Source organism: Schistocerca gregaria, chromosome 8 (assembly GCF_023897955.1).
Source record: "Schistocerca gregaria isolate iqSchGreg1 chromosome 8, iqSchGreg1.2, whole genome shotgun sequence".
Taxonomy (NCBI): domain Eukaryota; kingdom Metazoa; phylum Arthropoda; class Insecta; order Orthoptera; family Acrididae; genus Schistocerca; species Schistocerca gregaria.
Genome location: NC_064927.1, coordinates 322,428,404 through 322,572,582, shown reverse-complemented (window position 1 = coordinate 322,572,582; position 144,179 = coordinate 322,428,404). Strand labels below are relative to the sequence as shown.

Here is a 144,179-nt window from a genome sequence, read left to right as displayed (position 1 = left end):
CGAGTCATCGTGCTTTTGTTCACCGCCAAGTCTCTGTAGACATTTTTTAAGTACCTATGAGTACCTCCAATGTTCTTGTTTTCCTCCAAAGCATATCAGCTTTCTGCTGTGAAACTTGAAATATAACTTATTTCACAATACATTTTTAAGGGTATTTGAAAATTGTTTTCCCAAGAAAATAGTTAAACATAATTCCAAGAAAACATATAAAAAACCTTGGCTAACTAAAGGAATAAGAATATCTTGCAACCGCAAAAGAGAACTGTATCTAACAGCAAGATGGAGTACTGACCCCGAAATTGTTCAATATTATAAAAACTATTGTGCGGTACTAAGAAAAGTTATTAAAAAGTCCAGAAGCATGTGTATCATGTCTGAGATCAGTAACTCTGATAATAAAATTAAAGCAATTTGGAATATTATTGAAAGGGAAACAGGGCAACCAAGAGCACAGGAAGACTTTAGTGCAATAAAATTGAATGACAAGTGCACTAACAAACAATCAGAAATTGAAAATATTTTGAATAATCATTTTTTAAATGTTGTGGAGAAAATAGGATCTAGATCTTCACTAGAAGAGGCAAGGCTATTAATAGAAGAGGCCATACCTGCACAGTTTGAAACAGCTGTAATTCCACCAACCTCTCCCTCTGAAATCAGTAAAATAATAAACTCACTGAAAAGTAAAAGCTCTTACGGAATTGATGGCATTTCCAGCAAAGTACTTAAAGCTTGTTCCCCATAGATAAGTAGAATTCTCAGCCACGTATGTAATAGCTCTTTGGAGCAGGGTGTTTTCCCTGATAGACTGAAATATGCCATTGTAAAACCATTGCATAAAAAGGGGGATATGTCGGATGTCAACAACTACCGCCCAATCTCTCTTCTGACAGCTCTATCAAAAATTTTTGAGAAAGTAATGTATTCAAGAGTAGCCTCCCATATTTGTAAAAATAAAGTACTAACAAAATGTCAGTTTGGTTTTCAGAAAGGCTTTTCAACAGAAAATGCTATATATGCTTTCACTGATCAAATATTAAATGCTCTGAATAACCGGACATCACCCATTGGTATTTTTTGTGATCTCTCAAAGGCCTTTGATTGTGTAAATCATGGAATTCTTTTAGATAAGCTAAATCATTATGGTTTGAGTGGGGCAGTGCACAAATGGTTTAATTCATACTTAACTGGAAGAATGCAGAAAGTTGAAATAAGTGGTTCGTGTAATGTTAAAACAGCTGATTCCTCAAACTGGGGTGCTATCAAGCACGGGGTCCCACAGGGTTCGGTCTTAGGTCCTTTACTGTTCTTGATATACATTAATGACTTACCATTCCACATTGATGAAGATGCAAAGTTAGTTCTTTTTGCTGATGATACAAGTATAGTAATAACATCCAAAAACCAAGAACTAAGTGATGTAATTGTAAATGATGTTTTTCACAAAATTATTAAGTGGTTCTCAGCAAACGGACTCTCTTTAAATTTTGATAAAACACAGTATATACAGTTCCGTACAGTAAATGGCACAACTCCAGTAATAAATATAGAATTTGAACAGAAGTCTGTAGCTAAGGTAGAATTTTCAAAATTTTTAGGTGTGTCCATTGATGAGAGGTTAAACTGGAAGCAACACATTGATGGTCTGCTGAAACGTCTGAGTTCAGCTACGTATGCTATTAGGGTTATTGCAAATTTTGGTGATAAGAATCTCAGTAAATTAGCTTACTATGCCTACTTTCATTCACTGCTTTCGTATGGCATCATATTCTGGGGTAATTCATCGTTGAGTAGAAAAGTATTCATTGCACAAAAACGTGTAATCAGAATAATTGCTGGAGCCCACCCACGGTCATCCTGCAGACATCTATTTAAGGATCTAGGGATCCTCACAGTAACCTCACAGTATATATATTCCCTTATGAAATTTGTTGATAATAATCCAACCCAATTCAAAAGTAATAGCAGTGTGCATACCTATAACACCAGGAGAAAGGATGATCTTCACTATGCAGGGTTAAATCTGACTTTGGCACAGAAAGGGGTAAATTATGCTGCCACAAAAGTCTTTGGGCACCTACCAAACAGCATCAAAAGCCTGACAGATAGCCAACTAACATTTAAAAATAAATTAAAAGAATTTCTAGATGACAACTCCTTCTACTCATTGGCTGAATTTTTAGATAAAAAAAAAAAACTTAATCATTAGTGTCATGCAATATTTTGTGTAATGTAATTTCTTGTACAGACATCTTTTATTAACCTGACACGTTCCACATCATTACGAAGTGTCGTATTCATGATCTATGGAACAAGTATTAATCTAATCTAATCTAACCTCCGTTACGGAGGCCATTTGGAAAGCTACATATATCGCCGCCACCTATCGAAACTTCATGGAACTACAGGTCCTTAAGCGACAATATTCCACAACGTCCCACAGCAAATTCTGAATTTTTTCAACAGAAATTGGCCGAGAAAAAGATTTGTTGCACTACTTATTGAATGGCCCTCGTACATCCCGTTACTTGCGGATAACCTGTATATATCTCCTTAAAACCCAATTAACCCAATGATAAATCGCGTAAGTCATTTGCTAGGTCGTGACTGAACTACTGTTCAGCGACATGGATAAAGAACTTCTCTTGACAGAAGAATAATTGCAACTCAAATATTTATAAGAGTTTGTAGGTTACAGGACTGTGCTGCTCGCTGCACAGAGTTCCAGAGATAGACGGACCATTCATCTTGTCGCGTGCCGTAATACGCTTATCGCTTATGGTTACTCTGACACATCGCCGATACCGACACAATGCTTCCGAGACAACCGGGCACGTAACCTTGACATGTGACGTAATACCACCATCGTTACATCGGCAAATCGCCGGTACTGTCAGAAGTGTTTGCAGTCTCCGTGGACTTGTCTAACTAGTCCCACAACGGAGCCAATAAGCGGAGTTCGCAAAGTGATAGACATCGAGAAATACTAGGTACGCGTGACCCTAGTTGCTGGCGCCAGTGCCGGCATCGGTGCTGCCGTAGTGCTGGTGCTGCTGAAGTATGGGCGAATCGTCGTGGAATGGCCAGGAGGGTTATGGTATTCCTGGCTGTGGTCGCCAGTATTTTATTTTGCTACATGCTCGCCTTGATGCAGCGCGATGCAGGTGAAGTGGTGTGAGTGTGGTACAAACAGCAGATGGTGCAGTATGTACCATTCCAGTGGGAGAGTCCTCCAATTGTACTGAACTTGCTTCTGATTGGTCGGCACATTCGGGTGTTAGGCGCCGAAACGTCCAACTTCTCTTGTTAATTATTTATCTACTTTTTATTGTACTTAACCCAGTTTTCAGTATGACAGTGTCTCATGGTTACCCTACGGGTCTAACGTGTTTCTTTATTAAATTTCACTAGTTTTGAGAAACATGAAAGTAATGATATTACAACCGAAGTGCTTTGGACACCTTCGGGACTCTTCGTCGTGCCTGGGAGACGAAGTACTTCGGCTGCGCTTGTCACTCTGGGGTGTTCTTTAGAGACGGACGTAAATCTCTGTTTCGGGCGGACAAATCGTACTCTATATCGGAAGTTGTCAGAAAAGTTACTGTACTATTAATAAAGCTATGTCGAATGTTGTGGAAGACAGTGTTAAATCTGATATTTTAAAATGTAAACAAGCGGGATACATTAATGAGAGGTGTCCCCTACCATCATTGTCAGGTCTACAGATCTTGCCCACTGTAGATACAGAGAATAACCTGGGCAATTGGCATCCCACAAAGAAAAAAGCGCAAACACAAGTTCAAGTTCGAAATGACAGCATAGCAGCCTCCGACGAACAAGATCCCACGACTGACGAGCTGTCTTCTGCGCTGGGGGACTCAACTTTAGAAGACGACAGGTTCGTGGAAAGAATGGTTAGAGAATTTTATTCAATCTCTACAGATATCTCCAGCTTCCAGATCTGACTTCCAACATGACAACGTATAAATTTATGGAGTCGAAAAAATTAAGGTAAGGACTTCTATTCGGGATAACACATTGTTATTAAGACAGCATTTAAATGTTCAAGGTGCTGTGCTGAGGCCAGTGCTAATTCTAATATCAGGAGCAGAATCTAGTAATCTCATGAGCGGATTGGGACGAACAATACTGTGGTTGTCAGTTGAAGTATGATAGGTGCACACAGTGAATAGATGAAATGCAAACGTTCGACATACCACGGTTCATAATCTTCGGTGCAAAGAGCAAGTATCGATAATTTTGAAGAAGCCGTAGCTGTAAGACGCCTATTTTACATGTTCACGGATTCACGTGCGCGAGCAAAGCAGAGCACTGCCTGACTTTCGTATAATGTTGCTTTTTTGTAGTTTGGAAGTTTCAGATTACATGTATTTGCCCACATTCCACACGTTTTTGTTGTTGATAACAGCAATGACGAGTAACTGTTGCTGTTAGGGATGCAAATAGAAGCACACCGAATGACATAAAGTGAATTTTCAAAGGTAAGTCCACGCAGATCAATCTTGGTTATCTTCTTGTAAGTGGAGCGTTTTCGAGCAGTACTCCCATGCAGATAAGACTTGTATGTGACAGTCTTATTCATTTCCTCTGGCTCATACAGATCTTCAAGCTATTCGTATTTTAAATCAGTCACAGTAGGGAAGTGTACTATTATCAGCTATGTGTGATTAATATCTAAGTTTGCCAACGGGTGAACAAATGTTAAGAAGATTGTCCTGCAAAGTGATAACGGAAGGTTTTCGTCCTTAAATGTGTAAGTCTGATAAATCGCAAATTTTCTGCATGCCATAGCTCCAAATCGAGTTTTTCGGGCGCTGCAACTTTGACATCCTACGAAGCAGTTTCGCAACGCCGCCACAGTACAATTTATTAAAACAAACATTCAGTAACACAATGATGTGAAATACAAAACTGAAAAAGTACTGGTATCCGTACCTTATTTTCTAAAACAAAACAAAAAATTACCGTTACCTCAGCTGTAACATTTGTCATTACGAAGCGAGATGCCCTTGCTTTTATCTCTCTAAAGCTTTGAACCACGTCCAATTCAGATATCGAATACACTTCAATGGCATATAAAAATCCATAATACGTCTCGACTATATCTGTCTGTCTTAAGTATGGAGTGATATACGCAGGGCGCTTACGGATATACCTTATGCCGTTACGTTGGTTGAGTGATTTGGGGGAGGGGACCAAACAGCGAGTTCATCAGTCCCAGCGGATTCGGGAAGGATGCGGAAGGAAGTCGGCAGTGCTTTTTGAAAGAGTAGCCATCCTGACATTTGCCTGAAGCGACTTCTTTTTTAGACCAGTTGTCACTTCATTTCATGGCTTCATGGGAGGTCTCATCCCAAGGTCCTACATAAACGCACTTAACCGTCAGCCACACTCTTGCATTTAACTAAACATTCGATACATTTTGAAATTCATTCATTACGGCACGCGTGTGGTAAGTTGCATGGACACTGTCTAGTCATATTAATGTGACCACTCGCCAAAAGCCTGAATGACCATCTTTTGCAGCGTGGACCAACGGGAGACGTGCAAGGAGAGAGTCAATGACTTTCTGTAAGGTGCCGACAGGAATACGGATCCAGGCCGACTCCAGTCCATGACAAGCTGCTCTGAGTTTCTCGGTTGAAGGTCCATAGCGCAAACAGCCGAAACAAAGTGGTTCCACAGATTGTCGACTGGGTTTTAACCCGGGAGCTGGTGGTTAGGGGAGTACGGTAAATTCATCCTGGTGCTCTCCGGACCACGCACGTACGTTGCGAGCTGTGTGGCACGTTGCATTGTGCTGCTGGTAGATTCCATCGTGCCGAGGGAAAACAAAATGTACGTAGGGATGGAAGTGGTCCCCAAGGATGGATTCTTGTTGATCCAATATGCCTTCTCGGATAACTATGTCACCCAGGGAATGCCTCGAAAACATTCCGCTTCCGGCGATTCTTGCAGGGTGCTTGCTTTCAGATGGTTCATGCCGTACACGCCAACGACCGTTTGTCCAATGGAGCATAAAACGTGATTCACACGTCGCCAGTCAGTGGAAGTCAAGTTGGGGGACTGGCGTGCAAACTCCAGACATTCGTCGCTGATGAACAGCAGTCAGCATGGGTGCATGAACCAGAGGCCTAATGTGGAGGCTCATACGCAGAGATGTTCGCTGAACTCTGGTTGAGGAAACACTGTTGGTAGCCCCTTGGTTTATCTGAGTGATCAGATGCTCAACCGTCTTTCGCCCCAATCTACGGCCCATGGTGCACCAAGATTGCCTAGGTGCAGGTTTTGCATAGCACCAGTTTGCCAAGCACGGTATATTTTATATACCGTAACCAGGACGGCACGTGAACAGTTTACAGACTTCGCCGTTTCGGAAATGGTTCCACACTTCACCAGAAAGCCGATGGTCTTGCTCGTTTGGAAGTCAGATGAATTACTCTGTTTTCGCATTTTGACGGCTGCACTCTTTTCCGTGTCTCCCAGACACAATTTATATACTTTCCGTTCTAGTGCTGCCATCTGCCGTCTGTGAGCGGTTATTGCACGTTGTCGTCCAACGTAGGTGGTGGTCACTGTAATCTGACTGGACCGTGTAATATATAACATTGTAAAAGAATTCACAATTACTGTAGTACAGAAAAAGGAATAAGAATAAACAAAGTTTATATTCGTTCACGAATACAACAGAGACAGCTTAGAGGTACTTTCAAACTGTAAGCGGTAGCAACTATGGACCTTAGGGGAAAGGGTGGAAGAAGCGGAGAAAGAAGTGGAGAAAGAAGTTGATAAAAGACATTGAATGAACATAGGGGAAACTTGTTGTGTTGGCAGAAGAGCCAACAGTGTTACGAGGGGAGGCCCAAATGCACGCGTTTTAGCTCACACAGGCTGGCGTGAGGAGGGGAAGAACTATACTGACGTGATGTCTGGAACATGACAAGGAATGAGAATTCAGAAAGCAGACGTAATTAGTTTCATACTTAACTTTAATCCATTAATGATGAACGTCGCTCTTGACGGTACATGATTCACAATATTATCGGTTCAACTTATAGTAACTGAATATGGCGCTTTGCTAGGCCGTAGCAAATGAGGTAGCTGAAGGCTATGCTAAACTGTCGTCTCTGCAAATGAGAGCGTATGTAGTCAGTGAACCATCGCTAGCAAAGTCGGCTGTACAACTGGGGCGAGTGCTAGGGAGTCTTTCTAGACTAGACCTGCCGTGTGGCGGCGCTCGGTCTGCAATCACTGGTAGCGGCGACACACGGGTCCGACGTATTCTTAGGACCGCTGCCGATTTAAAGGCTACCACCTAGCAAGTGTGGTGTCTGGCGGTGACACCACAAAACCCCCCTCCCCCACTTCTTTATTCCTCTCCTTCCCCCTTTTCTATCCCATCATCTGTCCAGGTTCCCCCATCTGCCCTCGGCTGTGGTGTGTCATATTTGTGCCAACTTTTTAGTGTAGTGTTCAGGTGAGTGTTCAGTGTTGTGTGTCTTTTCCAAAGTGTTGCGAAAGAAATCATGCTGTCGCTGGGTGTGATTTTTATATCTCTTGCCAACAGAAACCAGACTGTCGCCGTGTTTTTTAATTGTCTGTGTTTAATTTTACCTGTCTGCTTCCTGTGTATTTGATTATCATCGCCAACCCTTTGTTTTATGTTTTAAGTTCCACAACTTTCCATCATTTTACCACTTAAGTCGCCGATTTATCGCCTGCTTTTATTATTTATTATCACCATTTTTTTTTTAATTTGTAGGCTGAAGAGCGGCGTACTAAGCTGCTGCCAACCCACCCCCTTCGGGGTAATCGAATCTCAATAAAGGAAAAAAAAACATAGGGGAAAAGAAAGCGACGTGACTGACTGAGAAATGAAACAGGAAGAAACATAAATAGATGAGATCGTTTGCGTTACTGTTTGACAGAAGGGAAACCTGGCGATACGTGTGAATTTTGGGGAAACGTTATGAGGCCGACTGGAGGAAGTGCTTTACCTTGTCCTTAAAAGTACCACGGTATTTAACTGTGGGCAGAGTGTAGGTTAGATTGTTCCACACCCAGATACCAGCAACAGAGGAATTTGCGAATGTTTTTGTTTTATGGTTTGGCATCGCTATAGTTATAGTTACGTGAGATCTTGTGTTCCGATTATGATGAGATGACAGGTACTTAATTCTGCTGCGAGATGCTACGGTGCATGGGCACTGAGGTGTAGACTAAATAGACATAATGTGGGGGGTCACTTAACTTGTATCGCAACAACCAACCGAACTGTGCGTAAGAAACACTATCGTGGTGAAACAGAGGGTCACTGCAGATGTAGCGCATGAAGGCTTTCAAGGTTAGTTATAACAGTTGTAAGTATGCTGTTAAGGTTCTTATATTAGAAACGCCACCGCCACCTAGCGCTCTGTATGAAAATCACTGGCGGTGCTGTGTGCAGTCTGTGGCTGGGTGGCATTGTTGGAATTTTCTTTTGTAGTGTTGGGCTGTTGGCTGTTAACAGCGCGTAGCGTTGCGCAGTTGGAGGTGAGCCACCAGCAGTGGTGGATGTGGGGAGAGAAATGGCAGAGTTTCGAAATTTGTAAGACTGGATGTCATGAACTGCTATAGATAATATGAATTTTGAACACTATTAAGGTAAATACATTGTTTTCTCTCTATTAAAATCTTTCATTTGCTAACTATGCCTATCAGTAGTTAGTGCCTTCAGTAGCTAGAATCTTTTATTTAGCTGACAGTAGTGGTGCTCGATGTATTGCAGTAGTTTGAGTAACGAAGATTTTTGTGAGGTAAGTGATTTGTGAAAGGTATAGGTTAATGTTAGTAAGGGCCATTCTCTTGTAGGGATTATTGAAAGTCAGATTCCGTTGCGCTAAAAAAATTGTGTGTCAGTTTAAGCACAGTCATGTATAAATGTTCAAAGGGGCGTTTCACAGTCCAATGTTTTGTGCCGCTGTCGACTAATCGCAAGTTTCGGTATGCAACGTAGCAAATTATTACAACTTTTCATCTTCCATTGAAAGCGAACCTGCTGTGGAGTCTAGTGGAAAACAGTTGACGGTGGCCACTGGGCCGAGCTAGCCGTGTACTTCTCTAACACTGCATGCAGTACGTTACACACGCTCTCTATGAGTCTGAAGAAGTACTACGAAATATTAATCAATCTTTTTCATACTTAGTATACCAAATTATGTTTATAATACAGCCGTACTGTTAATATTTCGAATCAGTAACTTCAATACTTTCGAAGATACAAATTTTTACCCAAACATAATAACCGTGGTAGCGTTGTGAAACTGAGTTAGGGACTGTAATGTATTTATCTATAGTATCAACTGAAACTACAACCAAGAGGTTAGTTTCATATAATCTAATTTTCTGGAATTTTCTTTAGTTTCATTACCACAGATTTTTGACGTAGTTAAAAGTACTTTGGAAAATTATTATTTCATTGTGTTTTGATTGTGTTAGTGGGTCTGGAGAGACTGAGAGTGAATGGAGAACATACGTAAAGTGAGAATGTGATATTTTATTAAAACTATCTAAATGTCTGCATTAGAAAGTTGTGCAATAGGGGAATTTATGACGTGTGTTCGAGTGAGATTGATTTTGTAAAAGGCAGCCAGAAGGTGAGTTGAGTATTAAATTTATTAGTAAGTTATTTTCGGAAAGGAATCGTATTTTTGCAATAAATTATATTTATTTTCGTAATTACGGAATTTCTAATCTAAATTACTTGTGGAAATCTGATTGCCTGGCAATAGAAATACCGCGAGTATAGAAGTGCTCGACACGATCTGATTGGCTGCTGAACATACTAGTCAGTAGGAATTCAGCATTTCCTGCGCGTTTGAGTAGGGCTTTGTCGAGATAGTCGCTCGGGAGCAGTCTTCTGCTAAATACGTCTGTTAAATAGTGCTGATCAAATTTTACCAAAATGAAGAAATTCGCGCGTTTGATCGGTTCTCGTGTCGCTGACGAAAAGATATTGCAGTGTTGAGTATTTTGTGAACGTTTGAGCTTTGTGAGTGACTTATTTTAGCAGATATTCCCGTGTGAATATTCCACGTAGTCCACAAAATCCGCGTGGATTGTTCGTGCAGATTACGAGATATTATGGCGAGCACTTCTTTACAAGAAACCCACTGAACAACTATGTTAACTCGTAAGTGCTACGGTCGCAGGTTCGAATCCTGCCTCGAGCATAGATGTGTGTGATGTCCTTGGGTTAGTTCAGTTTAATAGTTCTAAGTTCTAGGGGACTGATGACCTCAGAAGTTCAGAAGTTAAGTCCCATAGTGCTCGGAGCCATTTGAACCCTTTTTTAACTCGCAAGTAGTCATGGGTCAGTGACTGTTTATGACGTTTGAAATATGGGGGTCGAACGAAATATCGTTGGCTCTTTTCGGGCGTGAACTTGGAACAGACACATTAACATTGCACGATAGATGTTGGGGTATTAAATACGGACTAGATAGCCATTTGCCGTGTTTTAAAGACAATAAACCAACTTAAACGAAATTTTAGACATTTTTTCAAACGAGTCATGCAAGAATCACGAACGCTCGATAGTTTTCTACTGCCCACAGACTGGAGTTCTGTGGCTTTTGCATGGTAGATATTTAGCTGAATTTTCGTCAACGCTGCTTTTGTCGGCTAAACTAGTATCTACCATCGTAGAGTGAAGGAGCAGACAACTTGAAACCTACCCAGGTAGGTGGACTGATGACTTAAAGGATAGTGAGAGATCAACCTGCCCCGCCACAGGTAGAGCGAGTGTTTCGAGAAGTTTAAGTTTCCCCACTGGGGCGCCTCAGCGTCCATCATCGCATCCTTGATACACAGCAACGTTACCTCCATACTGCGGCACTACATTGCAATAGTTCTAGTCAGTTCTACAACTATGCGTCCGTCTTCATATAGTACAATAATAATGCGCAACATATAGTGCAACTTCTCTTAGGTTGTTCAACAAACACGTGCAACAGTATTGTGCGAAAGTCAGTCTCGTTCGAAATGTTGGACGCTCAAAGCACTGCTGGCGTGGTTATTGCTCTACTTTGGTGCAAACACTATAGTCAAAGATTCAGTTGCTTAGAAATGAATGACTGGATGAGATCGCGACACTTGGCAATCACTAAACTAACTAATAATATAATTTTAAAAAATAAAGAAGGAGGAAGAACAACGGTGCGTCAAAAATTTGCTCAAAAATTCCTGTTGCGAGAAATGCTGATTCTGTGGTGTCGTCCAAAGAGTGAGGTCACAGGCTATAGTTGGTACCTTACAATGGCACCACAAGCTAAAGACAGTCGCTGCCAGACCCAGCCACGCATGAAAGTAGATGGGAAGGACACACCCCTCAATAGATTCCATACGTCGCCGCTGCCAGGAGACTACTTACATTAGAGAGCATAACCATTGGCCCCCACTCTGTGGTCGTCAAAAAGACTAGAGGTTCAGTTTAGCTCAGATGTGTCAGTACTTCTATTATAAGTCAGATGTGTGTCCAAAGTTAAAAGTTAAACTGATAAGTGACTCTCCTTCACAATTATATCAAGTATAAACAGTATTCCTGTACTCGTCATCAGGAATAAAATGTAGCGACCTGGCCTATTTCGGGCCAGTACACCTCAGGAATTATGAGAGAAATGGTGCTGGTGAGACAGTTGTAGCATTAAGTGTTTATTTCCAGACCACGACGGTCGTCCTCTAGACCGCCCAGCCCGCGTTCCAGCACAGCCGCCTGTGCAATGCACTCACGACTAAAGTGCCGGTACGTCTGCTGCCCGAGTCATGGGTGGATGCTGTAGTGGCGCCGTGTCGCCCACGAGCAGGCGAAGAAGCGGACGTGGACCGTTCAGGGCCTCCGGAGTTTGGTCGGCTGTGCTCCCTGGCGCTTTCTCGTGGTCGTCATGTACTATCGGCATAAATGTTCATTGTCTTCATTCCACTATACAGAGGATGGTTGTCGATATTCGTAACTGCGAATACGTTTCATGTATTTCATACCGGCTGTAGTCACCGCAGTGCTGGTTCCTCCAGAGATTCATGTATGTCTGAAGGAACACTACATCATACTTCTCAGCAACAAAGGCACTGCAATATCGTATAACTGAAACGTGTTTTCAAAACTATATTTCTTGGGTTGTTTAGGTGAATTGTAGTCTAGGGCCAATAGATGAATGTGGAAACCTGCCGAAATCATCCTGGTCGATTCCCGGCGGGGTCAGGGATTTCCCCTGCCTCGTGATGACTGGGTGTTGTGTGATGTCCTTAGGTTAGTTAGGTTTAAGTATTTCTAAGTTATAGGGGACTGATGACCATAGCTGTTAAGTCCCATAGTGCTCAGAGCCATTTGAACCATTTTTTTGAAATCATCCTGGAATTGGCCGGTACAAACATCTTTTAGCAGCCCAGGACTGAACCGAGGCAGTCGTCGTCTCTCCAGTTTCTGCTGTGCGACGTGTCAACTGAAATGCAGAATTCGTAGATGTGTGACTGCACGTGGTGCTATGTTGCATTCCTAGTCATTGAGAAAGTCCCAATCAAAAAATGGTTCAAATGGCTCTGAGAACTATGGGACTTAACATCTGAGGTCATCAGTCCCCTAGAACTTAGAACTACTTAAACCTAACTAACCTAAGGACATCACACACATCCATACCCGAGGCAGGATTCGAACCTGCAACCGTAACGGTCGCGCGGTTCCAGACTGAAGAGCCTAGAACCGCTCGGCCACTGCGGCCGGCGGTCCCAATCCTGGTGAGCACACTTTTAAGATCTTGAAATTTCACACTTTTTTCACTTTCCGCTAGTGCACAAAATGGAATTTTCTTTCTTCGAGTGATGTGTTTGTGATTGAAGATATGCAGATGTACAGACCTACGGTATAGCATGGCTATATTCTTTAGTGTACCACGTGACAGAGCTGTCACGTAAAACTGAATGCAGAATAAGCAAGCCGTCATGTGTTTTCTTTTTCCACTGGCAACTGGTAAACTGCGGTTGTGATTTCGTTGCGCATTAAGGGGAGAGAGCGTCCGTACGAGAAATGACGACAGGGGGTTGGTACATACACTGCTGCCATGTTTATTGTGTTGGGGATCGGCGACGGAATCCGTGCGCAAGGGTGTTAGACCGGCTCCTTTCTGATCTTCGGCAAGGACTGAACGAGAATGGGACAGAATAAAACTGACGTCATTACTTAGGCCCCATTCTGTAAAGGTTTCTGTCCGTCCTGACTACAGATAAGCCCCGAAATCGCAGTCGCACCAAGGAATCGCCATAATTTACTGTGAACAGAGTAAGAACTAAGAAAACCCAAGATATATATGGGGGTGGTTTGATATATCTGGCAAAAAGGCAAGAAAAATATTTATTTCGTAAACAACTCACCTGACTTTTCGGCGTAGTCCCTTCTGAGGACTATACACGTGTTCCAGAGATCTCTGCCTTGCCAATGCTGTGGGAAAAATTATTTCTGTCTAACTCTGCAATATACGAGTACTCGTTGACCGTAACTATCACTTCCTCATTTGATAAAAATTTCTTCCCAGCAAGCTAAAGTTTCAAATTAAGGAACAGGAAAAAGTCACTTGCAGTTAAGTCTGGTGAAAGTTTCAAATGATCCAACAAGTAAGCATAATAGGTTCCCGATATGGTTCTGCCTTATTCCAAGCAATCTGTGACGTTTATTCCTTGGGAACTCCAAAAAACAGAGGCCATCACCTTACCACCAGACAAAATGACCTTTGCCTTCTTCAGTATACTTTCACCACACTTTGTTCATTGTTTTGATTACCGTTTTGACTGTGATGTGTCATAATAGATCCAGGTTACATTAAAAAAACCACTCCGTCTACAGGCCACAAGTGGCCCATTGGGACCACCCGACCGCCGTGTCATCCTCTGAGGAGGATGCGGATAGGAGGGGCGTGGGGTCAGCACACCACTCTCCCAGTCGTTATGGTGGTAGTCTTGACCGCAGCCGCTACTATTCGGTCGAGTAGCTCCTCAATTGGCATCACGAGGCTGAGTGCACCCCGAAAATGGCAACAGCGCATGGCGGCCTGGATGGTCACCCATCCAAGTGCCGACCACGCCCGAAAGCGCTTGACTTCGATGATCTCACGGGAACAGGTGTACCCACTGCGGCAAGGCCGTTGCCCCCCAGGTTACATCAGCAGTCACAAATCGGCGCAAAAAGTCTTGCAGATTGCGATTAAACATCGTCACGCATTGTGTTGAAATGCTGTGCTAGATGCGACTTTGTCGACTAAGAGAGAAGCTTCTTCATAGCCGATTCTCTGTACAATATACATGATGTTAAAAAATAAGTGTCTACTACTTTCAGAGGTGGTAGTAGCGATCGAAACAAGAAAAACAAGTCCACCAAACATGGGTCCATAAATACATATATTTTGCGAGAAACAAAATGCATCCCTCTTCCCTCTGGCATAAGGAATGACGTACCCTTTGAAGTGTACTTGCTTGTTGTACCTGCTGGCGCGCGTCTAGGACGTGACCCTGTAGTGTCCGCACATCGTTGATTGGCATGGTGTAGAGACCCAAAAGTCTAGGGGATTGAGGTATGGGGAACGAGCAGTTCAAGATGTACCCCCTCCCACCAGACCAATCCAACAAACCTTAAATGCCTGCATCCGATGTTGCCGCACATTGTGACGAAAGTGTACTAGTGCGCCAACATGCATGAACCACATTTCTATTCGTTGCTGTAATTGCACATCCTCCAGAAGGGTAGATAGTACATTAATGAGAAAGTCTAAAATATGCCCCCCAGTTAACTTCCGTGGTAATACGTATGGCCCTATTAATCTATCGCCAAGTACACCAGTCCAAAGGTTGATTGGGAATCGGTGTTGATGCCCTCTTCCCCGAATTACTTGAGGATTTGCATCTGCCCATACATGCTGGTTATGGAAATTCACAAAGCCATCTCTTGTGAACCCTGCCTCATCGGTAAATAAAATCGTGAATATGAACGACTGATCTGCACCTCACTTCTGCAACAGCCACTGACAGAAATGCCATCTGCCATGATGATCCTGTTGCCTTAGCGCTTGAACGTGCTGTACATGATATGGATAGAGCAATTGTTTAGGAGGCAGTCCCCCAGATAAGAAAGTGAGACACACCTTCTGCTGTTGTTAATGGTCGTACACTAGCCCCGGGAGTTTCTTTCGCGAAACGTAGCACACGCTCTTCCAAGTCAGGAGTGTGGCCTGTCCGGGGCCCTCTACTGTCAGTCTTCCGAATACCAAAGGTCCCTGTGTCCCTCAAACGCTGAAAAAGTCTGCCGAACAGCTTATCAGAGGTCACTCTGCTCTGTGGATGTTTTTCAGTGTAGAGGGCACGGGCTCGCATGCTACATCCATTTGTTAAGCCATAGCAGAATATCATATCTACTTGTCGAGCAGTAGGCTTCCATTGCCAGAAAGTGGTGTAAAAGAGAAAATGTAAATGTGCTACACCATTTGTATGTACAAACATCGTAAAAAAAGTAAACACGTTAGTGAATCCCCATTTGGAAGAAGACGAAACATCATGATACATTCTCAGGTTTGACAGTACTGTACAATAAGGCACATAAACATGACGAAAACTAACGTGGCCTACAATACGACTCGAACCACACAACTGACTGCAGACCACCTAACGGTAGATAGAGTACTGTGAGTAAGACATCATAATACCCTGCCAACACATTTCACGGAGCGCCAATGTAGCAATTGTGCTAATAGCCGCAACGAAGCGTCGCACAGTCCTTCCTATAAATACCTGTTTATCTCAGAAAGTATGCGTTTCGGAACCCATGTTTATTGGGCCTGTTTTTCTTGTTTGGATGAGAAATATATTTTTTTGAACACCCGGTGTTATGAACTCGTTCATTTGGGATGCAGGAGCCCCAAGAATTTCTGTTCAGCGGTCTTGCTTTACCACATCATGGGTTTTGACAATGGTTTCTTTTGTGGTGACCTCAGTTGGACGGCTGGAGCGCGCTTTCACTTCAGTGTTTTCCCGACCACCTTTAAATTCATTAATCCAAAAGTAAATGGTCTTGAATGATGGGGCAGAGTGCGCGGTAACTCCTTCCACTTCTGTTTTGATTTGTGTGTAAGTCCAATTCTTCAAATGATGTTTAAAAAAAAAGCACTAAACTTTGTTTTCTCCATTATTGATCACAGTCGACACTCTGATCAATTCACATGGCTGTCAAGAAGGAACTGTATACTGTGCAGTACTTCCTGAAAGTCTCTTCGGGTTTGCTGCCGGATCCTAAAATCAACTTGGCTCGATATTTCGGCTATGGAGTTTGGGCCATCTCCGGAAGTGTATGAAGAGGAACATAGATCGGTGGCCTTTCTTCCTTATGCTGGAGGCTTATCGTTTAAGATTGGACGAATTTTAAGGAATTTTAACATTAAGAGTGTGTTCCGTCCACCTTCTAGGATTAGGGTACTGCTCGGCTCTGTGAAAGATGATTTGGGGCATAGGTAACCCGGTGTGTACAAAATTCCCTGTCAATGTTGTAAGATGTGTATATTTTTATTGTCTATTGTCAAATCGCAATTTATGAAAGATGTTTATATTTTATTAATAGGATTAAGTAGGAATAATTAATATTTGTCATGTTGGAAATAATTGTGGTAGCAGGGAATTTCTGCACCAAAGTATTGTTGACAAGAGAGATCGCAAATTGATATAATTTTAAAAAGGGCGGGAGAGACCGCGTATGGATACACTTTAAGAAAAGAGCGAGAAAGAGCAGGCATTGATACATTTTGTAATGGTAGCAGGGGTGGTCTGCACCAGAAAGCACTGTTGGCAGGAGAAACGGCACGTTAGCGTTCGTAGGAAGTCAGTAGTAGGCGAGAAGTGAAGCGAGTCGGTAGCAGGTCTGAAGCGAGAGGTTGAGAGGAGCGGTGTGCTGGCGAGCCACTAGCTATGATTTACGAGAGATTATAAACTGATGTACAGAGACACCAGCTAACTATTATAATAAGAGGAACTAATATTACTGAATTAATTTTTTTGAGAAACTCAACACTACTGAAGGTATGTTTGCGCATTGCTAGTTGTAAGATTATTGTAAAAAGTAAGTCCCATTTGAACGTTTGTAAAATAATTTCATTCAGAATATAATTGACTTTTGCCAGCAATATTGCATTCCTAATTATAATCCGTCCCAAAACCATCAACGTAAAACTTTGCAAAATTTTATTGTTGTCAAGAAAATGTTTAACTATGAATTACGTAATTTCAGTCAAATTAATTAAAGAATGTCAGCTTTGGTAATAAATACAGCCACTTATTATGAAAGCCCACCAGCAGCTAATAGAGTATAGTAAAACAGAGTAAGTATATTCACGTCGCAGTTCGATGTAGCAGTCAGATGGCGATCTAGTAACAGTAAAAAAGGTAAGGAACAGTTTTGGGTTATTGCAGATAACGACTGAGGGCCACGACGACGACAAATTCTATGTTTCGTCGAAATGATCAGAAAATCACTTTTAATAAGTAGCAATTAAATTTGTATGCGAAGATAGAGAAAGAGAATAAATTTCAAAGGGAAGATTTCATTTGTTATTATTAAGCAAGAGATAGAAAACCTAAGGAAAGGTCTCATAGTTTATTTGACAGGGAACATTAATAAAAGAGGGATAGAGGAGACGTGAAGGTTTCAATGTGGGAAAGCTTGCATTGGCCGTTCGATTCGCACAGTGCATGACAGGTGTGTGGAACATCGCCGTCATACGAGGCTACAACAGCCGGAAAAATCGGCAGTATCAGAACACTGCTTAAATGAGGGAAACAGTACGAAATTTGATGAAACTGTGGTAGTTGCCAACATTTCCGGTTTTTGGAACAGTGTCTATAAAGAGGCAATTGAAATTAGGTTGGCTGATAATTTAATCAACAGAGACTATGGGTTTCCTCTTTGCAAGACGTAGAATCCTGTATTATTTCCCATTAAAATTGAACGTTCTTCGGTGCGGCCCTGAGTGCGACATAGCGTTGCCAGCAGTGTTCCACTAAGGGCGGCGCCACCTCTCTATCCTGGGGGCGTCGCATGCGCCGTGTACTCAACGTGGCCTATATAGGACGTCGATTTGCAGCCAGTTGGATCGCCGAAATATCGAGTCAAGTTGATTTTAGGATCCGGCAGCAAACCCGAAGAGACTTTCAAGACTTATTACGCCGGGAAAGCCTACGTAATCACATGCAGTACTTCCTGTCGATGTTGGATAGATAGTTCCGATGCCACAGCGTAGGTGCACGCTCATAGGTTGTCACTACGAGAGCGGACGAACTACGCTGACCACAGCGCCCTCTAGCTGACGCTGTGGAGCTCAACGAGTGTGGCTCTGCTTTCTCTCCATTTTATCAAGAGCAGACGGCCTGGATATATCGCTTCATCTTGTGTGTTTTAGCTGGCTATAGAGACTTTGTATTACTTACGACGGGAATTCGGCTGCACACCTACATGCTCACCTCAGCCAAAGTTATGTATTCAGTTATGTACTTCTATTTTTGCCTGTAGTAAACTTATAAAATCTACAGGCAGTACCGAAGTGCTTTACTAGTCCAGTGAAACTGTCAGAAAAAAACCTGTACCTTGCAAAAGGTGGGGGAGAAGATTTTATATTTTTAACTCATTCATATTGTTGGAAAGGTTGGAAAACGAAGTTTTGCCAACAAAATTTCTCTTGGGAAAACTTTCTGCAGTCAAAAAACTTCGAAAATTTCGGACTTTTTTCAGTGTTTTCAAAATATCTCAGTTTCATTTTCTCCTATCACTTTCACGTCTATTTTCTTTTTTAAAGAGCACAAAATTCTCTACAAATTTTATTCTTACCATTTTTTTCTACTCCCAGTATCTCAGTATCTAAGGCGCTACAGCACGTCAAAGAATACCATTTTTTTCAAATTTCGAGCAAAGTGGCAAATTACCTAATTTTTGAACACTGTTATTTCAGTTTCTATTTGTGTAGTATAAAAATTTCACTCATCATGTTATTCATTGGAATTTACAATCTCACTCTGCTGCAGGGCCAGGACAAACAGCATCATATTCAGTAACTACGTACACATTCACGTCGGACTGCGTGAAGTTTATTTGTGTTACAATATTGCATGCAGGTGCCGTACATTTTCTACAGTTGATTGACGTTAATGGTCAGTTATAAGAAAAAGTATGTAGGGATTGTTCTTTAGTAGACAAAAGCGTATTTATTCTTTGGCCTTCGTTCCAGTGGAAGATGTGAAGTCAGGTGGACCGAGTAAATTTTTTGTCATTGATGGAGGGTACCTTATCCACAAAGTGCCTTGGGCTCGAAATGTCAATAGCCCAAAGCTATGTTTCTTACCTGCAACGTCATTTTGGATCTCAATTTTCTATTGTATTTGATGGGTATCCACGTGAGGGAGACAAATGTAGCACAAAGAGTGCTGAGAGGATTCGTAGGTCCAAAAAACATTCTTAGGTTGACGTTGTGGTTGAATCAGAGATGGTGAACCAAGTCCCTCACGACAAGTTCTTGTACAACGAACGAACCAAGATGCGTTTGATCACACTTCTTAAAAAGGAATTTCTGGAGTGTAGCATTGAATTGCTCCAGGCACAAGAAGATGCTGACGTTATGAGTGTAACATCTGCCACTTGAAGAACCAAAGATTTTGGAAGTGTTGTCATTGTAGGAGAAGATGTTGACCTGCTTGTGCTCATGACCGGTTTGGGGCAAGGCATTGAAAACTTATTTTTCTTAAAGCCAGGAAGAAGAAATGCAGAAGACAAGTGGTTTTCCACTGCAGCTTACAAGTTTGACAGTGAATATATTCTGTTCACTTACGCCTTTAGCGGATGTGGTACAACATCCGCTTTTTTTGGTCAAGGAAAAATTAAGTGCTGCAATATTGTTGCGAAAAATGAACACCTAACCTCAGCCCTTTGCACGTTCAATAAACCACATGCTACCCATGTAGAAATAATAACAGCAGGAAAACAGTTTACTATCGCATTGTATAGTGGAGGTGTCAGCAGTTCCCACACACTAGACCATTTGCGGTACCAGCTATTCGCCAAGTCTGCCACAAAAAACAAACTGAATCTTGCACGATTGCCACCTACACAAGATGCTACACATTATTCGTTGCGGATTTACCAACAAGTCCAAAGTTGGATGGGAAACTGGAAACGTCCTGAGAAATGGGGCTGGAATCACAGTGACCTCGGTCCAATACCCGTTATAATGAGCCAATTCCGGCACCTGAAGCACTTCTTCACATTGTTTCATGCTCATGCAAGCTGAACTGTGGCAGAGAGTGCTCCTGCAGAAAAGCGGGTTTGAAATGTTCTTCAATTTGTAAGAAATGTATTGGGGTCAACTGTGAAAACGTGCCAAAATTTTTATATGAAGACAGTGCAGAAGATGCTATGGAGGATGTTGAGGAAACCGCTGACGAAATCGACGAACTTGCTGAGGGTGACTCGCTGTTTAAAAAAAGAGGTCAATCTGGGATCAACTCTATGTACAGACCCTGAATCCGTAACTCAAGGTATTTCTGGTGACACTGAGGAACCTGGCCCATCAAAACGTTGTAAGTGATGCTCATATCTGTCTCAAGTGCGCTAAAGTGCGATACTACAAGTATTGCACACCCAGAACTGTCAGCATTTTTTAGTAACTGACAATGCATTTTAATTGTAATAAAGCTACTTATTTTCAATGTCAACTGCGTGGCTTTTATACACAAGAATAATTACCTACCTAATTAGGTTGCCTATTGCAGCTAATAAAAGTTCAGTTTCCTGAGACAAATTATTTTGTGTGTGTGTGTGTGTGTGTGTGTGTGTGTGTGTGTGTGTGTGTGTGTGTGTCTTAATGATGTATTTTTATATTTATAGCTTTACAAATACCAGGGAAGAGGTGCCCCATAGTGAACTTGAGGTAGTGATGTAAGAATCACAATAGTTGGGTGCGCAGCAATCCTCGTGTTGCATACATAGAAATTGAATACCTGAAAGTGAGGTGGTAAATTCCAACATATAACATGATGTATAATGTATTTATACTACACAAACATAAACAGAAAAAATAGTGATCAAAAATAAGGTATCTTGCCACTAAGCTCAAAATATGAAAGTTGATATTTTTTAGGCGCTGTAGCGCCTTAGATATTGGGAGTAGAAAAAAGGAGATATTTTGAAAAAACTGAAAAAAGGCCAAAATTTTCCAAGTCTTTTGACTGTAGAAAGTTTTCCCAAGCGAAATTTTGTTGGCAAAACTCGGTTCAAAATGGTTCAAATGGCTCTGAGCACTATGGGACTCAACTGCTGTGGTCATTAGTCCCCTAGAACTTAGAACTACTTAAACCTAACTAACCTAAGGACATCACACACATCCATGCCCGAGGCAGGATTCGAACCTGCGACCGTAGCAGTCCCACGGCTCCGGACTGCGCGCCTAGAACCGCGAGACCACCGCGGCCGGCGGCAAAACTCGGTTTTCTAATCTTTCCAACCATATGAACGAGTTGAAAAAATAAACTATTCTACCCCATCTTTTGCAAGGTATATCTGCAACTTGACTGGACTATACCTCTCCTGCTCCTGCTCGATTCCTTCATTCGGCTTATTTTGCAGACCACAGGAGCAGACCCCGCGCCGCCTTCCAGGCGGGATGAAAAAGTTGCGGTTGGCGACGTTCAGTCTGCAGTTTAGTAGAGTCACAGACAATCATTTGTAGAAGTTACAGAAAATTCTGTAATGAATAAAAAGACCTGTGCTCAGATTCCAGGAGTGTACAAGTGTCATCTTGCGTGGGTTCAGGCTCAAGCGTCACAAGGCACCGCTTGGCGCTTCGAGCTGAAACGGAGTCAGAGGAGCCACATTTATATACAGGGTGTTACAAAAAGGTACGGCCAAACTTTCAGGAAACACTCCTCACACACAAAGAAAGAAAAGATGTTATGTGGACATGTGTCCGGAAACGCTTACTTTCCATATTATAGCTCATTTTATTACTTCTCTTCAAATCTCATTAATCATGGAATGGAAGCACACAGCAACAGAACGTACCAGCGTGACTTCAAACACTTTGTTTTGGGAAATGTTCACTATGTCTTCCGTTAGCGAGGATACATGCATCCACCCTCCGTCGCATGGAATCCCTGATGCGCTGATGCAGCCCTGGAGAATGGCGTATTGTATGACAACCGTCCACAATACGAGCACGAAGAGTCTCTACATTTGGTACCGGAGTTGCGTAGACAAGAGCTTTCAAATGCCCCCATAAATGAAAGTCAAGAGGGTTGAGGCCAGGAGAGCGTGGAGGCCATGGAATTGGTCCGCCTCTACCAATCCATCGGTCACCGAATCTGTTGCTGAGAAGCGTACGAACACTTCGACTGAAATGTGCAGGAGCTCCATCGTGCATGAACCACATGTTGTGTCGTACTTGTAAAGGCACATGTTCTAGCAGCACAGGTAGAGTATCCAGTATGAAATCATGATAACGTGCTCTATTGAGCGTAGGTGGATGAAACTGAAATGAGCTCTAATACGGAAATTAAGCTTTTCCGCACACATGTCCACATAACATCTTTTCTTTATTTGTGTGTGAGGAATGTTTTCTGAAAGTTTGGCCGTACCTTTTTGTAACACCCTGTATAAGACGTATCACAATTAGTAATGGCCCCTTGATGCGCCACGCAGAGGTGGGTGCCCAAGTGCAAGATTTGTACACAGTGCGTATCGCATTTAGTGGCGAAATTGGGTGAAAGTTTAAGAGGCCAAAGGGAGAAGAGGGCACACCAAATCATAAGTCGATTGTGTGGAGAAATTTCCTCGAGCCGGCCCTTGGCACAAGCACATTTTGCTCCTAGTATCAGACGTTACTCGACGCTCCAAAATGGTCCTTGATGCATATGTCGAGCACAGCCTGTAAATTGATCCCTCTAAGTCCTCTGTCTTGGGTCATCTCAACATCGAAGTGCACAGCACTCCCGCTGATACCGTTGAACATCTGGAGCAACGAACTGTACCGTGCTTTTAGTATCTGCACAGGCGTGACAACGCCGCTACACTACACGGTCGGTGCGGATACTTCAAAGTAGAGAGTCTGAACCCAAGTAGAGAAGGACATGAAAGGAACTCAGCACGCAACTGACGCAGACAGCTAAGGGCTAAGCACTCAGCAACAACACACGCACGGAGGAAGATCGCGGTGGTTGAACTCCGCATAAGCTCTTGCTTGCCAGGCCTCCTGCCCCTCTGTCAGCGATTCTGCCCATGTCACGGTTCGCGTGCGCCCTCCATGGCAAGTTTCCGCACTACCTGGCTGTGCTACCTTAACCTGCCGGCACTCGGAACGTGCATTCAAATGTTAGCGTGCAAAGTCTCTGACGTAATGGCGTGGAAAAAGCAAGATGGGGAGTATTTCCCAACGTGCAGAGCAATATCTAGCATGACATATATTCTGAACGTGTGCTTTAACGTTGACCAGTGAAACGGAAAACGTCATGTAAGTGACATCCACGCCATCTCTCTCCAGTTCTGAGCTGCAAGACGCTATATTGGATTTCAGTTGTAAGCCATTTCTAAATATCAGCAAATTGAGCAAATCGCGAAAATCCACCGTTAATTGGATGATTTGTTGTAATGAAATGATGTGAAACGTCATTTTGGTGGTTAAAGTATTATTGTAACTTGCGTATTATAAAAGTATGAATCTTCAAGACAACGGCACACTAAGGATCCATAATACAAGCGTTGTTGTTCGTATGGTTGCTTAGAACTAAATGCCAGTAACATATCTACGATTAAAGCTTTCAATAGACGGTAAGATGCAAAATATGGAAACTGAACGTCATTTTTTTGAACGAACACACCGCTATTTGACTGTTTCATTGTTTGTTTAAGTACAACCCAGTTTACAGCTTTTTATGCCATTCTCAAGTATTTGATTTTATGTCTTTAAGATATATTGCAGGACACTTAACATGTTACCAAACTTAAACATTTCAAGTGTCCTGCAATATATGTTAAAGACGTAAAATCATATACTTTAAAATGGCATAAAAGGCCAAAACCTGGGTTGTACTTAAATAAGCAAGAAAAAATTCAAATGGCGATGTGTTCTTTTAAAAATATTGTGTGACTTGCTCAGCAACATCAACAACTGTTTATTGAACAGCAAGGTCGGTGTAGCGCAATTTTTAGTGTCACCGTATGATGTATTGCTGGTTCGTGCCTCACTAGATCCAAAAATTTTTATTATTCGGCACCACTTTTTCTAATAGGTTCCGATACTGTCTTATTAGTTTATATAAGTGTATCCTTTGATGTTCGATATTATGTAAATATCGGTACACTACTTCTGATGAATGAATTTGTTCAATTGACTAAACTTGCAAGACAGCTTGCACTACTTGCAGTAATATGTTTTGCACTTTCTTGTTTTAAATTTCTTACTTCACATCTTGTGAAGATTTTGCTGCTGAATAGGAACAGTGAGCAGGTAAGTATTTGTATCGCACTATTTGTAATGGAACTTTTATAAGCCAATGTTCTTATTGACTGGACATGGTAGTATCCTTTTTGCCTTATAACATGCCCACAGATATTGAAGTTTTTATTTAGATATACCATAAACAGAATACCGTAACTAGCATATGGACAACAGAGCAAATGTGCATTTTAATAGAGCTAATGTATAAATTTTACGCCCGTCAATTTTTTTAACATATTTACGTGCGAGCCAGATACTTCCGACAACTGCCGATGGAGCGCACTGCGATCGTGTGTATCCCGTTGAGAACACGTACCGTAAACCCAAGTCGCGTCATTTCTGAGCATTTAGGAGCACGTTGGACTCGGAACGCTCAATGTTCGACAGCATGGTCTGTATGTCGATGGCTTTAGACCGTGGCGCTACGGACACCAGCTCGTCTGTCTCCTTTGCATGTCCGCTAGGGGAGGGGAATACTAAAGTGTTGTTAAAGGGCCCTTCACACGTGCCAACCGACCGAGAAATTGGACGTGAGTAGTCGTCCACCTCTAGGTGGTGTTGGTACAACCACTCAAAAAAACAGCCAACCGCTCCGCCCCTCCACCCAACAAATTGTGCCGCGTGTAGAACTGTTGTGCCAATCTCCCGACAGTATTGTCGTGCCAAACTCCAGACAAAGTTCCTGGAGAAATTTAAAGACTGCAAATGTTTATGGGACACGTCGTACGAGAACAGCGATACAGATGCAAGAAATGAAGCAGTTACGTCATTTTTTTAACGAATCCAAAACGGTTTCATGTGGCACATATAGATAATGTATGTTTTTAGGTTTTATTTCCGATACTTATAGGAAATGACATCCAGAAACCGAAATATCGACATTCGATGGACATTAATTCATAAAATATAGTTGCTTCGTTGTTTTCAGTGTTAAAAAAATCCATCCTATATCCGAGCCCTCTGTTACGAAGAGTAAAGTGTGGCAGTTATTTTGCTAAATGTTTCATTTCTTTTGTATCTGTTGTTGTACTTATTACATGATGTGCGCCATCACTATGTGTAATCTTTCATCTTCGAATCTGAAATGAGTCCTTAAACTTACACATAGTTGTTTATGCTAGACACACAAATAAATGAATAATGTTTACATGAACGTCTTTCGTTTTATTTATTTTTCTTACCAGGAAGTATTTCCCCAGTTAAGTATAAATCACACTTAAGGTTTATGGAATCATTTTAGCTAATAGCAGTGGGGGATACAATAGCACTGAATTTGAAGCGTTTGACTTCTGGTCACTAGAAATCATAATGTAGCTAAGAACCTCTCCTCACAGCTTACAGCCTCTCTCATGGATGTATTCTTTTTCGTTAAGTACGGTTTGATGATGTCCAGCAGCTCCGAAAAGCGTGATTCATCTGTTTGTTGGTAACTACGAAAATTACCGGCTTCCCGCTTCTTAAGTAAGAGAACGTGGATAGATTTATTTCCTTACATTAACCACTTCTTTGTCCACAACTTTCTCTCTGCGTTTTTTGGCGTTGTTGCCTCTAAAACACCCAAGGAAAAACCCCATTTTTTTCTTTGTAAAATCAAGCCGCATCTCGTAGAAAATAAACTCAATGAACTTAAGATTAGCATCACGTAACCACAGGATGGTGCTGCAATCGTCGAGTGCAGTCGGTCAGAATATGTGTAGCTCGCCACGAAATTAGTCGGTCGGTCGGTGGGCAGATAAATTACATTTACGAGATTATCCGGGGATGTTTGAATGAGGATTGCAGGACATGTGCAGTACTGCTTCCAAATGTGAGGCCGACACTTGGGATTCCTCCTTTATCAGGTAAGAGTGTTAAGTAAACAAGCAATATGCAACGTGCTGTTATGGTATCCTGTTTCTTTTAAGGAAGGAATTGGGTGAAATTTTAGTCCAGTTACACGGGAACTTAATCGAATAATGTATATTTCAAATGCATTCCTACTAACATACGAACAGATCTCAAAGCGAAAGTCTTATGTACGTCAAATCCTGCTGAAGAAAAAGAGGCTGAATTCATGTTCATTGAAATAAATATACAAAGTCGGAATTTCTTGACTGGCGTCGTGTACAAGCCGCCAAAAATAAGCTCAATGAGTTCCTTCCAGTCGGAATTACATTCACTTCAGTGTCAATACGAACATGTCATCGTAATGGGTGACTTGAACATAGACCTGCTAAGAGACACTCCCTCCGCAATAAACCTAAGAAGATTGTTTAGTTGCAATAGCATGAACATTCTTCCATTACAACCTACACACCATACGGCGCACAGTCATACTCTTATAGACGTGATCGCAACAAAACAGACTGACAAAGTAAGAGATGTTGGTCAATCATCGGCCCCTGGCCTCTCAGCACATGATGTAATATTCCTGGCCTACTCTGTGCAGCCCCCAAGGATCAAATCGCGTTACATAACTTGTAGGAACATGAAACGTATTGACCTTGACGCTCTAACAGCCGATTGCTCAGAAATCTCATGGCATCAAATAATCAGAGAACCTACAATCGACGGCAAAATTAATGAACTTGGTGATAAACTCACTGCCCTCTATGACAAACATGCACCTGTGCGCACAGTCCGTGTAAGAAAATCTCCTGCTCCATGGCTGACAGCTGAATTACGTCAAATGATGACTAATAGGGATGCTGCCCACAGGCGTTTCAAGGCAGATCCGAAACCCGAACGTTTTGAAGAATATAGAAAGCTACGGAACAGAGTGAAACAATGCATTCGCAATGCCAAAATCAGGCACGCTCGCTCCCTCGTATGCAGCGATCTGACACCCACGACTCTATGGAAGAATCTCCGTAGCTTGGGGGTCGGAAAGGCAAAATCGGAAACTACTTTTCATGTGTCAGCTAACGAATTAAATGAATTCTTCTCTGCACCTCTGAATACCAGCACGGCTGATAATTTCCGTCCACAAGAATCCCCAAACAGGATAACTAACAACGATACCTTTCATCTAAAACATGTAACAACAAATACGGCAAGAAAAGCAATAATGAGAATCTCTTCTGATGCAATAGGCAACGACAGTATCGGTATAACCATGATTAAGAATGTTGCCGATATCTTAGTACCTGTCTTAACTGACATATTTAATTTTTCCCTCGTGAACGGAATATACCCCACTGCATGGAAAAGAAGCATAATTCGACCCATCCCTAAGGTCGAAAACCCGCAACTGCCTAGTGATTACCGACCAATTAGCATACTGCCTGCTGTTTCCAAAGCACTGGAATATATTGTTCATGACCAAATCACTGAACACTTGCATGAATTCAGTCTATATGACAAATTTCAATCCGGTTTCCGTAAACATCACAGCACAAACACTGCTCTAATTAAAGTAACTGATGACCTGAAATATGCCATCGACAATCGAAAGGCAACAATATTGACGCTACTGGACTTCAGCAAAGCTTTTGACACTGTTAACTTTGACATATTACTCAGAAAAATGCAACAGCTTAATTTCTCTGATAGTGCAATGAGATGGTTTGAAAGCTACTTAAAAGACAGACAGCAATGTGTTGTCTGCGCAAATGAAAAATCTTCCTGGAAACATGTTTCTTCGGGAGTGCCACAAGGATCAGTCTTAGGACCACTTTTGTTTTCTTTATATGTCAACGATATTTCGTCGGTTTTGTCCTCCTGTAAACATCATTTCTATGCCGACGACCTCCAGCTCTACCTCAGCGTCAGACCTGAAGACGTAAACACTTCAATCGCTCTGATGAATGATGATCTGTCTTCAGTAGTGACATGGGCGAAAAACCTGGGGCTTAAATTAAATGCAAAAAAGACGCAAGTAATCTTAATAGCCCATCAGAAATTAATAAGTTCAGATTTCCGCGAACGGCTACCTCCTATTCTGCTCGAAGGTACTCCAATACCATATCAGAAAACAGTGAAGAACTTGGGTGTAACTTTGGACGAGCATCTCAACTGGGCGTAGAATACAGTCGCAGTGTGCCGAAAGACGTCTGCTTGTCTCTATGCTCTCAAAAAGTTTCGGAACATATTCCCACAGGACTTGAAACGCCAGCTCGTGCAAGCACTCGTTCTACCGAACCTCCACTATTGTGATGTGATTCAACAAGGCATGAGTAGTGAAAACAAAAGACGGCTAGAGCTAACCATGAATGCCTGTGTGCGTTACACCTGCAACATTCGCCGATATGATCATGTTAGTGCTTCATACTCCGAGCTAGGGTGGCTGCGGCCGGACAAACTGCGTGACTACCACACTCTATGTCTACTTCACCGACTCCTCATCGCGCAAGCACCCCAGTACCTAGCTTCAGAGATTAAAATCCTGTCATGCCATCATAATCGAAACACGAGGTCACTCTTATCTGGTATCCTAACTGTACCCACTCACAAAACAAAAACTTTTGCAAACTCCTTCTCAGTTGCCGCTGTCCGCCTCTGGAACAAACTGCCCCTTACCTTGAGGAAAATTCAGTCTCCTGTTGCTTTTAAGAAGAAGTTGAAGCATTTCCTACTATCATCCGCATAAAATTCTCCACAAAATTAATGTGCAAGGCCAATCCTCTCATCTGTCAAATAGCAAAGCTAGTGTCTCCTATCTTGCTCCTGAGATGCCTTCCTCTTCATCTATCTCTATTAGACACGCAGTCTCCTTTTCCTTTTATATTTTCCTTAATTATGTTTCATCATGTCTCTCTATTCTTCTCCTCGCTTCACCATGAGTTTCCCTCATACTCCCTGCTGCCAGCACTCCTATCTTAAATCTTTCTCTTCAATAATGTGTTTTTCGAGGTGTACCTTTCTAATTGTTTATCTCACTTTTTGTATTAGATGTAGTTTAACATGCCTACTGAAACATATGACTGTAAAATAAGTAGAATGCCTGGTTAGATGTAAGAGAGGGCCTGATGGCCCTAATCTTGCCAGGTTAAATAAATAAATAAATAAATAAATAAAAACTAGAATAATATTTGTTGACAAAGCCAGTGGCGGCTCGTAACAACTGATTTGCAATTACCTAGCAAACATCTTGTTTGCAGACACATGTTTACTGGAACGTGCCTGCTTATGTGTCGGTTTTCAGTATTAATTATGGCACACCGTCTGTTGTGACTGACAATCCGCAATGTTTCACAACACAACTTTTATTGATGAAAGTTCATAAGGTTGATGACTGAACATACAAACGAAGGTAACAATGACGAAAAAAGTCTCCTAATTGCGGCAAACAAAAGTTCACTTCTTATTTTCCCTAAAGGTTCGGGGTAACACACTCACAAACTAGTAACAGTCCAATTCTGAGACGAAGACGTAATCTTCGACGGTTGCAGTATACGAGGTCAACATCCGGTGTGAACTGTACTTCGGGCCTGGTTCTAGCCCCTAAATAGCTGCCTCTAGCCAATCAGATTTCGGCGTAGTGATACTTCTGATACTTCCTGCAGGCCGTGGCTCGAGCGCCCCTGCAGGAAGTAGTGCCCGAAATGTCTGTTTCCATTATCTTGCGTGTAAATAGCCGGTGTTTACCATGGTGCTTTTGGGTACGCCTTTGGGCATAGACAATCTGGTCCTCTGTGGTGTTATATGGGTTGCCGACCCTCAGGGGCTGCCTTGGCTCCGGTATAACACCGCCTAAACAAATTTTGCGCCTGGGTGCCTCTTGCATCCTCCTCAGGTTGGCGCACCAAACGTCCGGTTGTGTTGCTCGAGCCTTAAACTGGCAGTTGGTACATGTCTGCAGTTCTGGTACACATTCAAATCCCCACGCCACAGTACTGTAGCTTGCTGCCACGAGGCGATGCCATATTCCATCGATAAAGCAAAGATCATTGTGGTCACTTTTTATGTTTTAATCTAGACCGGCTACGCAGTCGAATGGTTTAGTATAGGGGTCCAATCAGCATTTCTGAGGTCAGATGAGGAACTGCTTGAGTAAGGATGTAGCGGCAACAAGAGGATTGATCTACCGGCGATAATGGCTGGAGGGATATGCTAATCACATGCCTCACAATCATAGATCGCTTTTCGTACTGCCTTATAGGCAGAAGTCGGGCAGTCGGAACTATCCTAAGGCCTAATCTGTGAGTGGTGTTTACTTTTCTTATTTTTCAAATTTATAATTAAAACTTTATGGCTAACCGCCACAGAAATGATGTCAATAAAAAAGATGATGTGGATATGGGTATCATTATTTCGTAGGTATTCGCTTTGGAGGGTTTATGATGCTGACATGTTTGCATTGCAGATGATGTTTGGAGGCTTGCGGACTACCTCCAGGTTGACATGTTTATGGAATAAAATTAAAAGAAGGAAAGTGGAGGTGGAACATTGATGGCGAAGATCACGTTGAAAGTTAGGTATGAGAATTTGTTAGCTTTCGTTTCGAAAGTCTGTTTCAACGGTCACGGGGATTAGTTGTGTTGCATGTAGGAGGGTATGAGCAGGAACAGACAATGGTATCAATAGTTGAGTCAGCTTAACTCGATCCCTGAAAGATGCAGTGGGCAGGGCGCTGCTGCTTCACGCGCCTTTCTCAACCAGTAGGATAGTGTTTTTATTTTTATTTTTTCGTTTTTGTCTTTGTGGCAAGGCTCCTCAGCTAAAAGATGGAAACAGTGCTGCGAGCTGTCAGTGACCTTCTTAATGCGTCTTCACTGCGATCTAGAGAAAAGTGATGGCAGTTATCGTTGAAACAACCGGTTTTCGGTTTCACCGTTTCTTTTCGTCCCCAGTTTAACTTGGCTCTGAGATCCGCTCAAAATAACCGGTTTTTGAAATAACTGATTTTCGGTTTTTTATTGTTATTATTACCAGTAACAAATGCGGACTTCGGACAAATACTGAAAAATTGTAACGAAAGTGAAGGAGTACTACGAGGGTCGTTCCGAAAGTAATGCCTCCTATTTTTTGTGGTGACGTTGGACGTCCGCGCCAAATGTTGTGCTAATGCTTGAACGTTCCTCCTTCATTTGCAGGTGGTTTCCTTTTTTCTGTGATATTTGGCGCCAGCAGAGGAGTGTTCCAAAATTGTGTCTGATATGGACGTGAGTATAAAACAGAGATTTGTAAATGAATTCTTCAATGCTGATGAAATTGGGCCGATTAAAATCCATCGACGTTTACTGAAGGTGTCTGGAGACGATACAGTAGACGTGAGCAACATGATGCTATGGGTACTGCATTTTCAAGGTGGTGAAAAGGGTCTGCGTGATAAGCCATGGACCAGTCGACCCTGTACGCAATGAAGAGCGACTTCATTAACTCATCCGTGCTGATCGGCGGATAACGACCAGAGAATTGTGTGCAAAGCCTAATGTTGGCTGTAATACCTTGGAAACAATGATGGACCGTGTTGGTTATTGCAAAGTCTGTGTGTGATGGGTCCCGAGGATGCTTACGGAAGAATGAAAATTTGTCGGGACCTGTTGGACCACTACGAAGCTGAAGGTGAAAATTTTCTGAATAGCATTGTCACCGGAGATGAGACGCGGTCTCATCACTATGAGCTGGAATCCAAATGACAGTCCACGGAATGGCGACATGCGAATTATCCGTCAAAGTGACGTGAAAAGTCTTCTAGAGTAGGCAGGGGATGGTTGTTTTGGAAGTCTTGAAGCCTGAATTAGGTTGGATTAGATTCAGTTTTCGTACCATAGACACAAAAAATAAGATGATTCTCGTGGGTGTGGAACATGTAAGAAAGTATAACATGAAAACATAAAACATTTGAATATAATATTTACTACCCTGATCATTTACCAGGAGATTGTCGAAGATGGTGAATACAATGCGGTAAACAGGAACTGCTAATGTATACAGAATTAACACACTGTCAGGATGAAACATTTTTATGCACTATTAAGAAATTTATCATGCACAAAATAATCTTGACTGTTGTGACCAAGTGCTCTCAAAACTGAAATGTAACAGATATTTCTAGTTAAGCTGGCTTAACAGTCTCTGTTAAGATATTCATCTATGGAGTAGACGTAGTTTCCTGTCAAAAAGTCTTTCAAACTCTGTTTAAACCATGATTTATCTAAAACCAAGTTTTTAATGGTTACTGGCAATTTATTGAAAATGTGTCTTCCTGAATATTGGACCCGTTTTTGGACCAAGGTAAGTGATTTTCGGTCTTTATGAAGATTGTTCTTATTCCTAGTATTGATACTATGTGATGAGCTATTGGTTGGAAATGGAGATGTATTACAAGTAAAAAATTTCATTAAGGAATAAATATACTGAGAAGCGGTGGTTAGAACATAAAGTTCCTTGAACAGGTTTCTACATGATGTTCTTGAATTAACGCCACAAATAACTCTTATCACACGTTTTTGCACCCGAAAAACTTTTGCTCAGTTTGATGAGTTGCCCCAGAATATGATCCCATATGACATAATGGAATGCAAGTAAGCAAAGTTTGCAATTTTTTTATATTTATACCTCCTGCATCTGACATCAATCTCACAGCAAAGACAGACTTGTTTAGGCACTTAAGAACTTCTGTGGTATGCCCTTCCCAACTGAATTTATAATCAAGTTGTAATCCCAGAAATTCAACACTGTCAACCTCTTCAACCTGCATGTTTTCTTGTGCTATACACATGCTGGAAGAAAATCTCTTATAGATTCTGAACTCCATATAGTGGGTATTCTCAAAGTCTAATGACAGTGAACTAGCTTTAAACCACTTATTAATGTCAGTGAAAATTTGATTAGCAACTATTTCTAAATCTGTACTTGACTTGCAACTAATTGCAATGTTTGTTTCATCTGCAAACAAAAGAAACTTAGCATCTGGCAATGTAACAGATGAGAGGTCATTGACATACACAAGAAAAAGCAATGGCCCCAGGATGGATCCTTGAGGAACACCACATGCGATTAATTCCGAGTCAGATGAACACTGACTGCTTGTTGCACAGGTATTTTGCAACGACACCCTTTGCTTCCTGTTAGATGAGACTCAAACCATTTTGCAATATTACCAGTGACGTCATAATATTCTAATCTACTTGAATGCTGTGGTTCACACAGTCAAAGGCTTTTGACAGGTCACAAAAAATGCCAGTAGCCTCTAATTTATTATCTAATGGATTATGTACATTCTCAGCGTCAGTGTAAATAGCTTTCTCTATATCACATAACCCTTAAGAAATCCAAACTGTGATTTGGACAATATATTATTTGCAGTCAGATACTTAAGGAGACACTGGAACACAACCTTTTCAAATATTTTTGGGGAAGCTGGCAAAAGTGATATTGGTCACCCCGTCTTGTAAAGAGGCTTAACCTCAGCATATTTTACCCAGTCTAGAAATGTTCCACTGATAAGAGATTGATTACAAAAATAAATTAAGACAGAATTCAACTCGCATGAGCATTCTATGATTACCTTTGTTGATATGTTATCATACCCACTGGAATAGTTAGAATTTAAAGATTTTATGATGTATGCTGTTTCTTTGGGAGACATGAGTGTCATTACCATTTTACTGAAGTTATATTTAAAAACTGGTCTCAGATACTCCATTGCACTGTTCACTGAACCTAATAACCCCAAGCTGTCAGTAACAGAAATTCAGTACTTGTTCAAGAGGTTTTCAACACTACATGTACTTATTACCGAAACCTCATTTATTTTTAGAGCTATCTGTTCCTCTTCCTTTTTGGCCCCACCTGTGTGGCTTCACTATATCTCGTACAGTTTTTATTTTGTTGCCTCATGTATTTATCTTTTTCTCATAATAAAGCTGCTTTGATTTCTGGATTACTTACTTCAATATTTCGCTGTATTGGATTACTTTCTTCAATATTTTGCTGTATTCTTTCTAATACTTAACAATTATAACATCAGAGCTATTCCTAGATAGTAGATACAGTCTCCTTTTCGTCTCAAATGATATCTTTATTCCTTGTGTAATTCACAGTTTATTTTTTGACTTTTGTGTGATTTGAGTTACCTTCACGGGAAAAATTTTTTCAAAAGTGGAGGTAACTTTATTAATTAATGCTCTGGATTTTCCATTCGAGTGAGAAGTATTGTAAACAGCTATCCAGTTCATGTCCTTAAGCAGTTTAATGAATTTCTCAATTTTTTACTTATTTGTTACCCTCCTTTACTCAGATTTAATACATTCTTTTTTATCCTGACAAGATTCTACATTTAACACAAGATCTGGCATGGCATGATCAGATAGCCCATTTACTATTGATTTACTATGTCCTATTTCCCTAGATTTGTTACAAAGATATTATCAATATCAGTCTCAGAGCATTTACATATCCTAGTAGCAAAGGTCACAGTAGGAACTAAATTGAATGATAGTGTTACTGACTGCAATAATTGTTCACTGACAGAGATTTTCAATAAATCCGCATTAAATCACCAGCAACCACTGTTTCCTTGATTTTTACCATGAGATGGGACAGCAGAGTTTTCAGATTTCTTATGAAGAGATTAAAATTTCCTGTAGGTGATCTGTATATACATACTATCATAAGTGACTTATTATGAAATACTACTTCTGTTGCAGAAACATCTAAGTGCTGCTCTGAGCAAAATTTATTAATATCAGTATTCTTGAAATCAAAACAGCTTCTGACAAATATGGCAACTACTCCTTTCTCCATATTTTCTCTACAGAGATAAGAAGCTAACTTGAGTCTTGTAAGATTTAACATGATGTTCAAAGAGGCAGATTATATCAACTGGTTTGCTCAACTCTAATTCTTCAACGGAAATAAGCAACTCATTAAACTTACCTCTTAGTCCTAAGATATTCTGGTGCAATAATGATAACTAATTTTGTGCACTGGCTGAATGATAACTGGATGAACCTAATTTTCCTGCCAGTTTTTGGGTATCTCTAGTTTCAATCATAGGCTGTCTGCATGAATTGTGTACATTAAAATTTTCTTTCTGGCTGCCTGTGTTATCAATGTGAATGTCATTTTCAGCCTGTCTCTCAACATCTTTTGTTTCTGCCCTCCCTACCCTAAAAAAGCTGCTGATCTGTCACTTGTAACCACTGGTACTTTACCACTTGTGACAGTGCTCCCCCTGCCCCCCCCCCCCCCTCGGTCCTTAAGTTATTAGCTATTAGCACAGACAATTTTCCCTTCGCTTTCCTGTTGAGGTGAAGGCCATGCCTAGTGTAGTCCCACCTGCTGATAGAGTCAACAGGAACTACACTGATATGAGACCCCATATCTGATCCAAGCAGCCATTCCACCTCTAAATTAACTCTCCTAACACAAGAGTTTAAATGAGGCCAGTCATGGGGCCTCAGAACAGACACAAGCACAACACCAGTATGTCTCGTTGCTGACGCTATCTTTACCAGGTCACTCTCAATTGAATAATTGGGGTTCCTATCAACGCTGTTTATTGCCCCACTCACCATTACTAAGGTGTCTTCCTTTGTGAAGTCTCTACAAAGTGACCCTACATCCTCTATCACCCGACTCAGACTTGCACAAGGTTAAAAAAAAATTGTGACCTGGTGACCTGACCCTAGTTCATCCTGCAACAGTTGGCCAACATCTCTACCATGTGAACTACCTAAGAACAAAACTTTCTTCTTCTTCACAGCCTTTTCTGACTTCTTACTTTTAAAACACTTTGTTGTATTATGTCTACTCCTTCATCTATTTGTGGCTCATCACTTTCCAACTGTGACAACAGATCAAACCTAGTTTCCACATTCACAACCACACTGTATGAGAGAGTCCTATTTCTATTTCTTCTATAACCTGTTGTTAAATCCCACCTCTCTTTTCCCTTCTCACCACTTAACCTTTCCAGATATTGTTTCGCTTTATCTACTTCCGCCTGAAGGGCAGCAATCTTCTCCTGTTACACTATCTTCCTATCTCTTCTGGAGAAAGAGTCAGTTCACTGTCTAAGCTGAAACTTCCACCTGCAACATGATAACGCCAGGCCCACAGCATTTTTGCGACCACGCAACTCATTGTGCAGTTAGGCTGGACCGTCTTACCAAATCCAGGATCTGGTTCATCGTTGGCAAAAGAGCATGACGAATGGGGATGACTATGTGAAAAAATGAAATATTGCTATCTAGCTGCGCTGTTGTATTTATGTAACTCCTGTTGTTTCCATGAATAAAAATAAGAGGAATTAGATTCGGAACGACCCTCATAGATCACGGTTAGTACGGGGTTGAGCCTGCCGCAGAAATCGGTCTCATTGTCCCCAGGAAAGACTGCGAAGTCGAAGGAGATGAACGCGGCGACTGCGAGAGCGAAAGGTCACAAGCTGATGACTTCCTTGCGTTGTCACGTTTGGATGGTATCAATTTTTAGCCTTAGAGCAACCACAAAATTAAGGACGCAGTTATTACATCGGGTTTGCAGCACACCAACAAAATCATAGTTACAAAGGCTTCCCGAAACTAAAGTCTCTGAGTTTTTTATGATAAGACTGTTAAAGTTTTTTAAATAAAACAAACGCTATTAACATTCTACACATTTATTCTCCATGTCTACAATATCTGCAGCCCTCTGCCGCCAGAGGGCTCTAATTTGTAGCATCTGACGTGGTGGTATGTAGGTGACTATGTGAGAAACAGCGTGCTGTAATCGAGATTCGATTTCGAAGATTTAGTTCACATGTGGAGCACTCTCTCCTTCAGCATGACAATACTAGATCACACACTAGCGCTGCGTCAACTGCAACAATCCGTAGCCTTGAGTTCACTATCATCGATCACTTAAAGAACATGAAAATACAGGTGATGCTGTGGCGCCAATTGTACAGTGATGGCATCAACAAACTGGGCTCTCGTTAGAAGAACTGTGTTCGTCACTGGGATGACTATGTGGAGAAATAAAATACGTAAGCATGATGATGTAAAACGTTAATAACGTTTTGTTCTCTTTAAAAGGTTTAGTAATCACACAAAAAATTTGTACGCATTAATTTTCAGCACGCCCTCGTATATACATCAAATCCATCTTCTCTTTCAAGAAACACCGTGGACGTTTTCTCCTTACATGATGTCGCAAATCTGTAGTGTCTCCCTCCGTCTTCAATATTTTAAGACGAACGTACTTCACTGCTACCTCACTTCATACAACACTTCCAAACTAGAGACAGTACCGTGCTGCAGTACAACTGCAGTACAACTGATGTCTGGGTAGGAAAGCGAGAAACTGTCATATACACTCCTGGAAATGGAAAAAAGAACACATTGACACCGGTGTGTCAGACCCACCATACTTGCTCCGGACACTGCGAGAGGGCTGTACAACCAATGATCACACACACGGCACAGCGGACACACCAGGAACCGCGGTGTTGGCCGTCGAATGGCGCTAGCTGCGCAGCATTTGTGCACCGCCGCCGTCAGTGTCAGCCAGTTTGCCGTGGCATACGGAGCTCCATCGCAGTCTTTAACACTGGTAGCATGCCGCGACAGCGTGGACATGAACCGTATGTGCAGTTGACGGACCTTGAGCGAGGGCGTACAGTGGGCATGCGGGAGGCCGGGTGGACGTACCGCCGAATTGCTCAACACGTGGGGCGTGAGGTCTCCACAGTACATCGATGTTGTCGCCAGTGGTCGGCGGAAGGTGCACGTGCCCGTCGACCTGGGACCGGACCGCAGCGACGCACGGATGCACGCCAAGACCGTAGGATCCTATGCAGTGCCGTAGGGGACCGCACCGCCACTTCCCAGCAAATTAGGGACACTGTTGCTCCTGGGGTATCGGCGAGGACCATTCGCAACCGTCTCCATGAATCTGGGCTACGGTCCCGCACACCGTTAGGCCGTCTTCCGCTCACGTCCCAACATCGTGCAGCCCACCTCCAGTGGTGTCGCGACAGGCGTGAATGGAGGGACGAATGGAGACGTGTCGTCTACAGGGATGAGAGTCGCTTCTGCCTTGGTGCCAATGATGGTCGTATGCGTGTTTGGCGCCGTGCAGGTGAGCGCCACAATCAGGACTGCATACGACCGAGGCACACAGAGCCAACACCCGGCATCATGGTGTGGGGAGCGATCTCCTACACTGGCCGTACACCTCTGGTAATCGTCGAGGGGACACTGAATAGTGCACGGTACATCCAAACCGTCATCGAACCCATCGTTCTACCATTCCTATACCGGCAAGGGAACTTGCTGTTCCAACAGGACAGTGCACGTCCGCATGTATCCCGTGCCACCCAACGTGCTCTAGAAGGTGTAAGTCAACTACCCTGGCCAGCAAGATCTCCGGATCTGTCCCTCATCGAGCATGTTTGGGACTGGATGAAGCGTCGTCTCACGCGGTCTGCATGTCCAGCACGAACGCTGGTCCAACTGAGGCGCCAGGTGGAAATGGCATGGCAAGCCGTTCCACAGGACTACATCCAGCATCTCTACGATCGTCTCCATGGGAGAATAGCAGCCTGCATTGCTGCGAAAGGTGGATATACACTGTACTAGTGCCGACATTGTGCATGCTCTGTTGCCTGTGTCTATGTGCCTGTGGTTCTGTCAGTGTGATCATGTGATGTATCTGACCCCAGGAATGTGTCAATAAAGTTTCCCATTCCTGGGACAATGAATTCACGGTGTTCTTATTTCAATTTCCAGGATTGTAGATCAGGTTGGGAACTGAAGGAAGGAAAGAAGATTAAGGTTTGCCGGCCGGGCAATTCTTCCTAGCAATTGGCGGGAAAATGACTCAGCCCATGCTGGGCTGCTGGAGAGGATGGACATAAGTCCTTATTTTGCAGGCAATGTTTATTTAAACAATTTGAGTCAGTAGTTACATCCAGTGTGTTCATCATGAGGTCTGGAGTCCAGCAGACCTAGTGCACAGCACTGCCACCAGAGGACGCTGCCATTCCTTCCGTGACATTATCCAAGATGACGGTATGTTCTGCGCTGTTGTATACGAAGAAGAGTACTTTATTTATTCTGGGACAGTTTATTTAGGAATGAATTTCATGTAGTTTATTTATTACACAAATACAAACCACTCGCTCTGACATGCTTGGGGTCACAATACACAGCCTACAAACACAACCTGCAAACTACTCGTAAGTCACTGAAATAATGCAGTACACTGATATGCAGACACGAAAAGAACTCGTAAATTGGCAAAATAATGCATGTAAAATGCTCTGCAAACACGCTCACCTAAACTGTCAAAGTAATGCATAGTATAGCATAGCCTACAGACCTGTTCACAAAATAATGCAACAGACATGTCCACTACATGTGAAATTGACAAAATAATGCATATATAACGCTCTGCCAACACTCTCACAATGTTTAAACAGCCAAAAATAGTGTAGTGCACAAAAACGCATTGCATTTAACAAAACGGTTCAAAAACACCGTAAATCACAACGTAACAGAGGCTCCAACGCACACACGCGCCGACGACACTGCGAGACACCGCCAGACAGATGAACATGGGGGCGCAAGCCATTACTCTCAGGCAAGACACCCTTTGTGCCAGGACATTGCTATTTAGCAGTGAGAGCGTTTGCATTTTGCGCAGATTTCCCCACCATGCTATAGTTCTGGGTGGAGATTTTAATTTGCCGGGTATAGACTGGGAGACTCAAACGTTCATAACGGGTGGCAGGGACAAAGAATCCAGTGAAATTTTTTAAAGTGCTTTATCTGAGAACTACCTTGAGCAGTTAAACAGAGAACCGACTCGTGGCGATAACATATTAGACCTTCTGGTAACAAACAGACTCAAACTATTTGAAACAATTAACGCAGAACAGGGAATCAGCGATCATAAAGCGGTTACTGCATCGATGATTTCAGCCGTAAATAGAAATATTAAAAAAGGTAGGAGGATTTTTCTGTTTATCAAGAGTGACAAAAAGCAGATTTCAGAGTACCTGATGGCTCAACACGAAAGTTTTTTCTCAACTACAGATAGTGTAGAGGATCAGTGGACAAAGTTCGAAACCATCGTACAACATGCGTTAGATGAGTGCCAAGCATGATGATGGTAAGAGATGGAAAAGAGGCACCATGGTACAACAACCGAGTTAGAAAAGCAAAGGAAACTTCACAGCAAATATAAACATAGCTAAAGCCTTGCAGGCAAACAAGAATTACGCAAAGCGAAATGTAGCGTGAGGAGGGCTATGCGAGAGACGTTCAATGAATTCGAAAGTAATGTTCTATGTACTGACTTGGCAGAAAATCCTAAGAAATTTTGGTCTTATGTCAAAGCGGTAGGTGAAACAAAACAAAATATCCAGACACTCTGTGACCAAAACGGTACTGAAACAAAGGATGACAAACTAAAGGCCGAAACACTAAATGTCTTTTTCCCAAGCTGTTTCACAGAGGAAGACTGCACTGTAGTTCCTTCTCTCGATTTTCGCACAGATGACAAAATGGTAGATATGGAAATAAACGACAGAGGGATATAGAAACAATTAAAATCGTTCAAAATAGGAAAGGCCGCTGGACCTGATGGGATACAAGTTCGATTTTATACAGAGTACGCGAAGGAACTTGCCCCCTTCTTGCAGCGGTGTACCGTAGATCTCTAGAAGAGCATAGTGTTCCATGGGATTGGAAAAGGGCACAGGTCATCCCCGTTTTCAAGAAGGGACATCGAACAGATGTGCAGAACTATAGACCTATATCTTTAACGTTGATCAGTTGTAGAATTTTGGAACACGTATTATGTTCGAGTATAATGACTTTTCTAGAGACTAGAAATCTACTCTGTAGGAATCAGCATGGGTTTCGAAAAAGGCGATCGTGTGAAACCCAGCTCCCGCTATTCGTCCACGAGACTCAGAGGGCCATAGACACGTGTTCCCAGGTAGATGCCGTGTTTGTTGACTTCCACAAGGGGTTCGATACAGTTCCCCACAGTCGTTTAATGAACAAAGTAAGAGCATATGGACTATCAGACCAATTGTGTGATTGCATTGAAGAGTTTCTAGATAACTGAACGCAGCATGTCATTCTCAATGTAGAGAAGTCTTCCGAAGTAAGAGTGATTTCAGGTGTGCCGCAGGGGAGTGTCGTAGGACAGTTGCTCTTCACAATATACATAAATGACCTTGTGGATGACATCGGAAGTTCACTGAGGCTTTTTGCGGAGCTTTTTGCGGATGATGCTGTGGTATTTCGAGAGATTGTAACAATGGGAAATTATACTGAAATGCAGGAGGATCTGCAGCGAATTGACGCATGGTGCAGGGAATGGCAATTGAATCTCAATGTAGACAAGTGTAATGCGCTGCGAATACATAGAAAGAAAGATCCTTTATCATTTAGCTACAATATAGCAGGTCAGCAACTGGAAGCAGTTAATTCCATAAATTATCTGGGAGTAGGCATTACGAGTGATTTAAAATGGAATGATCATATAAAGTTGATCGTCGGTAAAGCAGATGCCAGACTGAGATTCATTGGAAGAATCCTAAGGAAATGCAATCCGAAAACAAAGGAAGTAGGTTACAGTACACTTGTTCGCCCACTGCTTGAATACTGCTTAACAGTGTGGGATCCGTACCAGATAGGGTTGATAGAAGAGAAGATCCAACGGAGAGTAGCGCGCTTCGTTACAGGATCATTTAGTAATCTTGCTCTCAGGTTCGGACGAAAACAACCATGTTTCATCCTGGGTAATGACCCCATCAAAACACTGTTGTCACTCTTCAGTAACCCTCGCACACATTCTTCATCATCGTTTTCATTTCTCTTGTCAATAATCTAGGCACCCAACGTGCACAGATTTTTCTGTACGCTAGTGACGGTACCAGTGATACAGCATTATACAATGACAAACGATCATTTCAGCACGCTACCGTGTCCTCACACATCTGTCATTTTGGATGATTTGATCAATGGTCTCCTTATTCACATCATTCACTGTCGTCGATGTTCTGTCGCATCGTAGATTGTCTAGTAGAGAGAAATCACCTTCTTTAAACCTCTGCAACCACCGCTGGATACTGCTGCGATAAACTGTGTCCTCCCCATAAACAGGAAGCAACTTCCCGGGAATCGATGTAGCAGAGTCATCGCCAGTCTTGAAGAGGCGCTCGATCACCCACCATTGTCGCAAACTGACATCTACTTCACGATCCATAATGGGTCACTGTAAATAAAAGAAAATACTTTTATATACCAATTTATAGGTAAATGTTCCAAGTGTGTTCACAAAGAATTTCGTTCTCCTCCTGCAAAAAATAAAAAAAATTATAGACGACCACGCCAAACTTTTTGAACGCCTTTTTGTACATCACAGCATCATCAGCGAACAACCGCAGATTGCTGCCCACCCTGTCCGCCAGATCATTTAGGTCTATGGAAAATAGCAATGTTCCGATACTTGCATGGGGCACCCCTGATGTTACCCCTGCCTCCGACTAACACTCAGTTTCTAGGACAACGTGCTGGATTCTATTACTTAAGAAGTCTTCGTGCCAGTATGCTCGTACCTTCGTTAAGAGTCTGCAGTGGGGTACCGTGTCGAATGCTTTTCGGAAATCTGGAAATATGGAATCTGTCTGTTGCCCTTCATCCATAGTGTGCAATATATCATATGAGAAAGGAGCAAGATGGGTTTCGCACGAACGATACGTTCTAAAACCGTGCTGATTAATAGATATGATCTTTCCGGTCTCTAGGAAGTTTATTCGAAGAATAGTGGCCTGTAACTTTGCGGGTCCGTTCTTTTACCCTTCTTATACAATGGAGGCACCTGCACTTTTTTTCAGTAGCTTGACAATTTGCGCAGGTGCAGAGATTCACGATAAATGCAAACTGAGTAAGGGGCTAACGAACTTTAAAAAAAAAAAAAATTGGAAATTAAAATTTAATCCAGACCTGGCGACTTATTTATTGTCAACTGTTTCAGTTGTTTCTCTACGCCAGGGACGCTTATTACTATGTCATCCATACGGAACTCTGTGCAATGGTCAAATGACGGTACGGTAGTACGATTCTCCAGCGTGAACGATGCCTTCAAGGTGGAATTTAAACCTTCGGACTTCTTTTTGCTATCTGCTTGCTGCCAAACCAGACTGATCAACGAGTGACTGGATGGAAACCTTAGACACGCTTAGCGATTTTACATAGGACAAGATTTTTTTCGGGTTCTCCGCCAGGTCTTCAGCCAATGTACGACGGTGGTAGCTGTTGTATGATCCGCGCACAGAAAAAAGAATTTTGTTAAAAGATTTCTGTCTGGTATTTCCGCTTCTTTGATATTGTTTCTCTCTATATCTTTCCTTATTTCTGTAATACACCGCTACTGTCGATTTCTTCTTCCAGAAACAAGGAATATTTGTTTCATGAGACTGTTCTCATTCATTCGGTAGAGGAGTCCAAAAAAAGATTGGTTTTCTTTTAACCATTACTTTTGATATTTTCTCTGTATTTGTGTAGAGCTCCTCATTACTTCTCATTTTCCAGTCATCTGTAGTTTGTATTGCATCGGTTATTTTTCTATCAGTGTTTCAAGAACCACTGTTCTGTCCAGCTTATAGTTCATTGTTGGGCATTCACATCCTTCTGATCCTACCACTGTGGTAGGTATATTGTTTTAGTTTTTTTTTTTCTTGACACGCATTTCTCGTTGCAAATATTCTTTGTCAAACCAAACGCGCTCTCAATTTTGATAACTCTTACATCTACTGCACATTTTTATAGTCCCTTCTTTTGTACAGATTCTCCAAGATATTTGAATTTGTCTACTAGCTTTGTTTCACCTATTTGTATTTCTATGAGCTTTGGCGCATTTTTTATGTTTGTCATGAATTTTTTTCAGCCGAAATTTTCAGAACAGATCTATTTGCTATTTCTTTCAGAAGATTTGTTTGAATAGCTGGAGAAGGTATTCTTGAAGTTTGCAAAATCGCCTGCAAAAGCCAGTTAGTTTATCTTAATTCTATTTGTTTTCCTTTCTAGAATTACCCGTTCAGTTTTGTGATTCTTTAGCTTCAAATTCCATATCGTTACATTTTTTCTAAGACGCAGGTAAACAGTAAAGGTGATAAACCGTCTCCTTGTCTAACTGATAAACCATCCCCTTGCCGAGCACCGGATTAGCCGAGCGACCTAAGGCGCTGCAGTCATGAACTGTGCGGCTGGTCCCGGCGGAGGTTCGAGTCCTCCCTCGGGCATGTGTGTGTGTGTGTGTGTGTGTGTGTGTCCTTGCGATAGTTTAGGTTAAGTAGTGTGTAAGCTTAGGGACTGATGACCTTAGCAGTTAAGTCTCATAAGATTTCACACACATCTGAACTTTTTTTATTTCAAATAGCTGATATACTTCTCCCATAAATTTAACTATAGATGTCGTATTTGTAAAAGTTTCTCGGTTTAGGTCTGCTTATTTTGCTTCAACACCAAATTCTCTAATGATTTTTTATCTATTGTTTCTCTGCCTGCAGAATTGCTTTTTTGAAATCGATAAATGATACTGTTATAGGTTTGCTAGTTAACATTCTGCGGCGAATTATTGATTTTAAGTTGAAAATCTGTTCTGTGCAGGATCTTCCCTGATATTCTCCCAATTGTTAGTCTACAGTTTCTACAACTCTGTCCAGGAAAACTTTTGATAATATTTTGAATGCCACTGGGAGAAGTGACAGTTCTCGGAAACTGTTGACTTTTGACGTAACGGGTGGATTAATGCTAATTTCCACCCTTCTGAAAACTTTTCAGTTTTCAAGATGTAGCTTATATTTTTATACCACTGGGATAATATTACAAACTGCAGTCGTTGGCGGTACTCATTCGCAATTATCTCGCAAACGGTTCGTTTGCACATTCATGTTTCTATGGAACGCTTTCGCTTGTGTTATCACGTAATTTCTCTTGTGTCCTTTTATCGTTACCCGCTGTGATACACTTGTAGCTGATATAACTAAAAGCATATGATTTAGATGTAACGACAACTATTTTGTAGGAGACCGTTGATAAGCCGGACGGTGACGTTGATGCCTCTATCTACCAGCTGGAGGGTGATGTTTCCAGGCTAGATGGCGAACACCAAGTAGCTACGTTTGTGGAACAGAATCAAAAGTAAGGAAAGTGAGATACAGAGATGGGAATTTGTAATGTTTAATTCCATAGGTTGGGGTAGAGAGGAGGATTTGTTACAGCAAGCGCAATCAGATAAGGGTGTCTAGACCGGAGAAAGTGAAACGAGAGTAGTTCCGTTATGTTTCCCAGACGTTAGAAACCGTATTTAAATCATTAAAAAAGTTAGCGATTGATGTCAGAACAAAGATTACACATTTAACAGGTCCAAAAGTGTTGGATATTTATGTTAGATGAACGACTTTCTGGCAGACCAAGAAAATTTCTATGATTTAGAAGACGATGCTCGCGCTTCGGTCAGAGGCAGTGTACTCTTGTAATAAATTAACGGCGACAGCGCTGCCTGTGAGCGCGCGACAAGTTGCTTTATTCATTTGTCTACGGCGTGGAAAGTTTGAATGGTCAGACGAAAGTGACTCACCCCATCGTACCGATATACGCTTCACAAATCTGATAACACTTACTTCTGGGGTAAAAATATGGTTATCTCACAGGTCTGAAACGTTACTAAGAGTGCCGCTGTTCGTCGCAAAGGTGAGGCATGTTCTTCGTAGAAATCCTAAACGTACAGATAAGATAAGTTAGTGTGTGAAGACACACAGGCGCAGCTAAGTTACTACAGACTCCCATCGTGCGAGTACGTTTTAGTGTTAGCGTGAGTAACGTCTTTCCCACGTGTTTTAGGAGCTTTATTGAAACAAAGTGATCTGTTCAACGGTGCTTACCAGTTTTACTGATTTGCATTGTAAGAGACTTCTTACACTGGTTTTAAGTAAGTTAATACATCGCGAACGGAATTTAACATTGTCAGCTTAACGTTATGTTATTCGTTTCTCGCCCCACTGCCAGAGGAAGAATGTGTAACAAAACGGGATATCGTCCAGTATGCTCGATAATTTACCTTAGTGTAAACACAAATTACGCCAAAAGTCCCTTCTGTGGTGCTATTAAATCTCTTTACTTTAGACTGGCTGTTAAACATTAGAATAGAATTTAAATGATTGTAAGACTGTTGTCTATCTTTCTATTTCTTAGATTGAAGGTTGGCGAACAGATGCCAGTATATGTATAATTTAGCTCATTTCACACCCCTTAAGGATCTCCTTCGTTACAGGTTTCATGGGGGAGTGGTATGTATGAACGAATAAAAGAATGAATGTACGAATCTCACTATCCCATAAATCAAAGTAGGATAATATAAAATATACAGCTCTACCTTCTGGGTCAAACAGAATCGTTTTATTTTTCAGGAAACGAATATGTCGGCTGGTGAAGGCATTGAACTAAGGCAGCATCCAGAGGAGACCGAAGTTCCACTTCATCCAGTAATACTTTTTCTATATCTGTTCCTCTACTTTCACCTTACCATTGTACAATTATATAGATATTTTTATGCAAATCATTTCACTTGCAGCACTGGCGGAGAATCTTCAACAAGTATGATTTGAATAATGATGGGCGAATATCGCTCATAGAGCTGAAGAATATAATCAGAAGTGCATCATATGAAAGAGATATTCCTGATGTTGCTGTTAGAGAAATTCTGAGAAAAGCCGATCAGGACCAGAATGGCTACTTGGAGTGGGATGAGTTTGTGCAATTGGTATGTTTTATACTGATTAGTTTATCTAGTGTGTTTATCTAACAATTCACTGCAGCCTAATCTACAACAGTCTGCTTAAAAAATAGAGTCATTTGACTAATTAATACACACTGAACAAATATACAAGTCAAAAACATATTTATCCTTTTTAAAAGACACAAAATACATGCTTTATAGCAGAAAAACCTTGAGATAAATACACTGAACACTAGGGGCAAAGCAAGTGCATTATTAAAATTATGCACCTCAGAGGAATAAAAACTTTAACACTAAGAAAAGCTGTGAGAATTAACTAACCACTAATACAGAGTAGAATGTGATATGTGTATACTCCCCCCTCCACTCTCTCTATCCCTCTCACACTCCCCCAACCTGCTCTATTGAAATCTTGATTTTGGTGACAGACTAATCTGTACCATAACAGCTCTATGTTATGCAGGAACTTGCCAGTTTGATTGAGAACTGACAAAGCCAAAATTGTGAACAGATTGAGCTGATAGTGAAGCACAACATCTACATTCTTTTCACAGTTAATACACTTTTTGATCTAAAAACTGAGACTATAAAGTAAATTCAGAACAATTGTGTTATACAGTTTATATAGACCTCCTGTATTGTTTTGGTGCAGCCTATATTATGCATAAATATCATACATAAAGTATGAACAAATGCAACATGAGGGAGAGGCATTTTGTAACTCTCATCCTACTATGTACAGGCGGTGTTGTGTTGTGCAGTATTCCACATCTACATGTATATTGTGCAAACCATTGTTGTGAGGTTCATAGCAGTGTGTACATCCCATCGTACCAGTTGTTAGGGTTTCTTTTCGTTCCATTCACATATGGAGTGCAAGAAGAATGATTGTTTGAATGCCTCTGTGTGTGCAGTTATTATTGTAGTGTTATCCTAATAATACTTACGTGAGCATTGCATGGGGGGTTTTAGTAAATTACTAGAGTTGTCATTTAAAACTGGTTCTTGAAACTTTGTTAGTAAACTTTCTTGGGATAGTTTACATCTGTCTTTAAGAATCTTTCAGTTCAGTTCCTTCACTATCTCTGGGCCACTCTCACACAAATCAAACAAACCCATGACTGTTCCTGCTGCCCTTCTCCATATCCATTTTTAGTCCTATTTGGTATGGGTCTCACACACTTGAGCAATATTCTACAACAAGTTGCACAAGTGATTTGTAAGCAGTCTTCTTTGTACGTGGATGTCACTTCCCCAGTATTCTACCAATAAACTGAAGTCTACCAGCTGCTTTACTCATGACTGAGCCTCTGTGATCATTTCATTTCATATCCCTACAAAGGGTTACATCCAGTTATTTATACAGGTTGGCTGAATCCAACACTGACTTATTGATATTATAGTCATAGGATATTAGGTTATTTGATTTTGTGAAGTGCGCAATTTTACATTTCTGAACATTTAAAACAAGTTGCCAAGCTTTGCACCACTTTGAAATCTTATCAAGACCTGACTAAATAATTGAACAGCTTCTTTCAGACAAGACTTTATTCTAGATAACTGCATCATCTGCAAAAAGTCTGATATTATCATTAATATTGTCCACAAGTTCATTAATATACAACATGAACAGCAAGGGTTCCAACACACTTCCCTCGGGCATACCCGTAGTTACCTCTACATCTGACAGTGACTCTCCGTCCAAGATAACATGCTGTCGCCCCCCCCCCCCCCCCCCCACACTAACAAGTCCTCAACCCAGTCACAAATTTCACTTGATAACCCATGTGACTGTACTTTCAACAATAATCATAGGTGTGGTACTGACTCAAAAGCTTTTAAAAAATCAAGAAATACTGCATCTACCTGATTACCTTGATCCAAAGCTTTCAGTATGTCATGTGAGAACAGTAAGAATTGGGTGTCACAAGATCGATGTGTTCAGAATCCATGGCACGGAGGACATAATTCACAGATCAATGTCAAAGATATTTGTAGTTTTGTGGATCACTTCTATTACCCTTCTTGTAGACAGGTGTGACTTGCACTTTTTTTCCAGGATTATAGATTATTCAGTATATAATCTGATAGGGATTTCATTGGGCCCTGGATTTTTGTTCAGTTTTAATGATTTCAGCTGTTTCTCAACAACACTAATACTAATACTTATTTTGTTCATCTTTTCAGTGGTATGAGGATTAAGTTGCGGCAATTCTCCAATGTTTTCCTTCATAAAGGAACATTTGAAAATGGAGTTGAGTATTTCACCTTTTGCTCTGTTACCATCAATTTCTGTTCCTGTCTTACTCATGAGAGACTGGTCACTAACTTTGGTGCCACTAACTCACTTTATGTGTGACCAAAATTTCATTACATGAAATATCATTTGACAGTGTTCTGCTATTGCAATCTACCCACCAGGGTAGCCGAGAGCATTAACATGCTACGTCCTGGACTCGGGTAGGCACACAGGCCCTGGATCGTATATTCTTGGCAGATTACCAATGAGGGCTGGTGTGCCGGCCAACCTGGATGTAGTTTTTAGGTAGTTTTCCACATCCCACTAGGTGAATACCAGGCTGGTCCCCATGTTCCACTTCCGTTACATGACTCACAGATGTTTGAAACACATTCACACTCTTTCATGATTTGCACTAGATGCAGACAGCTGGGGTACACTAATTCCATTCTGGGGAGTATGGGGTAGTGGCAGGAAGGACATCTGCCTACCCCTTAAAATTAATCTTGCCAAGTCCATATTTAGCCCTGCCGACCCTATGCATGATGTGGGGCTAAGGCAGTATCAAAAGAAGAAGAATTCTGCTATGGTAGTCACTGAAGGCTTCATGCATTGCTCTCTTGACAGCCAGACACGTTTCATTCATTATCTCTCTATTTGTATCTCTATGCTTTGTTTTACATATATTAGCAGTAATCTCTGTTTCTTTAGAAGTTTCCTTGCATGCTCCCATTATGACTGTCCTACTGGGTACATATTTATCCAGTGCACAGTCAACTATTCTTTTAAACTTGAGTCATAGTTCCTCTACATGCTCCTGCACTGTGCTGAAAGTGTCAAGTTTCTCACTGAGATATCACATTGCTGATTTTCTATCTATTTTATTGAACATTTACGAGAGTCACTCCAAAAGAAATGCACACTATTTTTTTTAAATCCATCTTTTATTCTACATGTTTGAAAGTTTTTCAGTATGTAGATACATCCTTTAGGAACAATATTTTCATTTCTCTTATCTTTGGTACAGAAAAGGGTAAAATATGCTGCTCTAAAACTTTTTGATAAATTACCAGATGAAATAAAATGTCTGACAGACTGCAGTAATGGTTTCAAAAATAAACTGAAATCATATCTCCTTGACAACTCCTTCTATATCACAGATGAATTCTTCAACAGGAATAAATAAATCTATAGGTCTAATATATGCATTTTGCACCATTTAAGGGACTGGGGTAAGTAATAAAAATTTTAAGCTTAAAAAAAAAAAATACTTGATTCATGTGTGAATTTCTTAAGCACTTGAAATGTTCCACATCATAATGGTTGCCATGAGACTGATCAATGGAACAAACAATTAACTAACTTTTACCATTTCTATACTTGCTCCTTTGATCTCATCCCAGTTCCCCATCTTCTTTGTGTGAAGCTTTTTAATTAATTTGTTCCTGTTGTCAGGCAAATTTTGTGTCAATTGTATGGACATTTTTATTTTGGGGTTTGAACTTTTAGGTTGAAATTTGGCTCTGACATCTGTTAAACTTTGGTCCAAGTGTGTGTCTAGTCCTCTTCTGACTACATGTTCATGATTTATCTACACTTTTGTTTGGTTGTTGCCACAAGATCCAGCTGAAGCCTACTTGAATGTTTATTAGGAGAAAACCAGGTCTTATTTCACCTTGTTATTTTTCTGAAAAAGGTTGAAATTAGTTTTAAGTCAAATTGTCTGCAGAAGTTGAGGACCCTTCCTCCACTTTTATTCATGCATTTGTGGGCAGTAAAATTTCCTGCTCTTTCCTTGTATTTATCTTATCTGCTGCCCTGTGCTTTGAAGTCTCCTACTATTAATTTTATGTGGTTCTTAAGTTCTGTAGCCTTCTGACACAAATATATTCTCATCTGCATTCTGGTTTCCTGAAGTGCTAATATTAGTATATTGCATATTTTTAACATATCTGTCATTTGCTTAAGTTTCCTAATCTTTAGTAAGGTGTTGTTGTTCATGTGCCTAGCAGATGTTTTTATCTTGAGCCTTATGTAATAAATTGCAGGAAACTCAGATTCTTTTTACCTCCTAGAATACTTTTCCATTCATTGTTTACCTTCATGTCTTAGTTGAAAGTAGATTAGGGAGGGATCTCAAATTGCTCCTTGGGATGTTACATCTGTGATTTCATTGCCAGATGGGTTTTAGCAGGCAGCCCATTATGGGAGCAGACACCTTTTGCAGCTGATCTCTTTGGTAACATATGCTACTGACTTTTGCAGCCACCATACTGATCATATTGCCAGTTGTTGCAGGTCAGACACAATGTGGATTTTTGGGTTGCTTTTACTACTAGATCTACCATACTGAGGTGCAGCCTAGCCTCTGCACCTTTACACTGAGGGATCACTGTCAGGAGAAAATGACTCATCCACTTTCTTTGCCATTGACATTGATACCTTCATCTGCCACAGAAGCTTCTGATCATCTTTGTTTCCTCTCCCATGTTGCTGACTATTTAACGTTCTGTCAGCCATTACCAAGCAACCAGTTATTAGGAATAGACTGTCCCACATCATACATCTGGATAATTGCGTACTGAGACCCCTGCCACATCAAGGCTTAGTCCATGTGAGGGGGGATGCAGAAATAACTTGTAAGAACAAAATTTTTATGGTGAAATTGTGTATTTCATTGTATTTTAAGCATTGTTCACTTGCACTCATCATATGTGGACATGTTTCAGTCATCATTATTTTACATCCATTATACATATTAATTCCCTTTTCCTGAATTGCTACTTGAAAATTGATGTGTGAATATGTGCATGTTTTCTGCCCTGAAGGCAGCTTTTGCCAGAGCTCCAATGTGTCAGTGTGACATTATTTATAATTATATAGATGTATGACAGATACATAAAATTAATAAAAATATATCTAAAATAAAATAAAAAGCTTTCTAGAGAATGAAGCAAGTAAATGTGAAATAATGTATATATTCAGACTGAAGTGATGGATGAAAATTTGTACCAAAGACAGGTTTTGAACCTGGGCATCCTGCTCATTAGGCAGATGTTCTAACCACTACACCACAATGGCACAGTGCCTTTACGCAACTACACGGACTACCCTAGTGAACACCCCTCCTCCATCCAAACACCCGTACACACCTCAGCACACTTGGTATTCCTCCTAAACTCAAACAGCATTGAAGAGGCTCTCAAACTGTACTGAAATAGCACCCCAGCATCGAATGAAACTGGGCTGCTGTTCCAATATAAAATATCTTCCTGATAAGCAGGAGACCTGAATTCGATTCTCAGCCTTGATACATATTTTGATTCATCACTTTAGGCGGCATAAATACATTATAGATGTTTGAGAACAAAAAGGCCTCTGGAACTATATAGTTTCATTTGATTAAATGAGAAATTGTTGCAGGACAAAGACATTTTATCCGTAAATATTTCCATGTCTCATTCTGTGCTGTTAAGTTTCACCTTTATCTGATATTTACTGAATGCAAGACATATTACTAAGTTGCTTATCTATTATTATGGTTTTTCTTACTTTTTCTTATACCTTGGTATAGGTGCACATGAAAGAATACAGAAGCTTGTTTGCAGCTGTACTTGGCAAATACATCCGTGCAACTGTAGTTCCACGCCACAGATTATATGAAGTTGATGTAGTAGATGGAACTGGGGAATATGAGGAGCAGTACAGTTGTTGGCCACCAGCTGTTGCCATGATCTTTATCAGTATCATAGAGGTATGCGAATTTATTGTGAATGTATTTGTAGTAAAACTGCTTCTGTCATATAACAATAACTTCAGTGACTGCACTAAAATGAAAGAAGAATTTTAATAAAAGACTGAAAGTAAACTAGATGTCACTGCATAGTTTTTACTATCTTGATGGTAGTGAGAAGAAGGGTAGGAGAAGTGAGCTGACAGTATGCATTGTATCTTACAATAATTCACAACTGATTAATCATAGAGATCAGATTACAGAGAATAACTGAAACATTTATGCCAGTCAGCCCTTATTTCTGATAACTGGGAATTCAACTTTTAAACAAACCAAAATATGCAAATCTAATTAATTATGTTTCAGAAGGAAAGTTGCTATTCACCATATAGTGGAGATGCTGAGTCGCAATAGGCACAACAAATAGATTCACACAATTATAGTTTTCGGCCATTAAGGCCTTTGTCAGCAATAGAAACACACACACACACACACTTGCGCAATCACAACTAGCAAGTCGTAAAACTGTTTAGCTTGTGTACATAAAGACAACTATGTTTTACATGCATACAAAGTACACTGTGTGCCCACTCAGCATGCATGCTTGAGGGGTACCAATAAGATCTAGGAATAATAACTGGGAAATGATTGTATGTGGAGATTTCAATATAGATTTTGTCTCAGATTTGACTTTCAGAGTAACATTCCAAGCAAGAATTCTGATTAAATAGATGTGAGCTTCATAATAAATGGTTTATCTATCCAAAATGGTCAAATGCCAGCAATAAAGTATCCCCATCAATCAGGTTTAACTAAAACAGGAGCTTAGAAAAAATTTCACAGAATTGTAAATACTGACTCACTTGCACTATTCAAAGAGAAATTACAGGACGAAAAATGGGTTGAAGTTTACCAGGGACTCACAGGGGATGAAGAATTCAATTACTTTACTAAAATATTCTTACAACACTATGAGTCCAGTTTTTCTTTACATCAGAATAGGGAAAATTGCAATGGGGAAGCCGAGAAGAATGGTAGCTACCTCTAGGTTACAGACTGGGCTGTTTGCAGTGAAACAGTTGTAAGCCTCTTCCATTATTCTCCTCACTGGTTTTCAGCCTTGTAATACTATAGCTTTTCACTGGCAAACATCACAACTTTTTAAGAGTCTTCCAGGTCTTTGGCAAATCATTTCCATATGGTAACAACAGAAATTTCCCAAATACCAAACCTTGTGAATCACATATTTAATGTACATTCACCTGCATATAACTGTTTCCTATAGCTTTGGATGGCATGTTTTCGTGAATATTTCAGAGCTGTGGAATAGATAATCTAACAATTTTGCAATAATTAGCAATATGAATTAATAAAACAGTTACTATTGCCAAAAGTGAGTCACGTGACTTCCTAAAAATGAAAATAAAACAGTAAAACTACTTGAATTGTTCAAACATCAAAAACATTGAAAGAACACACAAATTATTTGTGCAGCAGAATAGATTGTGTACGTTTTAATTGTATAAATTAAGGAACAGTATGAGCAAACAGCTATTGCCCCGCTCATATTTTACTTTCTTCCATTCTCATTTGCATTATGGCATATTGCTCTGTGGCAATTCCCCATGATCTAAATGTATTTTCAGATGGCAGAAGAAGGCAGTTAGATGTTTAGTTGGATTATCACCCAAAGAGACCTCCAAAAACCCACTTTGAATTTCTAAGCATAATGACAGCATGGCAGAGAAAATTTTTCAATAAGCTACCACACTGAGCTCTTACAGTGACACTAAATAAATGTTGTTGTGGTCTTCAGTCCTGAGACTGGTTTGATGCAGCCCTCCATGCTACTCTATCTTGTGCAAGCTTCTTCATCTCCCAGTACTTACTGCAACCTACATCCTTCTGAATCTGCTTAGTGTAGTCATCCCTTGGTCTCCCTCTATGATTTTTACCCTCCACACTGCCCTCCAATACTAAATTGGTGATCCCTTGATGCCTCAGAACATGTCCTACCAACCGATCCCTTCTTCTGGTCAAGTTGTGTCACAAACTTCTCTTCTCCCCAATCCTATTCAACACTTCCTCATTAGTTATGTGATCTACCCATCTAATCTTCAGCATTCATCTGTAGCACAACATTTCGAAAGCTTCTATTCTCTTCTTGTCCTAACTATTTATCGTCCATGTTTCACTTCCATACATGGCTACACTCCATACAAATACTTTCAGAAATGACTTCCTGACACTTAAATCTATACTTGATGTTAACAAATTTCTCTTCTTCAGAAACACTTCCCTTGCCATTGCCAGTCTACATTTTATATCCTCTCTACTTCGACCATCATCAGTTATTTTGTTCCCCAAATAGCAAAAATACTTTACTACTTTAAGTGTCTCATTTCCTAATCTAATTCCCTCAGCATCATCCAACTTAATTTGACTACATTCCATTATCCTCATTTTGCTTTTGTTGATGTTCATCTTATATCCTCCTTTCAAGACACTATCCATTCCGTTCAACTGCTCTTCCAAGTCCTTTGCTGTCTCTGACAGAATTACGACGTCATCGGCAAACCTCAGCATCTTTGTTTCTTCTGCGTGGATTTTAATACCTACTCCGAATTTTTCTTTTGTTTCCTTCACTGTTTGCTAAATATACAGATTGAATAACACTGGGGAGAGACTACAACCCTGTCTCACTCCCTTCTCAACCACTGCTTCCCTTTCATGTCCCTCGACTCTTATAACTTCCATCTGGTTTCTGTACAAATGTAAATAGCCTTTCGCTCCCTGTATTTTACCCCTGTCACCTCCAGAATTTGAAAGAGAGTATTCCAATCAACATTGTCAAAAGCTTTCTCTAAGTCTACAAATGCTAGAAATGTAGGTTTGCCCTTCCTTAATCTAGCTTCTAAGATAAGTCGTAGGGACAGTATTGCCTCACGTGATCCAACATTTCTACAGAATCCAAACTGATCTTCCCTGAGGTCGGCTTCTACTAGTTTTTCCATTTGTCTGTAAAGTATTCGCATTAGTATTTTGCAGCTGTGGCTTATTAAACTGATAGTTCGGTAATTTTCGCATCTGTCAACACCTGCTTTCTTTGGGATTGGAATTATTATATTCTTCTTGAAGTCTGAGGGTATTTCGCCTGTCTCATACATCTTGCTCACCAGATGGTAGAGTTTTGTCAGGACTGGCTCTCCCAAGGCCGTCAGTGGTTCCAATGGAATGTTGTTTACTCTGGGGGCCTTGTTTCGACTCAGGTCTTTCAGTGTTCTGCCAAACTCTTCACGCAGTATCGTATTTCCCATTTCATCTTCATCTACATTGCCCTTTTATAGACCCTCTATATACTCCTTCCACCTTTCTGCTTTCCCTTCTTTGCTTAGAACTGGGTTTCCATCTGAGCTCTTGATGTTCATACAAGTGGTTCTCTTATCTCCAAATGTCTCTTTAATTTCCCTGTAGGCAGTATCTATCTTACCCCTAGTGAGATAAGCCTCTACATCCTTACATTTGTCCTCTAGCCATCCCTGCTTAGCCATTTTGCACTTCCTGTTGATCTCATTTTTGAGACGTCTGTATTCTTTTTTGCCTGCTTCATTTACTGCCTTTTTATATTTTCTCCTTTCATCAGTTAAATTCAATATTTCTTCTGTTAGCCAAGGATTTCTACTAGCCCTCGTCTTTTTACCTACTTGATCCTCTGCTGCCTTCTCTACTTCATCCCTCAAAGCTACCCATTCTTCTTCTACCATATTTCTTTCCCCCATTCCTGTCAACTGCTCCCTAATGCTCTCCCTGAAACTCTGTACAACCTCTGGTTCTTTTAGTTTATCCAGGTCCCATCTCCTTAAATTCCCACCTTTTTGCAGTTTCTTTAGTTTTAATCTACAGGTCATAACCAATAGATTGTGGTCAAAGTCCACATCTGCCCCTGGAAATGTCTTACAATTTAAAGCCTGGTTCCTAAATCTCTGTCTTACCATTATATAATCTATCTGAAACCCGTCAGTATCTCCAGGCTTCTTCCATGTATACAGCCTTCTTTTATGATTCTTGAACCAAGTGTTAGCTATGATTAAGTTGTGCTCTGTGCAAAATTCTACTAGGCGGCTTCCTCTTTCATTTCTTTGCCCCAGTCCATATTCACCTACTACGTTTCCTTCTCTCCCTTTTCCTACTACTGAATTCCAGTCTCCCATGACTATTAAATTTTCGTCACCCTTCACTATCTGAATAATTTCTTTTATTTGATCATACATTTCTTCAATTTCTTCGTCATCTGCAAAGCTAGTTGGCATATAAACTTGTACTACTGTAGTAGGTGTGGGCTTTGTATCTATCTTGGCCACAATAATGCATTCACTATGCTGTTCGTAGTAGCTTACCCACATTCCTATTTTCCTATTCATTATTAAACCTACTCCTGCATTACCCGTATTTGATTTTGTGTTTATAACCCTGTAGTCACCTGACCAGAAGTCTTGTTTCTCCTGCCACCAAACTTCACTAATTCCCACTATATCTAACTTTAACCTATACATTTCCCTTTTTAAATTTTCTAACCTACCTGCCCGATTAAGGGATCTGACATTTCACGCTCCGATCCGTAGAACGCCAGTTTTCTTTCTCCTGATAACGACATCCTCTTGAGTACTCCCCATCCGGAGATCCAAATGGGGGACTATTTTACCTCCGGAATATTTTACCCAAGAGGACGCCATCATCATTTAACCATACAGTAAAGCTGCATGCCCTCGGGAAAAATTACGGCCGTAGTTTCCCCTTGCTTTCAGCCGGTCGCAGTACCAGCACAGCAAGGCCATTTGGGTTATTGTTACAAGGCAAGATCAGTCAATCATCCAGACTACTAAAAAGGCTGCTGCCCCTCTTCAGGAACCACACGTTTGTTTGGCCTTTCAACAGGTACCCCTCTGTTGTGGTTGCACCTACGGTACGGCTATCTGTATCTCTGAGGCACACCAGCCCCCCCACCAACGGCAAGGTCCTGGTTCATGGGGGGAGGACTAAATAAATATAAGAGCATATTACAAACATGGCTAAAATGCAGTGAATTCTACACAGTTAAAGAATTCCTAGAAACTAATAATTATAACATATGTATTTCGTAAGTGATAAATAAAATTGTTTACTTCTTACATAAGCTAGTTATTTTATGTGTTATTTTTTGTATATGTAAATGATTATTGTATGAAACTTGACAACACTGTAAACTTTGATTAAGCCAATCGTATGAAAAGTACTGAGAGGCAAATATTCTATTCTATTCAAATTACATTTTGTGAATCCTAATTTCTTTTTATTGTTGCAAGAATAAGGTTCACTCAGTGCTTTCGCAAGTAGCAGTGGGTAGCGAAAGAGGCTATTGGGGGTTCTTGATGGTGGAGTTGTTTGCTCTCTGCAAACTACTGGAAGCTCCTCTCTCCACTTTCAATCACCTTCATATTGTTGTTGCAGGCTTTTCTGATGATGAAGTGCCAGGGTGGTCTTCAAGTTTATTAAGACGTGCTGTGTAAATTTATCTAATGTGATCCCCAGACTGGTATCAGGTGATCATCTGATGGAGTTGTCAGTTTGTGCGCAGATCTGGAGCTGTTTTATGAGGAAAAGAACTGAAAGACTAGCCACATATTTCTAACAGATAGGTGTGAGTCATTGTCTGTAGGACTTGCTCTCTTTCTTGAGTGGTGGTCAAGTTCTGGGTAGCTATTGAGTAGACTACTATTAATATTAGGCAGTTTGAATATTAGGAACATAACAGGTGTTCTTACCAAAGTAGGTTAGGTTTAGGAAATATTATCTTTCAGATGGAAGAAGACACCCCAAGTGCAAGTGAGACTACTTGTCTGTGAGCTGCAGTTTGTTACTTATACCAGCACCAGTGACTTCTGTCACCTGGGATCTGAGGTAATTGTTAGTCCTATGCAAAGGCTGGCTGAAGTGGTGAATGCAGCTACATTGGCAGTGGTGTCTCAGCATAGCTGTCAACTTGCAGCATCATTCCGAATATTGACATGGTCCTCTAGTCTGAATTTGAATGGAGAATCTAAACCAGAGAAACTTCTGATTCTATGATGAGGCTAGCTGTAGATTCTTCAAACTGGGCTATAGGATGGAGATTTGCCAGTCGAGTGTCCACTATTCACCAGAAATAGCCGTTCAGGTGAAATATAGATTAGTGTAGATTAAATGAAACTCCAATGCATTGGCAGTAGAACACATGATCTTACATTTCTCCAGAATGCAGTTGTCTCTGCATTATATTACAAATGGAGTGTAGATTGAACACTAAATGAGAAAGTAAAGAAATTCTTAAGACCCTCTTCAGAAGGTTTGGGTTTTTGTGTGAAAGTTTTTCTTATGGAAGTCATATATTCAAAAGTTTGCCCAGTGAAAATATTGAGACAGATAACGTGCACTGGATGTTATCTGGAAGAGTCAATCTGAAAATGTATGCTGTCCACTGGAAACTAAATACTTTAAATTATTGCTAATGAACTGCAAACAGAACTGACACTTCATTGACACAGCAAAGTGTCCACTTGTATATGATCCCCCCACCCCAAGCTGCTTTACAGTTGTGTACCTTTCTTCTTATTATGTTATCAAAGTAGAAGGCACAATGTTTCCAAGCACTTTGAATAACCTTTCATGCCATTTCGGCTAAGTACACTTTTTAAGTTATTTGTCTGAAATTCTCATCGTCTCTACCAGTGATCTTCAGCACTATTAACTGGCCTGTTTTAGTGTCATCCATCTCCTCTACTAACTCACATTCATTCACAAAAATGGAGGAAAGATATTTGGCTATTCGGAAATACTACTATCTTTCTAGAAATTTACTTTCACTGGAAAATTTACTTTTTACACATCAGCTGTTAATCCAACAGAGGTATTAGAATAGGTACCATAATATTTCCAGCAGAAATGTTTTGACACTCGGTGTATAATGAAGAAGCAAAAATAAGATCATAATGCACAACTCTGTTGCCACATTGTCATGAACAGCATATGAAATTAATAATGAGAAAGTGATGAAACATTAACCAAAACTGTGAGTAAATTGGTCACAAAAATGGAATATATCCCTATTTATTATTTAGATAAATTAATTTGGAAATTTACAAAAATTTCTTATGAGGCAGACCACTTCAGTAATGCAGTTCTTACAATGATCACTGCACTGATTGTCTGCAATGTTTCTGTTTCATGAGCACTCCATAACCATGAACAGGTTTAGCTTCATTAGTCTGGAGACAATTGTGAGTGTAGCTTGTGTGACTTGTGGTGCTCTTATGTTTAATTTATATTCTTTTGCCTCCATCCAACATGCCACATGGGATAAGTGAAAATTGTTGACATTGATAAAAATTTAGTAGTAACAGTGTGAATACTATGATCCACATTAGAAGAAAGGCAGTGTAAGTGCTATACACTTTATTGCCCCAACAGACACTAAAATCAAGGAGACAGACAACTGAGGAGAAAACCAAAGAGATAACTCAAACAAAGCCATTTAATGTCACCGAAGGTGTTGCCAGCTCATCCGTCACATAAACACAAAGAAAGCCCACACTTCTGAGAACATGTTTTGACTGCTTGAATGCCATGCAGTGCCTCTCTGGTTGAGTGGAGACCCTGGGTTGAAAGGGAATTTGTACTGAATTGTCCTGCCCACTCTCATGCATACCAGTAGCAGTATGTGGGGGTGAGAGTGCTCTTTGAGAGGAGAAGATCCTCATGACATGCGAGTGTCTGTGGCAGTTGACTCCATTGGTGATGATACCAGGGTGGCTGGTGGGATACCAGGGTGCAGGCCTGGTCAGTGGTGGCAGGTCTGAAAGCAGGCATCAGGTGATGGAGAGGCTGCGCCTGTGCAGTGTCATCTGACAGGAGCAGATCTGCTAGTTTTACCTGTTCAATGGAAAACCTGTTTGTGTTGGCATTAATTAAGAGTGCTATTGCATGAATGTCTCTTTCTAAGACTGGAAAGGAGTCAGCGCAAGGTGGCTGCAAGGATGCTTTTGTGACATCTGTCTGGAGCATTACATGCTTACATTGACTGAGGTCTTTATGAATGAAAATGGGTGGGTTTTCATGGTAAATGCCTTATTTTGTAGCCTCATTGAGCAAGCATCTTCACAAGGCAGCCCTCTTATTGTATGGAGGGAAGCTCCAATCAAAGTATATGTTGTTCACCAAGTTTGTGAGGCATTCTCTCTTATGAGAACAAACTTGTATATCATATTAAGGAAATCTTGAAAGAAGTTCCTTCCAGAATAAAAATTTACCACCTTTCCTACTAATCACTACATACGTTTCTTGGCTGAAATCTGCTATGTTTACCTTTCATGCATTTTTGGCTGTATGCAGATTTTAAGATGCTTTGCTAGATGACTCATCTTTGCAAGGAAGTCTGTAGAAACATCAAGTAAACAAGAATTGCAAGATGAACTGTATGTCATAAGGGACACTCATTCCTGACAATTAGCATGGGAAAACTGGAGAGTGTTTCTAGAAAGTAGTCCTGTAGATCATTTTAACAGACATGAAGGATGTGCTTAAATATATAAGAAAACAGAACTTGAACAAAGCTTAACTGAAGACTCTGATATAGAGTATATGGCAATGAAATATATTAATTATTGTTTAAAAATGGAATATGTACCTCTTGCACCTGTTGATATCAACGTTTCCTTTTCTATTTACCAACATTGGGTGAGTGATCACAGATGCAATCTCACTTTAAAAAAATAAAATTGAAATGTTATTTCTTTTCAACATTTTTATTGGATGTTGATTCCAACCAGTCCTATTGAGATTATATAGTTGATTTAACAATGAATGAAATCTCATACACTATTTTGCAAGGAACATAGATTACAAAAATATTTATTCTGCAGTTATTACTTAACAGACCAAAGATCAAAAACAAAAAAACATATAGTTGTTCCCAACACCCCCACAAGTTCTTGAGAAGTTAATTCATGAACACTGAAAGCCCAACGGCTTAGCGGCACCACTGATGCTTAATCTGTGGCCATGCAATCATAAAAATATCAGCCTGCTGTTTGTTGGTACTGACCAACTTGATACTGAACTTTCCCTGCAATAATTAACTCATGATGAAGAGGTGCCTCATGTCAGTGTGTTTTGGTCAAGTGTGATGTGCACCATTGTGACTCAGTGCAGAAGCGTCTGTATTTCCAAAGAATACACTGGCTTTTCACTGTGTGTAATACACAGTTCTCAGAGTAACCCCTGAAGGTATACTGCTTCTTGCACTGGTGTTGACAGGGCCTTTAATTCAACTTCTGTAGTTGACAGAGTAAACATTTGTCGCTATTTTGAATTCTATGAAACTGCTGCCTCAGCTAACTTGAAAATATAGCCAGTCGATGAGTGTCATTGATTGAGATCTGATGCATTATCGACATGATAGATGCCTTCAGTTTCAATTGTTCCTTTTTTGGGAAGTTAGTCCTACATTGACTGTGCCTTTCATGTATCTCATAATTCATTTTACTGCTTCCCACTGGATTTTTTGATAATCATAGTTGTATCTACCTACAACCTGAATATGCACTGTCCAGTCATGTGCTTTGAACCAAATATAGGAGTGACCTAGTGGATTGATAATAAGGAATGATATGTAACACAAGTTCTTCCTCAAATGAATGGCTTGCTGACAAGAAATACAATGTAAGACAAGTTTTTCCTCAATTGCCAATTTTTTTCACATTTTTTGCAGCTTCAAATGAGGTTTGAGTGGATTTGAAACCAGATTGCAATCTTCCATACAACATTTCTTGAGTAAGTTTGCTACATATTTTTTTCACTCAGTATTAATCATTTCTTGGTCTTTCTTTTTGTTTCATTCTCATCCCAAGACACCAACTAAATCTGATGAGATGTGTCATTTACACACATCAAAAAAAGTTTTGCCCACTCTTGTTCCTCGAACTCCAGAAGATAGACATTGGCTGTATCACAAAGTCCCTTTGACTGTTTAGAAATGTCACTAAACCCACACACTGCAGTGGATGATCACTACCTATGGATTATGGCTCAGAGGAACCCTGACAGCAATGCCGCCTTGTTGAATAATGCTTTTCATGCATCCGTAGGACATCGTGTTACGACTCAAACTGCGTGATGCGCAACTTCACTCCAGATGTCCACGGCGAGGTCCATCTTTGCAACCACAACACTATGCAGCATGGTACAGATGGACCCAACAACATGCTGAACAGACCGCTATGGATTGGCATCACTTTCTCTTAACCGATGGGTGTCCCATATGCCTTCAACCAGACAATCGTCAGAGACATGTTTGCAGGCAACCCAGTCAGGCTGAATGCCTGAGACACACTGTTCAGCAAATCCACTAAGGTGAAAATTCCCTGATGCTTTGGGATGGCATTATGTGGAGCCAATGTACACCACTGGTGATCATGGAAGACGCCGTAACTGCTGTATGATATGTGAATGCCATCCTCTGACCGATAGTGCAACCATATAGGCAGCATATTGGCAAGACATTCGTCTTCATAGACGGCAATTTGCGACCTCATCATATACATCTTGTGAATTACCTCCTTTAGGATAACGGCATCGCTCAACTAGAGTAGCCAGCATGTTCCCCAGACATGAACTCTATTGAACATGCCTGGGGATAGATTGGAAAGGGCTGTTTGTGGATGACTTCACCCACCAACCTATCTGAGGGATCTACAACAAATCCCCATTGAGGAGTGGGATAATCTGGACCAACAGTACCTTGATGAACTTGTGGATAGTATGCCACAACGAATACAGGTATGCATCAATGCAAGAGGATGTGCTACTGGGTATTAGAGGTACTGGAGTGTACAGCAATCTGGACCACCCCCTCTGAAGGTCTTGCTATATGGTGGTACAACATGCAATGTGTGGTTTTCATGAGCAATAAAAAGGGTGGAAATGATGTTTATATTGATCTTTATTCCAATTTTCTGTACAAGTTCCGGAACTCTTGGAACTGTCGCGATGTAAAACTTTTTTTGATGTGAGTGAATTGATTCATTAATTCTTTCTTCCACTTACTATTTTTGTTCAAAAGGTCATCATGTTGCCTTTATAAACAACCAGAATGAGTATATGTTGTCTCTCAATTCCGTAGTAAATGCAGGGACCATATTCTGACTTTTTTAGGTTCATTTTACATAATGTTACATCCAACTTCTGACATGGTACCAAACATTTGATGAATGTTTTAGACACTAAATTGTCTTCATTAGTTGATAAGCCTTTGTCTGCCAAGGAGCTGCTAAGGAGCTGCTGCATGACCACCTATGATTATCCTTCATGCCCCAAGAATTGGGGCAAGCCGACACAAGCTCATTCTGTGACAGCAACCGAAGAGATACTGAAAACCCCCCTCCCCCAGCCACCACCTACCCCAGCCTCAATTCCTCCACCACTGAACATGCCATGTGCCATCGGCACATGGAATTAAACCTGGACCTGTGAGAGATAAATGCTAGTGGCAGAGAGCAGACAGATCATTGCATCAACACCATCTGATGATGGGGGAATGATTATTCGCTGAAATATCATGGGAATTCAATGGTAATATCTGGTTGGACACCTGATAACCCTTCAAAAACATTCTAAAATTGTTTAAGACTCTGGTTTATGTCTTCCTCTCAACTAGAAGCCTGAGGTTAATGACCTGTTCTGGGTGAGATGCTACAAATTGTGATTACTGCTTCTGTACTATAGGAAGGGCTAGCTGTCCACACTATCTCAGTTAGCTGTATGAAGGAAGGTGCCATTTATGCTGACACAAGGTACGATTTGTGGCTAGTTTGCATTGAGTGGATTCAATGGCTGCCAGCAGAGTCTCCTCCACATCTCAGATGAGACCTACAGCAAACATAGTAAGTGCACACAGGTTTTCTTTTTTGATTTGCCAGTGATTTTCCCAAGGGGCTCACATTACCTGCCTGGTGTTGGACTCCTGGTGATCAACATACTCACCCTCTGTGCATGTTCAAGCTTTGCAATATCATCTACAGTGCCAACAGTCAAGATATCCCACCCTGGCTCTGATCTATCAGCAATGGCAGTAATCCATGTCTGTTGCCAAGGCATAAAGAGACAGCTGTGTGACTGACATCCACATTCACTTTGTGCTCAGTATTTGTGAATTCACCTCATCTGCCATTTACATTCACACTTGAGAGTTGACGAACTGGCCATGTTATATATATATGAGAAGTGTCATCCTATTTTCGAGAGGACACCAGAGATTTTTTGTCTTAAGTACCCCAACAACACTGCAGGCCTTGAAAGCAGCATGAAGCATATCAACAGTGGTCAGCACAGCTCGTAGCTGCTTCCAGGTAGTGGTCAATTTACATTGTACCTGCTGTGCTGGAATTTCCTTTTGTCTTCTCATTTCTACCACCAACAACATTACATTTCAGAAATTCCTGATAGCAAAGTGACAAAGTGGCATTCATTGCAAAGGGTTGAAACAGACGAACTGTCACTTGAAAGATAAAGAAAGAATATGAAAAAGAACTTCAGGGAATTTATTAAAGGGAATAAAACAAGAATGAGTGAAGCTAACTATCAAAACGTTTAATCAACACAAAGTAATAAACCTGTGTAGTAGGTCAAATTTTGTTTCTGGAAGTAACAGAAGCTGAATATCAATTACTTTCACAACAAATGGATAAAGGAATAACTCAGTACCAGAATTTTGACTCTGTCACTCACCTTAGAATGGCTATTGTTGAGGCAGTACTCCACAACAGCACATTCTTCAGGCTGTAAAAGCAACATGTGTGATCAAAATTACTGAATCTCTCACAAATTGCTTCCATGAACTGTCTGATGAGTAAAAGGCCAGATCTGTAGGGACTCTTGTAAATCCAAGCATCATGGATCATCAAATAACCATTTAAGAAATCTAGAAGTGCTACAGTCTTCAGTAGGGGGCAAAAGTTTACTTTAACTTACTGCTTATTGATGGTCCAGTGTGCATGTGAGAAAATACACTCCTGGAAATTGAAATAAGAACACCGTGAATTCATTGTCCCAGGAAGGGGAAACTTTAGTGACACATTCCTGGGGTCAGATACATCAAATGATCACAATGACAGAACCACAGGCACATAGACACAGGCAACAGAGCATGCACAATGTCGGCACTAGTACAGTGTATATCCACCGTTCGCAGTAATGCAGGCTGCTATTCTCCCATGGAGAGGATCATAGAGATGCTGGATGTAGTCCTGTGGAACGGCTTGCCATGCCATTTCCACCTGGCGCCTCAGTTGGACCAGCGTTCGTGCTGGACGTGCAGACCGCACGAGACGACGCTTCATCCAGTCCCAAACATGCTCAATGGGGGCAGATCCGGAGATCTTGCTGGCCAGGGTAGTTGACTTACACCTTCTAGAGCACGTTTGGTGGCACGGGATACATGCGGACGTGCATTGTCCTGTTGGAACAGCAAGTTCCCTTGCCGGTCTAGGAATGGTAGAACGATGGGTTCGATGACGGTTTGGATGTACCGTGCACTATTCAGTGTCCCCTCGACGATCACCAGAGGTGTACAGCCAGTGTAGAAGATTGCTCCCCACACCATGATGCCGGGTGTTGGCCCTGTGTGCCTTGGTCGTATGCAGTCCTGATTGTGGCGCTCACCTGCACGGCGCCAAACACGCATACGACCATCATTGGCACCAAGGCAGAAGCGACTCTCATCGCTGAAGACGACACGACTCCATTCGTCCCTCCATTCACGCCTGTCGCGACACCACTGGAGGCGGGCTGCACGATGTTGGGGCGTGAGCGGAAGACGGCCTAACGGTGTGCGGGACCGTAGCCCAGCTTCATGGAGACGGTTGCGAATGGTCCTCGCCGATACCCCAGGAGCAACAGTGTCCCTAATTTGCTGGGAAGTGGCTGTGCGGTCCCCTACGGCACTGCGTAGGATCCTACGGTCTTGGCGTGCATCCGTGCGTCGCTGTGGTCCTGTCCCAGGTCGACGGGCACGTGCACCTTCCACCGACCACTAGCGACTACACTGATGTACTGTGGAGACCTCACGCCCCACGTTTTGAGCAATTCGGCGGTATGTCCACCCGGCCTCCTGCATGCCCACTATACGCCCTCGCTCAAAATCCGTCAACTGCACATACGGTTCACGTCCATGCTGTCGCGGCATGCTACCAGTGTTAAAGACTGCGATGGAGCTCCGTATACCAAGGCAAACTGGCTGACACTGACGGCGGTGGTGTACAAATGCTGCGCAGCTAGCGCCATTCGACGGCCACCACCGCAGTTCCTGGTGTGTCCGCTGTGCTGTGTGTGTGATCATTGCTTGTACAGCCCTCTCGCAGTGTCCGGAGCAAGTATGGTGGGTCTGACACACTGGTGTCAATGTGTTCTTTTTTCCATTTCCAGGAGTGTATTTCCTTTGAAGCAACTCCTGACTCAATTGTGTTAGAAGCAGTGTACATTTGCCTAATGAAGAATTTAATTAAATGTGGTATTGGCTACAGCCTTGAGAAATGAAAGGATATGGTCTTTTCTATGATTCTCTCTCAAAGATATAACTACAGTGCTATGTCTATCATCAGACCAATAACTTAGCATATTTAGTGTTTGACCTTATATGCTGTTCATTGACTGGTTACAAGAAGTTCACATAAACTTCTTTGCCATGCATCAAATACACTCCTGGAAATTGAAATAAGAACACCGTGAATTCATTGTCCCAGGAAGGGGAAACTTTATTGACACATTCTTGGGGTCAGATACATCACATGATCACACTGACAGAACCACAGGCACATAGACACAGGCAACAGAGCATGCACAATGTCGGCACTAGTACAGTGTATATCCACCTTTCTCAGCAATGCAGGCTGCTATTCTCCCATGGAGACGATCATAGAGATGCTGGATGTAGTCCTGTGGAACGGCTTGCCATGCCATTTCCAGCTGGCACCTCAGTTGGACCAGCGTTCGTGCTGGACGTGCAGACCGCGCGAGACGACGCTTCATCCAGTCCCAAACATGCTCAATGGGGGACAGATCCGGAGATCTTGCTGGCCAGGGTAGTTGACTTACACCTTCTAGAGCACGTTGGGTGGCACGGGATACATGCGGATGTGCATTGTCCTGTTGGAACAGCAAGTTCCCTTGCCGGTCTAGGAATGGTAGAACGATGGGTTCGATGACGGTTTGGATGTACCGTGCACTATTCAGTGTCCCCTCGATGATCACCAGAGGTGTACGGCCAGTGTAGGAGATCGCTTCCCACACCATGATGCCGGGTGTTGGCCCTGTGTGCCTCGGTCGTATGCAGTCCTGATTGTGGTGCTCACCTGCACGACGCCAAACATGCATACGACCATCATTGGCACCAAGGCAGAAGCGACTCTCATCGCTGAAGACGACACGTCTCCATTCGTCCCTCCATTCACGCCTGTCGCGACACCACTGGAGGTGGGCTGCACGATGTTGGGGCATGAGCGGAAGACGGCCTAACGGTGTGCGGGACCGTAGCCCAGCTTCATGGAGACAGTTGCGAATGGTCCTCACCGATACCCCAGGAGCAACAGTGTCCCTAATTTGCTGGGAAGTGGCTGTGCGGTCCCCTACGGCACTGCGTAGGATCCTACGGTCTTGGCGTGCATCGTGCGTCGCTGTGGTCCGGTCCCAGGTCGACGGGCACGTGCACCTCCCGGCGACCACTGGCGACTACATCGATGTACTGTGGAGACCTCACGCCCCACGTGTTGAGCAATTCGGCGGTACGTCCACCCGGCCTCCCGCATGCCCACTATACGCCCTCGCTCAAAGTCCGTCAACTGCACATACGGTTCACGTCCATGCTGTCGCGGCATGCTACCAGTGTTAAAGACTGCGATGGAGCTCCGTATGCCAAGGCAAACTGGCTGACACTGACGGCGGCGGTGCACAAATGCTGCGCAGCTAGCGCCATTCGACGGCCACCACCGCGGTTCCTGGTGTGTCCGCTGTGCTGTGCGTGTGATCATTGCTTGTACAGCCCTCTCGCAGTGTCCGGAGCAAGTATGGTGGGTCAGACACACCGGTGTCAATGTGTTCTTTTTTCCATTTCCAGGAGTGTACATGTATCCAGGACATGAACATTGATGATTGCATGTGTCATGGCATGGCCTTCAGGTTTAATTGTTTGGATGTTCACGGTGCACCTTCGGTCTGTAGGTTCACTTAGAAGATGGGTGGAAGATGTAGAGCTGAAACATTAATGAAGTAACTGGATTTTCTACGGATGCATACCTGAAATATAAGTTTTTACATGACTCATGTTCTCTCTCTCTCTCTCTCTCTCTCTCTCTCTCTCTCTCTCTCTCTCTCTTCTTCTCTCCCCCCCCCCCCCCCCTCCCCCCCCCACACACACACAAAGTACCAGAACGCCAGGGAAATGGAAGTACATCACGAATTACTGCAAAATTTTTCTAAGTAATCAATATGAAAATCTATAGTTTGAAATATTTGTCTCTATTATGAAAAGGATAGAGTGCTACTCACCATATAGCAGAGATGTTGAGTTGCAGACAGCGACAACAAAAAGACTGTGGTCATATGTGTGTGAGGTGCGTTTTTGTGTGTGTGTGTGTGTGTGTGTGTGTGTGTGTGTGTGTGTGTGTGTGTGTGTGTGTATGGTTTTCCGCCTGCGTGTGTGTGTACATTGTCTAATTCCGATGAAGGCCTTTTTGGCTGAAAGCTACCTTCTTTGGCAGTCCCTTTGCTGTGACTCAATATCTCCACTATATGTTGAGTAGCAGTCTATCCTTTCCATAATATTGTCATTATACCATCCTGGATTTTTCTAATATTTGTCTCTGGTGGATAAGATGCTCTGTTTATCTTTGTGTAGGTTATAACATTTCTCTGGGATTTTATTGCTGTGGGAACTATGGCAGCAAATGGCCCTGCTGCTACTGCTCTTATGTATAATCCTCATAAGAGATATGAAGCATGGCGTTACCTTACGTACATGTTTGTTCATGTTGGGTGAGTTTCTCCTCTAATAATACCTACAGAAAAATTCTTGTGTGTGACTTTTATACTTTTTCAGTAGTTACTATTTTGTTCCAGTGCACCATTTTTTATTCTGTTTCCTCCAACAAATAATAGTACTTAGATTCACTTGAACCTCTATAGACATACAATATTTATGTTTTTTACTGCACATGTATCTACATTTAATGTAGCTCTTAGAAAAAAGCCTGTTATTGATTCTGTGCATTTGCACTGCAGCTATAAATTACTTTAAGAAAGCATACATGGTCATGAATGTGTGTCTTCAAATAAACAATCTTGAAAACTCAAGGCCTGTTGCATTTTCACATGCCATTATATTTCTCAGAATTTGACAAAATCACTGAAACTGCTACTTGGCAACAGAGTAATAGACACATGTCCGTCATTCAGGAACATGACTATCAGAACCTTTGTCTCTCTGCAAAGCAGAATATTGGATGGAACTGAGAGTGGAGTATGATTCTGTGGAAGTGTCAATAGTTCAGAGGATACTGTTCATTGCATTCCATTGCAAGTGGGACTTCACGAAAGATGATCTAGCTATCCATTCTTGTTACCCTAATGAAATCAGCAGTTTAGATAAAACTGCCACAGTAATACCATCATTGGAGAACAGAACAAGAAGTTAAACTGTTAGATCAAATGAGTCAGGCTTCCAATTACATAACGTTAATTTCATTTTGGTACATTCTACCTTCCAGGAGAACACTTGTGCAGTAAGATGTACATAGGCTGGCAGTTATAATGTTATGTTATGGTGACATTCATCTGGTCCACCTTGGGGCCTGTAGTTGTTATGGATGCTGCCATGAAAACTGGACTTTGCAAATATTAGAGCTAACCATTTATATACTTTCTTGGTGTATGTCTCTATCACATGTGGAATTTTTCAAAAAAACAGTTATTAATCCATATTTTAAGGCCAAAATTATTCTATAGTGGTTTTGGAAGTATGGTATTGACTTCCATTCAATGTTATGAACACTTAATTTGCCAGGCAAAGCTCACTCATCAATGGTAAACTTGAAGCTCAGAGTTCAAAACTAAGAAAAGCGACTCCTCATGACTTAACAATAATTATATGACTGTGCTTACGCGCTTAACGCCTTCCACATTTCACTATATACTGTCGTGTTTTGGAATACTTACTACGACAAACTACAACTGTCTTGCTTAGAAAAGATGAGGTAACACTATATTAGATGGTAGACTTAGTATGACAGGAACAGGAGCATTATAAAATAAGGGAAACACAACCACTCACCTATATTGAACCAATGTGTGGAGCACAGAAATGTACAACAGAAAGCATCATTCACACCAGCTTTCAAGCACTAGCTGTTTTTATAGGAAAAGGACACATACCCACCCAACAACCCATCGACACACGCACACACACACACACACACACACACACACACACACACACACACACACGACCATGGTAAGTCCCTTACCATGACTATGGGAGTATGCATTTGGGCATTTGTTTTGTTGTATGTGTGAATGTGTTTACTTTTGATAGAAAAAGAGCTAGTGGTCAAAAGCTAATGTGATTTTTTTTTTCTCTAAACATCAATATGTTTTAGGTGAGTGGTTGCTTTTCCATTTCTTTCAGGCATTGCTCTATCCAGGAATCTCCATTATTGTTTAAGAGCTTTATAATGAGGATGAATTGCTTATTTAGCTTGTAGAGTATGTACTGTGTTTAACTTGAATGAACTGCAAGTATTCATGGTGTTATCTTTACATAACATAGCCAATACCAATGAGTTTACAGTTATACTTGAGCTGCCAACGTGTTATGCTGTTTAAACCTGGAACTCAAACCCAGATACCTGCCTGTTATGGGCAGTGTTCTATCATTTGAGCTAAAATGGCATTATCTGTAAGAAACAGGTACCTATGTATGAGTCAAAATTCAACACACAGGTTTAGCTTGTCAAGTATGATCTACACAGTTTGTACACTGCAAGTTGTCAGTATCTCAGATACATATTGCCACCCAGGATTTTTCACATGGTCAAGCAACCAGTTTCCTTAATTTTATTTCCCCTGTTGTGGACTGACTGCCTTTTTTATTTACTGTAACATGTTTTGTCATACTACAACAAGAACCAGTAACACAGATTTTCATCGATAAAGTACTGTTGTAAGCCAATTCTTATGGCGGTTCAACATAGATGACATTCAGTTTCCCATTCTCTTCCAGCACACCTTCTGTGCCATTTACTTCATGCATAATACATCTTTTATGTTTCTTCTTTTCCGTTTACTAACTTATGCCATGTTTTTAGCTGCAGAAACTAGTTCTAGATGTAATCAACTAATTATTTTATCAAAATGTACACATTTTTATGTTTTGTGCATTGTACATTTGTTTTATAATCTGTTCTATGTCTACAGACTTACCAATGTCATATATTCTATTAAATAAAGAAAGAAGTAAAGGTAACCAGTCACCATGTATTACTTGTTCATTTTATAAAGATTTACAGCTCAGTGGCTGATAGGACTAGCTGTTTCAGCTGAAGGTGTATGACTTCAGACCAATATTGAATTGTTTCCACTCACTACCGACCTTAGCTTTCAATAATGTCTGCAACATGTATCTTCACTGAACCTGTCAAGAAATTCATTCAATTTCATATTCATTTACATATAATATTCCTGTGATCCCTAATTAAATGTATATGTCAGTGTTTGTTTATGAGTACATAGACAAGCTAAGCACATTGTTGTCAGATAATTATGGGTGGCTATGCCACAAAGCTACCCCCATGGTTTGAATCAGCTACTACCATGTCACCATGCCATAACTTTTCATAAGTGAACAAGCAATAGCTTTGGTTTTGAGGAGTTAACAGACATACAAACAAGACTGAAGCCATTTTTAAGCATTCAGACAAAGCTCTGAGCTTGCTAACAAAAAGCACATGTGTACAATCATGTAGCTACATTGTTTCCTCCTGCCAGGTTCAGAGGGTGATTTGAAAGAGAAGAACAATGTAAAGGGGATCAGAAGGGAAGGGTTGAAAGATGCTTATATCTTCCATCAGCAGCCAGCTCATGCAATTTATTTAACTTGAAATATTACTCCTTGAACTGCAATGGCTGCATGGTTACCAAAGTCATTAATTACTAATTGAATGATTATTCAAATAATACAAATTCATTTACTTCATTCTTAAACACCGCCAATGTAAATACAATGTAGCATTATGATCTGTGTGTATTTCTATTAATCTGCTTTTCTTAAATTGAGAAATTTCTGTGCCACAGAACAAACATCAGCCTACACTTGAGTGTGGTTGAAATAAGGGTTTTATTTAATTCATTATGATAAGTTGCCATTCTCTAAAAAAACTTCCACAGTGAAGCATACACTGTTTTTAATTTCTTCTAACTCATTGATAACTATGTGAATTACTGAATGTACTTCTACAATAATAGAATAATAAATTTACCTTCTCTTTTATGCTTAAATGAGGCTACACTAATCTTCAAAATACCCTTACAGGGTGTAGGAAATGGAGGATGGAAGCTGACCGCTAGGGTAGTAGTGGAGTTTGCCCTGATACAGGCAGGGAAAGTTTCATGTGACACATAATGAAATAGAGAAATGGGTTGTGATAAAGGCTGGGGAGGGGGCAGAGGAAAAAGGAGACTGTGGAGAGAAAGGCACATGTGTACATTAATAGAGTGAAATGCAGGGGCATGAGAACAGGGGTGGAAGTGGATATAGAATATGGGCTAGCAGAGCTTGATGTCAGGATGATTGCGAGATTGAAATATTTGTTATAAGAACAGTTCCCACCTATGCAATTTAGATGGCATTCATAATGAATCACCCATTTAAATCATGTGCAGTGTTGTAAAAAGCTTCCAAAATAGAGGAATTACTTGCCCAGATCCCAGTTGATAGATACCGTGATTACTAGTTCTGGCAAAGTTAAATTATTATCTTCAGATATGTAAGTATTACAAATGTGTTACGAGGTCTATAATCACCATACATAACTTATTACATACAATTGGATACATGAATCATAAAGCCACTACATGTACATTGCCTTCTGACCATTGAAAACATGTTGGTAAACTGTGAAATTAAAAACATTATGTAAAAAATGCTAAAAAAATTTTGTAGTTACTCCAGAGTCATAGGCTAAGATAATGTTTACCTAACAGAAAAGACTCCCCACATGCAACAGTAAGTACACTAAAATGAAAGCCATAACTGTGTCAGCAAGGTGCTGAGGTGTACAGACACAACAAATATAGCACTTCACTACTGTCAGATGTGTGTATGTTGGTAACCAGCTCAGAACAGCTGAAAAGTTGTTAAATGGATTATATGATACTATAGAACCCCGACAGGTGTCAGAGTCTCAGCAAAGCATATAATGAAAGAACAACATTAAGCTATATACAAAGTAGATCAATTTTTTGCATCAACACCAAGCTTACAAAATTACTGCAACATTATAGCACATGCAGTATTTTTTTGTGATCATACTGATTGAAAAATATTTAGTGAAACTAATTCACTTCTTCATTACATTTGAAAAGATGTGTCAGCATCAAGAAATAATACAATCTGAACATAAAATACAGTAATAGCAATATATACTTTTTATATACAACACAAAAATAAAGCTTGTTTAGGTACATGATGTCATGCATTTACAAAATCTTCTAGATGATAGCAGAACAGTTTGAGGAGCATAACCATATGAATTACAATATTGACAATATGGACAGAAGCTGGAGTCATGATTATTGGTGGTCAAAATTTTATACGAGATCCAGCAAGATAGTAATAGTGATGATGATGAACCACATGAGACAGCATTAGACATTGTGAAAAGCTCGTTAATAAATGATTAAGGCTTTTAACATAATTATAACATAAGCAGTAGCAAATCAAAATATATCTCATAGAAGTCTTAACCAGGCTAAGCTAATGTGCGAATTTACCTAAAATTCTAAGTATAAAATGGTTATTACACTTTATTAAATTGTTTTATAAGTAGTCAGTGTTACTTATGTAATAAACAGAAAATTGACTGAAAAGCAAAAAAGATAGCCCAACTATATACCCAAGCAATAATAAAACATTATGAGCAGCATAAAAATGTAGAGAAAGCCAATCTACAAAATGAACATGACAAGCCTTGCAATGAATTTTACTAAAAAAGAAAAAAATGACATGAATATAAAAGTTACACAAATGTAAGATAAGTGCTACCTGATGTATTGTATAGACAAGTACAATATGTAACCCGAGGTCTGGGTCATATAGACCTCATGGTATGTGGGCTAGATCATTGTTGTAGGTATTATGTTATTCAGCCTGTTATTGGGTTAACATAATATGTCATGAAAATAAAAGGATAGGAAACAGGAGTTAAACCACATCATCTTAAGCACTGTCACATTACTATATGGGTCCACACAATATGTAACCAGGGGTCTAGGTCATGGTAGTAACATATGTCCATCCTCATGGCAAGGAACAATCTTCAAACCTACTTGAATACATCTTAACAATATATAATCTGATAGATTCTCATGTTTATGGCATACAGAAAGTAGAACAGCACTAAGGCTACATTTAACATGAAACTGACTCAAATTATTGATATAAGTATGCAAAAGTTTGGTTCCTGAAGTCTGGGAAAGCTTAAGCATCAAATTTATTCGGATAACATGGAGTGCAACCCAACTGAGCAGGTAGCAAACCAATAAATGGCTGTATAATATAATACCTACTACGAGGTTCTAGCCCACATATCATAATCTTCTATACAATACATTAGGTAGCACTTACTTTTTATTCTTATAACTTTTATATTCATTTCATCCTTGCATGATATATATTTTTAATATAAATCATATTACTACGATCATTAATAGCTGACACCTTAACCATACTTCCATCAGTCTAACACCTAGATCTCTCAATACTTGTCAAGTCCTTATGTCTTACATGTTGTTTTACTATGTAAACATATTTTGTAGATTAAGTTTCTCTAAAATTTTTTGTTGCACATAATGTTTTGTTAATGCCTTGGATATGTACTTGAACCCCCTATTTTTACTTTTTAGTCAAATTTTGTGCTTATTGTATAAGTAAAATTGACAAGTTTTAAATCAAGTGTGTGTGTGTGTGTGTGTGTGTGTGTGTGTGTGTGTGTGTGTGTGTGTGTGTGTGTGTGTGTGATCTTCAGTCCAAAGACTGTTTTGATGCAACTCTCCATGATACTCTATCCTGTGCAAGACTCTTCATCTCTGCGTAACTATTGCAACGAACATCCTACTGAATTTACTCACTATATTCGCCGATGACATTGTAATTCTGTCAGAGACGGCAAAGGGCTTGGAAGAGCAGTTAAACGGAATGGACAGTGTCTTGAAAAGAGGATATAAGATGAACATCTACAAAAGAAAAACGAGGATAATGGAATGTAGTCAAATTAAATCGGGTGATGCTGGGGGAATTAGATTAGGAAATGAGACACTTAAAGTAGTAAAGGAGTTTTGCTATTTAGGAAGTAAAATAACTGATGATGGTCGAAGTAGAGAGGATATAAAATGTAGACTGGCAATGGCAAGGAAAGCGTTTCTGAAGAAGAGAAATTTGTTAACATCGAATATAGATTTATGTATCAGGAAGTCGTTTCTGGAAGTATTTGTTTGGAGTGTAGCCATGTATGGAAGTGAAACATGGACAATAAGTAGTTTGGACAAGAAGAGAATAGAAGCTTTCAAAGTGTGGTGCTACAGAAGAATGCTGAAGATTAGATGGGTAGATCACGTAACTAATGAGGAGGTATTGAATAGGATTGGGGAGAAGAGAAGTTTGTGGCACAACTTGACTAGAAGAAGGGATCGGTTGGTAGGACATGTTTTGAGGCATCAAGGGATCACAAATTTAGCATTGGAGGGCAGCGTGGAGGGTAAAAATCGTAGAGGGAGACCAAGAGATGAATACACTAAGCAGATTCAGAAGGATGTAGGTTGCAGTAAGTACTGGGAGATGAAGCAGCTTGCACAGGATAGAGTAGCATGGAGAGCTGCATCAAACCAGTCTCAGGACTGAAGACAACAACAACAACATTCATCTCTTCATGTCCCTCTACGATTTTTACCCCCCACATTTCCCTACAATACTAAATTGATGAACCATTGATGTCTCAGAATGTGTGCTATCTACCGATCCCTTCCTCTAGTCAGGTTATGCCACAAGTTTCTTTTCTTCCCAATTCTGTTCAGTACCTCCTCATATGATCTACCCATTAACGTTCACCATTCTTCTGTAGCACCGCATTTCAAAATCTTCTATTCTAAAATGTTTATCATCCATGTTTCACTTCCATACAATGTTTCCATACAAATAACTTCGGAAAAGATTTCCTGGCACGTAAATCTATACTTGATGTTAACAAATATCTCTTCTTCAGTAATGCCTTTCTTGCCATTTCCAGTTTGTTTTATATCCTCTCTACTTCACCCATCATCTGTTATTTTTCTGCCCAAATAGCAAACCTCATCTACTACTTTCAGTGTCTCATTTCCTAACCTAATTCCCTTAGCAGCACCTTATTTAAGTCAGCTAAATTCCATTATCCACATATTGTTTTTGTTGATGTTAACGTTATATCCTCCTTTCAAGACGCTCTCCATTCTGTTCAGTTGCTGTTCCAAGTCCATTCTTGTCTCTGACAGAATTACAATGTCATCATCAAACCTCAACATTTTTATTTCTTCTCCCTGAACTTTAATTCCTACTCCAAATTTTTCTTTTGTTTACTGCTTGATCAGTATACAGATTGAATAACATATGGGATAGGCTACAACATTGTCTCAATCCCTTCTCAAACACTTCTTCCTGTTCATGCATGTCAAGTCCTATAACAGCCATCTGGTTTCTGTACAAATTGTAAATAGCCTTTTGCTCCCTCTACTTTACCCCTGCCAACTTTAGGATTAGGAAGAGAGTATTCCAGTCAACATTTTCAAAAGATTTCTCTAAGTCTGTAAATGTTATAAATGTAGTTTGTATTCCTTAACCTATCTTCTATTAGAAGTCCTAGGCTCAGTATTGCCTCACATGTTCCTACAGTTCTCCAGAGTTCAAACTAATCCTTCCTGAGGTCAGCTTCGATCAGTTTTTCTATTCTTTTGTAAACAATTCATGTTAGTATTTTGCAACCTTGACTTATTAAACTAATAGTTCGGTAATTTTCACATCTGTCCACACCTGCTTTCTTTGAAATTGGAATTGTTACATTCTTCTTGAAATCTGAGGGTATTTTGCCTGTCTCATACATCTTGCTCACCAAATGGAAGAGTGTTGCCATGGCTGGCTCTCCCAATGCTATCAATAGTTCTAAGTCGTCTACTCTGGTGGCCCTGTTTAGATCTTTGAGCATTCTGTCAAATTTTCTTGCAGTGTCATATCTGCCATCTCATCTTTATCTGTGTCCTCTGCCATTTCCATAATATTGCACTCAAGTACATCTCCCCTGTACAGACCCTCTGAGCACTTGATATTCATACATGTGGTTGTCTTTTCTCCAAATGTCTCTTTAATTTTCCTGCAGGCAGTATCTATCTTTCCCTTAGTGATATATGGTTCTAAATCCTTGCATTTGTCCTCTAGTCATTCCTGTTCAGCCATTTAACATTTCCTATCAATCTCATTTTTGTAGACATTTGTATTCCCTTCCTCCTACTTCATTTATTGCATTTTTATATTTTCTCCTTTCATAAATTAAATTCAGTATCTCTTCACCTAGTAATTTTCCTTCTCTCCCTTCTCCTGTTATCAAATTCCAGTCCCCAGCGACTATTAAATTTCCAACTCTCTTAACTATCTGAATAATTTCTTTTATCTCATGACACATTTCTTCAATCTCTTCATCATCTGCAGAACTAGTTGGCTTATAAAAGTGTACTACTGTGGTGGGTGTGGGCTTTGTTTCTACGAGGGTAACCCCAAAAGAAAGTTCTCCTTTTTTTAAATACATAGACCTGTTTATTTCTACAATGGTTTACATCAGTTTACAGCTTGAACATTTAGCTATTTTTTGACATAATCACCATTTATGTCGATGCATTTTTGTAGACACTGTGGCAGTTTTTGTATGCCCATATCATACCAGCTTGCCGCCATGGTGTTCAGAAAGTTATGAATCTTTTCTTTCATCATGTTGTTGGAGCTGAATCACTTTCCGGCCAAATGTTCTTTTAACCTACGGAACAGGTGATAGTCACTGGGTGCCATGTCAGGACTGTAAGGTGGGTGGGAGATTATGTTCCATTGAAACTGTTGCAGGAGAGCAACAGTTTGACGAGTGATGTGTTGGGGAGCGTTGTCATTGAGAATGTGTACATCTTGCTCAACAGTCTTCTTCTCCAGTTGTGAATTGCCCGTTCGAGTTTTTTCATAGTCTCACAGCACCTTACAGCATTAATTGTGGTCCCAGTGGGCATAAAGTCGACCAACAATACCCCTTTACGATCCCAAAAAAACGGTTGTCATCACTTTACTGGCAGACTGTGTGACTTTCCATGGCTTTGGTGAAGTAGGATGCCGCCACTGGCATGATTGTTGCTTGGTCTCAGGTGTAAAGTAATATGCCCAGGTTTCATCTCCCATGACAATGAAGTCCAGAAAGTTGTCCTGTTCAGCTGCAAGAAATGTGTGGGAAGCATCAACTCATTGCTGCATGTGGTCCTCAGTCAGCATGCATGGCACCCATCTTGCGCACACCTTCCGGTAGTTCAATGTTTCTTTAAAATTCTGTGAGCAGTGCGTGGGAAACCTCAGGAACCAACATGCAGAGATCATCCAGGCTGATCCACTGAGTCTCACGCATGCTTTGCTCAACCTTCGACACAGTCTGCTCAGAAATTGACGATCTCTCGCTCCTTTGTTCATCATGAATTTTGGTCTCACCAACTGCAAACTCTGTACACCACTCATGAACATTTTTGACATCCACACACAACTGACCATACACTTCCATCAATTGATGATGGATATCAATTGGCGCAGTGTGCTTTGCATTAAAAAACTGAATAACTGCCTGTAATTTGCACTTGGCGGTAACATCCAACGGGAGCTCCATTCTCAATGGCTGCCACGCCAAGACTGAATGCCTCAGCGAGGCATGCACATGTTTACACACAGCACATGAAGTACTCTTCATAACAGTGTGACCAACTGCCACACAAACTATTTTGACTCTGGAATATTTTACCTAAGAGGATGTCATCATCATTTAACCATAGGGTAGGAAAAATTACAGCTGTAGTTTCCCCTTGCTTTCAGCCATTCGCAGTATCAGCACAGCAAGGCCATTTTGGTTGACGTTGCAAGGCCAGATCAGTCAATTGTCCAGACTGTTGCCCCTGCAAGTACTAAAAACACTGCTCCCGTCTTCAAGAATTACACGTTTGTCTGGCGTCTCAACAGTTACCTCTCCATATCGTCACACTATGGTACAGCTATCTGCATCACTGAGGCAAGCAATAAGGTCGATGGATCATGGGTGGGTGAGGGGGGAGAAAAGAGGGTGGGGGGGGAGGGGAAGGGGGCCAATTTATATATTAAGTTTTATAAAGTTCACTAAAAATATTATGAGAAGGAAAGTTGCCACTCACCATACAGCAGAGATGCTGAGTCGCAGATAGGCACAATAAAAAAATTTTCACACTTAAAGCTCTTGGCCAATGGCCTTTGTCAACAATAGACACACATATGCGCACATACTCTCACACAAACGCAACTCACACACACAACTGCAGTCTCAGGCAACTGAAACCACACTGCGAGTAGCAAGTAGCAGCACCTGTGCATGTTGGGAATGGTGACTGGGTGGGGGAAATGATGAGGCTGGGGTGGGGAGGGGAGGGATAGTACGGTGGGGATTTCAGACAGTGAAGTGCTGCAGATTAGGTGACGGGCAGGAGAAAGGTGTGTGTGGGGGTGGCGGAGGGGTTAGGGGGAGGGGGGGGGGGGGGGGGGAAGCATGAGAGAAGGAGACACATAGAGAGAAATAAATTTTAAATTTATTTATTTATAATAATTATTTATGCCTTGCTGATAAAGTTATGGCTTTTATTTTAGGGTACTTAGCATTGCATGGAAGTGTCTTTTCTGTGAGGTAAACATTATTTTAGTCAGTGACGTTGGAGACCCCACAAAAATTTTGTAGCACTTTCTCTTATGTAATGTTTCTAGTTTCACAGTTTATCTCCAAGTTTTCAGTGGCCCAATGGTAACACACGACATATAGTGGCTTTATAATTCATGTATCTGACAGAATGTAAAACTGAACTAAAATTTTGTTTTAATTATGTGTATATATAAACTGTGTAACATATTTGTAACACTTACTGATCTGAAAATGGCAATATAACTTTGGCAAAAATTGGAATTGGTATAAAAGTTCTAGCCTGGAAGTTTTTTACATTAATACAGGCTGGTTCATTGATAGTGACCAGGCCAAATATCTCATGAAATAAGCACCAAACAAAAAAACTACAAAGAACGAAACTCATCTAGCTTGAAGGGGGAAACCAGATGGCACTATGGTTGGCCCACTAGATGGCACTGCCATAGGTCAAACAGATATCAACTGCGTTTTTAAAGTGGAAATCCCCATTTTTTTATTACGTATTCGTGTATTACATAAAGAAATATGAATGTTTTAGTTGGACCACTTTTTTCACTTTGTGATAGATGGCGCTGTAATAGTCACAAATGTATAAGTACATGGTATCATGTAACATTCCACCAGTGTTAACGGTATTTGCTTCGTGATACATTACCCATGTTAAAATGGACCGTTTACCAATTGCGGAAAAGGTTGATATTGTGTTCCTGTATGGCTATTGTGATCAAAATGCCCAGCGGGCGTCTACTATGTATGCTGATCAGTATCCTGAATGACATCATCCAAGTGTCCAGACCGTTCGCCAGATAGCTACATTATTTAAGGAAACAGGAAGTGTTCAGCCACATGTGAAATGTCAACCATGACCTGCAACAAATGATGACGCCCAAGTAGGTGTTTTATTTGCTGTTGTGGCTATTCCACACATCAGTAACAGACAAATTGCGTGAGAAACGGGAATCTCACAAACGTCGGTTGAGAATGCTACATCAACATCGATTGCACCTGTACCATATTTCTATGCACCAGGAATTGCAAGGTGATGACTTTTAATGTCGTGTACAGTTCTGACACTGGGCAGAAGAAAAATTATGGGATGATGACAGATTTTTTGCACTCATTCTATTTAGTGACAAAGAGGCATTCACCAACAGTGGTAACGTAAACCTGCATAATATGTGCTATTGGGCAACAGAAAATCCACAATGGCTGTGACAGGTGGAACATCAGCAACCTTGGCAGGCTAATGTATGGTGTGGCATTATGGGAGGAAGGATAATTGGCTCCCATTTTATCGATGGCAATCTAAACGGTGCAGTGTATGCTGATTCCCTATGTATTTTCTACCGATGTTACTAAAAGATGTTTCACTGCATGACAGAATGGCGATGTACTTCCAATATGATGGATGTCTGGCACATAGCTTGTGTGTGGTTGAAGCAGTATTGAATAGCATATTTCATGGCAGGTGGACTGGTCATCAAAGCACCATACCATGGCCCACACGTTCACCAGATCTGACGTCCCTGGATTTCTTTCTGTTGGGAAAGTTGAAGGATATGTGCAATTGTGATCCACCGACAATGCGTGACAACATGTGTCAGTGCATTGTAATGCATGTGTGAACATTATGGAAGGCAAACTACTCACTGTTGAGAGGAATGTCGTTACACATATTGCCAAATGGACTGAGGTTGACAGACATCAGTTTGAGCATTTATTGCATTAATGTGGTATTTATAGATAATCATGCTGTAACAGCATGTGTTCTTAGAAATGATAAGTTCACATAGGTACATATATCACATTGGAACAACCGAAATAAAATGTTCAAACGTACCTACATTCTGTATTTTAATTTAAAAATCTACCTGTTACCAACTGTTCATCTGAAATTGTGAGCCTTATGTTTGTGACTATTACAGCACCATCTATCATAAAGTGAAAAAAGTGGTCCAACTAAAACATTCATATTTCTTTACGTACTACACGAATATGAAATAAAAAATAGGGGTTCCCATTTAAAAAAAAAAAAAAAAAAACAATTGATATCCGTTTGACCTATGGCCATCTAGCGGGCCAACCATAGTGCCATCTGGTTTCCCCCTTCAAGCTAGACATGTTTTGTTCTTTGTAGTTTTTTCGTTTGATGCGTATTTCGTGAGATATTTGGCCTGGTCACGATCAATGGGCCACCCTGTATAGAGATCTCTCTCCTTCTGACAATGTCAGGTAATTCAGGTGCATTATGTTCAGCAGAATGTTCTGCCAATGCATGGTCAGTATTGCTCATGGTTAGAGTTTGACAGTAGATTTTCAGTCAGATAAACACCCAGCTGGTGATCATGTCCATATAGAAGACTGAGTAAAAGTCACAATATAGTTTATATATGACATGACTGCTCCAACAGGTGACCCTGCCTCTGATATGGTAAGATAAGTGTGTTATTGGTAGGTTTACAGAACAGTCCTGCTATAGGATCTCCCACAGGGATATGATGCATGGGCTTTGTTGGGGATAAGTGTGGCATAAGAATGAAACAGAAAATTTTGAAGATAAAGTGGGTGGTAGAATACCACTTTAGGGAGGTGTGATGAATTTCAAGACAAATGTTCCTCATTTCAGGTCATAATGAAATGTAGTTGAAGCCCTGGCAACAGATGTGGTTAAGTTGCTCCAGAAAAGGTGTGGATGCGTAATGAAGGGGTACATAAGTGTCTCACAGTGGTAGTGGGACAATTACAAGTATACAATGGATGTGGCACAGGAGATCTGTGTGTGAACTAGGTTGGAAGGATAGTGTCTCTCGATGAAGGCCTTAGTAAGACCTTCAGTATTCACTGAGGTGACAAAAGTTAAAGGATAGTGATATGCACATATACAGAGGGCACTAGTATCATGTAGACAATGCATAAAAGGGCAGTGCATTGGTGGAGCTGTCATTTTTACTCCAGTGATTCATGTGAACAGGTGATGTGATTATTGCCACATTATGGTCATTAACAGGCTGTGAACATGGAATGATAACTGGAGCTAAACTTATGGGACATACCATTTCAGAATTTTGGAAATCATTAGGAAACTCAGTCTTCCGTGATCCACAGTGTCAAGAGTGTGCTGAGAATACCAAATTTCATGCATTACTTCTCACCACAGAAAACGCTGTGACTGACAGCCATCACTTAATGACTGAGAGTAGTGGCGTTTGCATTGTCAGTGCCAACAGATAAGTAACACTGTGTGAAATAACCAAAGACCTCAATGTGGGACACACAACGAATGTATACATTAGGTCAGTGCAGTAAAATTTGATGACAGCAGACGACCGATCTGAGTGCCTTTGCTTATAGCATGGCATCACCTGCGGCGGTGCCTCTCCTGGGCTCATGACAAAATCAGTTGGACCCTAGATGACTGGAAACCATATCCTGGTCAGATGAATCCCATTTTCAGTTTGTAAGAGCTGATGGTAGGGTTCAGGTGCGGCACAAACCCCACGAAGCTTTGGACCCAAGTTGTCAACAAGGCACTGTGCAAGATGTTTGTGGCTCCATAATGGTGTGGGCTATGTTTACATGAAATGGTCTGGGTCCTCTGGTCAAACTGAAACAGTCAGAGACTGTCTACTTGTAGGCCGTCTGTAGCAATTCATGGACTTTGTGTTCCCCAACAAGTCACTGGGACAATGTTGTTCACTATTGTTTTGGAGAACATTCTGAACAATTTGAATGAATGATTTGGCACATCCAGATCACTGAGATGAATCCCATTGAATAATTATGGGACATATCTGAGAAGTCAGTTCTTGGACAAAATCTTGCATTGGCAACACTTTTGCAACTATGGGTTGTTGTGGTTGGCAGGAGAGCCAACACTGTGTTACTAGAGGAGGCCGAAAGGCACGCGATTTAGCTCACGCAGGCTGGCGTGAGGTCTGGAAGGAAATTAGAATTTAGAAACAATTGATGTAGCTGGTGGAATACTTAACTTTAATCCATTAATGATGAACGTTGGTTTTGACAGTACATAGTTCACAATATCAATAGTAACTGCCTTGCTAGGTCATAGCAAATAACGTAGCTGAAGGTTATGCTAACTATCATCTCGGCAAATGAGAGCGTATTTAGTCAGTGAACCATTGCTAGCAAAGTCAGCTGTACAACTGGGATGAGTGCTAGGAAGTCTCTCTAGACCTGCCGCGTGGCGGCACTCGGTCTGCAATCATTGACAGTGGCGACACACGGGTCCGTCGTATGCTACCGGACCGCTGCCGATTTAAAGGCTACCACCTAGCAAGTGTGGTGTCTGGCGGTGACACCACATGGATGGTTATAGATTCAGCATGGCTCAGTATTTCTACAGGGGACTTTCAGTAACTTGTTGAGTCTATACTATGTCAAGTTGCTGCAGACACAAGGCAAAAGGAGGCACGGCACAATATTAGGAGGAATCCAAGTACTTCTGTCACATCAGTGTATGAGTGTAGGGCAACAGACTGCTTCTCTACAGATGTACCATCGACGTTTATATAGGAGAATATTCTTAGTGTGGATAGGATGATATCTATTGAGGCAGAGGTAGTGTTAATGAATAGTATGCTATATGGGTGGAGATTTTTAAGGAGCACTTGGGGAGATGGAGGTCAATGACCATTAAAGTGGCATGCTGAGCAGAAGAGGGTCAGATGAAATGGAAGGAGAGAAGTTGTTGGGACTCTGGAGAAAAGAGGTTAGAATTCTTTGACACTGAGTCCAAAATATGAAAATATTGTCAATGAATCTGAACCAAACAAGGAAGTTTTAGATCTTGGGTGACTAGAAATATTGCCTCTAAATGCCAAGAAAAGAGGCTGGTGTTGGATCTGGAGATAGTGGGATATTGAGGGAGGTAGTATTTGATGATAGTGAGGTCAGCACGAAATGAGGGGTTGCACATGAAGAAGACAGTTTTTTGTGGTTATAGGGATTCTGTGGAGTACAAACCATGTAAACAAACTTCTCCATCCAATACAAGTGATTAACATAAGGTGTGTCAAACTACCACTTTGGTATGCAAATCATTATATGGTTCTTACACATATGTAGTAGAGGTAACATCATGATTATATCCCTTTCACAATGTGTGACAGCTGCAAAGTCTGGATTCAGCACAGTGTTTAAAATGGAGCATCTACACTTGTGTGCAAAACTTAAGGATGATAGTAACTTTTAAGTGATGTGTCACTGCCAAGTAACATAGCTCAATGAAACTTAGACCATGCATACAATGAACTGCTATAGCATAGAACAGTATAGTACAGCACAGCACAGTACATAAGGTAACTGGACCACAGATATGCAGTGAGACAAGCATGAATGACAATAATTTTATTTAGAGACAATAATTACACTGAAGTCAGCATGATTTATGATGGTCACCAGGACATTGAAAAATGCTGGACATCGTTTCTAGTAGGGTGTGTTATTACTACAGACAGCAGTGTGTGCTCTGCAGTGTGCTCCCATGCTGGCCACATGGCTGGAAAATAGTTCTTGTGATAGGGTCTTCCATTTCTCAAGCCAACACAATTGACAATTGCTGGATATTGTCGATGCGTGTGAACATGTTGCAATACATCTAAATGCCTCTCACACACGTTCAGTGGGATTTAAGTCAGGAGAACAGGCAGCTCAGTCCATTTGCTGTACACTCTCTTGTTCCAAGAGCTGCTCCATCTGTTCTGCTAGATGCAGCATGCATTATCATCCCTAAAACTGAAGTCAGAGCAAAAAGCAACCCTGAAAAGATGTACATAGGGAAGGACTACAGTGTCACAATAACACTGACTGGTGAGTGTGCCATGTTTAAAGATCTAGGGGTAAGTGTGCACATTTTACATTATGCCTCTTGACACAGTAACATCTGGATCAGCAAAACAATCATGTCTGACAACTTCAATTGGTGCATTAACTGTTCCCAATTCTCACCATATGAGGGTACATCCAAAATCTTTATTCAAACTTGGAAGTTAGCAGGGTCAGTGGAGCAGTTTATTAGTCTGAGATTTATTCCACTTGACTACCATTATGACTGAACCGAATCCTAAAATGTGATATAACATGTATGTGCACAAATGGTTAGTCACTTGAGAGCCTTGGTGCCACAAAGATTTTATTAAATTGGGCACACAGCAGGCTAATGTCCACCTAAATTTACAAACAATCCTGTTGGCAGAACATCCACATCTGAGTATTATAGCAGAAGTTGAAAATACCGCTTCAGTTGTAAATAACTTAATTTTCACACAACCGGTTTTGTTATGTTATAAGCCCATTCTCAGGTGTTATATTGTAAATAGCAAAACACAGGAGATAATTTTCATATGATGCAACACACATAGAAAACAAGAAACAAATTTTTCCAAATAGTTTCAAAAACTTTAAAATAATTTCAAAACTGACGGTCAAGCAAGGAGCTATGAAACCTTTGTCAATGTGCAAGTGGCACCAGACAGTACTATGAACAACTGCCTGGGTAGGGAATGATATCATGACACATGCACTGTGTTGTGGTCCCCGAGCACCCCATGTACCATGTGTGGTGTGCTGCCTATGAGTGCACAACAGGGAGTAGCAGATGCGAAGGAGAAGGCAAATTGGTAAGCCAGAGTGGCAAAAGTGCTGCCATCTTTTGATGGAGAGCAGAATGCGGGGCCACTAGCTCGGCCATTCACAATTTGAATTTAGTAGATTTGCATTTAAAATGAAGAAAAAACAAAAAATTACATACAAAAAACACGCGATATAAGTTAAAAGAGCATTATGTGTAGTCAAGGAGCGTATTGAACAGGTTGGTCCAAAACTGTGGTAAAACTGAGTGGAAGGTGAGGTATAAAATTATTATATAAACTGTAAAGCACAATGAAACTTTCCTTTTACATGAGTGGCAAACAAGTTTTAAATTTGGTGGGCATATATAAGTGGCAATGTAGAACAACGTGCCACAGTCATCAGTTAATAGAACATGCAAATGTGCCACTCCTATTTACAAGCAAATGCGCATATTACATATCTCATTGATTGTCTGAAGGATAATACTACTAGTTCTTATGTCAGGGAGCTGGAAAGATCAGGTTGTTATATCCTGGGTTATTGGTCTGTGGCTTCATATGATGTCTGGCATAATTTGAAATGATTCAAAAACAAACAGAAACTTAATAGGATATTTGGTTGTTATTATTAGCATCTGCCTCAAAATAAAAACACACATGTGCCCCATTTTAACATAGCTACATCAGTGTTGCCAACATACTATTACTCAGAATAAAATAGACACAATTTAATATGAAACATTCAAACCAGACACCAACCTGTTGCTCCATCACTCTGCTATAGCTGCCAAAACTAAATAAAAATTATCTCCATTGAACTGAAGCAGATTCTATTATTATAGAGGATTGTGACATCATTCTCATGGCATCAAACAAGCCCTTTGCAGACTTATGAAGCGTCTTTTGAATCTATTATTTATGCAGATAGATTTCCGTGACACAGAAGCTTAATTTTAAGTTTTATTCAGTGGATCGAAATGTAATATGGGGTTCATCACACATAGCCAGTTTGGTGACATGGGAATGAAAGAGAAAAAGACATACAAAAACAAAAATCTTTACAAAATAAAAACTAAACAGAATGTGATTGAGATATGTATCTAAATATTGCTTTTGAATAGTGAAATACAAATCTGGAATCTGATTTTGCAAAGGCAAAGTATTTTGGAGTTTATTGACGTACATTTATTAATCTTTTAATTAACATTAATTAAAACATTTCCTTTTACATTAAATAAACTGCCAGTAGCAAGTTATTTTTGTCTCATACTTTGAACTGTTATACCTCAGTTGCTTCAGAATGGTTTTTTACGAAAGTGTCAAAAGTAATCTGAGCAGTGGTCTCATATAAGGCTCCATGGGAGTAGTTTATTTATTTGTTTTCAGATCAATTTATATGGTATCAGACATGACAATTTATCAAGCAAGAAACAGCAAGATGTTGTGTTACAAGTCTGATCAGAGTTATACAGATACAATCACATACTTAGAAATTTTTATTCTACTTAAAATAACAAGAAGTACTTATGGAAGATATACATCACAAAACATATAATGTCACTGCATATAAGAGGTGGTTCTGACTTCCGTTACATATTAGTTATGTTGAGCACAATTTCTGAAAAGGAAACCAAACCCAAAAAGTTGGATCACATGATGAATGTTGATAAAATAAATATAAGTTAAAAGGACTGGTATGAATGCTCCTTATCTTGAATCAATGGCAGAGAACATGAAGAGCACTAATAAATATATGAAATCAAATCAGTATGATGAAAAATCTATTTGTTGCAGTGTTCACCTAATGGACTCAGTTTGTCAGTATCTGTATGAATCACACCAGGAAATCACATGGGAATCAATCATGTAGAGGAGTTCATACAAACATAGGTTTTCTTGCTTAAAGCAAAGACTGCATAAAAGCAACTAAGTCTTGCTTAGAGCTAGTGTTCTGTGTTAAATAAAGTTCTCTCTTCCTGGCATAGGATACTTTTACCTGATATGTTAGCTAACATTTCATTTAACTTCAATGTAATTGTAAGTGGAAACATCAAGATACAGTTCAAGACAGATTCATTATCATTAAATTTTAATAATTCAGTATTTCTCATAGAACTCCACAAGTCATGTGAATGATATGCTCAAACAATGAAATAGAAGACATGAGTAGCACTCATTTTTGGGGACAAAGATATATCATAACCATAATTAAAAAACAAACTCTTAATTTAGTGAAACATCTCATTTCTGATAGATCTGCAGTGTACATGATACATCTATAGATCATTTAAAAATTAATAAATTAGTCTATCCTGAATATCTCCATTCAATAATGAGTCACATAATCATGCTTTGGCGAAACTCATTATTTTTAGTATACAGAAGTGTGTGGCTGTTACATGTCGTAGGGCGAAAATAACACACTTTAGATGTTGAACATACATTTATTTAGCACAGAAGTAAGCAAATACAATATGGCAGTACAAATGTAGCATGCTGTGTGAACATAGACAAAGATAAATCAAAGACGATTGAGTCCAAAGATATGGCACTTTACACCAGAGGCGTGTGCAGAAGTTTGGAAGCGTTTGGATGCCTAGCTTTATAATGTATGTGTGGGTCAGATTCTATGACAAGTGCCATTGCTGATGGCCGATACCTGCGAAGGGGGGCAGGTAGGGGGAGGGGGGGGGCTGGTGAGGTGAAAGCTCACTGACCTTGCCAGGCCGGAATGGCATTGGAGGAGCATCAGCAGCAGATGATGATTGAGGGCATGTCAGCCACACTATATGAGGAATCCCGTGAAGCAAGAACGTGAACGTCCTGTACATTCACCTGTGGTGACACGGACATGGCAGCAGGCAGAGGGAGACTCAACACAGCTCACTGACCTTGCCAGGCCAGAATGGCTTTGGTGGGGCATCAGCAGCTGATGACAATGGAGGGCATGGTTCAGCAGCCACATGATACGAGGAATTCCACGAAGCAAGAACCTGAGCGACCTGTAGATTCACCTGTGATGACATGGTCACGGCAGCAGGCAGAGGGAAACTTGACACAGGAGTGATGTAGTGTGAAGGTGCAGTATATGTGAGTAATGGTTCCCTACATTGCAGCTCTGTAGACAGGCTGCGAATCGTACTCCAATAATTCAGCAGAGGCGCCGACAATGCAAATGCATAACATCTCATTATGTGTGCGGAGCTTGTCGAATTGTGTAGGCAAGTCCAATAAATCAGAGAGTCATGTAGTAATATGCTTGAGGAGAGATTCACATGTGGAAAGCGTAGCCAAGGAGGTCAAGAGCGGGGTCATGTTGAACTTGTTTGAGCATGGAATGGTTTGGAGCGTGGCAGCCTGCAGGTCTGGCAAAAGTTCGTAATGGAGTAGGATGTCCAACCCAATCACAGGTTCATTCACGTCAGTGGTGTGGAAAGTCCATGGGAAGGTGGTGACTTGTCATGGGCGAAGGAACATCTTGATGAAGCCAAGGACCGCAATAGAAGAGTGGTTTGCAGCAATCAAAATCAGGTTAGCAGGTGCAAGCATGTTGCCCATGTGCTTGAATGGGATAAGGGTGACATTGGCGCCAGTGTCGATGAGAAAGTGAATGCCCAATGACAAGTCCATGACATAGAGGTATCGTGCCCCTGGAGCAAGCGGTGCGGCGTCAAATGATACATACTGTGAATGATCGTGGTGGGACTTGGCACTTAAACGTGCCCACTGGAATCATCCAATCCAAGGCATGCGGCAGTTGCGGGCATCATTCCTGTAAGTGGCATGGTACCAGCATAGCGGCAAAGCTTGGAGGTGAAGCAGTGTGGAGAGGGAGGGGTACACAGTGGACTGCATCATTGCTTGAGACCACTCGGGCTACTTCTCGGCCAGGGTCGGTTGCTGTTGTGAGGCCAGAGGCAGTACCTTCTGTAGGCTGCTAGGTGGCAGCTCCTGAGAGGCCGCTAAGGTACTGAGGCAAGTGCACTGGCCTCTGCCAGCAGAAAATGGAACCGAAGGTGCAGGCATGCCAACTGATGGTGACAGGGATGTCATCCTTGACAGGTGGTGTTGGTGGCGAATGATAGCATAGGTGTGGTCAGCCAAATCTCGAGAGGGTTGGTGACATGAGATAGCAGGTGAAGTTGTAGGGCGAATGGCAGTTGGACCATCTACAAAGTCCAAAGCATGGTGTCTGGTAGTGCTTGATCATTGATCAAGGCATGAAGGCACCACAAAAGCTGCGGAGGTGTGCAGTCGCTGAGGTGCTCGTCATGAATAATGCGGTGGATAGCCTCCACTGGTGGGCGAGAAAGGCATTTGATGAGCAACGTTTTTCCTGTTAAATACTTGGGTGAGGTGGGCAGTGGCAGGAGCAGATCACTCATGAGGTCTAGATGAGCAAGGAGGTGGCTCACCAGGCAGATGAAACATGTTTCATTGTTATAAATGCCTTGGATAACCAATAGGTGATACACCAATGCAAACCAAGTCTAAGTGTTGTCCTTTTGCAAAGCAGACAGCTTAGGAAACCTTTCGATGTAACATGTGTTGATGCAGCAATGGTAGGCAAAGATCTGTGTGAGCAGGGCAGGAAGCGCCCAACACCTGGAGTGCAGAAGTGCTAGATGGTGTGTTGACCAAGCTCTGCGTGGAAGGGGGCGGGGGAGGAGGGGGGGGGGGGCTCATAAAGCACACAATGTGGAGTGAACAGATGCAATTGATGGCATGATGTGCCCAACTGCAGGTCCGATGGCGAACACGGCATGGACGTAATGGCCGGTGACGTTGCAACAGCGGGTGGAAGGCAGTCTCGATGCAGCCACAGGGGATCTGATCCAAATACCAGCATGGGGGGAACGGCTGGTGCTGTTATGAAAGTGGGCAGCAGATGAACGTGTGACCACAGAGCAATGGTTGCTGAAACCAGCACAGTTCAGGTGACCTTCATCGCTGAGACGGTGTGCGGGAGGGGGGTGTTGCAACATTAGGTATATAAGAATGTGCAATCCCATGCATCGGAAAGTTCAAATTACAGTTCTCAAACTTTGGTGGCACACCAAACTGAATTGAAGGACAAGGAGACTGCATAGCTGAGGGGTGAACCACAATGTTGTTCATTGGATTATCGCTCAAAATGTCACTAAGCAATGTGCACTGTCCATGTAGCAGCTGTTGCTATGTAGTTGTACTTAACGGTGGCCATGTTGAGCTGGTTAAGGTTAAGTGGCTGCAAGCATGCCTGGGTGTAGGTAATTGTTCACTTTTAACCAACATATTAGGTACATTTGTAAATATGCAAGCACAGTTAATAGGGTGTGAGGCACAAGCACAGAAAGATGGTGGTAGATCCATTGTTCCAAAGACAATGTGGGCCAGCACACAATGTTCGCTAATGATGAAAAGGGACACAAAATAATGATGATTTCAGTGTCACCACTTGGCTGTTATGTGGCGTAGGGTGGTAAGACACACTTTAGAAGTCAAATATACATTTATTTAACACAGAACTAAGTGAATACAACATATTCATTTCTCTTAATGTTTAGAAGGATGCTGATAATCTCACCATTCATCACCCATGCACCCCAAAAACAACAACAAATTTTTCTTGTTTGTGAACAGCAATGAACACATGAAAGCCTTATCTGAGTTCTGGCTTTCAGGTCTCTTTGGTTTCGCAGCCAAGCCAGTTTGGAGTCAAAAATGAGGCCCAGAAATCTCACTGAGTCTTTAAAATGTAGAATGGTGTCCCACATATGCAAGTGAGATAAATTATAAAGACAACAACAATAATTAAAATGAACACACACACACACACGCTTATTCAGAAAACTGAGAACATGTCTTTCATGCCAGTCATTTAACCTCTACACTGTAAGCTGCAACTGAGGGGTCACTGTTGCAACACAGGAGGACGAACAGAAAGCAAAGAGGGTAGCACTTAAAACACTGCTTTAACAAGCACCATTCTCATGCTCAAAATGATTTTATTTACTTTTATTTTAAATGTCTAGTTCCATAGGACAAAACTGAGGAGCAAATCTCCATAAAACAAAATGGTTATGAATCCTAAAAAGACACCAAGCTATAAGTTTATGCAAGCACAGTCAACAATATAACACAGAAATCAGCTTAGCTTTTCAAGGAACTACATGACAGAATAGAAGGAGTAAGCCACAAGGAAACTCTTCAGTTTCTATTTGAAAACACGGGAATTATTGCTACGATTTTTGAATTCTTGTGGTAGCTTATTGAAAATTGATGTCGCAGAATACTGCACACTTTTCTGCATGTAACGAGAATGGAAAGAGTTACCCCAAAATATAATGCCATGCATCATAAGTGAATGAAAATAAGCAAAATAGACTACTTTTCATGTTGAACTATTACTTACCTCAGCTACTCTTCTAATAGTAAAAAATAGCAGAACAAAGTCTTTGAACAAAATTCTGAACATGGAATTTCCACAACAGTTTACTATCTATCTGAACATCAAAGAAATTTGAACTGTTCAGTCTCACTAATCATATGCTCATTCTGTGCAATTAGAATGACAGGTTTTGTTGGATTGTAAGTTAGCAACTGTAATAAAAGCAGTCTTTCTCTGATTTAGTGTTAGTTTATTTCTAGATTAGATTAGATTTACTTTCATTCCAACTGATCCATAGTGAGGAGGTCCTCCAGGATGTAGAACATGTCAGAAAAACAACAATACATGACAAATATTTACAACTAAAACAAATAAGCTAATGTGCCACTCCACAGGTCCCAAGTGGAATGATCATCATTTTTAATGAACGCTATATGAAAGAGTCATTTTACAAATACTAATGCACTGAATTTAAAATAAAAAGGTTTATTTATTTATTTATAAAGTAATAAACGTGTAATACAACTACTATAATACTTATTTACAATGAACACATTACTGCACTGAAATGCTGCAGAAGTTAGATTGTTCTTACACACACACACACACACACACACACACACACACACACACACACACACACACACACACACACACAGATATATATATCTGCTTGTGTCTGTGTATGTGCGGATGGATATGTGTGTGTGTGTGTGCGAGTGTACACCTGTCCTTTTTTCCCCCTAAGGGAAGTCTTTCCGCTCCCGGGATTCGAATGACTCCTTACCCTCTCCCTTAAAACCCACATCCTTTCGTCTTTCCCTCTCCTTCCCCCTCCTTCCCTCTTTCCTGAAGAAGCAACCGTCGGTTGCGAAAGATAGAAATTCTGTGTGTGTGTTTGTGTGTTTTATTTATTGTGCCTATAGATTAGAAAGAAACTTCCACATGGGAAAAATATATTAAAAACAAAGATTCCAAGACTTACCAAGCAGGAAAGCGCCGGTAGATAGCCACAATGAATAAAACACACAAACACACACACACACACACACACACAGAATTTTGAGCTTTCGCAACCGGCGGCTGCTTCGTCAGGAAAGAGGGAAGGAAAAGGAAAGATGAAAGGATGTGGGTTTTAAGGGAGAGGGTAAGGAGTCATTCCAATCCCGGGACCGGAAAGACTTCCCTTAGGGGGAAAAAAGGACAGGTGTACACTCGCGCACACACACACATATCCATTCGCACATACACAGACACAAGCAGACATATTTAAAGGCAAAGAGTAAGGGCAGAGATGTAAGTCGAGGCAGAAGTGTGGAGGCAAAGATGTTGTTGAAAGACAGGTGAGGTATGAGTGGGGGCAACTTGAAATTAGAGGAGATTGAGGCCTGGTGGATAACGAGAAGAGAGGATATATTGAAGGGCAATCACACAAACACACACACAAAATTTCGAGATTTCGCAACCGGCGGTTGCTTCGTCAGGAAAGAGGGAAGGCTAGCACTTTTGTTTGGTAAGTCACATCTTTGTATATATATATATATACACATTACTGCACTGAAATTGTGTAAGGTAAACATTCCACGTGGGAAAAATATATATAAAATGTATATTACACACACACAAATCAGTTGGTTTTACTGAGAAATTCATCAATGGAATAGAAGGAGTTAGCCACCAATAAATTCTTTAGGCTTCTCTTAAACTGAATTTCATTGGTTGTTAAGCTATTTATTCTTATTTCTAGTAATGATTCCATGAATTGAGCTGTTGGTTTGAAAAAGTGATATATTTTTAATGACAAATTTGATTGACGGATAAATATATTGGGAAGCAGTAGTTAGTATCCCTAGTTCCCTAAACAGGCTTCTGCAGGATGTTCTTGAGTTCACACCACATATAACTCTTACTGCACATTTTTGTGCCCAGAAAACTTTAGCTTGGCTTGATGAATTACCCCAAAAAATAATCCCATATGGGATTATAGAATGAAAGTAAGGATAGTATGCCAGCTTTTTCATTTTTATATCCCCTATGTCTGACACAATTCACATTGCAAATAGAGATTTGTTAAGACACTTCAGCAGTTCTGTGGTGTGTTCCTCCCAGTTGAATTTATTATCAAGCTGCAATCCCAAGAATTTAACACTGTCCACTTCTATCTGTTTGTCATCGTATGTTAGGCATATATTCGTGAGACACCTCTTACAAGTTCTGAAGTGCATGTAGTGTGTTTTTTCAAAGTTTAGTGACAGAGAATTGGCTAGGAACCAGTGATTAATGTCCACAAATATTTTATTAGCTGATCTTTTTAAGACTACACTTGATTTGCTATTTATTGCAATGTTTGTATCATCGGCAAACAAAACGAACTTGGCATATTGTAATGTTACTGATGAAAGGTCATTGATATATACAAGAAAAAGTAAGGACCCCGAAATGAAACCTTGTGGGACCCACATGTAATTAGTTTCCAGTTGGATGATGCCTGATAGCTTGATACATGTCTCTTTCCTAATAACACCCTTTATTTCCTGCCAGAGATATAAGATTTGAACCATTTTGCAGCATTTCCTGTTACACTATAATATTCTAAGCAATGAACTGATGTCTTGAATTGCACCATTTGAAGCAGAGTCAACACTGCACACAATGTCCTTTGCTACCAAGCTAGTGTCATCAGCAAACACAAATATTTTAGAATCAGCAATAATATTAGAAGGCATGTCATTTATATAAATAAGGATCAGGTGTGGTCCAGCACTGATCCCTGATGCACCCCCCCCCCCCCCTGCCCCTCCCCATTTAATAGGACCTACTCATCTCGCAGCATACCCATTATTAATACTGTGGAGAATGATCTTTTGCTGTCTGTTCTTAAAGTAAGAGGTGAAACAGTTGTGAGCTAATCCCCATATTCCATAATGGTCCAACTTCTGGAGCTGTATTTTGTGATCAACACAATCAAACACCTTAGCTAAGTCAAAAAGACGCTTAACATAAAAACTTATTTAATACATCCAGTACCTCACAGAGAAAAGATAATATAGCATTTTCAGTTGTTAAATCACTTCTAAACCAACACTATACATTAGACAGCAAAATATGTGAAGTGTAATGATCAATTTCCTTTTCAATAACTTTAACAGACACTGATGGCATAGAAATATGTCTAAATTTGTCTACATTACCCCTTTTTCCATTTTTATGACATGGCTTTACTACTGAGTACTTTCATCATTCAGAAAACTGACCATTTCCAAAGGATAAATGACAAATATGGCTAAGTACAGGGCTAACTTGTGCAGTACAGTGCTTTATTATTCTGCTAGATATTCTGTCATATACCTGAGAGTCCTTAGACTTCAGTGATTTAATTATTGACTCAATCTCCCACTTGTCAGTATCACAGAGGAGTATTTCAGATAACAGTAGCGGAAAGGAATTTTCCAAGAGAACTGTATGATTCCCTGTAGAAAATAAGTTTTTTAATTTTTTAATTCACTAACTATGTTCAGAAAGTGATTGATAAATACTGTACATATATCTGACGTATCAGCAATAGAAACATTTTTACTACATACTGACTTTATATCCTTAACCTTGTGTTGCTGACCAGAAACTTCCTTCCTGACCATATTGTTTTAATTTTATCCTGTGAATTAGGTATTCTGTCTGTGTACCAAACACTCTGACAGCTTTCACCAACTTGGCATCTAAAAAAAGTGCTTGGACAGGAATGACCATATGAAGATGGGAAGGTGCCTACAAAAGCCCCACTGATGGAGTTTCATGAGAATACTGGGTCTCCAACTAGTGTCACACACCTTACTGATATCAAAAAACTACTGAGGGCCGCGTGAGGTAGCTGCATGGTCTGAGGCGTTTTGTCACAGGCAGTGTGGCTGCTCCTGTTGGAGGTTTGAGTCCTCCTTCAGGCATGGGTGTGTGTGTTGTCCATAGTATAAGTTAGATTAAGTAGTGTGTAAGCTTAGGGACTGAGGACCTAAGCAGTTTGGTCCCATAAGATCTTACCCCAAATTTACAAATTTTTTATATACTGAGGAAGTTATGTGTTTGTAGGGAAGCCTGCTGAATAGCGGTCTCTAATAGAGGCAGGCTATCGACAGGGGACCAAAATCTCCAGAATCCACACTGAGAGCAACTAAGGAGTTGTCTGTTTTCTAGCAGCCAGATCGTATGATGGTTAATCATTCATGCCAGGGTCTTTCATACATAGCTTGTTACGTAGATGCTCCAGTAACTACTGGGACTAGTGCAGTCCTTTCCTGGTTTGAGGAGAGGTATCAGAACTGCCTCTATCTATGAGCTGGAAGAGTTGCCTGCCTGCTTTCCTCCAACAATCAACAAGGATTTTCTTTGATGCTGCTGGCAAACATCGAAGCATGCAGTATTAGATTTGGTCGTGACCATGTATAGTATTACGTGTCTCAGACAGCGCTGATTCCAGCACCCACATGGAGAAAGGGCAGTTGTAAGATTCAGAATTATGGGATCTGAAGTCCAACTTGCCCCTATCTGTAGAGGCATGGTAGCAGCAAAATGCTGAATCCTGGCTGGTGTCGGCAGTAGTTGCTATAAAATGCACTGCCATCATCTGAATGATGCCACAGGCATTGTTTGGAGATGCCCGTTTCATCACTGTTGCTATTGGTGAATGACTGTGTTTACTAGGAATCCTCCAGATGGCTTCCCATATGTCTGTAGAAGTGAAATGGTTGCTCGAGTTCAGGAATGCTTGCCATCACATTTTCTTGGCCTCATTAATTATGCACTGAGCTATGGTTCTTGTGACCCAAAAGACTGTGATGTTGTGTGCTGTTGGGCAGTACTTAGACTGTTAAAGAGCCACACTCTCTGCTCTACCAAGGAACAGGTTGTCTCCTAAGATGACCTGAGGAATCTGGGATCAATGTCAGTGGCAGAATGAATCACTCATGTGATGTGGTCCACCCATTCCTGGATGCTGTTGGAGTGTTCCGACACAGCTAGCTGACTGAACAGCATCCAGTTAGCCCTGCTAACCATCCATTTCAGTGGCTTCAGTGTAAGTAATCCTCCTTCCAGTAGGTGGATCCACAGTGAGAAGTGGTCACTGGAATGAAGGTCATCAGTCACTTCCCACTGTGCTGAATCAGCTAGGGCTGAAGAGCAGAAAGAGAGGTCAGTAGCTGAGGATTATGCAGTAGCAACTGAGAAATGACTGTGTTGAGGATGCACAGCTTCTGAGATATCGTGAGGTAATCCAAGACTTGACCCCTGGTGCAGTGTAGTTTGAGCCCCATAATAAATTATGGGCATTGAAATCACTCAGTAGGAGAAATTGGTGGAGGAGTTGTTCAATAAGGCCTGCAAGAGGCTCAGAGTCTATCTCATCCTTCAGAAGTAAGTACAAGGAGCAACTAATGGTCTTCTGACCCACATAAATAGCAGCAGCTACTGCTTGTAGGTTAGTGACCATAGAGAGAGCAAAGGAGTTGTTTTTGCTATTGACAAACAGCAACATCTCCCCTGGGCCTTTCCCCAATGAGGACATCCTTTTGGTGGGGGGTTTAGCCTCATAGAACAGGGACATAAGTGGTTTTGAAGTGTTTTCCTGTAAACACAAGTGCAGGTGTTCCTCCACATGAGACCTGAACCAATTAATGTTACACTGTAGTGTGGGAGCTGTTTATCACTGGGGTTGAACTTTCACTCTGTCTTTCCAATGGGGTGGGGAACTTGGAGGGTCAACCTTGGAGCAAGATGGTTGCCCTGAGCAGGCATTGAATTTCATTGGCTCTGAAGCAGAAGCAGCAGAATTGTCATGTCGAATGACATCAACATGGTCTGATGGTCTACCACCTGTTTTTGCCTATGATGGAAACTTCCCATTTGCTTTCTTGGCCTGGGAGTGTTTCATGGGAACCACTGCATTGGTGATAGAGCCAGTGCTGGATATTTTACCAGACTCTGCCTTTGAAGGTAATGGTAGCTCTGCAGTGGTGGCAACCATGGCTTTATCTGATGTTCCTGTGAGACTATGGGCTCTGAAACAATTGCAGCTTGACAAATGCAGTGACAAACACAGGCACTGGTGCTGAGAAACAGGCTTTGTAAGGGCCAAAGCAAAAGATGTAGTGAATATGAGAGGCTGTATGGCCCTATACATCTTTCTGGCCTCGCCATATGGGATGTGTTTCAGTGTTTTAATCTCCTGTGTCTTCCTTTCTGCAAGTAAGAAACTGCAGTTCCTACACGAGAGAGGGTGATTCCCAGAACAATTTACACATTTAGGAGGATAAGACCAACCAAATCCATCATGGGTGGCCTTGCCATATTTACCAAGTCGCTTCAACCTTACACCCGAAGGTGGTTTACCCAAAATGCGTTTAAAGCAGCACATTTGATTGGAGACCCACTGCCATACACTTAGGTGAAGGAAATCTGTCTTGATATGTTCTGGGAGTTTCATGCTATTGAACGTAAGGATGAAGGAGCCAGATTTTACTAGATCCCCATACACCCTTTTCAATATATTTTGCACATTAATGATCACTTCTTGAACCCACTCATCATTCAATTCCTTCTTGGGTATTTCTACCAGATGTTGACATGACACAACATCATATCTGTAGTGCAAGGTGTTGTGGAGCTCTGTTTCTATGGCATTTTCCCCAAGGGATTTAGCTTTATGAGGATTTGTCACTTGTAGGAATTGGCAGTTTCAACCAGTAGTGTTCCATTATGCAATTACTTGACAGATTTCAGTGTGCATTCAATGCTTCTAAACCTTTTTGTACGTGAAAAGGAGAAAGCTTCTCAGACTGCCCTCTTCCCATTTCACATTCAAAAACATGTTCTACCAGCAGCATGTATTCTGTTATTATTCAGTGATAAATTCTGTGTAGCCACTAAGTCTGGAGGGCTGGCTAAACAAGCCCTCTTTTTAGGTTGGGTGTTCATACCTACCAGAAGCCCTTCATTCCACTGGAAAGGAGAAGAGAAAATTTCAAGGGTTCCATCACGATCCAACAAGTACCTATGCAAATTAAAAAAAAAATCCACTTATTCAAAGCCTTGCATGCATAGGTTAGTCTTATACAACTGAGGTATGGCAGGTTCACCAGAGGTAGACCACTAAAGACTATTCCACCTCAACAGCCGGCATCCCATCAGCGTGCAGCACGCTTTCAGTTTGAGTTTTTTTTATTGAGGTTTTTACCATCTTCATGATCTGAGCAGTCAAGCCAAATCCTCATTCCATGTGACCACAACGATCCACTGCTGCACCGTATAGGGGTTGCTGAAGTGTGCTCAGAGCTTACAGTGATAGGGGACTGGTGGCTTTCACCAGTCCCCAGCTTACAAACACTGGGATCAGTAAGCTCATACCCAGCAAATGAATGCTGAGCCGCTGGGGACATGAAAAATTGTGGCTATAAATTACATGTGTTACATTATTTATGGACTATGATCATAATCCTTTTATCAAAAAGTGTAGCTCTTAATGGAACAGGAAGCAGCATGCACTTCATTTATTGTTTGCACTAACTGCCTGTGACCTATGTTTTTTTAATCAAATTATGTTTTCTTGTACATCATATTTCTCTCTTTCATCTGGTCATATCTGTCTAATGTGATCTTTGTGCTCCTTCTGCAATTGAGATAACTATTTTTTATAAAATGTATCATTAAATAAGAACATCAGAGGGAAAGATCAAAAGCTGGGGAAAATAGGCTTACATCCTTTTTCCTGTTGTGATTTCTCAAAGAAGTAGTTCATTTGTCTGCAAATAAGACTTCAATTTCTAAAGAGCTATAGATTTTGTGCCTTTGATTTTTTCTTATAGGTGCCTTGATTGTGTTATTGTCCCAAAAATCAATGAAGACTATCCTCTTTGTTTGTTTTCCTTGAATTAGCATATAGAGATGACCAATTTCTTGATTGCTTTGACTTACTGGACAATATATGCAATGATTACCCTCCAGATTTCAGAACTATTTCTAAACATATTAGACATTTTTAAATTTGACAAGGAAAGCAGTGAAGAAAGGTTCCTGCCATTTTTCCTCATGAATAACTTTTATCCTCATAATTGTACGGGAGTTTATTCAGTTTTTTCTATGACCGTTCTTGTAACATTTCTGCCTTCAAACTGTCACTTCATTTGGTAATTGTAATTTTTATAGACATATAACTTGTTTGCAGTGCATTTCACTTGGTAGTAAACTTGCTGGTCCAAATACTTCTTGGAATACCATTAGAAATGGTGCACCGAGGCTGGAGAGTTCTAATAGTGTACTTCGCAGGAGTAGTTGCTGGTTCCTTGGGAACCTCAATATCTGATCCCTACGTATACTTAGCTGGTGCTTCAGGTGGTGTATATGCTATCATCACAGCCCATGTGGCCACAATTATAATGGTTAGTTTCACGGAAGTTACATGAATTTATACTGAACAGTTTAAAAATTATGCTTCAAATTTGGAGTGTAATCACAATTTATATGCAAATTTAGTGAGACACTTTTATTTATTCACTGTTTCAGAACTGGAGTGAGATGAAACTCGCAATTCTGCAAGCTCTGATATTTTTTATACTTGCTGCAAGTGATATTGGATCTGCCATATACAATCGATATGTCCTTAAGGAAGCAACACAGGTAAGAAATAAGTAGTTGCTGGCCATATATATGATTATTTTTACATACAATTGGTCCTATTTTAGTGGAATTTATCATTACTAGAGCATCTTAGCTTGCAGAAAAAATTGTAGTGTGTAAAGAGAAATCTGGTATCATGTTTACTACAGTTTCCAAATGCATTTTTACTGTGCAGCAGAATGTGCACTGATGTGAAATTTCCAAGCAGAATTAAATGGTGTGTTAAACTGGGGATAAAAAATGGGACTCCTTCCTTTCAGGGTGTGACTCTAGTTTTAATCTGTTAGAAAGTTTCAAATTATACTACAATTATTAATTGTTTACCTCATATTGAGAAAAATTTCTGAACTTCTGATGATGTGAACTCACATTCCATGATGCAAACATTGAGAAATGCAGCCTGTAGTTAAATATGTTGTGTGATATATCTTAAACTCTCTTTATTTCAATGGACAATTCTGTTTGTCATAAAAAGAGATGGGGTGGTTGGCTGTTTCCTTAGAAACTGACTTAACAAGGGTATTCTTGTCTTCCAGTTAGAGGGCTAGTAGTAATTGTTCTTCTGCTTGACTTACAAATCACTCTTACAGCCCATCCTAGGGTTTTGATATTGATTATATACAGAGAAGGAGAGTACGAGTGGTCATAAGTTTGTCTCGTCCATGGGAGAGTGTCACAGAATACTGGAGGAACTGAACTGAAAGTCTCTTGGAGATGATGATATGATTCACTGAGAACATTGCTATCCTCAGTGAAAGTGAAGAAGAATCACAAGAATTACAGGATGTGTTGAATGGAATGAACAGTCCTTTGAGTTCAGAATATGGGCTGAGAGCAAATTGAAGAAAGATGAAAGTAATGAGAAGTAGCAAAAATGAGAACAACAAGAAACTTAACATCAAAATTGGGGATCATGAAGTAGATGAAGTTAACTAATTTTGCTACCTAGGCAGCAAAAAACTCATGATGGATGGAATAAGGGGGATATAAGAAGCACACAAAGCACAGGCATAAATGGCATTCCTGGCCAAGAGAAGTCTACTAGTATCAAACATAGACCTTAATTTGAGGAATAAATTTCTGAAAATATATGTTTGGAACACAGCATTGTGTGGAACATGGACTGTGGAAAAACAGGAATAGAAGAGAACTGAAGGATTTGAAGGGTGGTGCTACAGAAGAATGTTGAAAATTAGGTGGTGTGATAAGGTAAGCAAAGGAATATATGGAAAACACTGGCAAGAAGAAGAGATGCGATTATAGGACATATGTTAAGACATCAGGGTCTAACTTCTTTGGTATTATAGGGAGCTGTAGCAAGTAAAAACTGCAGAGCTCCGTCTGAAGAGGTCGTGAAGGCCCAAGGGTACTGACCGGCTGCCGTGTCATCCTCAGCTCACAGGCATTACTGGATGCAGATATTGAAGGGCATGTGGTCACCACACCGCTCTCCCAGCCGTATGTCAGTTTCCAAGACTGGAGCTGCTACTTCTCAATCAAGTAGCTCCTCAATTTGCCTCACAAGGGCTGAGTGCAGATGGTTACCCGTCCAAGTGCTAAACCATCCAGACAATGCTTAACTTCAGTGATCTGATGGGAACTGGTGCTATCACTACAGCAAGGCCATTAGTTCACACACAAAAAAGTTTTGCATCACCCCGCTTCCCTGAACTCCTGAAAATATATGTTGACTGTGGATATTGTATCACAGACACAGTCCGTTTGACTGTTCAGAGATGTCACTAAACCCACTGAAAGATGTAAACAATGCATGAAGTATGCCTTTTAGATGGAGGGGGTCCGACAGCTGATCAGTTAAAGTCACACCACCAGGAAGGAGGTACATGGCTCATGTTGTTTGTATTTCAACATTTCAACCACGCCTAGATGGTCAATACTGCAGTTTGATCCCATCCACATCATACTTTGTGCCAGGAAGTGCTCACAACAAGGGAACTGTGCAGGTGTCTCAGATTAAACCAAAGTAATGTTGTTCGGACATGGAGGAGATACAGAGAGATAGGAACTGTCGATGACATGGCTCACTCAGGCCACCCATGGGCTACTACTGTAGTGAATGACCGCTGCCTATGGATTATGGCTCGGAGGAACACTGACAGCAATGCCACCATGTTGAATAATGCTTTCTGTGCAGCCACAGAATGTCATGTTATGACTCAAACTGTGCGCAATATGCTGCATAATGCACAACTTCACTCCCGATGTCCATGGCGAGGTCCATCTTTGCAACCATGACACCATGCAGTGTGGTACAGATGGGGCCAACAACATGCTGAATCGACCCTTCAGGATTGGCATCACGTTCTCTTCACTGATGAGTGATGCATATGCCTTCAACCAGACAATTGTCAGAGACATGTTTGGAGGCAACCTAGTCAGGCTGAATGCCTTAGGCACACTATCCCACAAGTGCAGCAAGGTGGAGGTTCCCTGCTGTTTTGGGGTAGCATTATGTAGAGATGAATTATGCCACTGGTGGTCATGGTAGGTATCGTAACAGCTGTACGATACGTGAATGCCATCCTCCAGCTGATAGTGCAATCATATAGACAGCATATTGGCAAGGCAGTCATCTTCATGGATGACAATTACCTCCCCCATCATGCACATCTTGTGAATATCTTCCTTCAGGTTAATGACATTGCTCGACTAGAGTGGCCAGCATGTTCTCCAGACACGAACCCTATTGAACATGCCTGGGATAGATTGAAAAGGGCTGTTTATGGACAACATGACCCACCAACCACTCTGAGGGATCTACATCAAATCACTGTTGAGGAATGGAACAATCTGGACCAACAGTGCCTTGATGAACTTGGGGGGTAGTATGCCATGCTGAATACATCCATGCATCAATGCAAGAGTACGTGCTGGGTGTTAGAGGTACCGATGTGTACAGCAATCTGAATCACCACCTCTGAAGGTCTCGCTGTATGGTGGAACAACATGCAATGTTTGGTTTTCATGAGCAATAAGAAGTGCAATAATGATATTTATGTTGATCTCTATTCCAATTTTCTGTACAGGTTCCAGAGCTGACGTGATGCAAAACTTTTTTGATGTGTTTGTTCAGATATATATAAGCTGCAAGTATGGATTCCTGACTGGTCGAAAAGGAGGGGAAAAAGGCATATGAACTTGTGTCCAGAAATGCATTGCTGCCGTAGTAGATGGCACTGACAAACAAAAGTTCCTCTGACCATGTGTTCTCTGTGTTTGGCAGGCTGTGTGATTGATGCAGTATACTGTGAGCAGCAGAATGGTCCAGTATTCATGTCAGGAACAAGCTGAGATAGTGTTTGTGTATGACCAAGTAGGTGGAAATGGTTGAGAGACAGTGCAGCATACCAAGATATATGCCCTCACAGACACCCAGCCCATCACACATTTCGAATCATTTTTGGGAATTTGTGTAATCATGGGTCCTTTCAAACAGACAAAAGTACGGGGAGGTGGCAGACTGTGCGTACACCAGATTTGGGTTAGTGGGTTCTATGAGATATTGAGACAAACTCTGGTACAAGCTACAGGCAAGTGACCTACCAGCATGATGTTAGCCAAAGTGCAATTATGTGTATCTTGCATGGCAACCACTACTATCTGCATCACCTGCAGTGAGTGCAATGTGGAGGAGGAACCTTCATTTGTCAGCACTACATACCATGTCACTGGTGAATTTCCAGGTACATTTTCATAGGACGTTCTTTCCTCCATTTCCAGTCAGGAATCCATCCTTACAGTTTGTCATTTTTATTAATGTTCACCCTGTATATGAACTACAAAATATTTCTGTAATGTGTTTTGTAGAGACATTAATAAAATCTGTCTCCCTACAAAATTTCTCTCTAGGTCACTGTTATTGTAGACCAGGTAATCAATATGAACATAGAAATTACTAATATAACTAATATTACTCACCAAAGTTGTGAAAAAGATTATGATGGCAGCAATATGAGTTACAAAATAAAATTTAATAATAATCACTGTGTCCTGTCACCATTAGGAAAGTCTGGAGTATTCTAGAAAAAAATGGAATGGTTCCAAAATAAAGTAAAAGTAACAGTATATGATGCTATTAACGATGAGTTTCTCACTAAATGTAAACAGGGAGCTGCTTTAGACAATCTCATCAAATCACATAATCTTATTGTCACAGTAAACCCTGCAACAAGATTAACACCAGCCAGTCAGACTGCTTTGAATCCAATCTTGACTGATAAAGAGAAACTTAATTGGTCTGTAACAGTATGCAATATGAGATTCAGTGACCATATATTTTTAGTAATGACCATCATCGTTCAAGGATGGCAGGCAAACAACCACATACTTAAGATGAAACATAGGCTCTTCTATCAGGAAAACATAAACCACTTTAATACATTACTGCATAATGAAGATCAATGTGTTGTCTATGTAACACAAAGCATGGATAAAAAATTCAACACATTTTTAGAAACAGCCTTCCCTCAAAAATGGTAAATATCAGAAAGAATGCAAGAGGAAATGGGCATTTCACTAAAGGAATTAGAGCTTCTTGCCAGAAAAAAGAAAACTGCATTGAATATGCAAGGAAAATAATGTCACAGCAGATATGCCTACTATAACAGAACGTAAAATCATGTACGTCAGTAATTTCTTTACATGTAATGTTTTATCTAAATATAGCCTTTGACTGCGAGTGTAACAACTAAGAGATGGTTATCTTTGGTCATGGGGGAAGGAGGTCGAGCTTTGAAGGTGGATGGTCTTTGGATCGGGAATGGGGTTTGGAGGAGGTGGCGATACAGATGTGGTGTAAAACACTGTCTTATTTCATATTATTGTAGAAGTGTTAAATGTGAATAAATGAATTAAATAGTGATGTGCAAAAATAATGTAACATTTGCTCTCTAAAAACAAAAATACCACATTGCCCTAAAAACCAGTTAGTCTCAGCCAAACACAAAGAAAACCGTGGGAACATCGCAGTGGAATCACCTCTAGACTTCACAAAGACAACTACGCAGCCATCGATATGAGTTAAGTACCAAACTGTTCGTACTTGTTAACGACCTCGGCCTATAAATTTGAATCTCCTGTAGTGCCTGAAGTCACCATGTAGACAGAGGAGTAGGACAACTTATAGACTGTGGAAATCTTAGGAAGAGGTCCGTTAAACTTGGGGGCTTGTCCGGGATATTACAGTTAAATGCGATGAGACTAATTGTGCTTCGTTTGCGGAACATTATAAATTTTATAATTCGTAAAACATGAATAACATTGTACATGTTTCCTGTACCAGAAGAAGTAGTGTGAAAACCAAGAAAGTGCTGGCTTATCGGAGAGGTGGACCTGTGATCGACGTCGTGGTGTGAAAAGATATGTACAATTCTGCTTTGTTTTAAACTTTTCGTCAAAACTGTGTCCAAACGTGTGGTGCAATCATGACGCTATCAGAAGAAATTAAAAAGGAAGTGGGAGAAACGTTAGAGTCGAACATGTGTGGTGTAAGTGACGATCCAGATGACTCACAAAATGAAAGAAAACCGGATCAACAGGACTGGGTAAGTTTACTCTTTGCCAGAATGGGACAAATGCAGTCCAAAAATTAAACTTAACTAGTGAATCGCTGGAAGCAAAAATGAAAAGCAACGGTGATGTACTGAAAGAAGAGATCTCAAATTTAAAACTTCAATTAGGAGAAAGTTTGAAGGGCATGAACTCCAAAATTGAGGCTATAGAAAATAAGTTTGTGACCTTAGAAAATAAATTGGCCACAGTTAGCTCAACTCAAGGAAGAGAGATTGAAAGGTTAACTGCAGCTCAAAGAACTGTGGAGGAGAGAGTAGACAAATTAAGTCTAGATACAGAATCAAAAGTTAACGCCTTAGATGATGAATTAAATAAGATACAAGAGTCTGTAACATGTAATTTAAGTGTAATAGACAAGAGATTCACTGAAATTCAAGATAATTTTGTGTCTAGAAACTTATGTATGAATGGTGGGAGTGTGTGGAGTAATTCACCTGTAAAAAGTTTTCCTTGTGATAATTTACACCCTGTAGACTTTTTACAACACTGCTCTGACAACCTTGTTCCTAGTATGTCTGATAATCTAAAGATTAAGTTTGTAAAATATTTCCTTGAGGGAGAAGCTTTGTCTTGGGCAAACCAACATTTTGATGAGTGGAAAACATTTGATGATTTTGAGAAGAGTTTCTTAAATAAGTTTTGGTCTGAGACTGAACAGGGTAGAATAAAAAGTGAATTTTTAAATGGGCCTAGTTTCAAGGGCAGAAACCACTCAATGAAAGACTTTTGCATGGATCAACTTAGGAAATTGGTGCATCTAGATAAACCCTTCGACGAAATGACCCAAATTGATGCCCTTAAAAGGGGGTTACCTGAAAGAATACAGTGGGAATTAGTGCATGGACCTGGTGACTGTTTAGACCAGTTTCTAAAATATATAGACAAATTAGACAGGGCAATGGAGAGAAATGTGCAACAGTTTAGTAATGGAAACCATTACAGTGGGAGGTGGAATTCTGATTACCGTGGGGAGAACACTAGAAGGGACGATAGAGATTTTCGGAATGAACACCAATCTGATAGAACAAGAGAGTACAATGCTAATGGGAGAGGGAGTAACTGGGAAAACAGTGGTGTAACTAGGAACAACAGATGGGAAGGTAACAACAGAATGAATACAAATTGGAGAAGTGACAATAGAGGTAGACATCCGGAAAACTCCGGTCCGCCTCAATGAGGGTCCACAGCTTTGGGGCGAAGAGATTTAAACATAATAGGACCACTAACGTTCACACAAAATCCAATAGTGTAAATAACTGTACCATTAACAAACAGGTTACAAACCAGGAATATCAAGTGAATTATATAAATTTTGATAAAAAATTTTGGGATGTTATGTGGCACAGTAGACCACCACAAAATAAACATAGGATAGATCAAAGTTCTGACTCAATTCTGGATGAGGAGATGTTAAATGATTTTTACAGCTTGGCAAAAAGGGGAGAGTCAATCAATGGGAAGGACACTGTCTTATTGATACAGGAAGCCCCATATGTGCAATATCAGAAAAATTTAGAGATAAAATTAGAGATGGTAAGAACTTTATAGAAATGCCGGTTGTAGGGGTAAAAATCAGAGGTGCCACTGGTAAGCAAAGTAAGGTAGTTAAAAGTCAAGTATCGTTAACGTTTGAAATTGAAAATGTGGAGTCTGAGCAGGGTTGCCTTGTGGTCCCAAGGTTAGAAGAAAATATCATTTTTGGCATGGATTGGGTCTTAAAAGTGGGTGTAAGCTTCTCTTGGGAAGATAAGAGTGTTATAATTACTGAACCTGAGAAAAATAGTATTCTGAAAACAGAAATGTTCATCCTTAACTGTAGTAATTCTTGCAACCTTATCAAAGTTGTTGTAAGTGAGGTAGATAATCAACCCATAAGTGATAACACACCCTTTGACCTTATAAATGAACAAAATTTCGAAGAATTAGTCGAAGTCAAATTGAAGGAAGCTGTAAATCTAAGTGAAAGTCAGAAAAATCAGTTAAGAGAAGTGTTATGGGAATTTCAGGATACACTTAGTGAGAGACCAGGGAAGGTAAAAGACTATCAGTGCAGACTTCAACTCAGAGATCATCATCTTTTCTTCTTAAAACCATATGGCATTCCATTCTCCAGGAAAAAAGATGTAGAAAGGGAAATCCAAAAAATGGAAACTTGAGGGATTATAGAAAGAAGAAGAAGTTCTTACAACAACCCATTAGTAGTTGTGTCTAAGAGAAATGGTGGGGTTAGACTTGTGCTTGGCTCTAGGCACCTTAATAAGTTCTTGATTAGAGAAAATGACCATCCTGACAATATGGATGAACTTCTGCACAAATTTGATAATGTAAAATTTATGAGTAGCCTAGACTTGACATCTGGTTTTCACCAAATACCACTTGAACTTGATTCTAGGAAGTATACTGCCTTTTTGTATGGTGGCAAAAGTTACCAATATTGTGTTGTCCCTTTTGGATTGAATGTGTCTGTGCCTGAATTTATCAGAGCACTGGATTTTGTATTAGGTGATGAATTGTCTTCAAAATTAATAGTATATGTAGATGACATTCTTGTAACTGGAAAAACCTGGGAAGATCATCTCAACCTTCTGAGACAAGTCTGTTCAAAATTGAGGGAAGGGGGAATGACTGTAAAATTGGAAAAATGTTGTTTTGTAGACAATGAACTGAAATTTTTGGGGTGTAATATTTCAGAAAAGGGAATCTTACCTGATAAGGACAAACTTGAGGCCATTGTAAGCTTCCCTAACCCCAAGAACAAAAAACAACTCAAGTCCTTTTTTGGTCTCACTGAATTCTATAGAAAATTTCTTAGTACCCAAGCTTTAATTGCAAACTGCTTATGTAACTTACTCAAAAAGAATACTGTTTGGGATTAAACACAAGAATGTCAGGATGCATTCGTGGAAATAAAACAACATTATAGACCTGTTATGTCGTTACCATTCTGTATAATGACAGATAGTAGTGAGACAGGTTTAGGGGCACACTTGTTTCAAAACATAGAAATAGAAGGAAAATTAGAACACCATTCTATTGCTTTTTCTAGCCGGGTTTTACAAAAGTATGAAAAATCATATACAGTCACAGAGAAGGAACTACTTGCCATCCACTGGGCATTTAATAAGTTTAAAAGTTATATGTTAGGGCACAAGGTAATTGTTTTCTCTGACCATAAAGCTCTATCTTACATTCAGGAGTGCAGACTCTATCATGACCGTAAAACAAGGTGGGTTTTATTCCTTCAACAGTTTGGTTATGAGATCAAATTTATTCAGGGTAAATATAATGTCATTGCAGATGCCCTTTCCAGACTACCATTAGGTGCAGATGTTGAAAATACTTATGGAAAAGAGGAGAAAGAGTTCAAACTTATGTACTTAAAGGGTGTAAGAGATGAATCTGAAATACTGAAAATCTGTAATGATATTCATAGAAACCAAAACCATGATGAAAATTGGAAGTTGGTTAAAAGTTATATAGGGAAAAAGGGAGGAGAAAAGGTAGATCAGTATTATAAAGTACAAAAAGGGATTTTGTTTAGGAGACCTAGACCTGACTTAGACAACTGGAAACTATGCTGGCCTGAGCAATGTATTGACACGTTAATCAGGTACATACATGAAAGCTTCGGACACTGCGGAGCAACAAAATGTATACAGAAGATAAAGGAAAATGTATACTTCTATAATATCAGTAGGAGAGTGAAGAAAAAACTTGAAACCTGTGATCGTTGTCAGAGGGTAAAAGTGAGTAAGCAGACTTCTAAAGGATTGATGCAGAACATTTTACCAAATAAAAACCTTGAATTGACAGCTATTGATCTATATGGACCACTACCAAGATCAAGGGGAGGGTACAGTTACATCTTTGTTATAGTTGATGTTTTCTCTAAATTTATAAAATTGTATACATTAAAGAGAGCAACCAGTAAACAAATTATCATCAAGCTGAAGAATCATTATTTCACAAATGTTGGTATACTCCAGGCCATCATGTCTGATAATGGGTCACAGTTTACATCTAAATTATGGAAAATTTTTATTGAAGATACAGGAATAAAACATATTTTGATTTTGGTTTGTCACCCATCAAGTAACCCAGCAGAAAGGTACATGAGGGAAATTGGAAAGCTCTGCAGAACATACTGTAGTAAAAATCATGTTAATTGGATTGAAAATGTTACTGACTTCGAGGATATAATGAACAGCCTGCAGCATTCATCCACTGGTTTTTCACCTTATGAAGTAATGTTTAATAGAAACCTGAAAATTTGATTTCTGAGAATGTTGATTTCCCACCTTGTCAAACTATGACACCCGAGGAAAGAGAGACAGCTGTTAGGAACACTATGAAAAGGCAGGGAGAGGTAAGAAAACGGAGACATGATGCAAGAAGTAAAGGAGTACAGTTCAGGGCGGGAGATCTAGTTTTATTAAAAACACAGGAAAAATCTAAATTGAGGAGTTCTGAAATAAAGAAATTTTTCGACATCTATATAGGCCCCTTTGAAATCAAGGAAAACCGCACCCTAATGCCTATAGGCTAATCTACCCAAAATCCAAGAAGTTATTTGGACTGCGCCATGTTACAGTGTTAGAACTCTACAAACATGACCCATAAAATAGTCATTAATAAGTAAAATGCTGCCCGGAAAGAACTAGTTGACTGGCCCAACTATATCACTTTTTTGCTTTATCATTCAAGGAAAACTTCATGTCAAAGTGTGGGACTATGTCCACTGAAAGTATGAAGTAGATTTTGTGTATGTGAATTATGTCTGTATTAATGTCTTTTTGTTCTCTAATATACCCATTCATTAAATTTGGTATGAGATTAGTGTGTCAGACTATGAACCAGTCTTCAGTGTCTCTTAACAAAAACCAAAGTTAATTATGTGGACAGTTTTAAAGTAATAAGATATGAATAATGATTGTGTGTAAGAAGACAAAACCTTGTCATTTCTAAGCTATGTCAGATGGAACATTATTTAATGGATAAAGCAAACTGGAGGTACTTGTCAGGTTATGAGAGTGTGCATTGAAAGACCAGGCATATTATAGTGTGTTAAAAATATAGTGGATAGTCATGAAATTTAATTATGCAAATTAAGAATATATTTAGGTTTAGAGCATTATGGAGACAGATGTTGGTGTGTTACTTTTGAAACCCCTGTGATGGATTGAAGATTATGTGATACTAATTATGAAGTTTATATTGTGGGAGAATATTTTGTAATAGTTTAGATAATTTAATGCTAAAGTGAATGAAGAGCTGTTAGGAATTTATCCCATACCCTGTTACAAAATTTGAAATAATTTCTATTCATGGCAATATGCTATTTGAGCACAAGAGAGTGAATAAAAATGAAACACTGTTTAATAATGATGTAAAGTTAAGGTATAAATACTAACAATCTTACACAATTTAAGTGTAGAGTTTGTCATAGTTTGACCTATAAAGCTGACATAGATGTACAATGCGAGGATACTGCAATGATAGTCACAATCATATATGGAACATCTCAGCTACCTCATTATAAAGGAACATTAAATCATAAATATGTAAACCAATCTGACTCTGGAAATACAGTGCTGATCACATATAATTGAATTTGCACTGGATCCACCATGTGATTATATTCATCACATATACATGAATTTTCCCTAAGAGACAACCATTTAACATTGTGTATAAGTATTACAATATTTTGAACTATGTCTATTTTATGTATGTGGTTAAAAGAACCTGTTTATTTTATAATAATGATTTCTTTAGATTTAATGGTTGTTTTGGGCACAAGCTATTCCATAAGGTATTTTATTGAAGCACAAATATTAAAAGATTGTGAGAGATGCATCATTTCACAGCTCACTTAATACATTCTAAAGAAACCACTGATAATGTTAACTAAGATGCATTAAGTCAGTATTGAAGTAAACTTGAGTGTATACATATACTATATAATTATGTACCCATCTTAACGCGGCACTGCAGCTACCATGATCAGTTAAAATTAAGGTGCCATATTTTATTGTTAGTTATAAACTCATTACACTTATTACTCAATACAGCCAATGTAACCTTCAAATTGTATATCTTGGAAAGTATATATATATATATGTAACTAAGATCACTTGGGAAACCAATTTTATTACTAACTTTCGAGACTGGAAATTTTATCATGATGTGTGTATTAGATTATTTTATACCATAGTGACACACAATCCCATGCATGCCATGCATGGACTTGTGTGTGGTGGGAGGGGGGGGGGGGGGATATTATAACATAACGTAAAATCATGTATGTCAGTAATTTCTTTACATGTAATGTTTTATCTAAATATAGCATTGACTGTATGTCAGTAATTTCTTTACATGTAATGTTTTATCTAAATATAGCTTTTGACTGCAAGTGTAACAACTAAGAGACGGTTATCTTTGGTCATGGGGGAAGGAGGTCGAGCTTTGAAGGTGGATGGTCTTTGGATCGGGAGCGGGGGTTGGAGGAGGTGGCGATACAGATGTGGTGTAAAACAATGTCTTATTTCATATTATTGTAGAAGTGTTAAATGTGAATAAATGAATTAAATAGTGCTGTGCAAAAATAATGTAATGTTTGCTCTCTAGAAACAAAAATACCACATTGCCCTACAAACCAATTAGTCTCATCCAAACACAAAGAAAACCATGGGAACATCGCAGTGGAATCACCTGTGTACTTCACGAAGACAACAACGCTGCCATCGATATGAGTTAAGTACCAAACTGTTCGTACTTGTTAACGACCTCAGCCTATAAATTTGAATCTCCTGTAGTGCCTGAAGTCACCATGTGGACAAAGGAGTAAGACAACTTATAGACTGTGGAAATCTTAGGAAGAGGTCCGTTAAACTACTCACTACAAAACATACACAAAATTTTTGCAAAGGTTATAAAGCAGGCAAAAAGGATGCACAAGTATATGTGTATAAAAATTCTATGAGTAAAGTGCAAGCTATGTTGGACATTATAAACAAAAGAAAAGAGAAAAAAAAAGAAAACAAAACCAGAGAGAATATTGTCTTGTTACATGACAGTAAAAAGAAACAGAAAAGATATGCAATGGCTATTTCACAGGAATAGCTGAAAATTTAATAGAAACTAATTTTGTTGGAAATCAGCAGCCAGCGAAAAACAAAACCAAAAGCTTTTAATTAAAGTTTATGGATCGTTTAAGCAAGGAGGAAACTGTCAAAGCTGTTGCTGATTATTGACCCCCCTCACTCACCCCTGTAACTGCTAATTAGAGATGGCTATCTTTCCCGATCAGCTAAAAACATTTAAAGTTATTCCAATATTCAAAGCTGGTGACAGAGGTGAAGTGATAAACTATTACCCCATTACAGTAAAACGATGTTTTTCAAAAGTTTTTGGAAAACATAATGTACAATAAGTTAATAAAATTTGTAAATAATAATCTACAAGAGTTGAATGAAAAGTAATTTCCTCCATGTTTGTTAAATGGGTTTGGATGGGAGTATTTTAATAAATTAAATGTAGAAATAACCTTAGAATATGATATTTAATTACCAATATTCACTTTTCCACATAATCACCACCCAATTGGATATATTTCTGCTAACAATGAACAAGTTTTCTGAAGCCATCACGGAAGAAGTCGACACCCTGTTTCTGGAACCACAGTCTCACAGTTCTCTCAACATCTTCGTCAGAAGCATAATGATGCCCCGCAGATAGTCTTTCATTATCGGGAACAGATGGAAGTCAGATGGTGCTAAATCTGGACTGTATGGAGGATACCATATGATGGTGAGATTCAGTCTCTGATGTTCTGATGTGGTGGCATGTGAAGTGTGTGGTTTGGCATTGTCATGCTGCACGAAAACATTTCCCTTTTCCTTTCGGACCCTTGTTAGCCGGTTGTTTCAGAGTTTGCAGCATTATGATGTAATACTATGAATTTATTTTTGTTTCATGATGAAGGAAATCAACATGGATAACACCATCTGCAGCCCAGAACACTATGGCCATGACTTTTCCAGCTGAGGGCTGTGTCTTGAATTTCTTTTTCTGGGGTGAGTCTTTGTGTTGATATTCCATAGACTGACGTTTCGACTCCAGGTCGTAATGGTATACCCATGTTTTGTCTCCTGTCAAAATTGAATGAAGAAAGGCGTCGCCTTGATTCTTGTAATGTGAGTGGAGTTCCTGGCAAATTTCAAGTCTGTGCGCTTTCATTTCGGGAGTCAGCATCTGGGGTACCTCTCATATACAGATCTTACGATAGCCAAGAAAAGCAATAATGTGACCCACACGTTCTTGTGAAATGCTGATTGTGCTTGCAGTTTCTCTCTGAGTGATACAATGATTGTCCTGAATCAATCATTCAACATTTTGCTTGTGAAACTTAGTGGTTGCTGTCACAAGACATCCAACTCTTTGTTTATCACACAGGTCAGATGGTCTCGCCTCAACATCTGTAAACTTACTTGCCCAATGACGCACAGGACTCACATCTACACAATCACCATAAACTGCTTTCATTCTCTGATGAAACTCCTTTGTGGTGACACTATCTGCTGTCAAGAATTTAATGAATGCACATTGCTTAAATCGCATTGACCGACCATCTGCGCAGGGTTCCATACTTTACACTGTAACAACACAACTGTTGAATGCTAAGGCTTCCCACCAACTGGAGCTGTAGAGAAGAGGCTATGAAACAAACCAGTACCTGCCACATACCAGTGCTACCAGCTGTTGAAGAGTTATGGAGTTGGAGGAATTACTTTTCAGTCAACCCTCATAGTATTAGGCAATTTTCGACATGGTTTCCAAAGTCAGAAATCATGGTAGATGGTGTGTGACTTGCCGATCATTCAAAGTGCCGCTGCACAGTTACGCGCGTCGTCTACATGCAGCGCTGTCTGCCAGCCATGCAGCAGCCGCGCCACCTAAGTGGCCAGCCAGCCAGCGGCCGCTAGACTTGAACTCAGTGTTCATTTGAATGTCACCGTGTTCACATGTCATGCTTTGTCAACTTGCTCAGTGATGTAATTGTATTGTGTAGTTTTGAAATATATGTGTTTGACTTGACGTTATAACAGATGGCCCACAGGTTTAAATGCCACTGATGAAAAATAGTAAACAGCAGGTACATTTAAAGCTTTCAACGTGGTAAACCACTGAACTGTTCTCAGCAATGCTTGAATACTATGGCAGGAGGAGTTTAACAAATGAATGGATTTGTTCACTTCTCAGTGGCCGCAAACAGAAAGTGGCGTTAGACACATGGGTGAAAAGGCAATGTGTCAATGGTCTGGATGTGCATGTTGAATGCCACAGAGTAATTCTATTTGCTGATGACACAACCATATTCATAAAACCTGCAAAAATGATGATATGCAATGTGAAGTAAACACTATTACAAATCAACTAAGTAAATGAATAACTATGAATCAGCATGTAATAAACAACAGAAAAACAGTAGCATTAAATTTTCATAACAGTCGAACCAACACCTTGCATTATCCAGGTATCACTATCAACCAACAACACATTGTGAATAAAGAAGTAACATAATATCTTGCCATTTGGATACAAAGTCATCTAAAATGAGAAAAACATATTGAACACATTAATGCTAAGCAGAGCACAAGCTATCTTTTAAGGCCTCTAAAGGGATGTACAAATAAACAGACTCTAATGTCTGCCTATTATGCATATTTTAATGTATGTTTAAAATATGAACTCATTTTCTGGGGAGAGTCACAGCAGCTCTAGGGAATTCCAGAATCCAAAATAGAGAAATTAGGATTATTACAGGTAGCAGAGCTAGACAATCATCTAAACCAACATTTAAAACTCTGAAAGTGCTACCACTACCAAGCATGTTTATTGACACACTTAAGTATATTAAAAAAAAAAAAAGCTAACTGGAATGGTAACAGTATTAGAAAATCATGTGACTTAGATAATCATAACACTTAATTAAAAGGTAACTTGCATTTACACCCAGCCATTAAAAGTCTGTATGAGAAAGGTATATTCTATATGGGACAAAAACTATTCAGTAAGTTGACAAATGATGTAAAATGCATGATAAATACTAATGCTTTCGAAAGATGTGTTAGAAAATGTCTGCAATACCACTGCTCCTATTCAGTAAGTAAAAACTTTAACTACAATAAATATACAGATCTGTATATAGCATGTAGAACTATATAAATCTTGAAAACTGTTCTCTGCAATGACTTAGAGTTAAGTCCAATATAATTTTGTACATTGTGCTACATGTAATCAAAGAACTAAATAAATAAAAATAATCAATTTTTGAAACTGTGATGAAAATGGTTAAATAAAAAAAATCTACTAATCAAGCAGTGGAAGGAGGAAGGTATTTAAATCTGCAAGTTCTCTGAGTTAGTTGCTCTTTCTTGTAGCAGAAGGGTGAAGTAAAAGGAAGAGGGAAAAAGAAAATCATCCAGATAAGCCTAACCACATTGGATGAGAAGGAAAGACTGATTACTGGGGTCCACACTGGACAACGGTTGAAAATCTGAGAGTTTAAAGGTGGAAAATAGGGTTAGTTGCAAGACTAAGATTACTGTCAAAACATTATGCATGAGTTAATGACAGCAGAAAGTTAAGTGCATTGTACATGATAGAGTTGGGAGGTAGAGGGGAAAATGAAAGATATGGAAAACTAAAAGGAAGTGAAAAAAAAGTGCTGAGACAGAAAAAATTAAGGCTAAGTGGATAGTGAGAACCAGTTGTTGTGACACCAGTTTCTGCCTGTGGAATTCTGAGAAACTGATGTCTGGGGAAAAAATCCAGATGGCATATGTGGTGAAACGGGCACTGGGGTCACAACTGTCATGTTGTAGAGCATGCTCTGCAGCAGGGTATTGTGTGTTACCAATGTATACCCTCTGTCTATATGCATTCATCCAAACTGATAACTTTGTGGTACTCACGCAAATGTAAAAGGCAGAACAGTGTATGCATAACAATTGGTGTATGACTTGTCATAAACAGATGGCTCTCCCTTTTGTAGTATAGTTGGAGGGTGCATAGGACAAATCTTAAAACAGGGATGGTTACAATAGTTGCAGCCATAGTGTAGGGAGATGGGTACAGAAGGAGCATAGGGTCTGACAAGGATATTGTGGAGATTGGGCGGGTGCCAAAAGCAATTCTAGGTGTGGCAGGTAAGAGGTCAGACAAAATGGACCTCATTTCATAGCATGATTTTAGGAAGTCACAGCCTTATCAAAGTAGCTGATTAACATATTCAATACCAGGATAATACTAACTGACAAGAGATGCACTTCTAAAAAACAACATTTCTATCATTTTGATCATTGTCATCCTTCCCATGTCAGGGTCCCAACACATCTCATCAGGGCAAGCCTGAAGTTACTTTTACTTCTGCCAATGACTTGTGAAACACTTCCTTTTCTGTTAAGCATTACCTTCTTTACATTTAAAGAGAAACATTCTAAGCAATTCACCACTGAAATTAAATGTTACATGAATTTCATAGTTCATGGCACCCTTCTAACAAGGTCTTTGCTAATATGATGCATATTATTTCCATGGGGCAGATGAGTGCTCAAAGAATAACATGAAAATAAATTTCATGGCCATCTTTATTTGATGTTCTCTGCGGAAAAGGCATTATTGTTCATGAGTACCAGGTTCTATAATAAAGCGAATGAAAACTTTTGTTGTTCTAGAATTCAGATTTATTTTTCTTCATTCCTTGGTCAGACTTACGTCTTAAACCAACACAAAACTGATTTCCATTAAAAGTCATACGTTTGCAAAATAACTGGTGATTACATTTGTTGAAACTTCATAACTAGTGAAGGATCATTTCATAGCATAAAAGTTTTTGTAATCAACTTGAAACAGTTTAGCCAGACATAAGAGCTGTCTACAAATAAGTAAGGAACTGAACTGCACTGTCATAACTGAACAGCAGACAGAGAGCTAAGGAATTGTGTTCTGGTGTGATTTTAACAAGTCTATATTATTTACAATTACATGCTAGAACATTTGAGTAGCTCCTAATGTTATTTAAATTATTTTAATTACATCTCTTTTTTTAATAAAAATATAAATTTAAATAAAATGATATGTTTTCTTGTGCAGAAAAATCAAAGAACTGAAACAGTGACCATAGTTATTTTTAATTACCGGTATTGCAATTGTATGTTGGAATGGTCAGAATATTTAAATTTTATAAAAGTTGATTATTTCTGTACAAATTGATTTTTTAACAAAATAAAATTTTTACTAACAAGAGGATGATGAGGATCTTTAAAACTGATATGTGACAAACCATTTTTATAATTTTTAGCTTTCGACCAAATGTTTGTAATACACTTTGTTTCACAATAATGTTATGGAGTTTTTCATTAAATAAAAATATTTTTTTGTTAAGTCAAATTCATTTCCATAGTCAAAAGGTAAATATTTAAGTAATGAATAATAAATTGTGGCCATGAAAAACTTAAAATGTCATGGTTTCACAAGTTTATGTGATACTTCTTATGCCTTCAGCAAATTAAATAATGGAAAGCTATAGTGTTTTTGACATATATTTATCTTTGAAATTGTATCCACATTAATTTTCCTCTATTTTCAACTGAAATTACTGGGATGACTAGCTGTGAGACATATTATATCTACTTATTGTTACCGACAGGAATGTTCATATTAATTATAATAGGTAAATAAAATTATTGTTCTTGTATAAGCTCAAATCTATTATACGCATCAACAGACAACATGTATCATGTATTATAAAACTTAAATAGTTTCAAACACTACAAAACCAAAAGTGGCATCGGTTTTTCATTTTGGGGAACTGACCTAAACTTGGGGTACTTTACAGCTCCAATCCAAGATAACATGCAACATCATCGCTCTCAAGAAATCCTCAGTCCAGTCACAAATTTTGTTTGATTTGCCATAAAACTGTACTTTAATTAATAATCATTGGTGTCATAACAAGCCAACTACTGTTCAGAACTCAAGAAATAATTATCCATAGCATTCAGGATTCATTTGAGAAAAGGGCACATTAGATTTCACATGATACTTTGAGGTTACTCACTATGTTTGTATTCAGAATATGGTCTAAGATTCTATTAGGTTGGTGCACAAGTTGGTAGTGTTTTGCATGTGGGTATTCCTTTTGATATTGGTATATTTATTGATTGCCATTTTTTATTTGTTGTTTCTTATTGCTGTTTGAGTTTACATACTGTCATTTTCTCATTTGAGGACAGTGAGGAGCAGTGGATATTAGAAAATGGAGTGCCAAGTGGAGAAATCAGAACATTTCCTACATATCCTTCTGTTTGAGTCCAATACACGGGTGACAGAAGCAGAGTCAGTCCAAAACATTTGCGTCATGTCTGGGGATAATGCTATTGGATAGGGCATGGCAAGAAAATGGTTTTCTCATTTGAAGGAGGATTGTGTTGATGTTAGTGACAATTCACATTCAGGAAGATATTTGATGTTTGATGAAGATCGTTTAAATGCTTTAATCCACTCGAGAACTGGCAAATTTGATGAACCGTGATTATTCCACCATCATCGACATTTGGATGCAATGGGTAGGGTACAAAACTTGGGTGTATGGATATCACATGCTCCAAGCAAAAATCACAAAACTCAAAGGGTGACCATTTGTGCATCTCTGCTTGCTCTTCATTAATTGGCTTGTGAACAACACCATCATTGTTATCCTACATTGTTACTGGGGATGAGAAATGCTGTCTTTATGATAACATAAGGAAAAAAGCTCAAACAAAGCACCAACTCCCCGTATAAAGACACCTGCACATCAATAAAAAATAATATTGTCCATCTGGTAGAACAGCAAAGGTGTGTTGTACTATAAATTGCTTCCCTGAGGTGTAACCATCGCTGCTGACATTTATTGTCAACAACTGAGATGTCTTGCAGATGCAATCCAAGAACAACAACCAGGAAGACTGCGTGATGTGATGCTACTCTGTGATAGTGCCCACCAACATTCTGTGAGACTGACGAAAAACGCTATTCAGTAGTTGTGTTGGAAAGTCATTCCACACCCATCTTATTCACCTGATCCTTCACTCTCAGATTTTCACCTTTTCTGCTCTCTATCAAACAACCTTCAAGGAACATCCTTTTCAGATGAAAATGCACTCCGAACAAAGCTCAATGATTTCATTGCCTCAAAACCGCATGATTTATACAGTCACAAAATCAAAATGTGCTCGTGGCATTGGCAGACTGTTGTAAATAGTGAAGGAGAATACAACTGATGACTGAAGTTTCTGCTGTGTGTATCTATCGTGTTTATTGACCATATGGAAAAATGCTGCAAACTAATGCATCAACCCACTAATAATCCAAAGCCTGTGTTTTATTCTAAAACAACCAAGAGTTGGAGCAATGTTGGAGATCTGACAGAGAGGTTAGAAAACAAACTCTAAACTAACATCTGGCTGTATAATACCATACCATCACTGATGACTTGTCTAGCAGTATAATATCATACCATCCCTGAGAACTTGATATATGTGTCTCTGACCATCCAGCTGAAAAATAAACCATTCACCTTTAAAAAGTGGAGACATCATAGTTTAGTGGGAAAGTGTGCAAAAATAAAGTCAAGGGAAAAATGGAAGATCAGTAACTAAGCCACCTCCCACTATGCAAGAATGTTTCTACATCACAGTTCAAGCTGATCAGCCACCCACTTTATATTTTGTGACAGAAACATCCAATTTTCTTTTGCAGTATTCTACATGTACATAGAACTTTAACCCAGAAACTATAGATTGTAGAGTTTATGTGAAAATTATAACCATATGAAAAAATCTTGTATATCTTTCTTCAGATTGGATATGCAGCCCATATTGCTGGTGCTCTTGCTGGATTACTTGTCGGTGTCAACGTTTTGCGCAATCTTCAGGTGAAGCCTTGGGAGAAAGTTCTTCGATGGACATGTTTTGTCCTTTATTTTATTCTGATGATTGGTGCTATTATCTGGAATGCAGCATTTCCTGACTACTTCCCTGTGTCTTATTACAGAAATTAATGTCCTACTATTAAAATTTTTTATGATAATGAAGAGTTTTTAGATACATAAGATTATAGCAAAACTTGTATTAAGACCCACTGTTTCTTTCCTCTAAAGTTTTTCTACCACAGTCTCAGTATTAAAATTCATAGCAACTGGCATTTTTATGAGTGTATGCAGTCTGTATCAAGACTATCATGTGCATATCTCAATGTCCTAGGTTACTGTCTACTTTCGTACATAATACTGAATTGGCTTTACATTTTATTGTTGGTACAAATGAAATTGCAGCCATAAATAACTGTTAATGCTTGATGACTTCTCTTCCACAGGCATGGTTTTACAAAGGGTCTGTTGTAATAATTTTGTCCAACTATTAAACAGCGAACAGTATTTACATGTGTAACATGTTTCCCAATTTTGTTAAATTAAGTTCCATGACAGGTCTGTGATTACATCTATTTTTATATTAGAGTTCATTTATTTGTCAGAATATAAAAACAGTAATAAGAAAATCTTTGAACCACTATGACATTGATTGATAGCAAATTTTCATCACTAGAATGTGTATTTGTCATCAAACTTTTTTAACTATTTTTTCAAAAGTATTGAACTGTCCATAGCATAGGTGGGCTGCTAGAGTGTGCAAATAACTTGTTAAACTAAAATGTATGAATTTTGGATTCCTCACATAACCTGGAAGAGTGAAATGATTGATTACAGTGCATTCATTTTTGTATACTTTACATGCATGAGCAGCATTGCCTAGCTATTGGTGTACATGTCCCTTAGATGTGCTGACATTAAGTACTGTATTCAAACTGTGCATGCATCTACAAGTGGGCAGTCATAATCGACATTTGAATGTTGTGAATCAAGATTATAATTTTTAGTTACATTTGAAGCACGAAAGTTTGTTATACGTACCTTACACTGGAATTCATCTCTGATGTACTCCGTGCCACCCTTCTTGCGCCTGTTTTATTGGTTATTCATTTTGTGAAATATATTCATAATGTGTGTTGTGGATTCAGTGTTTTACCAATAATTTATGCTTGCCTTTTGAGAACTTTTAATTTTATGAATAGAAATAAACACATATAAAAAGGAAGTAGAAGATAAATTGTAAATCTGGATTTATATGAAAGCACATTTTGAATCAACAGACCAAAGTTGGATCCTGAAGAAAGTATGTACATCCTATTGTATTGTTTGATTAAAATGTTTTCTACTTTCCAACAGCTTCACCAGTCTAATTTACTTTCCATTCTGTGTCACCTTAATCTGATTTTCTGCCTCCTATTTATCTCATTCTCCTTCATTTCTTCTACAAAATTTTCCTTATTTTCACAGATGACAGTTTTCCATCTTCACTGCAGTGTGCTTCACATCCTCTTCTGTAAAATGCATTAACATCTTTAAACCAGACATCCAACCTGAAATGCACTGTTTCCAATGTTTATATATCTGTATTAGTCTGGTGTACTTAGATTTTTTTATTTATTTATTTGCCATCCTTAAAATTTTGAACTTCATTATATGTCAATATATATTGACACATTTGGAGCAATTCTTCATATTTTATTGCTGTTATTTAACTAAAGATCAAAGATTAATGCCCTGGAGTAAGAAAGTTTCATTTTCCTGATAAAATTTTCAGCTGATAATAATCACTGGTGGTGAACCCCTGTATCTTTTCCTCCTTAATTTATCTTTGTCCATAGTATAAGACACTTTTATTTTAGTTACATCATTTTGTGCCTCACAGTTGTCTTCATGTTGTATTTTTAAAACATCCAAACTTAAAATTGGGATTATAATCATTTCAAGTCAGTGTTACGTAAAAGCCCCATGCCATATACAAAAGTACAAAAACAATTGACCTGTACACCCGTTATGTACAAATATCGACTCAAATACTTTTCAGAGAAATTTTATACATGTAAAATATTTACTCTTTGTCATTAGTAATTGATTTATCTGAAAGTGCACAGATACTAACTGTTTAATTTAAAATTTTGGAACAGTTTATCTCCCAGAAAACATTAAATAAACAAATGCTCTGCATTGTCTGCAGCCATTACACATAAAAGGTTATCACAGACTGGTCTGTGAGTCACAGCTTAGAAAAAAGTCAGTTATGAAAATTTGGCAGTGCAAATTATTTCCTACCACTTTTATGTGACACTATCAGTAACATAATCTGTATGGACAAGAGGCAGAACAATCATCTCATTACAACACCTTTGAAGACTCTTACCTGAAATCACTTTTCTCTCATTCATTGCAGTTAGTCACATTTTCACACAGATTGCGGGAAGTTTCAGTACTGTAGCATAATTTCCTCTTTAACTGAGTGACACATTCTTTCATTCAGTCATTAATTTACTAATTGTATTCTGTTAATACTATCTTGAATGAGAAACTCCCATGATGCTGAAAAAGTAATGTTTTATATTAACAAAGAGAAATGTTTGTTATCAACTAAGAATGAATTTTCTGTCCACAGTGGAGTGTATGCTGATTTGAAACTTACTAGCAGATTAAAACTTTGTGCCAGACTAGACCTCAAACCTGGGACCTTCCCTTTTGCAGGCAAGTGCTCTACCAACTGTCCCATCCAAGCATTGCTCACTGTCTTTCCTCACAGCTTTACTTCAGCCAGTACCTTTCGCCTGCATTCCAAACTTCACAGAAGTCCACATGCATGCCTTGTGAGACTTGAATTCCAGGAAGAAAAGAGATTGCACAGAAGTGGCTTAGCCACAACTTAGGAGATTTTTTTCGGACAAATTTTCACTTTCCAGCAGAAGGGACAATGACCTGAAACTTCCACTCAGAACTGTGTGCTGGACCAGGACTTGCAGACCACACCTCCCTCCTGCTATCCAAAATACAAAGAACAGGGTATATATGACCTGGGACAACTGGGAGATCTGGGAAAAACCCAGGAATTTTTTCATCTGGGAGAAAACTGGGAATTTTTTAGAATTCCAGGAATTTTTCATTGTTTTAGATTTCAGTTAAATTTTTGTAACTTTGACTAGTAAGAACCAATACTCTAACAAGGGATATTACTGTATGCTCTCTACTTCAGAATAATACTACAGCAATAAAACTTAAATGAGTGAGTCATCACTGTCCATGTCTTCTTGCTTAATCAAAGTTTTCTTTAAGGAAATGTGAAATATACTACAACAAAACACAGTACTCACATTTGCCTTTACAAATATCTGCTTGTGTCTGAATATGTGCGGATGGATATGTGCATGTGTGTGAATGTATACCTCTCCTTTTTTCCCCATAAGGTAAGTCTTTCCACTCCCAGGATTGGAATGACTCCTTACCCTCTCCCTTAAAAACCACATTCTTTTGTCTTTCCCTCTCCTTCCCTCTTTCCTGATGAAGTAACCATTGGTTGCGAAAGCTTGAATTGTGTGTGTGTGTTTGTGTTTGTTTGTGTGTCTATCAACGTGCCAGTGCTTTTGTTTGGTTTATTATTATTTTGTTTCCCAGAGATGATAAATTCGACTATGAACAAGATGTGCAGTTAATATGGCCCCATGGTGTTTGTAATTTGGACCCCCAGTATATTTTAATGATTTTTTTGCTCCAAGAAAAATGAAGGATTGCTTTTTAATTAAAATACATGTTTATTATGAAATACAAAACCATAAAAGTACAAAGTAGCACAGTACTAGCGACAGAAGTCACAAACATAGTCCTCTTTCTCTACCACACACATTTGTTGCGAATAAAGAGCACATTAGGCATTGCACCCATAATTCACCACAAACATCATTTGGAATCTTCCCGTCACAGAATAGGCAAAGAGCACCGTCTTTATCTGGCTGTAGTTCACCAACCAGAAGCTCACATGAGGAATCACCAGAACCAGTTGAGAGTCCCATGACATCATCATCAACAGAATCTGAGTTATCACTGTCCATGTCTTCTTGCTTAATGAAAGTTTTCTTTAACTGTAGACTATTCTTACTAACGTCTCTTCCACTACCAGATGCTCCACATCCTCTACTACGAGTTTGGGTTTGGGTTCCAGAACAAGGTGGCTGTGATATATCATAAGTCAAGTTCCTTTTGATAACTGTTAATTTCCCTCATCTGTGTCCATGGCCACGAAGATTAGCTGCAGCTTTTTTCTCTTCTCTGTAAGCTTCTAATTCATTTTTATATGAAGATCCTGTCACAAAACTAGCAACACCCAGTTTTCGCCCACAAGACAATGTTTTCATCTTCTCAGGTATGGGATGGATATCGCTTGGAGACAAACTAAATGCAATTTTAATAGGCTCATGGGCATCAATTTTAGTAGCATCAAGGTCCTCTTCAGTCTGAACTCTCTTTTTGGGTTCCTGTTGTTTCGGTTGGTTGGCAGGCGCAGGAATGGGGCCTTCTTCCCCAGCGTGAATTCATCATCTTGAAATATATTTCTTTCTAAGGGATAAATTCCTGTTACTCTAAATCCATTTACTGCATTAATGCTGGTTGTACACCAGAGGCAGGCCTTGCCAAAGAGAGTCACTACATCATAGGGTCCAACAGCTTTGCTTTCATGGAGCATCCACTGATGAATATTCACGCTTTAGTGAGTCTTAAGTGCACCCATAAAAGTACGATCCAGGTGTTGCAGTTTGTGTGTTGTGTGTGAAGGCAGTGACAAAATGATGATGAAGTTATTTCTTGCCACATCAATTACATCAATATTTCTTACATGGGAGAAGTGACCATCAAGGATGAGTAGAATAGGCAAAGTCTCTGTTGACTTTGTTTTTTTTTTTTTTCAGCAAAATGTTTCATCCAGCCCATGAATAGGTTTGCTTGAGCCCAACTAAATGGGTGGGCTTTCCCAATTGACCCAAGAGGAGCACCTTTCATAAAAATGTCTGCCATATTCGTTCTCAGGAATATGAACATTGGGGGAACATAAGAACCTCCTGCACTCATTGAACAAGATGAAGGTTACTAGAGACCCACGCTCTGTAGCAATCAGAGAACAAATTTGGCGTTTACCGTTTCGTCAGCATTACATACACGATCTTCTGGATATTTATATTTATGGTATTCAGCTTGAAGCAAGTTGTAGAATGAGTTAACTCTCTCACAGGTAAAGCTTGAGCATACATAATTCTGATTGGCTTTCTAGTTGAAACCTCATCTTGATGATAACGAAGAAAATGGTCAAGCCAAGTCCTTCCAGCAATTTCATTTTTGAAGTTTGTTGCAAGTCCATTTGTAACTGCAAGTTGGTAGGCCATGTTTCGAACATCCATATGAGTAAAACCATAGAATTTGGCCTCCATGTACTGTAAGCAACCCACTAGTTCACTTTCTAGAGCTACTGGCAGAGCAGGTTTGCTTCTAAGCTTTTTAGTTTCAACATTTGCCATCTGTGAGGTATTAGTCTCACACACATACCAGCGCATAGATGTTTTTGGGACAGTGAAATGTGTCCGTGCTTTTTTAACTCCCATCGTTTTGCCTATGACAGCAGACACTGCCTCTACATTTTATTTTTAACACATAACTGCCTTTTGGGGGTTGGTTTAGGTGCCAGATTAGTCCTAAGCATCTGACAACAAAAATAAATCATTTTACGGACTGCTTATAATGTGGACCCCAGGGTCCACATTACAAGCACCAATGGGGGCCATGTTACAGTCACCTACACCTTGTAAACTCGTGTAAACTACTTAAAAACAAAATAATACCACACCTTTTAATCTATTTGAAACTGTTGCCAATACTTTCTAGGTTGTACGCATGGTACTTACATCTAAGTATTGACCAATAATGGTACATTAATACAGTGAAATTCACATATCTCTCAAAGTTTTGAACAGGGGCTTGAAAAATATAACCTCACTGTCACTCATTCACTGTATTGACCTGCTTCCAGTGCTTCTACAGGCCAGTGTGGATACTAGTAGACTAGTTCCAGCTATCACCACTAGAGTTCAGCTAAATTTTATCAAGATATTATGGGGGGACATATTTGTTGCTGGGGCCATATTACCACCACTTCCTCTACTGGTACCACACTCCAAGACAATTTACATCTGCATTTGGACACATGAACATGCACTTTGAGCCAAATTAAGTATTTTAATGTGGTTCACAAAATTATGATGCTCTTGGAGTATCCTCTAATGACTTGTTTCTTTTATGACATAATGTAAAAGCTTTTAACGTTTTACATGAATGTACATACAGGCTTTCTGTGTCATCATAGCTGCACAAGCACAGTGATGCCTGTTATCTGGCGCTCTCTGGCATCTGCTGAGACGAACATGTTTGTAACAAGTTGTGGAAAAACATTGCGAATGGTGGTTTGAAAAGTGTTACTTTCAAAATAAATTTCCTTTTACACATGATGAACTGTGTTTGAGAATGTATGATGGATTTCTTAAATCACAGAGTGTATGACTCTCATCTAAAAATCAACTCTTTGAGGATGCCCATTTAGAAGAATTTCAAGCCCAGAAGATCAGACATTTATGTGATTATTAAAAAATTTACTGGCACATTTGTGTGATGTACCTTTAAGAATTAAAAAAAAAATTAAATTAAATTAAATTAAAAAAAAAATGCGGCAACATTATATGTGAAATCTTAGCTTCCCTTACAGAATTTTTGAGACCAACATATGTGAAATCTTTGCTTTTCTTTTAGCAACACTTTGTGTATTAATTTAAACCATTACTTTTCCTATTTGTGTTCATGCTACTGAGCAGTGATGTTGAAATTGGCTGACTACATAACATGTCCTATGCTCTGAATATCCACTGTCACGGTTGGCAAGATCACGTGATATGAGCTATGACAGGCTTACTAAAGCACATTGCAACTTGATTTCAGTGCTTCAGAAAGTAACGTGTGGTGTTTGATGGAATTCAAATTTGTTGTTGTTGTTGTGTTGTTGTGGTCTTCAGTCCTGAGACTGGTTTGATGCAGCTCTCCATGCTACTCTATCCTGTGCAAGCTTCTTCATCTCCCAGTACCTACTGCAACCTACATCCTTCTGAATCTGCTTAGTGTACTCATCTCTCGGTCTCCCTCTACGATTTTTACCCTCCACACTGCCCTCCAATGCTAAATTTGTGATCCCTTGATGCCTCAAAACATGTCCTACCAACCGATCCCTTCTTCTAGTCAAGTTGTGCCACAAACTTCTCTTCTCCCCAATCCTATTCAATACCTCCTCATTAGTTACGTGATCTATCCACCTTATCTTCAGTATTCTTCTGTAGCACCACATTTCGAAAGCTTCTATTCTCTTCTTGTCCAAACTAGTTATCGTCCATGTTTCACTTCCATACATGGCTACACTCCAAACAAATATTTTCAGAAATGACTTCCTGACACTTAAATCTATATTCAATGTTAACAAATTTCTCTTCTTCAGAAACGCTTTCCTTGCCATTGCCAGTCTACATTTTATATCCTCTCTACTTCGACCATCATCAGTTATTTTACTTCCTAAATAGCAAAACTCCTTTACTACTTTAAGTGTCTCATTTCCTAATCTAATTCCCTCAGCATCACCCGATTTAATTGGACTACATTCCATTATCCTCGTTTTGCTTTTGTTGATGTTCATCTTATATCCTCCTTTCAAGACACTGTCCATTCCGTTCAACTGCTCTTCCAAGTCCTTTGCCGTCTCTGACAGAATTACGATGTCATCGGCGAACCTCAAAGTTTTTACTTCGTCTCCATGAATTTTAATACCTACTCCAAATTTTTCTTTTGTTTCCTTTACTGCTTGCTCAATATACAGATTGAATAACATCGGGGAGAGGCTACAACCCTGTCTCACTCCTTTCCCAACCACTGCTTCCCTTTCATGCCCCTCGACTCTTATGGTTTCTGTACAAATTGTAAATAGCCTTTCGCTCCCTGTATTTTACCCCCGCCACCTTTAGAATTTTAAAAAGAGTATTCCAGTCAACATTGTCAAAAGCTTTCTCTAAGTCTACAAATGCTAGAAACGTAAGTTTTCCTTTTCTTAATCTTTCTTCTAAGATAAGTCGTAAGGTCAGTATTGCCTCACGTGTTCCAACATTTCGACGGAATCCAAACTGATCCTCCCCGAGGTCCGCATCTACCAGTTTTTCCATTCGTCTGTAAAGAATTCGCGTTAGTATTTTGCAGCTGTGACTTATTAAACTGATAGTTCGGTAATTTTCACATCTGTCTGCACCTGCTTTCTTTGGGATTGGAATTATTATATTCTTCTTGAAGTCCGAGGGTATTTCGCCTGTCTCATACATCTTTTTCACCAGCTGGTAGAGTTTTGTCATGACTGGCTCTCCCAAGGCCGTCAGTAGTTCTAATGGAATGTTGTCTACTCCGGGGGCCTTGTTTCGACTCAGGTCTTTCAGTGCTCTGTCAAACTCTTCACGCAGTACCGTATCACCCATTTCGTCTTCATCTACATCCTCTTCCATTTCCATAATATTGTCCTCAAGTACATCACCCTTGTATAAACCTTCTATATACTCCTTCCACCTTTCTGCCTTCCCTTCTTTGCTTAGAACTGGGTTGCCATCTGAGCTCTTGATATTCATACACGTGGTTCTCTTCTCCCCAAAGGTCTCTTTAATTTTCCTGTAGGCAGTATCTATCTTACCCCTAGTGAGATAAGCCTCTACATCCTTACATTTGTCCTCTAGCCATCCCTGTTTAGCCATTTTGCACTTCCTGTCGATCTCATTTTTGAGACGTTTGTATTCCTTTTTGCCTGCTTCATTTACTGCATTTTTATATTTTCTCCTTTCATCAATTAAATTCAATATTTCTTCTGTTACCCAAGGATTTCTAGCAGCCCTCATCTTTTTACCTACTTTATCCTCTGCTGCCTTCACTACTTCATCCCTCAGAGCTACCCATTCTTCTTCTACTGTATTTCTTTCCCCTATTCCTGTCAATTGTTCCCTTATGCTCTCCCTGAAACTCTGTACAACCTCTGGTTCTTTCAGTTTATCCAGGTCCCATCTCCTTAATTTCCCACATTTTTGCAGTTTCTTCAGTTTTAATCTACAGGTCATAACCAATAGATTGTGGTCAGAGTCCACATCTGCCCCTGGAAATGTCTTACAATTTAAAACCTGGTTCCTAAATCTCTGTCTTACCATTATATAATCTATCTGATACCTTTTAGTATCTCCAGGGTTCTTCCATGTATACAACCTTCTTTCATGATTTTTAAACCAAGTGTTACCTATGACTAAGTTGTGCTCTGTACAAAATTCTACTAGGCGGCTTCCTCTTTCATTTCTTAGCCCCAATCCATATTCACCTACTATGTTTCCTTCTCTCCCTTTTTCTACACTCGAATTCCAGTCACCCATTACTATTAAATTTTCGTCTTCCTTCACTATCTGAATAATTTCTTTTATTTCATCGTACATTTCTTCAATTTCTTCGTCATCTGCAGAGCTAGTTGGCATATAAACTTGTACTACTGTAGTAGGTGTGGGCTTCGTATCTATCTTGGCCACAATAATGCGTTCACTATGCTGTTTGTAGTAGCTTACCCGCATTCCTATTTTCCTATTCATTATTAAACCTACTCCTGCATTACCCCTATTTGATTTTGTGTTTATAACCCTGTAATCACCTGACCAGAAGTCTTGTTCCTCCTGCCACCGAATTTCACTAATTCCCACTATATCTAACTTTAACCTATCCATTTCCCTTTTTAAATTTTCTAACCTACCTGCCCGATTAAGGGATCTGACATTCCACGCTCCGATCCATAGAACGCCAGTTTTCTTTCTCCTGATAACGACATCCTCCTGAGTAGTCCCCACCTGGAGATCCGAATGGGGGACTATTTTACCTCCGGAATATTTTACCCAAGAGGATGCCATCATCATTTAATCATACAGTAAAGCTGCATGTCCTCGGGAAAAATTACGGCTGTAGTTTCCCCTTGCTTTCAGCCGTTCGCAGTACCAGCACAGCAACGCCGTTTTGGTTAATGTTGCAAGGCCAGATCAGTCAATCATCCAGACTGTTGCCCCTGCAACTACTGAAAAGGCTGCTGCCCCTCTTCAGGAACCACACGTTTGTCTGGCCTCTCAACAGATACCCCTCCGTTGTGGTTGCACCTACGGTACGGCCATCTGTATCGCTGAGGCACGCAAGCCTCCCCACCAACGGCAAGGTCCATGGTTCATGGGGGGGATTCAAATTTATAGTTTCGTAATATGAAAATATGCAGTGTAGACGTTACTGCGCATCAAAGATCTTTCCAAAACGCATTCCCCACCCCCTCCTCCAAGTTTCATTTTCTAAAGTGCTGGGAAATTTCACTCCAGTGTATAAAACCATAACCATTCAAAAGATTGATAAGTTTTACAGTTCTGAGGAAAATTATACTGTCACTTAACACAGAAAAGGTGTATTTTCACATGGGAGAAAGTGTATTTTTAACCGGGAAATCTGTAGAAAGTTCGGGATTTTTTTTTTTTCCTTGTCCACTTATACACCCTGAAAGAATTTATCCCACGTACCTTTCAGAATTAGTACTCTTGGAACAAAAGACATTGTGGAGAAGAGCTTTGAGGGCAGGTCATGTACCATACTTTGATATCTCAGTCAGTAGTGCAATTGTCCTTGAAAGGCAAAGATTCTGAGTTTGAGCCCCAATCAGTTTTAATCTGCCAAGAATTTTCAGATTTGATGATAATATTGTGGATCACTTCTGCTATTCTTCTTGTAGACAGGTGTGACATGTACTCACTTTCTATCACCTGGTAACAGTTTTGTTCGAGGGACCTCCAGTACATTAAGGTTAAAAGGGGAGCTAATTCAGCTGGAAATTCTGTATAGAATCTGACAATAATTCCATTGGGCCCAAAAGCCTTGTTTAATTTGGGATATTTTATCTGTTTCTCGACACCACTCTCACTAACGATTATATCACTCATCTTTATGACAGCATGAGAATTAAACTGAGGCAGTAATTCCATATCTTCCTTAGTAAAGGAGTATTTGAAAACAAAGTACAACATTTCTGCCTTAGCTTTGTTAGTGTCAGTTTCAGTTCCTGCATGATCCATGAGTATTTGTAAGACCAAGCTGGCACTCGATAATCTGGCAGAGCTGATAGTCTAGCAATCATCAGAAATTTTCCTGTATTTTTAGCTTGGCATGGTCGGCAGTCAATTAGACACCTCTGAGAGACATCAGAACTGTTCAGTGTGGCACCTCATCAGTCACAATTATATTCCTCACTGAGCAATTGTATGTTCACCACCAGAAACTGAGACTGACGAAGAAGGGACTCCTACAACTCATATTTCTTGGGCTGAGGCTTCGGAACAGTTTTATGAAATTCACTGAGAGTAACAAACAATGCCACACTTCTAAAGTTACAGATCTGCACATCATACAAAATTATGTTCATCAAAAGGTAGCTCAATTGGAGAAATGTGGTAGGATTTATGCAATGTTTCAGAGATCTCAGATGATAATTTCAGCTCCGTTGTCAATGGTAGGTGCTAGTCCAACATATTACCTACCCCTGACAATGTCAGATATCTGTGCTATTCCTGGAGACATTGATTCCAATTAAATTGCACCAAATCCTTGGTAATTTTTATTAATTAACCTGTTCTTGAAGTTTGTAAATAAATGGCAGTTATTTTATTGTGTAACTGGTGTACAAAAAGCTATTTGCATTTACTGAACCCTTCCAAGAGTTTTAGCCTTAAACAGATGTGACAGAGGAGTGCAATATTTGAATTTTAATTCAATTTTGTTTCTACAAAAAAAGTAATATATACTTTTAATTTTATAAACTGAAATCTCTCCTGTTGCATTTAACAGAAACACCTACCTGTTTTTGTACATTAAAACTATAGGTTTCACTTATATTCCTTTCTTAAATCATATTTTTAAAAATGACCTGGGAAATTCAACAAATTTGATAATTTAGCATTGACAGATTCCTGAGCATACTGGATTATCTAAGTCCTCTTCTACTAACTGCAGTTGTACTGGGACCCTTTACATATGACAAAAATTTCTCTGGATTTTTGTGAGAGATACTTTTATAAGCTTCTGCTACAGCAGTCATTGATGGCTTCATATGTTGTGTTTTTTGACAGTGAAACATATCTCACACAGTATCTCTGTATTTATAGCCCTATGCTCTCTACCTATAGCCCTTTTAACCTGTCATTGTGATATAAACTGAGATGACAAAAGTCATGGGATACTTCGTAATGTTGTATCAGATCTTTTTCCTCCCATACTGCTGCAGCTCAACATGTCATGGACTCAACAAGTTGTTGGAACTCCCTTGCAGAACGATTGAGCCATGCTGTCTCTATAGCCATCCATAATTATGAAAATGTTGCTGGAACAGGATTTTGTGCACTTGATTATGTCCCAAAAATGGTCAATGGGATTCATGTCAACAACTTTGGTAGCCAATCATTCACTCAAACTGTCCAGAATGTTCTTCACACTAATTGCAAACAAATGTGTCATGATGACATAGCACATTGTCATTAATGAATGACTGCAAATGGTCTCCAAGTAGCTGAACATAACTATTTCCAGTCAATGATCAGTTCATTTGGACCAGAGAACTCAGTCCATTCCAAGCAAACACAACCCACACCATTACGGGGCCACCACCATCTTGCGCAGTGCCTTGTCGATGACTTGAGTTTATGGCTTCATGGGGTCTGTGTCACACTTGAACCCTACCATCAGTTCTGACCAACTGAAATTTGGACACATCTGATCAGGCCAATGTTTCCCAGTCATATAGGATCCAACTGCTATTGTTACAAGCCCAGTAGAGGTACTGCTGTCGATGTCAGAGTGTTCGCAAAATCGTGTTGCTTGTCTACTGCCATAGTCCATTAACACCAAATTTCGTCTCATGGTCCTAACAGATATGTTTGTCATATGTCCCACATTGATTTCTGCTGTTATTTTATGCAGTGTTGATTGTCTATTAGCACTAACAGCTCAACACAAACGCCACTGCCCTCAGTCATTAAGTGAAGGCCGCCATCCATTGCATTCTCCATGGTGAGAGGTAATACCTGAAATTTAGTTTTCTGGGAATGCTTTTGACACTGTTTATCTCCAGATATTGAAATGGTTCAAATGACTCTAAGCATTATGGGACTTAACATCTGAGGTCATCAGTCCCCTAGACTTAGAACTACTTAAATCTAACTAACTTAAGGACATCACACACATCCATGCCCGAGGCAGGATTTGAACCTGTGACTGTAGCAGCAGCACTATTCCCGACTGAAGCACCTAAAACTGCTCAGTCAAAGCAGACGGCTCTGGATATTCAATTCCCAAAGAATTTCTGAAGTGGAATGTCCCATGCATCTATCTCCAACTACCATTCCATGTTCAAAGTCTGTTAATTTCTGTTGTGCAGTCATAATCATGTCAGAAACCTTTTACATGAATCACCTGTGCACAAATGACAGCTTTGCCAATACACTACCCTTTTTCTACCTTGTGACGCGATACTACAGCCATCTACATGTGTATATCGCTATTCAATGACTTTTTGCACCTCAGTGTACAGTATGTTTAATAAGCAAAATATCTTGTATTCTTACAAAAAACAGTACAGATCAGAACTAGAAAAAAAGCCCTATAAACATATGTTTGGAAGCAAATAATTGTTGACACCTCAGACATAATACCTGAGTCCGCATTCATTGGTGTGGGCTGTCCTCTGGCTGACATTTATTGCTCATTTCTGTTGTTTTGTTTGTCTCTGTACTTAGCCCTCTGACTGCAGTTCTGTGTCAGACATTGCATTTACAATTGCTTCTTACATCAGCCATTCTGTACATATTGTTTTGAGATTGTGCTGGCATCAGAACAGGATCAGTGATTCCATAAGGAGTTAACAATGTAAACAGGGAAATTAAGTCCTAGTATTCCACGTGGAAAGTGACAGACAAAGTACTCTGCTATGGTTTAGTGAACAGGATTGTGTCACAGAGGTTGAACAACATCATCAACACCACATTCCATCTGAAAAATATTCAGCATGTAGTTACAATGACTAGAAGACAGGGAATTATTCACAATAAACGCAGGGGATCAAGATAGACATCATAGAGGTTGCACACCAGATATGGGAAATGAGGGCTGCCACTTGTAGGACATTGTCCTACAAGTGTTAGAAGAACTGAAGCTGTGAGAGGCATAATCTATGAACACCCATGATCAATTCTGTACCATCAATTACTTTATGATATTGTTTACAATGAGTGCAAGCTCTCATGCCAAAAGATTGGGATGCCAGTGTACAGTTGGCCAATGGATTCTAAGTTGTAGCACTGAAGACTCATACTCCCGTGTTTGAATTTTATTTGTGGACTAGTGAGACACCCCTGGCTTCATGCATGGAGCACTGACTATCTAGAGCTGAATGACTTGGCTGTCTTATTAGCAATTTTGTTTACGGGCCACTACATAGAGTTCAGCATGAAATTCAGAGAAGAACATTAGGTAACTGAATATCACCACTTTCATATAACTTAAATGTTTTAAGCAATGCTTGTCAACAAAGTTCAGATGTTTGGTGCAATATTTTGTGAAAATTATAGGAGCACATTATGATGTAACTAATGTTTAGTACCAAGGTAAATGTTCTATATGGATCATGTGTGTAAGTGTGGTTGTGACTGGATACCATTACATATTTTAATTTGTGGCATATCATGTACGTATCAGATGCGGATTAAATGGATCATAATCTGAAGGCTATAAAGAAAAAAAAATGGTAAAGTAAAAAATCTTGTTTGATGTGACGGCACTCCTGTTGTAAAAATTAGTACGCACTCTTTCATTGTTGAGACTCATTGGCACTGTGGTAAATGCAATGGTCAACGACCAAGAAGCCAAACATTATATTGTGTGTTATATTTTTTGTTTGATTATATTTTGTATCTTCTTTGTATTACTGTCTAGCTGTGAAAACACGCCTGTGTTGTGCTCTATTGTTTGGGAAGCAAATTGTGGTAAATAAAGAAGGATTCATTTAAGTCCATACTGTGTACATTTATCATCTATAGTGGTGACCAAGACGTCATATGTTGTGAAATTTTGTGTTTATCTGAAACATAATTACACTCTGATATTTGACGATGCCACGCGCCATCATCAAGAAAGAAAAACAACGATTGCCAGTAACTGGCTCTTCCTTACAGTCTCCTACTGTTGCTGACTTACATACTGCTTGTTCTGGTGACACCTCAAGACGGGATCATGTAAAGCTACCATCTTTTTAGCATATGAGGCCACAAGTATGGTTGGCGCAAGTGGACGCCCTTTTTCAACTGCAAATCATTACTTCAGGTTAAGATCAATTAGCCATTGTTGTTTCGCAATGGACTTTAACATTATTGAGCAAGTAGAGGATATTCTGCTTCATTGTTCTCTTGTGGTGTTCATAGAAACTGTTTTGCAGCGTTTTCTTGTGTCTTCAGAATCTCGTTTGCAAAAGATTGTGGATAGCAATTTTGGTACCGGTGAGCGCCCTCCCAGCTACTGCACTCACTTCATACTTTGATGGGTCCGGAGCTCCTTCCAGAACAGTCAATGAAATTATTTTGGTTACGTTGTCTCCCATGGGCTGTTCACAGTGTTTTGTCAGCATTTCCTGACCTAGCTGTGGATGAATTGGGATTAAAGGCAGATGTTGCGGCAGTTGCATGTGATGAAGTGGTTCATTCAAGCACATCAGCTGATCAGGTTATGGATCCCGGCCCTGAACCACGCACATGTGGCACACCATGTAATGTTCATGTGCTGGTCACTCAGGCAAGCAACTGCCAGACTCACGTATGGAGCAAATCCTTGCTAAACTGGCAAGATTCAATGCTAAGCCGACAGATGGCATCCCAAGGAGCATATGGTTCCCTTACAAGTGGCCACAAAGAAAATTCGAATGGGTTTCGTTCCATAGATGCTTGAGGTGCAATGCTAGACAATGTTACAACCATGTGGGTTCCCAAATGACAACAACAGAAGCGAATAGGTGTGCATGCCGCTCTGCAACCAGTAAGCACCTACATGAAATGCACATTGCCACAGTTTCTGCTAAAAGTGAATTTTCACATTTATTCGTCTTGGATAAGACATCTGGTATGGAATTTTTGGTCGACAGGATGCGAGGGACGGGCCTCAGTTTCCTGGTGTGCCTGTAATAATGGCTGCAAATCAATCTTCAATTCAGACATATGGTTGGCCGCATGTGATACTGAATCTGCAGGATAGTTTCTCAACTCCGTGGCATTTCTTAGTAGCTGATTTTCCTTGTCCCTTATTGGCTGCCAATTTTCTTACTTCTTTTTCGTTATCTGTGGACTTCCATAATCATCTTCTTGTCCAATCTCCAACTGTCATACGCTCCCTTCCATGGTGGACACCAGATGCCAGCCTGGAAGGCATGAAGATTCCCGTGTTCTCCCACATTGCGACAACTTCTGCCCATTCTGTGCATGCCTTTATGCACAGTGCACAATCCGCGCGCCATGCAAGGAGACAGTGTCACGACTTCCAGATGGCTATACAGAGAGGGCTCCCAAAAGCAATACACTCAACTATGACAGAAAATTACTCTTATCAATGAACTTTCCCTCAAAGAAAAAGAATCTGTAAGAGGCCTAATTGACAGCAATGTATACTAAAGCTGGGGATCACTGACATGTAGATGGCTCTGTGCGAGACTCAAACAGAATTACGAGGCTTAACGATGGCGCCTATCGACACTGCCCAAATAACCAATGGCGGCACAGCAATTGCTTGAAAAATTCCTTGTGATAACGGATTTAGTATTGGCTCTGAGCCAGCAGCAACATTCCACTGTCCACCACATCCCCACAGCATCGGGACAGTTTGTTGCTTTCCACCCTTGCGGACTACCTCTGGATCTCTGATGACCTAGCTGTTTAGTGCCCTCCGCCATAAATCACCATCATCACTTCTGGATAAATTAAGGGCTGGTAAAGCTGCTAACCGACAGAACAGTGTCTCGCTCAACGGTGCTGGGCTGCCCTCTTAAAAATTGTTCTTAAAAAGGATAAGTCACATACAAAGATTTATGCAGGTTTGTAGGTACGGCCAGTCATTACTGGGGAAGTTTGCAGAAATTACAGAACTTATTAATGACCTACTAAAGATCAAACACGTTCCTGGTGTCAGAAAAGTCCCCTGGTCGCGTCTGGCAGAGGCGCCATTCAAGTTCGTGGAAGTGTCTCCAGCAAAGGCTGTCTTATTCATCTAGCCCATTTCCAGTACACACACGGCTCTTTTTCTTGATGCCAGCCAATCGACTATGGGGGCAGCACTCCCACAATTAGTATCAGGAGTGTGGGAGCCACTGGCTTTCTTTTGAACAGGTCTATCTACACAGAAAAAAATGAAGTGCATTTGACAGAGAGCTCCTTACTTTATGTCTTTCTATAAAACATTTTTGACATTACCTGGAATGTGTGGAATTCAAATTTTACATGGACTATGAACACTTAACATCACTTTTTCAGCTGGTGTCTGAAGTGAATTCCCAGCATTAATTCTGTTATGGGGGATTTATTGCCCTGTACTCTACTGATGTCAACCACGTCACTGGGTCTGAAAAAAACTGTCATGGATTACTTATTGCACAATGGTACATCTTTGACGAGTATTGATTGGACAGCTATCGGCAAAAGGACAAGATTTTGATGCACTTTTACAGCAGTGTCACCTTGAGCCTGCATCAACTACTCTCAAACTTGAAAGTGTGCCACTACAGAATTACCAATCCTGCCTAACGTGCGACAGTTGCAGAATGTTTTGTGCCCATTTATTCGATTACGTTAGGTTAAAAGGCAGCGAACACAACTTTACCTCTAGACCACCACACCCAGTGTGGAAATTAACGAAGCTTCTCTGTTCTATGAAATCGATGCTGCTTTCTCGAGCAGTAGTGCCTCTATTGCTACGTGGCAATGGCACTGTTTTCACAGCAGCAGAGAACTTTCAGTCATCATAATTCCGACAACTTCCCCTAGTTATTAATAAATTATACACACCAAACTTCCTCGTGAACAAGTGCATCTATTACCGATAGTCAAGATCAGATCAAAACCTGTACTGAAGATCCTGAGGATGGAAGTGACCAGGCGACTTCTCTTATGGGAAACATATTACCATAGTAACCAATTATGAAAACATGCAAATCCTTCAGTGATCATAGTAGCAAGGCCTCAGGCACTCTTTAGTGTTAATGAGTGGGTAGGAACTGTGGGTTACAAACTCGTATGGCCATGGTGACGTACTTTGACGACAATAACTGCTAGCCTTCAACCATATTTCTGTCCTAATATAGCCTAACAATGCGTTTCGAAAGATAAAACTCTTGTCATCAGGTTGTAAAAACTTAGCTCATGAAGTTAAAACACCAAAAAAGTCTACCAACAAAATTTAAGTGTTCATAAAATAGAATAAGAACAAATTGGCTGTGGGTCCTCATATTATATTAACAGCGTGGATTTGTGTCAGTAGCCATCCTGTCTCACACCACACACTACACCAGTTTGTGGGTTCCAAGAGTGTCAAGTTGACAATACTGCAGAGGTCTGGCGGTTGTTGTGTACTGACGTGTCCGCGATATTATTGTGTAGAGTGCACGCAGAATAACGTGGGCGGTAGACTTGCAATAGGAGGGACATGTGTGGGGGTTGCAGGCAGGTGCTTCAGGAGAAACGCCAGGCCCTGGAGGGGAACTGCCATTCTAAACTGGTGCCCATGCCCACATTTTTTGTAAATATTAAACGGAGCTCCACGTCCACACTAGCAGGGTGACCATACAGAAATATCTACTGTCACTTCTGCTTAGTATCTAAAAAGAATTTCCCTGAAAATGCTTTAGTGTTAATGAGTGGGTAGGAACTGTGGGTGACAGGCTCATTACAGGAGAACTTATAGAAATGTATTGCTAGCTGCAAAAAAAACTTACAAATGGCAAAACATTACTGGAGGCAGATAACAAAAGTAAAGCAATTTGGAACATAATTAAACAGGAGACAGCAAATCATGGACATAAATTCCCAAACACATATGTTCTATGCCAACAGGACCAGCCACCACACTCAATGGTGCTCTTTCCAACAACAGTGCAAGAGGTGGCAAAGGTGATAGGTCTACACCATCTAAAGAATAAAAAATCCACAGAGTCAGATGAGATCCCAGTTAGAGTGCTAAAGAAACGTATACACAACATAAAAAACCCATTAACAACAATAATTAATTAATCTTTCAGATCTGGTTGCTTTCCTGTATACCTGAAACAAGCAAAAGTAATACCAGTAGTAAAAAATGGCGATGCAAAAAATGTAGAAAACCACAGACCAATTTCCTTGTTATCTTGTATTTCCAAAATAATAGAAACCATAATGAAAAATAGACTAATGAACTACCTAGAAAAATTTAAACTTCTCTGCAATGAACAATTTGGTTTCAGGTCCACAAAAAAACACAGACAGCTACGGCACAGTTTACCAAAGTCATACTAGAAGCATTAGACAAGGGCGAGAATGCAACAGGCATTTTGTTGGAATTATAAAAGGCTTTTGACACAGCTTACCACAAAATTTTAATACACAAATTAAAACTATTGGGAATAAGGGTACAGCAAAGCAATGGCTTAAATCATACCTGGAAAACAGAGTGCAAAGAGTTGAAATCTCACATATTTGCAAAAGATTGGTAGTAAACACTTATCTGATCCAATATATATTAATATAGGTGTCTCCCAGGGAACTGTACTGGACCCAATCCTCTTCCTTATATACACAAATTATTTACCACAGAGTGTCAAGCATGAGGAAAAAATACTGTTTGCTGATGACAGCACTGTAGTGACTACAAACAAAAGCTCAACACTGTTAATAGAAAAATCCAATGAAGCTCTCAGAGACATCCACAACTGGTCACTAAAGAGTAAAGTAACACTAAATGTCAAAAAGACAAACTGTATAAACTTCCGGTTAAATAAAAAACCCATTGACATTACACTAAAAGTAAACAATGATGTACTTGATTGTGTAACAGACAGCAAATTCTTGGAGATGAATGTAGACTGTCAGCTAAAATGGATAGGGCATGTGAGGCTATCTACAGAAAAAGAGGCTATCTACAGAATGTCACACCCTGCGAATCCTTGCACCAGTGTGCAGTATTTCCCCCTCAAAGTAGCCTACTTTGGGTATATGCAATCAGTCCTCAATTATGGGATAATGTTTTGCGGGGTAAGTGCTGGAAACATACAAACTATTTTCAAGATACAGAAAAG

At 40.0% G+C, this 144,179-nt stretch overlaps 1 protein-coding gene across 9 annotated transcripts; it reads left to right on the top strand.

Moving 5' to 3' along the window:
• Positions 1-45,736: 45,736 nt before the first annotated feature.
• LOC126284839 (rhomboid-related protein 2-like) lies at positions 45,737-125,056 on the top strand. 9 transcript variants are annotated; one of them, XR_007551562.1, is made up of 9 exons: positions 46,253-46,421; positions 46,900-46,974; positions 47,064-47,252; positions 53,042-53,221; positions 70,158-70,294; positions 102,686-102,899; positions 103,024-103,137; positions 115,357-116,538; positions 116,713-116,757. XR_007551562.1 is itself a non-coding variant. In XM_049984063.1 (9 exons), exons 2-8 carry the CDS (start codon positions 46,909-46,911, stop codon positions 116,773-116,775), a joined length of 963 nt encoding a protein of 320 aa, XP_049840020.1. In that variant the 5' UTR covers positions 46,253-46,421; positions 46,900-46,908; the 3' UTR covers positions 116,776-116,804; positions 123,635-123,720. The 9 variants fall into 9 exon arrangements, 8 of the variants coding, with proteins under 8 accessions (XP_049840019.1, XP_049840017.1, XP_049840020.1 ...); XM_049984063.1 differs by lacking the exon at positions 115,357-116,538 and adding an exon at positions 123,635-123,720 and having other exon boundaries at positions 116,713-116,804; XM_049984060.1 differs by lacking the exons at positions 46,253-46,421; positions 115,357-116,538; positions 116,713-116,757 and adding exons at positions 46,026-46,183; positions 123,635-125,056.
• Positions 125,057-144,179: the final 19,123 nt, after the last annotated feature.

Excerpts from the sequence above, each read along its gene's own strand:
- LOC126284839 (XM_049984060.1), top strand. The coding sequence starts at position 46,909 with ATGTCGGCTGGTGAAGGCATTGAACTAAGGCAGCATCCAGAGGAGACC. Across the intron at positions 70,295-102,685 it reads TACATGTTTGTTCATGTTGG|TGCATTTCACTTGGTAGTAA; the intron begins GTGAGTTTCTCC and ends ACTTGTTTGCAG. Across the intron at positions 102,900-103,023 it reads ATGTGGCCACAATTATAATG|AACTGGAGTGAGATGAAACT; the intron begins GTTAGTTTCACG and ends TCACTGTTTCAG.